This window comes from Chiloscyllium plagiosum, unplaced genomic scaffold (assembly GCF_037043375.1).
Source record: "Chiloscyllium plagiosum isolate Xiang-an unplaced genomic scaffold, Cpla_swu_hap1 HiC_scaffold_10, whole genome shotgun sequence".
In the NCBI taxonomy this organism is placed as follows: Eukaryota; Metazoa; Chordata; class Chondrichthyes; order Orectolobiformes; family Hemiscylliidae; genus Chiloscyllium; species Chiloscyllium plagiosum.
The window spans coordinates 107,423,529-107,567,707 of NW_028270148.1; the positions used below are offsets into that span (position 1 = coordinate 107,423,529).

The window sequence follows — 144,179 nt, forward strand, 5'->3', positions numbered from 1 at the left end:
ATCAGAGAAATGGAATATTTCAGGGTTGATATAGCACATGATGAAAGATGTCCAAGGGTTGTTACCCATGTTCGATGGCTTCTGGCAGCCATCACACGAATCCAGGAGCCCTACCCAGAAAATGACCAAGGGGAAATGGAGTATTTTGAAAACACATTTGGAGCTGAGCCAGTCCTGCACCAAATCTATCACATCGATTTGGCACAGCCAGTGGTTGCAAATATCGTCAATCATTTTCACACTGGTTGGCATCGGTACCACATCCAGAATCAGCCAATTTTCAGCCCACACACACAGGAAATGGATGGTTGATCATGGAATTGTATAGTGAAGAAATGACCCTTTTGCCCATCAAGTCTGAAGTAGCCCCCACCCACCCCCAACTCCACATACGACACACACACACACACACACACAGATACATACACACACAGACAGACACAGGCACGCACGCACACACACAGACAGACAGACACAGGCAGGCAGACATACACACACAAAACAAACACAGACAGACAGACACACACACACACACCAGTTTCATTTTCCTGCACTCGGCCCATGGCCTTGGATGTTCTGGCAGCGTGGACATCTCTTCCCCAGTGAATAGTCACAGTAGCCCTTTCCACCGGACCACTGCGATTCATTCAAGATTAGAATGGGCTTTTTCCCGAAATGTCGATTTTCCTGCTCCTTGGATGCTGCCTGACCTGCTGTGCTTTTCCAGCACCATTCTAATCTTGACTCTAATCCCCAGAATCTGCAGTACCCACTTTTGCCCCATTGTGATTAATTTCCAAGTGGGTCGGTAACATGATGTCTAACAGCTGTCAGGATAAACTGGGCAGCAGATTGGCATTGCTCCTCAGTCATGGTGGCACGGTGCTCCTCACACGTGCACCCAATGTACACTTTGGGCAGAAACCCTTTTGTTAGTGGAACCGGCTTACTGTTCTCCAGATCTATGACAGGAAAGGAAGCAAGGCATAATGCTGGCTCTGTGATATATCAAATAAAGCTCACTTTTTAAGGTACTATGTGTGAGTTTTGTGAGGTTACTTTTAGTCTGGATGAATAGACAAGATGATACCATTTTGAAGGTAGGTGGATGTAGTTAAGCTTTGGTCTCATTGAATGGCAGAACAACCTCAAGAAGCAAAATTGTCTCCTTATATTGCCTTGTTCCTATTCCCTAAGCTTAGGGAAAGTCCATTGGTTTTATCCCCCAATATTCTCATAAGCCTTAATGTTTCAGGTGACCTCTTCAAATGGGATTGACATTTCATTTTTCTGCTTCATCTTCCAAAAGGTCTTGTTATCCCTTGTATTATGTGCCTGTTATGAAGCCATGCTATTAGTCTCACTCTGCATCAAGCTGAGATGGCTGGACGCTGGTTTGGGATGACACAATGAGCTTGAATCTTGCACTGGCTGAGATTACCATGAAGGACTCTCCTTTTGAATCTTGCCCCTCTCCTGAGGCACGGTGACCCTCAGGTTAAACACCTCCATTCGTCTCTCTCCACTGAGAGAGCTGCCGTCCTGCCACTTTACCTTTACCTATTACATCACAAACTACAATAGATGCTACATTGATCTTCTTTTGTTAAACATTCATTGTGAATACGTTCAGTGACTGACACCATGGTAATCTAATTGCTGCAATAAAACTTCTGCTCTGTCCTGCCACATTTCACTCTGGGGATCTCGAAGATACCTGAGTTGCGGTAAGTTATACATGTTCAGAGATATTGCATGTTCTCTATCTGCAGCCTCGAAAGGTCTGTAGCTGACAATGCATCACAAAGCTTTCTGTTAGAATGATAATTTTTTATTCATTTGAGGGGTGAGGGTATCACAGGCTAGGTTTGTATTTATTTCCAATGCCCAATTGTTCAGAGTCAGCCACATTATTGTGAAGAAGGTAATGCTGGAGATCAGAGTTGAGAGTATGGTGCTGGAAAAGCACAGCAGGTAAGGCAGCATCCAAGGAGCAGTGAATCGATGTTTCGGGTATAAGCCCTTCATCAGGAAGGTCTGGAGTCTCATGTAGGCCAGACCAAGTATAAATGGCATTTTCCTTCCCTAAAGGACATTAGTGAATCAGACGTGTTATCCCTGACAATGGATTCATAGACATTATTTGACTCTTAATTCCAGATTTTTAATTGAATTCAAATTCCATCATCTGCTGTGGTGGGATTTGAACCCAGGTTCCCAGAACCTTACCTGGGTGGCTGGATTAACAACCCAGCCCTCGGCCATCATTTCTCTTTTTTTATATCTGCTCCATGAAATCTTCAGAAGACGTCTGACGGACGAAGATTTCTGTCATAAGTTGGACCATGAAGTGTGTTCCTGCTAGAGTCAGGGCAACATGATAAGCAACAGTAAGGTACAATTTTGTTAGGGTTTGATGTCGACTAGCAATAAGTGGGGAGCAGGCTGAAAGATGACATTTGGTAGCATGTTGGGAGCTCTTGTAGTACAATGGGAGTTGCCCTGTCCTCTAAACCGGAAGCACCAATTTAAAGTCAAACTGCTTTGACTTGTACTTCTTGAAAGAAGAATTCATAATGCAGTCTAACTGGTTGAGTGTATGCCTCCAAATCCACACCACCCACCATCCCCCACCCCTATCCCAACACCGTACTCATCCATGGCAGGAGGTAAGAGCGAGAGAGCTAACAATCATGTGATGGAACCAAAATTGGAATCTCTACCATCATGATCCACAAGCTCTGGACTACAAGGTGCATGCAGCCAAAGCAACTTGTATCCCTTTGGAGGGGGGGAGGGGGTCTGTTTACCTCAGTTGTCTTGAAGGGTCAGATTGGTGCCAACAAGGTGGGGTTCAATCCTCATTCCATGCTGTTGGATTCAGGACCCATCTCCTGTAATAGAGATTGTGGTGTCATGGTTCAGTCCTACTTTCTGGGCAGAGAATCCAAGGAGAAGTATTTCAATTTCAGGGAACTGAAATAACTCCGCAGAAGCCAGGTTCCTGCCACCCTTTATTATACACTGACAACCCTTGGCACTGACCCAGCTCCCTCCGAGCCAGCTCTCAGAGCGAATGGGAGGTCTGACACTCCTGCTCCTTTCATTTATTAACCAGTACAAATTACGCACAGTTAACAATGAACAGCAGTTTACAAGAAACAGCAATTTACAGGGAAAGGGGGAGTAAAGCCAGACCCCCAGGCCCCTCTGTACAAGCAGGTCACAGGGAAGAAGGATGAACCTCAAATCCCAGCTTTATTATATCAAAAAGGGAAACAGTAAATGCAATCACATACAGACAATCCAATAAACCAAACAATAAAACAGTGCATATATCTTAGGCACCCAGCAAACTACCATCGCTCCCACCTTTCAGCCACTCACAGGCAGCCCGCCCCCATGCTCCTTCTGGTTCTTGGTCTGTCCTGACACACCTACCTTCTGGTCACCTCTATGACAGCCCGTCCTGTTTCCCCAACCCCCTCTCAGAATGACAGTGATCAGGACGGCCTACCCACCTACTGGCTTCCTTAACCGCTCTTCGCAGTTTCTGGCCACCTCTTGGACAGCCCGCCCCGGTACCTGCCTGAGGTGACAGCGCTGAGCACGGCCTACACACCTTCCGGCTCTCTGTCTGCCACTATGTACCATCTGGATCTCACCCACCCCAACACACCATCCCACTCCTGCTCTTGTTTGTAATTTAAAAAAAAATTGCCCCCACACTACCACCGAACAGCCGTAGTACTTATTTTTCCCCAGCACCCATGTCACATGTGCGCAGGTGTGTAAATCTTTATTTGTATTCCAACACTATAAACAATGTCATTCAGTAGCCTGTGGGACAGTTCCTCAGTTTCAATTCCAGTTCCAACATGTTTCGAACAGGGAATTTCTGTGTGGGAGGTCAACGTGATAACCACTTCACTGCAGAAGCTCTCACCCCTGTTCTTTTCTTCCCCTTTTTTTAACAGTGATTAGAACCTCTATACTCGTGTTTGTTTACTTTTTTTCTTTTCAGGATGTCTGACACTCCTGTTCTTTTTTTAATAGAGTGAACAAGACGTCAGAGATTCCTGTATTTATTTATTTATTTCCCCACACTACCACCTAAGTGCGGTCGTGTTTAATTTTCTCCAGCACCCGTGTCGTGTGTGTGTGCAGGTGGAGGACACTGTGAAAACCAACGGGTGTACAAATCTTTATTAATATTGTACCACCAGGAAGAAAGGAGAGAGCAGAGTAGCCAGTGACAAGCAGTGCCTTTCACATCAAAGGGCAATGCTGTTTGATAAACCCATTTTTCTTTCTTTTAGACGCAAGGTGCACGAATCTTTATTCAGTTTCCACCACCAGGAAGCAAGGAAAACACCCGAGTGGCCAGTGACAAGCCGTGCCCTTCACATCAAAGGGTAGTGCTGTGTGATCAAACAGTGAAGGGGAGGGAAGGGATTAAATCAAAATAGAGTTGGAGGGGGAAATAATACACTCCACTCCCTGCGGCGCCCACCTCTCCCTGAACAACTCCAGGGAATTGGTGGACACCGCGTGCTCCTTCTCCAGAGATACCCCGGATGTGTGGCCTCTATTTTTTTTTAATCTTTATTCAAATTCCACCACCAGGAACATTCACCTTTTTTTTCTTTTAACCCCCACACTACCGGTAGTGCTTATTTTTTCCCCCGCACCCATGGTGTGTGTGTATATGTGTGAGACACAGTGAAGGACACAAAGTGCACGAATCTTTATTCAAATTCCACCACCAGGAAGATAGGAAAACACCCGGGTGGCCAGTGACAAACACTGCCCTTCACATCAAAGGGCAGTGCTGTGTGATCAAAACAGTGAAGGGGAGGGTAGGGACTAAATCAAAACAGAGTTGGAGGGAGAAATGATGCGCTCCACTCCCTGCGGCGCCCACCTCTCCCTGAACAACTCCAGGGTGTTGGTGGACACTGCGTGCTCCTTCTCCAGAGACACCCGGGATGTGTGGCCTCTATTGATATGTAAGCAATCAGGGCAACCAATTGATAAATAGAAGGACAGCCAATGAGCAATGATTAGTGCCCTAGGTGGGATTGGTTGAGGAATACCGATTGGTAGGACACTGGGAAACCTCCTTCTTTGCATTGATGGATATGATCAGTTATTTCCACATGACAGCACAGATTGGGCCTTCGTTTAATGTCTAACTCCAGAACATCCTGCGCTGGGGTTTGAACTCTTGATCAGCTTATTCCAGATATGAGGAACGCTGCCAATCAATTCAAAATAAAAATGTGCAGCAAGTGAATAAACCGGACTGTGTGGGAATGCTTTGCTGTCTGTTAATTCCGGCAAAAATGTGAAGACAGTCAGTGCTGCCAACATTGAGGAGGTGTACCTTGAAGGATTGAAAGGTGCCATGCAGTCTGAGTGGCAATTGGATTGAGGAGCACTCTTTGTTCTAGTTCTGATTTCATCTTGGAAAGCTAATCTGATTTTACCTCTCTGTGGATGCTGCCTGACCTTCTCGAGAGTTTCCAGCGCTTTGTGTGTTGATTTCAGAATTCCGGTAGCCACCACATTTCACTTCTCTTTTGTTTCAAACTGAGAAATATCTGCTACATGGGATGAAGATCTCTTGTATTTGCTGTCCTTGCCAAAGGTGGAAATACGAGTTTAGAAAAAAAAAAGCATTTTTGGTTCGTGAAATGTAATGCTCAGTGCTTTAAAATCACACGCACACGACGAGGGGATAATGAAACTGCTGAGCAGTCTAATGGGTAATGCTCTGCCGAGTGTGATATTGAGATTTATTTATTTTATTTCAAAAATATACTTTATTCATCGAAAGAAACCTTTAGTACTTCTACAGTTAATGGAGCCGTTCCGATCTATACTTTACTTATAGAAAACAAATTGAATCGTTGATGATCACCATTCCCTATATTTTCAGTTAACCTCTTGACCTTTAGCTGAGACGTCAGCAGAGCCAATTACTAAATAGACCACTGTTAGTCTTTGGCAGCTTTATCCACAGTGGTCTTTCCCCACTGTGCCTTTGTGGCAACTGTCCCAACTTCAGTGCGTCCTTCAGCACGAAGTCCTGGATTTTGGTCGGTGCCAATGAACACTCAGTTGGTGTCAACTCCTTCAACTGGAAGACCAGCAAGTTTCAGGCAGACCAAAGAGCATTTTTTACCAAGTTGATGGTCCTCCAGGTGCAGTTGAATTTCATCTCGGTGTGCATCCTGGGGAGCAGGCCGTAGATTATGGCATCCTGCATCACGGAGCTGCTCGGGATGAACCTCGACAAACCCCACTGCATTCCTCTCCGGACCTCCTTCAGGAACATTCCAGAAGGAGGTGTGTGACAGTCTTGCCCCCTCCGCAGCCACTTCGAGAGCAGTGTGCGGTGGTGCAGAGTGTCCAGGCATGAATAAAGGATCCCACAGGCAGGGCCCTTCTCACCACCAGCCAACCCATGTCCTGGTGCTTGTTGGAAAGTTCTGGCGATGAAGCATTCTGCCAAATGACTTTGACAGTCTGCCCAGGGAACCGCTCAACGGGATCCACGTTCTCCTTTTCCCGATAGTCAGAAAAACTTAGGTTCAATCTCTGTCCTGTGTGAACTGCGTTGATGCAGTGATAGCTACAATTGGTCTCACCTCTCACAGCCCAGGGTTACTGTTGTCAATGCGAGAGAACTTTACAAACATAAACAATTAGGGGAATCAAAATGATCAGTTCAAGTTAATTTCATAATCTGCATGACATTTATCAACCACTTCACTTTTGATTTTGATGATTGTTGATTCCTTGATTAGATTACAGCAAATTAAATCCACACAGAATTATTAAATGAATACAGTGCAGAAGGAGGCCATGGTCCCATCATGCTTGTATTATGTCTTTGAAAGAGCTACTTGATCAGTCAAATCTCCGTGCACTTGTCCCATCTCCTTTCAGGCATTTGATTGCAATTGATCCATGGTAGTATTGATTATACTAATGGCATTTGTCATATTAACAATAATGTCAATCAAAAATACTTGATTGCAGTATTGATGCAAAGTATTTATTTTATAATTGCTTGCATGCTTTATTTATTAATCATCTTTGGATGAGCTTGGGATCAGATACTAGCTTCAGAGGATTCTCAAGGAAATTAAATCTTTTTTATAGTTCTCACAAATAGTCACATTTACATGTGATTAGTTAAACTGTGTGTGTGGGTGGGTGGGTGGGCATGTGTAGGTGTGTGGGTGTGTGTTTGTGTGCGTGTGTGTGAAGATTTGTGAGTGTGTGTATGTGTGAATGCATGAATGTGTGTGTTTGAGAAACTGTGTGTGAGAATGAATTTGTGTGAACGCGTGCGTGTGTGTGTATGAGAGAGAGAGATTCTGGAAATTAATTTATATTTTACAGATTGGTGCTTTCATTTTTAAAAGTTATTTTCTGTTCATGTTCAAATCTTGGTTGGAATGTGAGGATACATTTCCACTAAGGTAAAATGAATTAAAATCCCTGTCTTTAAATTTGCAAAGCATGATGTTTTGACAATCTGCTCGTTGACCCTATCAAGTTGAGTGACACTCCGGGATTTCAAAAAAGAATGAATGGGTGGGGATTTTTTCTCAAGGTATATCGACAGTTGGATTTTATACCAAGAATGTCCAAGCCAATGAAATCTCAACTTCAGACACATGTGCAATGCACCCCAACCAGGAACTGTTTCCAGCAACATAGACACATAATTTAACTTCGGTTTTCTCTGAGTCGGTTTCTTACAAAAATTTATTCCTGTTGCATCAGAAGGAGTAATTGGTTTTGGTTGCATCAGTGTTGATGGATTCCATATTAAGTTTCAAAATCAGAATGAGTGCATTTGCAAGGCTATAAGTCACAGTACTTTGTGTAATCAATATGGCACACTGTATGTGTACATGAATAATGGAATATTAGTGGCAGGAGTAGGTGTAGACTTTCTAATGCCCTGTAATATTGCGTTGAACAACCACTTGAGTTGAAACATTGACCAAAGCCCTGAAACCAAGACCACAGAGAATAATAAATTAAAAATGTCAAAGAGTTGAAATATAAGTTGACAGACTTTAAATAGAATAGCAATGGGTGGCAGACTTGAACAGACAAGGTTAGGTTTTGCCTAATATGAATTAATAACATTGGGCACTCACTGTTCAGGCTGATTCAGGTATATATTGTTACAAATACCTAGGTTCATAATCCATAGATCTTAGGAAATGGCATTTAGTTTGGAAATTGGAGTTTTTTTAAAAAGGGAACAAATGAAACACTAGGCTGAAGAGTTAGGAACAACAATGATATAAACACAAACCACATAAGCCTGGGTTAATTACACTTCAAAGTTAACTTGTGTTTATTCAAAAGATCCGAGCTGGCAATGGAGGAATCTTGAATGATGGATGTCCTGTTGTGGTGATTTGATAAAGGCAGGACTTCCCTTCCACACTTACTCCAGTAAGGGATTTTAATTATTCATGTAGTCCTAGATCCAAAGTAGCAGGGGCAAGGGGAGGGAAATTCTTGAGATAACCAACAAGTCTGGAAAAATCTATTGGAAATATAAATTAAGCATTTCAGGGGGGAAAAATGTTGAAGAGATTTATTTTGCACTTATCAGGCCTGTTCACAAGAAATACCAAACTGATGGGATAGCAACATTTATACTCTATGACTGGAGAGCACTGTCATGGACAGTGTACCAGTTAATAATGACCGACAGTTAACTGCCAGTTTTGTTTTAATTGAAACAAGAAACATTGATTGATTGAAAAGTGTTGCCCTGAGACATGAACCAGAGAATGTCATCCATTTTGCTGCATTTAGTCAGGCATAATGTGTGTGAAGGTTAGTGCCTTTATAATAATGCATATAGCTTCCAGTAGTGTGCCATACTGTAAGCTGACTGACAATCCAAGATTGTATATCAGCATATTTCTTCACAAATCTTTGTTCGGAGCATGCTATGTAGCAATGAAGATGGAGGGTAGAGACTAGAAACGTTCTTTTGCTGAATGTATTCATGGATATTTACTCATAGAGACTGTCAGGTAGCTTGAACGCAGTCAGTTTTGTCAGTGAGCAGTCAGTTGTGTGAATAGGTGATGTCCAGAAGCTGTGGGAGAAAGCCAGGACAGAAAGCATTGACAGCCATTCAGAACCAAGGGTGCTTCTAACTTTTAAATCGCTAAGCGAGAATGGAGGTGAGGACCGTGCTGGTTGCAAAGATTGCAAAGTTTTTGAGGTCTGAATAGAAAGTGCCAGACCATGATGATCTCCAATTAGAGACAACCTAACCCTCTTGGTTAACACTCAGTATAATTCCTATTACTCAATTTCTCAGCATTAACACCTTGAGGTTTAGTATTGACCAGAAACTGAATTGGATCAGCTATATAAATGAAGTGGCTACAGGAATGAGGAATCTGGCAGCGAGGAGCACACTTACTAGCTCTTTGCAGACCTTCCATCATCTAAAAGACACAAATCAGGATTCTGATTGAATACACGATCATTGCCTGGATGATTTGATTTGTCATTATTGTCACATGTACCTAGGTACAATGAAAAGTTTTGTTTTGCGTGCAGGACAGGAAGATCATACCATACAAAGATTATAGGGTGATTGAACAGAACGAGGAATACAAAGTTGCGGCTGCAAAGAAGGTGCACAAAAAAGCAAGATCAACATTCAATTTGAAATTTGAGAGGTTCATTCTGAAGTCTAATAACGGCAGGGTGAATACAACACTGAAAACGTGACATCATATGTGATAAAGCAACACATCCAGTTGACATTCATGTCTATCCACATCAACACTCAGCAACCACAATGTGTACAATCTACACGATGCACTGAGCAACTCACTACAGCTTCTTGAGTAGCACTGTGTAAAGCTGTGACCTTTATTACCTAGACAGACAAGAGCAGCAGGCACAGCAGAGTCACACACCATCCTGATGAGGCAATGCATCACTGTTTCCTAATCCTCGTCAGAACAAATCCTGCCTAATGAACTTCGGAATCACATTCAGCAGATAGCAGTGATTTAAGAAGGCAGCTCATTCCCATCTCCTCAAGCACAATTAACAATACATTTGACAATTAACATTGGCCTTGGTGACGGGATAAATAAAATAAAATCTTACTAAATAGAACCATAATTTAAACTCTTGAACGCACCACCTCACTGTGCTAAAACATGTTCTGGGCACACTACTGTGATATATGACAGGACGACACCCACAGGAAGCATAAATAGTCACAACTTGTTCAGTCTTTCCACAGACAGCAGACAGATAATTCTGTCCCTGGCAAGATTTAGTTTTAATTTAGCAGAAACATGGCTAACAATTGAGCTAATGATCAAGCTGAAATATGTGTCCTTGGCATAACATTTCCTTTCAAATATGACTGTAATAGTTCAAAGCATGTCATACTGTGATACACTATCGCTGGCTCCCAACGCACACCCAGTTTGCAAAAATATTGAAGCAAATCATTAATCCTTACCAACAGGATGTTCTGAAATATATCTTTGTTGATCACCTATTCCAATGCTTTTGATCCTTCTCCCATGTGGACCCCGTGGTCACTTCGTTTGTGGTCAGATGGAGAAATGGAAGCTATGCATTGTGAATGCCACTTGAGACAGGTTTGGTCTTGACTTGTACATTCACTATGGGAAACCTCATTGCTACACACTGTTTAGACTCACACCAGAAGAATGGTAAATCTAACAGAGTAATAACATGGTCAGTATGCTCATCATCTCCATGCTGATCTTCTTTAGAACATCCCTCTTAGTTGTCAACACACTGCTTTGGCAAGAGCACTTGAGGATAGGGAAGTGAGGGAGGACAAGCTCCTGAAGTACATTTAACAGAAATTGCTACATTGGTATGTTCCAGTATGAGAGAATTGCTGGACCTGGGTTCAAGGGAATGAGATTGGCCAATTGGATCAAGTGTCATTAGGGGAAATATTCAGGGAGTAGTGATCATAATATCATGGAGGTCTTGTAGCTCGGTGGTAGTATCCCTACCTCTGAGTTAGAAGTGGCAGGTTTGAGTCCCGTGCCAGGACATTTGTAACGTGGCCAAAAAGGTTGATTGTCAACCTTTAAATCCTTCCAGCACACATCATGACGGGTGGTAAGAGTGGGAGAGTTTCTCAGTAAACCTTCTTTGAAAAAGGCAATGGTGACCAACTGCAGTACTTTGTCCACACACACGAACAATCCAATGGAAGCCCATGACCCAGACCACAGATATCAGGATCGGAGGACAGACAGACCATACTGATGTAAGTCTCACTGACGAATTGGACAAGAAGCAGACAGAGTAAAAATAGTTAATTGTGAGAAGATCAATTTAGAAGAGCTGAGAACTGATCTGGGCCAGGGCGGCATGGTGGCTGACTAGTTAGGACTTAGGGTGTAGGTTTACTCACTGAGCTGTAGGTTTGATATCCAGATGTTTCATTACCTGGCTAGGTAACATCATCAGTGGCGACCTCCAAGTGAAGCGAAGCTGTTGTCTCTTGCTTTCTATTTATATGTTTGTCGTGGATGGGGTTCCTGGGGATTGTGGTGATGTCATTTCCTGTTCGTTTTGTGAGGGGTTGATAGATGGCATTTAGATCTATGTGCTTGTTTATGGCGTTGTGGTTGGAGTGCCAGGCCTCTAGGAATTCTCTGGCATGTCTTTGCTTAACCTGTCACAAGATAGATGCGTTGTCCCACTCAAATTGGTGGTTTTTTTCATCCGTGTGTAGAGATACGAGGGAGAGAGGGTCGTGTCTTTTTGTGGCTAGCTGGTGTTTGTGTATCCTGGTGGCTAACTTTCTTCCTGTTTGTCCTACGTAGTGTTTGTGGCAGTCCTTGTATGGAATTTTGTAGATGACGTTGGTTTTGTCCATGGGTTGTACTGGGTCTTTTAAGTTTGTTAGTTTTTGTTTGAGAGTGTTGGTGGGTTTGTGTGCTACTAGGATTCCAAGGGGTTTTTGTAGTCTTCTCTCCTCCAGGTGCTCTGGTTTCCTTCCATAATCCAAGATGTGCAGGTTAGGTGAATTGGCCATGCTAAATTACCCGTAGTGTTCAGGGATGTATAGGTTAGGTGCATTAGTCAGGAGTAAATATAGGGAATGGGTCTGGGTGGATTACTCTTCAGAGGGTTGGTGTGGACTTGTTGGGCCAAAGGGCCTGTTTCCACACTGTAGGGATTCTATTAAAAAAAACTTAGAATCATAGAGCAGCAGGCAATTTGTTGGACAAGTGTAAACTAATTGAGGAAAACCAGCAGAGATTTGTTTTTATTTGTGGCACATTATGTTGGAAACAATTTGCTGGAGTGTTTTGAGGAGGTGACAGGAAAGGTTGATGAGGGTAATGTGATTGTTGTGGTTCACATGGAGTTCTAAAAGTTGCCACAGGATTGTCAGCTAAGTTAGAATGCTTGGAGTAAAAGGGACAGGGGTTGTGTGGGCACCATGTGGGATTAGCAACATGTACGCTGCCCACTCCCAATTCAAACACCCTGCCCACACACCCCGCTCCCCCCCCCCCCCCCCCCCCCCCCCCCCCCCCCCCCACCCACCTTGGTCCTCTCACCACAATACACACATAAAACATAGTACATAGAATGTTACAGCACAGTACAGGCCCTTCAGCCCTCAATATTGTGTTGACCTGTGAAAATAATCTGATGGCCATCTAACCTATACCGTTCCATTATTATCCATATATATGTCCAACGCCCATTTAAATGCCCTTAACATCGGCAAGTCTACTCCTGTTGCAGGCAGGCAGTTCCATGCTGCTACTACTCTCTGAGTGAAGAAACTATCCTTAATATCTGTCCTAGATCTATCACCCCTCAATTTAAAGCTATGTCCCCTTGTGTTAGTCTTTACCATCCGAGGAAAAAGGCTCTCACTGTCCACCCTATCTAAGCATCTGATGATCTTATACGTCTCAATTAAATCACCTCTCAAGCTTCTTCTCTCCAACAAAAACAGCCTCAGTTCCCTCAGCCTTTCCTCAAGATCTTCCTTCCATACCAGGCAACATCCTAGTAAATCTCCTCTGAACCCTTTCCAAAGCTTCCACATCTTTCCACATAATGCGGTGACCAGAACTGTATACAATACTCCAGGAGCAGCCTTACCAGAGTCTTGTGCAGCTGAAGCATGACCTTGTGGCTCCGAAACTCAATCCCCCAATCAATAAACGCCAACGCACCATATGCCTTCTTAACAAACCTATCAACCTGGTTGGCAACTTTCAGGGATTTATGCACCTGGACACCGAGATCTCTCTGTTTATCCACGTTGCTAAGGATTTTACCATTAGCCCGGTACTCAGCATTCCAGTTACATTTTTTGATGTAATTCACAATTTTCCGCATTATACTCCATTTGCCACTTCTCCGCCCAGCTATACATCTTATCTATGTCCCTCCGTAACCCATAACATCCTTCGACACTACCCACAACTTTGCCTATCTTGGTGTCATCCGCAAATTTACTAACCTATCCTTCTATGCCCACATCCAGATCATTTATAAAAATGACAAACAGCAGTGGCCCCAAAACAGATCCTTGCAGCACACCACTGGTAACTGAGCTCCAGGATGAACATTTCCCATCAACCACCACCCTCTGTCTTCTTTCAGGTAGCCAATTTCTGATCCAAACCGCTAAATCACCTTCAATCCCGAAACGCTGTATCTTGTGCAATAGTCTACTGTGTGGAACCTTATCAACCACCTTACTGAAGCATATTCAACATGTAGAATGTCTACTGCCTTGATATTTTGCCTCCTTTCACTTTCAGTAGCTTGATTGCAATTCAGCTTCAAGGGTGTTTGAATATCTTCCATAAGTTGCTATTCTTCAGATGTGACCTTTCCACTGTTAACATGGTGCCTATTACTGTTGAAATCGCCGTTGAGGATTGAATTGAAGGTTGAATCGTATTTTTTTTTGTGGCTAAGTGTGAGTTACGTTGGAGATTCTGGAGAGCTTCTTGCCATTAGGCCTTTGTGAGATTTCATGCTTTGGCTAACCAAACTCTCCTCATTAATGACCTTTCCTGGCCTTACACCATCTGTCAAGTCTGATTCTATCCCTATTTTACCACACACCATTCCCAGAACAACACACCACTCCGCGGGTATCTGCTGGAAAACTAGCATCCCTCACACGCGTGCCATCCTTTAAAGATCACTGTGTGCCTGGACAAGCATTAGCTATCCAGCATTGTCCTTTGATGACTATGTAATGGCACAACAACCACAGAGCTGCCAAAAACTGACAGTCCCTCACACACACAAACCCCATTCCCTTTACTAGTCGCTGCTTTATCACCAAACCACACGGTTTAAATCTTGTCTGAACACCCTCGCCAGGTCAATGTGCCTCTATCCCCAGTGCCCTCTGTAAACCTGAACCTTGTCATTCAATAGGGGAACAACATATTGGATGATCAATTGGACAAATATAAACAGACCTTTTATTAATAGCCACCGAAGATAACGCATACAAACAACACAATATTGCTGATGGCGGACTTGCGCCTGAAATATCAATTCTCCTACTCCTTGGATGCTGCCTGATTGGCTGTGCTTTTCCAGCTGAAAATGTGTTGCTGGAAAAGCGCAGCAGGTCAGGCAGCATCCAGGGAACAGGAGAATCGACGTTTCGGGCATAAGCCCTTCTTTCATTCCTGAAGAAGGGCTTATGCCCGAAACGTCGATTCTCCTGTTCCCTGGATGCTGCCTGACCTGCTGCGCTTTTCCAGCAACACATTTTCAGCTCTGATCTCCAGCATCTGCAGACCTCACTTTCTCCTGTGCTTTTCTAGCACCACACTTTTTGGCTGATCTTCAGCAGCTGCAGTCCTCGCATCCTCCAAAAATGATAGAAATGACACTTCACTCCAGCAATGCAAACCGAATGCCGACATAGTGACCAACCACGATTCTACCGTCTATGATGGTCTGCTGCACCTAGATCTCATCGACTGGAAGCGGGCATCAGTCAGCTCCTGTCCAGCTTGTAGTGCCTGACACACTGAGCACTGTCACTGACAAGGAGAGCTCTCATCTCCCCATTATCCTCATCCTCCTCCTCCTCCTCCGAAGACGTCTCCCATTCTCCCAGTTCCTCAACATCCAGACCATTGCCTCGCTGCCTGCTCCCACTATACAGAACACAGCACTCCAGGATGGTGTGACACACTCTGTCCGGTCTACACTGAAGGCTGGACTATACAGACTGGTCCCCAGACAGAAGAACCATATCTTCAGCAGTCCCCATCATCTGCTCCACCTTGACCCTGGTCAAAGTGTGGTCAGCATTGTATCCGCGTTCTGCATCCACCAGGGGCTTGTGTAATGGTGGTGTCAGCCATGGTCGCAGTGGTAGCTCTGTGATCCTGCACAGGTGCAGTGGTCAATACCCTGGTGCTTTGGGGGTGTGTGATCCCACACAGATGCACTCATCACTCCCTGAACAGAGTGAGTCACAGAGAAGTTCAAAGCAGCCGTCACCTTTCCAGTTACTGTGCCCCTCCAGTGCCTGGCATTGTTTCATCAAAATGTCTTGAGATGTACAGAAGCTGCTGTATGAATACCTTGTTCATCCCCAGGCAGAAGGCTTGTGCCTGACTGAGCCATACACATAAAGATTGAGGGCTCCTTCCCACCACTGCTCCCTGGGCGGCACGGAAGCTCAGTGGTTAGCACTGTGTCTCACAGCATCGATTCCAGCCTCAGGAATCTGTGTGGAGTTTGCACGTGTGTGCGTGGGTTTCCTCTGGGTGTTCTGATTTCCTCCCATAATTCAAGAAAGTGCAGGTTAGGTGAATTGGCCATGCTAAATTGCCTGTAGTGCTCATGCAATACAAAAGGGGATAAGCAAAGGAACAAAATAACTGTCCCAAATAAGATGCAAAAGGCATGAGCAAAATCATTACAAGCACCTTCAGAAATGAAGGGAGTGGCAGTTATACACAGATGTTGTTGAACTCAGAACTGAGTCCAGAAGGCGATAAAATCACCAAATTGAAAGATGAACCACTGTTCTTCAAATATTCAGTGGTTCGGATGCATTTATTAACTGAGAATTGGATAGAGATTTTCAAATAGAACAGAATTGAGGTGGTTGGAAGGCTTTGTCATCACTCACCTGTCTCTCAACTGCAGTGAAACATTAGATCTAATTATCATCATAAATTACATGGATAAAATCAAGATATTTTATAGGAACATATTTTTAAAAGCATTTTGGTTTTGCTGCCTTAGTCAGAAGAACTGGGCTCTGCTTTATGTGCAACACATTGTTTTCTAAATTCCAGTTCAAGGAGCAGTCCATAATTCTTTAATGGTTAGAGGTGGGACACCACGGCATTCAGATTGCTGTTCCTTATATTATAGCTCCGAACCTATGTCAGTGCCTACAACCTGATCATAATGCACAGATGTTTGTGAATATGAGTCACATCTCAGTCAGTATAGAAAGAGCAACAACTTTGTTGTGAAGGGTTAGTATGTATGACCACACTAAATAAAGAGCCCACCACAAACTCTACGCTATGCACCATTATACCTGACAACTTTGGTTGTGGGCTGCTCTTCAGGCAAGATGGTTCTTCTGTAACTTGCCCTTCATGCTCAGAGGCAAAGCTTGGTTTCAGTTTAACAACAGAAACACAATATTTAGAACATCATCCATAACCAACCTGAGGCACAGTCCTAATTGACACCTCTTCTGGAGACCTGAAAACAAATGGAAATTAATCAGTTATCTTATGTTTTAAGAAACGTATTTCAAGAACAAATTATTTTCTTTCATTTAATCAATTTAAGATAAACAGTCGAGCTCTTAACATGACTCATTCATGTTTGCTGGAAATGAATATTCATAGACAGCGATCCTTTTTCTTGCAATCTAAAGGATATATTTGAGCCTTACACCTTTTTGAATTATTCCCAGCCTATAATTCCCATGGTCTTCTCCACCGCAGTGACTTAACTAATCCGCATCCTTTTCAATATGAATTATTGCAATCTTTGAAATCTGGCATTTTGCATTTGTCCTGTCAAATGGAAGGTAAAAGTATTCCAGAACATTCCTCCTTTTCAGACTAATGCTGTTTACAAGTTTGCTGATGACACCACCATAATTGGTCGAGTCTCAGATGGCGACAAAACAGACTACAGAGAGAGGTGGAAGACCTGGAAAAATGGTGCACTGAGAACAACCTAGCTCTCAATGCCGGCAAAACCAAGGGACTCATTATTGATTTTTGGCGGGATGTTACTCATGCCCCATACACATTAACAGCACAGAGGTGAAACGAGTGGAGTGTGTCAAGCTCCTGGGAGTGGTCATCCACAGCAAGCTTTCTTGGACTCTTCATGTGCACAACGCCTCTTCTTCCTCAGGCAGCTGAGGAAATTTGGCATGATGGCGAATACCTTTGCCAACTTTTATAGGTGCACCATCGAGAGCTTTCTGTCTGGATTTATCACCACCTGGTATGGCAACTGTACCATTCAAGATCGGAGATGGTTACAGAGAGTGGTGAACTCGGCCCGGACAATCACAAAGGCCAACCTCCCATCTATAGAATCCATCTACCAGGCCGGCTGTCAAGGAAAGGCCGCCAGCATTCTCAAAGATCCATCCCACCCTGGCAATGTTTTTCTACAACCTTGACCATCAGGGAGAAGATACAAAAGCCTGAACACACACATCAGCCAGATCCATAACAGTTTCTACCCTGCTGTTGTTAGAATTCTGATTGGACTCACAAACTCTTAATATTTGCTTGTACCTGTGTTTTTGTTTTTGCCGTTGTTTATCTATTATTTACTATCTATGCAACTTAACTCCATGATCTGCCTGTATTGCTCATAAGACAAAGCTTTTCACTGTGCCTCGGGACATGTGACATTCCATTATTTCCAACAATGTTCAAATCATTTTCGACAGCATAACTTCCAGAAAATAAAAATGAGGTGTTGTATTTTGGTAAGGCAAATCAGGTTAGGATTTCTACACTTAATGGAAGGGGCCTGAGGAGTGTTGCTAAACAAAGGGACTTTAGTGTGCAGGCTTGAAAGTGGAGTCACATGTAGACAGGGTGGTGAAGAAGGCGTTTGGTACACTTGATTTTATTGGTCAGTGTACTGAATATAGGAGTTAGGTTGTTGTGTTGCAGCTGTACAGGATATTGGGTTAGGTCATTTTGGAATACGGAGTTCAGTTCTGGTCTCCCTGCTATAGGAAAGATGCTGTCAAACATAAAACAGTGCCAAAAGGATTTACAAGGATGTTGCCAGGGTTGGAGAGTTTGATCTAGAAGGGAGAGGTTGAATAGGCTGGGACTTTTTTCTTTGGAGTGTCGGAGGCTGAGGGGTGACCTTATAGAAGTTTATAAAATCATGAGGGGCATGGATAGGATAAATAGACAAGGTCTTTTTCCAAGAGTAGGGGAGTTCAAAACTATAGGGTATTGGTTTAAGTTGAGTGGGGAAAGATATAAAAGGGAACTAAGGGACAACATTTTCACAAAGAAAATGTCCGTGTATGAAATGAGCTGTCAGAGGAAGTGGTGGAGGCTGGTATAATTATAGCATTTAAAAGGCCTCTGGATGGGTATATGAGTAGGAAGGGTTTAGAGGGATATGGGCCAAGTGCTGACAAATAGGCAAAATAGCAATGCAAGTTCCCAGAGCAGTCATAACATGTAAAAAGTGTTAAAATCTTCAATTTAGGATATCTGATCAGCATGAACAAGTTGGCACAAAGGGTCTGTTTCCATACTGTTTGACTCTATGACTCTAAAAAACAGGGGTTTTCTATTACTTCTAACACTTTCTATTAGTAATTAGGTCAATTGGTTCACTCGGGGACAAAGAAGATGATATTGCATATGTGAAAGGTTACTTCAGTTCTAGGCAAAAGTGGGGACTGCAGATGCTGGAAACCAGAGTTTAGATCAGAGTGGTGCTGGAAAAGCACAGCAGGTCAGGCAGCATCCGAGGAGCAGGAAAATCAATGTTTTGGGAAAAAGCCCTTCATCAGGATTCCTGATCCTCAGATGCTGCCTGATCTGCTGTGCTTTTCCAGCACCACTTTAACCCATACTTCAGTTCTTGTTGTAGTTCATTCTTAATACAAACTGAATTAAATTGGTGAAACATCTTTAACTTAGCTTCACAATTTGTTTACAATAAATGTTTTGCTCATTTTCTCACACCTTTATTTATTGGCAGGGGACATGGTCCATGTTGCAGTATATGCACAGCAATGGCAGTATAGTGGGGAGCATGGCTGTCTTCCAAACAGTTTGATTCCCAGCCATTGCAATTGGTGACTGTTAGGAACTGGGTAGTTCAGTTGGCTGGCTGGCAGGTTTGAAATCTACTGCTAACACCAGCAGCATGGGTTCAATTCCCATACCAGTTGAGGTTACCATGAAGGATTTCCCTTCTCAACCTCTCCCCTCACCTGAGGTGTGGTAACCCTCAGGCTAAGCCACTACTAGTCATCTCTCTGCAATGAGAGAGCGGCCCTATGGTTTGGTGAGACTATGGTGATATTACCTTATTTGTTACGTGTTGTGACTGCTCTGTGAGTTTGTGTTGTTATTTTGTCCATTTGCCATTTGGAAGATATTGTAGGGAACATTAGAATAGAAAATTTAAAAGTTTGCTTAGGCCTCACAAGAATAAATAACTTGTCATTGGATTCATAATGCAGAGGGCCACCAATGGTATAGAAATGACATGAAAGTTAGTGGTATTTTTGATCATTAGGAGGATGGTCTGATATCAATCAGCTGGCAAACTGGGCAGAGCAATATCAGGTGGAATTTAACCCTGATCTGTGTGAGGTTGAGCATCTTGGGAGGTCTAAGAAGGGAAGAATTTACACAATGAGTGTTAGGTCCATAGGTAGTACTGAGGGACAAAGGGACCTTGGTGTACCATTCCCTGAAAGTGTCAGAGTCAAAACGTGTGGCGCTGGAAAAGCACAGCCAGTCAGGCAGCACCTGAGGAGCAGGAGAGTCAATGTTTTGTGCATAAGCTCTTCATCAGGAGTTTAGGTATGAACGATCATAAGCTGTAGAAGCAGAAGGAAACCAATCAGCCCGATTGAGTCTGCACCACCATCCAACAAGATCATGGCCGGTCTGAATAACCCACAACTCCACTTTCCTGCCTTTTCAGATACAACTTGATTTACTTACTGATTAAAGATCTGTCTATCTCAGACAAGAATATAATTAATGATCCAATCTCAACAGACCTAGACTCTCCCATAAAAAGAAACAACCTCTCCATTTCAATTCTATCAAGCCCACTAGGAAAATTTCAATGAGGTCACCTTGCCTTGTTCTAAACTCCATTAAGTACAGGCTAAATCCACTCGATTCATCCTCAAAGATCGGTGGAATCAACTAAGTCAATCTTCCTTGCACTGCTTTTATGCCAGTATATCTTTCCTTAGATGAGGGGACCAAAACTGTTCACAAGATTAGAGGTGTGGTTCTAATGCTATGTGTCAGCTTCACAAGATTTCCTTATTTTATACACCAATTTGGCTGATATAAGGGTGAAAACTTCTTTTTCCTTCCCTTTTACATGCTGAACCTGTTTGCTAACATTTGGCCATTCATGCACAAGGAACTAAAAAGACCTCCATGCTGTAGTTTTCTCCAACCTTTCTTCTTTTCAACAATAGTCAGGACCTCTATTCATCCTTGGCAAGGCATATGACTACACATTGTCCCTCATTATATTCCATCAGTTTTTGCTAACTCACTTAACCTGTCTATATTCCTCTGTAGACTCCTGGTGTCATTCTCACCATATGCCTTCCCACTTATTTTGTGTCATCTACAAACTAGGCGATGGTATCTATACTTTCCCCATCCAAGTTAAAAATATATATTGTAACTAATTGTGCCCCAGGACTGATCCTTCTGGTACTCTACCAGTTATAGATTGCCATTTTGAGCCTCCTCCATTGCTTATCTGTCTTCTATTAATTGGCAGTTCTCTAATCATGGTACCAAATTAGCCTCAACATCACGAACACTTGTCTAATTAAGTAACCTTACATGCAGTCCTTTATCAAATCTTGTTTGGAAATCCAAATATATTACATTTACTGCTTCCCCTTCATCGATCATGCTTGTTACCTCATCAAGGAATTGTAATAAATTCATTATGCTGACTCTACTTTATCATGGTTGAGTTTCTAAATGCTCTGTTATTACACTGTTTATAAAAATAAAGTCACCTTAATCACATTCTCTCATTACAGAGAGAGATACAATTGTCAATGATTTAACCTGGGAGTCACCACACATCAGGTTGGAGGAGGGGTTTACAATGATAGGCTTTCATGGTAAACTCAGCCGGTGCAGGAATCTAATGCACGCTATTGGTTTCACTCTATAGTGCAAGCCAGCCTTTCAGTTAACCAACTCATTTCCCAATAATAGAGATTATGCTAACTGGTTGATTGTTACCTATCTGTTTTGGTCTTCCTTCATTTTGAATATGGGTGTTATATTGAATAAGGGTGTTATATTGAATAAGGATGTTCTCTTGAATAAGGGTGTTCTCTTGAATTAGGGTGTTTCATTGAATGATTCTTGGATGATTACGATGACTATCTCTGTCAGTACTTTCTTTAATATTGGGGAAAAAAAACATATGATCATGTAGGCAGATGAGAGACAGAAAGATGTTATAGTTCATGATGAAAGGGAAAGAGCAGAAGTGATTGGAGTTTTTCACCATGTTACTGATGTCAAATCATATGAGAATAGAAGAATAAGGTTGATAATTTCTGGATGTGGTTACACAGGAGATATTTGGTGACTAGAACCAACAGTACCTTGTTCTCATTGGTAGATGCGAGATGGAATGGAGAGGCAACGATGGGTGAGGTGGATGTCAAGTGTGTTCAGGAAACTTGAAGTAAACAGAAAATTTGAAAATTACGTGGCAATGGTTGAGTTCAAATCGCCTTCAGATTGAGGTGATAACAATGATGCAAGCAAAGCCTGGGGTAAATGGTTAAAATAGCATGTGAATTTGCAAAATGGCATGGAGCAACATGATTCTCCTTTGCTGCAACCATTTTCTTCTAAACTAGAACTTCTATTTATTAAATACTTTAGCGCAGGATGGATTTTAAATGGATAGCCAAAGAACAGTTGAATTGACTAACATTGGTTGAACATATTACTGGTCATAGAAAACACAGGGGTACAAGTTTGCAATTCTAATGTTGAAGTTGAAAATTTGGACCGACAGAATATTTTTTAACTTGCATTGCTGGATGGAATTAAATAATTGCAGATTTTTTGTTAGAAAGAATTTTAGGCACTGTGACTGAGAGAAACATATAACTGACCAACAGTAACAGCCTGGAATTTCCTCAAAAGGTATTTGGGCACCATGATCAATCTGGGGGGATGACAATTTTGAACTGCAAAGATCAAAAAAATTCGGAGGCAAAGGATGACACTTAATGTTGCACTACACTCAAATCTCCAAAATCATTTGCTTTGCTTCATGGTTTTGATGTTAGCTCTCAGGTTATTAATGGATAATACAGCTCAGTAGTTAGAATCGAGTTAGTTCCAACTGTGGCTGGTGAAGAGAGAATGTACTCAATCCATGATATTATGCAGGTATGAAAGTTTCCTACAATAAAGAATATAATGCTCTCACACAATAATGTATCCTTATGTTGGCATAATTATAAACAAACAAAGCAGAGCTGTAACCAAAATTAGATACTCACCGCACTACTGCAGATGGCAGTTTATGTAGACATTTTAATGAGATTTAACAAAATAAAGAGAAAATTGAATCAATGCACTGCTCTTTAGTTTGCTTAAATAGTGTTTTACATTGTGGTGTTTGCGGCATGTTTTTATTCCTGAGCTTGTACCAAAATTACTTGGTAACAGTTAAAAAAAAAACAGATGTCTACAAAAAGGCAGAAACATACCAAGTGCAATCCAAATATCGTCCAAACCTCTTTCACATTAGAGGTTGGGATCTGACTCCCTCGAAGGCCCCTGTAGGGATGCTTATCCCACTGTCACTCCCTCCAGCCCCTGGGAGCCAGATAATTGGAGCGAAATAAAAAGCACATTTTGGGGCTGGGTTTCATTGGTAAAGAAGAAGTAAGTTGTAAACTTATGCTTTCTAAATGTTTTGAGGAAGTTGTGGCACATGGAGTAAACCCTCCCCTTTTCTTTCATCTTAAATTCAATGGTGAGATAATGAAGCCAGCTTGTTAGAAAAGCTGTGGTATCTTCCACTCAGGTTCCAGCTACAATTCCATCAGGATCCTGTTGAGACCAAAAAACGCAAATCCTTGAGACTCCCATCCACTCACTTTGAACTGCCCACCTGCTCTGTTTATAAATACATTAAAAGGGTTCAGAAAACATTCATGTTGCAAAGATTGAAGGGTTTGAGCTATAGGGAGACACTGAATAGGCTGGGGCTGTTTTCCCTGGAGCATCGGAGGCTGATGTGGAACAAAAGTTGACCCCATGTCATTTTAAAATCTTTCTCCTCTCACCTTAAAAATATACCTCACAATCTTAAAATCCCCTACCCTAGGGAAAAGACACTTGCCATTCACCTTATATATACCACTCATGATTTTATAAAACTTGAGAAGGTCAACCCTCAACCTCCTCTGCTCCAGTGAAATCTAGTCCCTCACTATAACTCTAATCTTCCATTCCCAGTTCCATCAGGAAAATGCAGTGACAGTTTGCTTCCTGTTCTTTTCTGATAAAATCATCAAGGATTTATTTAGTATGTGCTGAGTACCTTCAAGTATATAAATGTACATATTTGCAGGAAATGACATCTATGAGATGTTGGTTTCAGTAAAGCTTATCCACTACAAAGACAAATTAGCTCAGAACCTGTAGTAATATTGTCGAAGGAAAAGCAATAATGTTTTGCGGCCTCTATATATTTCTGCATTATGTCACAACTCCGTTGGGAGGAGTGTGCCAGTAATCGAGCCCTGTTATTCCACAAGACATCATAAATGGCTAGCTAGCTAATAAAAGCACAGACATGATATATTTGTCAGACTGACTTCTACTCAGTAGAAAAGTAATTCACACCAAATTTCATTCAGTAACAGAAAAATAAATCTATTTATCATAAACAAACTTTTTTAAACAAGGACAAACAAATTACTCATTACTATTGTGCAACTTAAGCCATAAGCCTTTCAAACCTCAAAAACACACAAAGATTCATTCCTAATGTCATGGGTACAAAAGTATACACTGGGAGAAGCAAATTCATAGAATATAGAACATAGAACATTACAGCGCAGTACAGGCCCTTTGGCCCTCAATGTTGCGCCGACCTGTGAAACCAGTCTGAAGCCCATCTAACCTACACTAGCCAATTTTCAATGACCATTTAAATGCCCTTAAAGTTGGCGAGTCTACTACTGTTGCAGGCAGGGTTTTCCAAGCCCCTAGTACTCTCTGAGTAAAGAAACTACCTCTGACATCTGTGCTATATCTATCACCCCTAAATTTAAAGCTATGTCCCCTCGTGCTAGCCATCACCAACCAAGGAAAAAAGCTCTCACTGTCCACCCTATCTAATCCTCAGATCATCTTGTATGTCTCCATGAAGTCACCTCTTAAATCTCTTCTCTCCAATCAAAGTACAAGTGACAAGGATTTGATGAGTTGTTTCTCACAGTTATTCTAATGTGTTTAGCGATAGTGAGAGCGGCGGGAGCTGGGCGGAAGTGAAGTCGGAGCACAGAGGTGGTTGGGAAGGTGAGTGACTGTTATTTAAGTAGGTTTGTTCTAAATCCCAGGTCCTACACAGTAGGGCCTCCCTCCCAACCACCTCCTCTAACTTAAATTAAAAGTCCGCATTCTTGCACCAAAATATAGGGGGTCCAGGGAAGTTTCTGTTGAGAAAAGAGCGAATCTTTAGCTCAGGAGTCTTCGACAAGGAGGTTGAGTGAAGTGATTACGCCACAGTTGAAGAGGGTGAAGACATGACTGCCAAGCTGATTCAGTGTGCTACATGCATGATGTGGTAGGTCAAGGACTCTGGTGTATCTGGCTCGTATAACTGTGGAAAGTGTGTGCATGTTCAGCTTCTGACAGAGCATATTGCAGCACTGAAGAAAGAACTCGATGACCTCAGGCTCATCCGAGAGAACAAGATCTTTCTGGACAGGACCTTCAGTGAGGTTATTACACCGAGCATACCAGAAGAGAGTAGAAGGGAGAAGACGATGAGGAAGGCAGAGAGGAGACAAGTGCAAGAGACGCCAGTGGAAGTACCTGTCAAGAACAGGTTGAATCTTTTGGAAACAGTAGAGACAGACAACACTGCCAGTCCACGAGGCGGTCAGGTCTGTCAATCAAACGTTGGCGTGGAGGCAGAGCCGAGGAGTCAGATATCGCACAGAGCCGTGATAATAGGGGACACCATAGTGAGAGGAACTGAACGGGGTTTCTGTGGCAACAGGCAGGATTTGAGGATGGTGTGTTGCCTTCCTGGTGCCAGGGTTAAGGACATCGCAGACAGAGTGCAGGAAATCCTCAAGGGCGAAGGTGAAGAGCCAGAGGTGGTGGTACATGTCGGCACAAATGATGTGGGGAAGAAGAGGAGGAATATACTCCAGCAGGACTTCGGAGAACTTGGAAAAAGGCTGAAAAGCAGGACGTCCAGGGTGGTTATCTCCGGTTTGCTTCCAGTTCCTCGGGCTGGTGAGGTCAGAAACAGGGAGACAATGGACTTGAATGTGTGGCTGGGGAACTGGTGCAGGAAGCAAGGATTTAAATTCTTGGATCACTGGGGTATGTTTTGCGGTAAGGATAAATTATACAAGAGGGACGGGTTGTACCTTAATAGGTGGGGGACCAGCAGTCTGGCAGGCAGGTTTGCCACTGCAACACGGCTGCGTTTAAACTAAATAGCAGGGGGGAAGGGGATAAACTGGAAGTTTAAGAAGGAAATTGAAGGGAAAGTTAGAACAAGGGAAGTCAAGAAAGACAACGGTATCAATGGAGCAGAAAACTCAAAAAGGGATCATGCTGTAAGGTTGAGTGAAATAGGGATTGATAGAAAGGATGAGGGCAGTAACAAATTAAAAATATTATATATGAATGCACGAAGCATTAGAAGTAAGATGAATGAGCTTGAGGCTCATTTGGAAATTGGAGTTATGATGATGTGGGGATAACGGAAGCGTGGCTTCAAGTGAACAGGGCTGGGAAATGAATATTCAAGGCTATACATGCTATCGTAAGGACAGACTGACGGGCAGAGGGGGTAGGGTGGCCCTGTTGGTAAGAAATGATGTACAGTCCCTTGCGTGGGAGGACATAGAACCAGGGGATGTAGTGTCAATATGGATACAGCTGAGAAATTCTGAGGGTAGAAAGATCCTCATGGGAGTCACCTATAGGCCCCCAAACAGTAGTATGGATGTAGGGTGTAAGTTGAATAAGGAGCTGAAATTGGCCTGTCGCAAAGATATTACTACAGTTGTTATGGGGGATTTCAACATGCAGGAAGACTGGGAGAATCAGGATGGTATTGGACCCCAAGAAAGGGAGTCTGTGGAGTGCCTCAGAGATGGATTCTTAGAACAGCTGGTGCTGGAGCCTACCAGGAAGAAGGCAATTCTGGATCTGGTGTTGTGCAATGAACCGGAAGTGAAGGAGCCATTAGGAGGTAGTGACCACAATACAATAAGCTTTAATCTGCAATTTAAAAGGGAGAGGGTACAATCGGAAGTGACAATATTTCATTTGAATAAAGGGAACTATGGAGCTATGAGGGAGGAGCTGGCCAAAGTTCAATGGTGCAATACCTTAGCAGGGATGGCAGTGGAGCAACAATGGCTCCACTGTGTATAATGCAGAAGATGCAGGATCAGTTCATTCCAAAAAGGAAGAAAGATCCTAAGAGGAGGCAGGGGTGGCCGTGGCTGACAAGGGAAGTTAAGAAACATATAAAGTCAAAAGAGAAAAAGTATAGCATAGCAAAGATGAGTTGGAAAACGGAGGACTGGGAAGCTTTTAAAGAACAACAGAGGATTACTAAGAAGGAAATGAGGTACGAAGATAAACTGGCTAAAAATATAAAGGAGGATTGTAAAAGCTTTTTTAGGTCTGTGAAAGGAAACAAAATGGTTAAGACTAAAATTGGGCCCTTGAAGACAGAAACGGGTGAATATATTACAGGGAACAAAGAAATGGCAGAAGAGTTGAATTGGTACTTCACTGTGCTCACTGGGGAAGACACAAGCAATCTCCCTGAGGTAATACTGGCTGAAGGACCTGAACTGATGGGAATTTATATTTGCCAGGAATTGGTGTTGGAGAGACTGTTAGGTCTGAAGGTTGATAAGTCCCCGGGACCTGATGGTCTACATCCCAGGGTACTGAAGGAGGTGGCTCGAGAAATCGTGGATGCATTGGTGATCATTTTCCAATGTTCTATAGATTCAGGATCAGTTCCTGCGGATTGGAGGGTGGCTAATGTTGTCCCACATTTTAAAAAAGGAGGGAGAGAGAAAGCAGGAAATTATAGACCAGTTAGTCTGACCTCAGTGGTGGGAAAGATGCTGGAGTCTATTATAAAGGATGAAATTATGACACATCTGGATAGCAGTAACCGGATAGGTCAGAGTCAGCATGGATTTATGAAGGGTAAATCACGCTTGACTAATCTTCTGGAATTTTTTGAGGATGTAACTCTGAAGATGGACAAGGGAGATCCAGTAGATGTAGTGTACCTGGACTTTCAGAAAGTCTTTGATAAAGTCCCACGTAGGAGGTTAGTGAGCAAAATTAGGGCGCATGGTATTGGGGGCAAAATACTGACTTGGATTGAAAATTGGTTGGCTGACAGGAAACAAAGAGTAGTGATAAACGGCTCCATTTCAGAATGGCAGGCAGTGACCAGTGGGGTACCGCAGGGATCAGTGTTGGGACCGCAGCTTTTTACAATGTACATTAATGATATAGATGATGGTATTAAAAGTAATATTAGCAAATTTGCTGATGACACAAAGCTGGGTGGCAGGGTGAAATGTGAGGAGGATGTTAAGAGATTAGGGTGACCTGGACAGGCTAGGTGAGTGGACGGATGCATGGCAGATGCAGTTTAATGTGGATAAATGAGTGGTTATCCACTTTGGTGGCAAGAACAGGAAGGCAGATTACTACCTAAATGGAGTCAAGTTAGGTAAAGGGGAAGTACAAAGAGACCTGGGTGTTCTTGTACACCAGTCAATGAAAGCAAGCATGCAGGTACAGCAGGCAGTGAAGAAAGCTAATAGCATGCTGGCCTTCATAACAAGAGGGATTGGGTATAGGAGCAAAGAGGTTCTTCTGCAGCTGTACAGGGCCCTGGTGAGACCACACCTGGAATATTGTGTGTAGTTTTGGTCTCCAAATTTGAGGAAAGACATTCTGGCTATTGAGGGAGTGTAGTGTAGGTTCACGAGGTCAATTCCTGGAATGGCGGGACTATCTTATGTTGAAAGATTGGAGCGACTGGACTTGTATACCCTTGAGTTTAGAAGGCTGAGAGGGGATCTCATTGAGACATATAAGATTATTAAAGGATTGGACACTCTGGAGGCAGGAAGCATGTTTCTGCTGATGGGTGAGTCCCGAACCAGAGGACACAGCTTAAAAATAAGAGATAGGTTACTTTCTTCCCACCCCCACCCTCCTCTCACTTATCTCTCCATCCTTCAGGCTCTCTGCCTTTATTCCTGATGAAGGGCTTTTGCTTGAAATGTTGATTTTACTGCTCCTCGGATGCTGCCTGAACTGCTGTGCTCTTCCAGCACCACTAATCCAGAATCTGGTTTCCAGCATCTGCAGTCATTGTTTTTACCTCATTGATTTTAACCCTACTGCGAATCCTCTTGCAAGGATGCCTGCGTTGAAGAAGTTTTCCTCCTCTCTCTACAAGAATCTCAGGGAGTCCCTCTCCCACTGCAACTCTATGCTACTTTCTCCCCACCCCCACCCTCACCCTCCTCTCACTTATCTCTCCACCCTACAGGCTTTCTGCCTGTATTCCTGATGAAGGGCTTTTGCCCGAAACGTCGATTCTACTGCTCCTCGGATGCTGCCTGAACTGCTGTGCTCTTCCAGCACCACTCTAATCTGAACTCTGGTTTCCAGCATCTGCAGTCATTGTTTTTACCTTGGAATATTGCATGCAATTCTGGTCTCCTTCCTATCGGAAAGATGTTGTGAAACTTGAAAGGGTTCAGAAAAGATTTACAAGGATGTTGCCAGGGTTGGAGGATCTGAGCTACAGGGAGAGGCTGAACAGGCTGGGGCTGTTTTCCCTGGAGCATTGGAGGCTGAGGGGTGACCTTATAGAGGTTTACAAAATTATGAGGGGCATGGATGGGATAAATAGACAAAGTCTTCTCCCTGGGGAGTCCAGAACTAGAGGGCATAGGTTTAGGGTGAGAGGGGAAAGATATAAAAGAGACCTAAGGGGCAACTTTTTCACACAGAGGGTGGTATGTGTATGGAATGAATTGCCAGGGGAAGTGGTGGAGGCTGATACAATTGCAACATTTAAGAGGCATTTGGATGGGTATATGAATAGGAAGGGTTTGGAGGGATATGGGCCGGGTGCTGGCAGGTGGGACTGGATTGGGTTGGGATATCTGGTCGGCATGGACGGGTTAGACCGAAGGGTCTGTTTCCATGCTGTACATGTCTATGACTCTATGAAGCAGATTTTCCTTAACTCAAGAACTATAGATATCACTCTGTCTCATAAAGTGTCCACCTTTAAAAGCAAATGTGAACATTGTTTCTTTTACTGTGTCAAGTTAATTGAGATTCATGTAGGATGCCTAATAGCGTTGTCATTCTGTTGTCCAAATTCGCATAATTACTTATTTAACCGATCCAAATGATGACACTCTCATACAATATGAGCCCGATTCTCCCAGCACTGAAGGAATTGCCACTGCTGGGATATCCCAAAGAAGACCAGCATCTCCGGCTCCTGTGCCAATTTTCAAAGTTCTTTGTGCATCTTGTACAAGCACTGTCAGCCTGGAGCTGCCCTTCATAGTGTTCCTGACATTTTCTCCAGATATTGCCAATAACAGGGAATTGGTGTGTGACATTTATTGGGGTCATCCCTCTTCTGTACCAGCCCACAATTATTGTGATCGGGTTGATACAGAGGAGAGCTTTTGCCCGAAATGTTGATGTTCCTGCTCCTCGGATGCTGCCTAACCTGCTGTGCTTTTCCAGTACCACTCTAATTTTGACTCTGATCTCCAATATCTGCAGTCCACACTTTCACCTGTTACAGAGGGGGGCTGACCCCATCCTGAAATGGCAGGGAAAGCCGTGACACTCTCTGACAGACCTTCTCTGTGGTGTCTTCTACAATCTTCTCTCTGCCACCTCACTGTTACTCTGGCACTCTCCCACGCCCCTCCAAGGACCATGCTTTACCCCTCTCGCTATTGCTTGCAGCATCTTCACTCACACATGGTCACCTCCCCAAACACCCCCAAATTTTAAAAAAACACACCGCTAACCCTGCATGGTGTACTCACCCATTCAGGACAACCTGCAGCTCCCACCTGCACCAGCACCAAGAGCTATACCCGCTCACTTTTATCTGCTTAATGCCTTCCTTTCTGTCCTTTCAGCCCACACTTACGCAGAATGAGCTTGACATTCAGCTCCTTATATGGAGAGAATCCTGAAGCTGACCATCCCCACATGGTGAGCTGACCGTGTCCCATTTCTTGGACTGATATCCAAAGCTTCCTTTGATGTACTGCTATGCCAGGACCCCCGTACTGATGGCTTTCTTCCTTGACGTGACTGAGGACTGCAGGCAGCCGTGACAGACCACCTGACTGTAAGTCTGGACTAAACAACAAGCTGAGACAGACGTACTGTGAGCCTGTTAGCTCTGGCTGAAGGGACACAGCACAAAAAGGCTCATTGAGGGGGTGGGGGAGTGCTGTGAGCATCCTGGTCAGCTCAAAGTGAATGAGTGCTAAGAGACAAAGCGACAACCTTTGAGATGCAGCCTGGTTCAATCTGTGAGCCAGGCACACCCACCTTTCTGATGAAGGGCTTTTGCCTGAAACGTTGACTCTCCTGCTCCTCGGATGCTGCCTGACCTGCTGTGCTTTTCCAGCACCACACTTTCGACTCAGATCTCCAGCATCTGCAGTCCTCACCTTGCCCTTGAGTGCGTGGTGTCCTTGCAGCGTTGCGACAACAGTTGCCAATGAACCCTGAGGTGCATCTTTAAAGCACTAAAGAATAGTGCCAGTGGATTGGAGTTGTGCCACAATGTTGCAGAGCGGCTGGCAAGGACGTGAGGCCACTGCCAATGGAAACATGCACCAAGATGCTGGGACTGGGTGTCTAAGATGGCGGATCTTAGGAACACATGGAGAGCTGGAGTCACACAGACATCGATGTTGGGAGTTGTCGGCGTTTTGTTTTTCAATTCAATGTCGCGGGAAATGTAGCTTACGAAGCTGAGGAGAGCAATAACCCCCCTTAACAGGCATTGCTGAGCAAGAATCTTGTCTTCATGTCTGGAACTCTGTTGGAAAATACAGTTAGTCGTTTGTGATGTCAAGACTTGACTTCTCATATGATTCTCCCAGACGTCTCACTGTAGCCCATGACATTCAGGCTCCCAGAAGATTTCATTAATGACACAATCTCACTCGCTTTTCAAATTGCACAGAGAGGAAAAAAAAACTATCCTAGTATTTTACAGTCATTCCACAGAGTCCAATTTCCAATTTTCCAATTTATAGTCAAAAAATATATGGTCCCCAAAGATAGAATCTCACAGAGTAGTAAAGGATTCCTATATGGCACAATCATTAAATTGGATTGATGAATCCAGCAAAAATAAAATGAAAAAAATCCTGGAAATACTCAACGCATTTGTGGTGAGAAACAGAGTTAACTTTTCAGATCTGTGCTGCTTTCTTTCACCTGAGCTGCTGAGTCTGAAAAGTTGGGTTGGATTTAATGCCACCTCATTCAGGGAAGGCTAGTTCAATCCAGTCTGTACTTCTGAGGCTCTAAGGCTCTGGTTAGACCACATTTGGAGTATTATGCGCAGTTTTGGACCCCATATCTCAGCAAGGATGTACTGGCCTTGGAGTGTGTTCAGAGGAGGTTAATGAGAATGGTCCCAGGAATGAAAAGCTTAACATATGAGTATCCTTTGAGGACTCTGGGCTTATGTTCGATGGAGTTTAGAAGGGTGAGGAGGGATCTAATTGAAACATACAGAATACTGAATGGCCTGGACAGAGTAGATGTTGAGAAGATGGGGGCAGGAGAGACTAGGACCCGAGGGCACAGCCTTAGAGTAAAGGGAAGATCTTTTAGAACGGAGATAAGGATAAACTTTTTCAGCCAGCGAGTGGTGAATCTATGGAATTCATTGCCACCGAAGGCTGTGGAGGCCAGGTGATTGACGATATTTAATACTGAGGTAGATGTGTTCTTGAGCATCAAGGAGATCAAGGGTTATGGGGAGACAGTGGGAGAATGGGGCTGAGAAATTTATCAGCCGTGATTGAATGACGGAGCAGACTCAATGGGCTGAATGGCCTAATTTCTGTTCCTATGTCTTATGGTTTTATGGTCTTTCCCCGGGATCAAGGCTCCAGCAGCTCACCAGTGCCATTGGGATGGTGGTGTCCATTGCTAGTACTGCATCTAGCTCACCTGAGGACCACACTGATGAGGGACTTAAGGCATAGTGGTCACAGGGAAGAGGCTGTGCGCGACTTGGGGATTTGGTGGGGGGGTTCATGTGGAGGGAGAGTTGGCTCACAGCAGCCCGTCTTTTCAGTTCCCAGCATTCTCAATAAGCCAATAACAAGGGCTTTGCCGTCCTTCCCCAGCCCAGGGAGAGGTGGGTGTTTGCCCACAGTCAATGCATGTCAACTCCTGTGTTGGCCCCATAGCAAGGCCCCTGCAGTAGAAGCATGAGACCTTTAAGAGCGTATTCATCACAGATCACTGTTGATAGCCTATTTAAAGGTAGGCCTGCGTAAATTTAGTGGGCAGTCATAGAGTAGTGCATCAGGGAAACAGGCCCTTTGGTCCAATGCGTCCATGCCAATCAGATATCCTAAATGAGTCTAGTCCCATTCACTAGAACTTGTCCCATATCCCTCTAAACCCTTCCTATTCATATACCCATCCAGATGCCTTTTAAGTGTTGTAATTGTACCAGCCTCCACCACTTTCTCTGGCTGCTCATTCCATACTCACACCACCCTCTGTGTGAAAAAGTAGCCCCTGAGGTCCCTATTAAATCTTTCCCCTCTCACTTTAAACCTATGCCCTCTACTTTTGGACTTCCCTACCCTGGGGCAAACACCTTGGCTGTTCACCGTATCCATGATTTTACAGCAAGGAACATCACTTGGGAACGTCAAGGTGTTATTTTTCTTGTTAATTTAGGGGATGTGGGCATCACTGCCAGGCCAGTATTCATTATCCATCCCTAGTTGTCCAGAAGGCAGTTAAGGGTCAACTACATTGCTGTAGGCCTGGAGTCACACGAAGGCCAGACCAGGTGATTGCATAACTAAGCAGTTGCAGTAAGGAAGGGTGGTTGCTATTATGGAGTGCCAAGTGTGATTTTCAGTCATTGAAACAACTAGAAAGAACATAGCCTAGCCATTCTGGATTCCTGAAGTGTTCTCCCTGTCACTACTGTTGTCCTCTGGGAAGGCCAGATAATGAAATCAGCTGTATAACTGTCAGCATACCCTCTATCTGTGGGATTGTCAAGGGACAACCTAGTGGGGCCAGTCAAATGAAAATACACTGTGGTCCCTTCGCAATAATTCAAGAGCGATGGCATAAATATTTCTGGAAAATGCATTCAGAATTTCATATTGAAGTTTCAAAAATTGTAGATGACCCTGAGGGACCCAGCTTCAAGGAAGGAAGAAAAATGATCACATATAAGGTTCCAATAAATACATTAAATGAGATGAATGATGCTTGCACTCTGCAAACAGGTGAAATTTATTTGAGAGTCCATAAAGCTTTCAACTCTCTCTGAATGAGGTTTGTCAATTAGTTCTATAAGGTTTTTTAGCTTACATGTTTTATATTTATTCCAAATGGATCTTGTAAAGGTTACAGAAGGCAACAAAGTAAATATAAGATTTTTTTATGAAAAAAAGTCCCTTCAGTTTGTTAATGGTTTTTGTGGTTGTGACATTTTTCGGTGCTGTTTTGCTCTGTTTTACATTTACAAAGAACACATGTGTCTAATCCTCTGAACTGACTCAAAATATGCAAGACAGACTACCAGATGCTGACAACGTATAATTTGAAAACCTACTTGATGTGGTACGTCAAGAATGTGAGCACAATGGTAGCAATTTTTCTTTGCATCATGTTCAAAAAATTAACAAGATTCATTCTTTTCCCTGAATTTGAGAGGAACACTCAGATGGAAATATTTGCTTCTGTTTAACCTAAATTTGTTGCTGTTGTTTTTCATTCCCAGCTGTTTGTTTTTCTATTGCCCTATTTCCTAATCCATCTATTGCTTTCTCTTTCTTTCAGAATGCCACACTGTACTGTTGCAGACTCAATGTCTTGTCAAACAAGGATAGTCCTTTACAGAGTGTGATTAGTTAATCGCAGAATCATTATAATGCAGAAGGAAACCACACAGTCCATTGAGCCATGGGCACACGTATGGGCCCCAGCTATGCCTGTCTCTTTGTTGGCTACATAGAGCAGTCCCTCTTCCGTAGTTACACCGGCACCACTCCCCACCTCTTCCGCCGCTACATTGATGATTACATTGGTGCCACCTCGTGCTCCCGCGAGGAGGTTGAGCAATTCATCAACTTCACCAACACATTCCACCCCGACCTTAAATTTACCTGGACCATCTCTGACACCTCCTTCCCCTTCCTGGACCTTTCCATCTCCATGAATGATGACCGACTTGACACTGACATTTTCTACAAACCCACCGACTCCCACAGCTACCTGGATTATACCTCTTCCCCCCTACCTCCTGCAAAAATGCCATCCCGTATTCCCAATTCCTCCACCACCACCGTATTTGCTCCCAGGAGGACCAGTTCCACCACAGAACACACCAGATGGCTACCTTCTTTAGAGACCGCAATTTCCCTTCCCATGTGGTTAAAGATGCCCTCCAATCATTTCATCCATATCCTGCACCTCCGCCCTCAAACCTCACCTCTCCAACCGTAACAAGGACAGAACCCCCCTGGTGCTCACCTTCCACCCTACCAACCTTCGCATAAACCAAATCATCTGCCAACATTTTCGCCACCTCCAAACGGACCCCACCACCAGAGATATATTTCCTTCCCCACCCATTTCTGCTTTCTGCAAAGACGGTTCCCTCCGTGACAACCTGGTCAGGTCCACAACCCCCCAACAACCCACCCTCCCTTCCTGGCACCCTCCTCTGCCACCGCAGGATTTGCAAAACCAGCGCCCACACCTCCTCCCTCATCTCCATCCAAGGCCCCAAAGGAGCTTTCCACATCCATCAAAGTTTTACCTGCACATCCACCAATATCATTTATTGTATTCATTGCTCCCGATGCGGTCTCCTCTACATTGGGGAGACTGGGCGCCTCCTAGCAGGAGCTTTAGGGAACATCTCTGGGACACCCGCACCAATCAACCGCACCGCCCTGTGATCCAACATTTCAACTCTCCCTCCCACTCTGCCGAGGACATGGAGGTCCTGGGCCTCCTTCACCACCGCTCCCTCACACCCGACGCCTGGAGGAAGAACGCCTCATCTTCTGCCTTGGAACACTTCAACCCGAGGGCATCAATGTGGATTTCACCAAGTTCCTCATTTCCCCTTCCCCCACCTCACCCCAGCTCTAACCTTTCAGCTCAGCACCGCCCTCATGACCTGTCCTACCTGCCTATCTTCCTTTCCACCTATCCACTCCACCCTCCTCTCTGACCTATCACCTCCATCCCCACCCCATTCACCTATTGTATTCTATGCTACTTTCCCCTCACCCTCACCCCCCCCCTCTCATTTACCCCTCCACTCTGCAGGCACCCTGCCTCTATTCCTGATGAAGGCCTTTTGCCCGAAACGTCGATTTTCCTGCTTCTCGGATGCTGCCTAACCTGCTGTGCTTTTCCAGCACCACTCTAATCTAGACTCTGGTTTCTGGCATCTGCAGTCCTTGTTTTTACACAGTCCATTGAGCCCAGGCCAACTCTCTGTGCACCCACAGACTCGGTCCTGTTCCCCTGCTATATTCCTGCAACCCTGCAAGTCTACTTCCCTCAAGTGCCCATCCAATTCGTTTTGAAATCAGCCATTGTCTCCATTTCCACTAACCTGGGCAAAAAGGTGAAAGTGAGGATTGCAGATGTTGGAGATCAGAGTCTAGTTTAGAGTGGTGCTGGAAAAGCACAGCAGGTCAGGTAGCATCCGAGGAGCAGGAAAATCGACATTTCGGGCAAAAGACTTTCATCAGGAATTCCTGAAGAAGTACTTTTGCCTGAAACATCGATTTTCCCGCTCCTTGGATGCTGCCTGACCTGCTGTGCTTTTCCAGCACTACTCTAATCCAGACTCTAACCTTCTGAGCAGTCAGTTCAGAGTCATTACCACATTACCATTCACTGCATGAAAAAGCTCTTCCTCCCATTCTCAAGTGTCTCTTCCCAAAACATTATATCTCTGTGCACGTCACTTACCCCTTCCCCTACCACTCCCTATATCATCAACCAATGGGAAAGATTGCCTTTTACTGCCTTGTCTAAACCTGTCATAATTTCGTAGACCATTCCCAAGTCTCCCCATAATTATCATCAGCCCAAGGAGAAAAATACTAGCTTTTTCAATGTAATATTTTAGCTGAAATTCCTCATCCCTGGAAGCATTATGGTAAATCTCCTCAGTTGCACATTCCCAAAGACCTTCATATCATTTCTCAAGCATTGGGAACAGAACTGGGCGTAGAGCTCTAATTCTGGTGTAGGAACTTTCAGAGGTTCAACATAGCATCTTAATTCCTCTAATTATGAGATGTGAGATCTCGTATATCTTGCTAATTATTTTGTTAATATATCCAAACACCTTCAAAGTTCTATGCACAAGAACACCCCAGTCCCTCTGTCCCAGTATACTCTCTAGAACTGTGCCTTTAGTCTGTATTGTCTCTCCCTGTTCATTTCACCAAAATGCATCAACTCTCAATAATGTTCTATTGGGCATTTATCTATTCATTTTGCTAAGCTCTCTGTTGTAGTGGATTGATGTTTTCCTGACTGTAAATCACAGTTCCATGTTTACCATAGAATCGTATACCATATAGTATGGAAGTAGGCCATTCGGCCCATCGAGTCCACACCGACCCTCCTCCCTACCTTATAACCTAGCATTTACCAAACCACCAAGCCAGCACATCCCTGAACACTGTGAGCAATTTGGCACAGCCAATGCAACTGCCCTGTACATCAATGGACTATGGGAGGAACCAGAGCACCTGGAGGAAACCCACATGGTGGAGAATGTACAAACTCCACACAGACAGTCACCCAAGGTTGGAATTGAAGCTGGATCCTTGGCGCTATGAGGCAACAGTGCAAACCACTGAACCACCATTCCACCCCATTTAGCAAATTCTGAAATGTTCCTGTGTGTTCTGATATCCAAGATAATTTTAAAAAATGAAATGCTAGTGCAAGAGGTTTGGTCAAAATGCATTTCAACTAGAATTTGTGGGGTGTGGGCGTTGTCGTACAAGGGGAATAGGGTCTTTCTGGTATAGATATATGTCGTTCCTCACCTTGGTGTGGTTCCTGGGTTAGCCTCAAAATTGTTCGGGACTTTCGAGAGAGAGGTCTGCCAGCGATTGGGAGCTCAGCAGGAAATCAGTTGTAGAATTTAAGAAAATGTGGTTGGGGCTCAAAGCAGCAGGAAAATGATTGTTTTCAGGTTTTCACATTATTTTCCAAAAACAACACCGATAAAATTCAGTTAGACTGGGGAGCAGAAAACTGCCTGGGCATTAATCTCCTGGCTTGATTCAATGGACTCCAGTAGAAAGTATAATTGTGGCTTTGGAATGGGAAGTATATCAAAAATATTGATGTTAAAGTTCACTCACTGTGGTTATAAGAAATACAGAAGACCAAGGAGTAATTTATTTTGGGAATGGTCGGGTCATTTGAAATTTCCCCGGAGTGTGAGTAAAAGGGAAAAAAGATAAGATTTGCATTTATTTCGTGCCTTTGATGACCACAGGAATTCCTAAAACAGACAACCAATTACGTATCGCTGTTGGAATGTGGGAAATTCAGTGGCCAATTTTATGCACAACAAGATCCCATAATCGGCAATACAGTAAAGGCCAGATGTTGATAGTCTGGGCTGTGTTCTCAACTTTTTGTAGTGTCTTTATGGTCCTGGGCAGAGGAGTTGCTGTACTCCAAAATCGTACCAATTTGCTGCAGACCAGGTCATGGTCTACTCTGGAAGATAGGATTTCTGACAATGCAGAAGGCTCATATTGAACTGGAGTCTTAACCTTAAGTCATTTTAGTGGGGATAGGATGCTGTGCCCTCTTTGATAGTGAACCATTCAGGATGCATAGAGAATTGGAGTAGTTAGCAACTTAACTCGATGCAGCCTTCACCATGCAATGTCACACAAGAGGTTTAATTACCTTATTAGTTCAGCCAACATTGGAGAACCAGTCACTATCTACTATTAAATAGAGTGGACTAGCCATTTTCAGTTATTCTCTATCTTTCAAATCTCAACACAGACTTTCATTATAAGTTTGTACTTCCCTCCAGTAACCTCTTTGCAGTATAGGTCCTAGTATCAGGCACTTTCTTTGGTATAGGGGCATCAGTCACTTTTGTAAGCACATTCAGTGTCTGAGTGTCAGTAGTGAAACTATCCACATACCCAATTTCTAACTTCCCTTATGCAATCGAGGCTGGATATGAAACAATGATGACACAGAATATGAGAAATAGATGGAGTGCTTTGTGACGTAGTGCAAAGATAACAATCTGTCCCTCATTGTCAGCATGAAAGAGTTGATCATCAACATCAGGAAGCAAGGAGGAGGGCATGCCCCTAACTGCAGCAGTGGAGCACAGGTGGAGACAGTGGGAGCATCAAGCTCCCAGGAGTGACGATCACCAACATTCTGTCCTCGACCACCCCCATTAATGTGACAGTCAAGAAGACACAACAAGGCCTCTTCTTCCTCAGGTGGCTAAGGAAATTCAGCATGTCCCTAAAGCCCCTCGCCAACTTTCACAGATATACCAGAAAGCATTCTATCCAAATGCATTACAGCTTGGTACAGCAACTCCTCCGCCCAGGACCATAAAGACACTACAAAAAGTTGTGAACACAGCCCAGACTATCATGCAAGCAATCCTTACATCCACCTACTCCATCTATACTTCTTATTGTCTCAGAAAGGCAGCTAACATAATCAAAATCCCCTCTCCCCACTTCCAACCTCTTCCAACAGGCAGAAGACACAAAAGCTCAAACACATGTACCAACAGACTCAAGAACAGCTTCTTCCCCGCTGTTATTAGACTGCTGAATGGACCTCACTAATTTCAAACCTAATATTGATCTTGCATTTTGTGCATCTTCCTTGCAGTCGTAACTTTGTATTCTTTGCTTTGCTCAATCACCCTACGGTCTTTATATGGTATGATCTGCCTGCACGCTAAACACAACCTTTCACTGTACTTGGGTACATGTGACAATAATAAATCAAATCAAAGCACAGGGGTATAACAATTGTGCCCTCTTGAAACCGGAGGTAGACACCTATGAATTTCACAGTCAAACTTCATTCCTCTTAAAGGGCTTGTGTCCAAAATGTCGACTCTCCTGCTCCTCAGATGTTGCCTGACCTGCTGTGTGTTTTGAGCGCCACACTTTTTGAATCTGACTCTCCAGTATCTGCAGTCCTCACTTTCTCCTGTACAGTTAACTGCCAGGCTTTGTTTAAACTGTAAACCAAGGGAAGTTGCCTCACTTTTGCCCAGTTGGTTTTTCAGGGTGCTAAATGAACCAGCTGATAGCAGTTAACTGTCAACCAGAATTGCTGGGCACATTTTCCATGGTAATGCATCAGCCAATCAGAGTCCACTTAACAACAAATCGGCACATAACTTTCATGCAGTGTAAATATTGGTTTCCCCCTTGAATTGGTATTCTTGCAAATTGTCCTGATGAGAGAAAGATGAGAAGTTTTAACGAAATATGTCTTTTTCAGCAATACTCAAATTCTGTCTTACCAAACAACTATTTAGTGCAGTTTAAACTATGAAAGATGCCTAAACATGTGGGAATTTCTTTCTTGGAGGGTAGTGAATCTGTGGAATTCTTTACAGCAGAGGGATGTCAAGAATCGTTCATTAAATATATTCAAGTGTTTTAATCAGTCACAGAATCAAAGGGTGTTGGGAAAACGCAACCATTAATAATCATTTATAGCTGTTATGGCCACCATTTCTGAGGCTAGCTTTTAATTCTGGATTTACTGGTTAATTCAAATACAAACTTGTTACAGTGTGATTTGAATATCTACCCACAGAAAGGAGTCTGTTTTTTGGACTACAGGCCCAAGGTAGATGTGGAAAAGTTGTTTCTCCTTGTAGAATAGTCTAGGACCAGAGGGTAGGACAATCTCTGAACAAGGGATCAAACTTTTAAGACAGAGATGAGAAGGAATTTCTCCTGTCAGAGGTTCTGTGAATCTGTGGAATTCTTTACCACAGAGGGTTGTCAAGGCTGAGTCAAGAAGTATATTATAAGGCTGAGATAGAGAGAGATTTGTATTCAGTAAAGGAACCAAGGTTTATGGGAGTAAGGAAGGAAAGTGGAGTTGAGGATTATCAGATCAGCCATTATCTTATTGAATGGCAGAACCGACTGGATGAACTGAATGGCCTACTTCTGCACCTGCGTCATATGGTCTTGTAGAAGAATATATCTTCACTTCATTCCAGAGGATTCTTTTGGTTAGCTGATCATTTCTGAGTGGTAAAGAAAGGACATTAGAAACAGGACTATGTCATGTGTAATGATGATGGGTGGCTTCACAAAGTAATAGTACTAAATCTGTTACCACACCTATTCACATTACTGTATTTAAAAACTGTAAATACAACTGGTAGTTTGCAGTCATAAATTAGAATATCTATAATTTAACTCTGCTAAGCACTACACTAGCTAAAATTGCTAAGGTATTGCACACGTATGCAGTCATTTTACACAATAGGTAGGGCAAAAATTAAATAGTGCAATGTAGCTTTTAATAAACTAACCACTGGGTCCCTCAACATAACTTGAAATTTCGGTCAAACTTAGGCATAATCTTCCAGATTAGTTCTCTGTAGTTCTAAAACTCCAAAAAACACCCCATGATAACATTGTAGGAGTTCAGGAAAATGATCACAAATTAAGACACAGTTTTGATAAGGGTGTCTGGGGCAACTACAAATGGGTACAGCCTCTGTCCCCTCCTTGTAAAACCAAAAACGTAAGAAACCCAGAGTCAACGCTGGCCCGAGGTATAGGAATGTCATACTTTAGAATTTTTGCATTGGGAGCTTTGCTGGAACTAACTATATGTTTGGTGCTGATATGTCCAGCTCATTGTATGAGCTTGGGAACAAACAGTCATTTGGTAGTATGTATCAAACTACAAATTGAACTGCAAGCTACTGTATCCAAAAAATAGACACCAGCAATCGTGGTTTTCAATAGCAGTGTTGAGGATGTACAAATTTTGTCAGCATGAATATGCTAAGTAACTATTGTAACATAATACAGAGACCTGTTGATTATACTTTCTTGAAGCTGATGAGATTGATTTCTTCATCAATGAGAATCAAGGTTGATTAGGGTTGGTGGGACTTGCCTCTCTTCAATACGTTTGAAGAGAGTTTCTTCTGATCAAAGCGTTAGACACATTTTTGTGAAAATCATGAAAAATAACTTGCATCAATGCAGGTTCCACAAAATGAGTCATCATTTCTTCTTCTACGTTATAAACATTAAGTACTTGGGTCAAGTTCTGTCAGAGAACCTTCGTCGGTTGGATTTGCATCATTCAAAATGCTGGTCATCGCACGATGAGATATTACAGGTTATCATATTCTGGAGTGTGTTTTTTTCACATTTAGAGACATTATTTCTTTTGGTTAGTCACTCGCAAATGCCTTTGTGCAATCTTTTGAGCATCATTTTAACAATGTAAACTATTGTACATGAAACACTACATTAACATAGTGTGAACCAACATGTGACAAAACACATTGATGAATGTAGAGCAGTGGATGTGGTGTACATGGATTTTAGCAAGGCGTTTGATAAGCTTTGCCATAGTAGGCCCATTTAGAAAGCAAGGAGACATGGGATACAGGGAAACCTGTCTGTCTGGATACAGAACTGGCTGGCCTATAGAAGACAGAGGGAAAGTATTCAGCCTAGAGCTCGGTGACCAGTGATCTTCTGCAGGGATTGTTTCTGGGACCTCTGCTCGTTGTGACTGTTATAAATGACACGGATGATGAAGTGGAAGGGTGGGTTAGTAAGTTTGCCACTGACACAAAGGTTGGTGGAGTTGTGGATAGTGTGGAGTGCTGTTGTAAGTTGCAGCAAGACATTGACAGGATGCAGAACTGGGCTGATGAGTGGCAGATGGAGTTCGACCTGGAAAAGTGTGATGTCATTTACTTTCGAAGGTGGAATTTGAATGAAGAATACCGGGTCAAAGGCAGGATTCTTGCCAGTGTGGACGTTCAGAGGGATCTTGGAGTCCATGTCCCTCAAAGTTGCCACCCAGGTTGATAGTGTTGTTAAGAATGCTTATGGTGTGTTGGCTTTCATTAACAGGGGATTGAGTTTAAGAGCCTCGAGGTTATGCTGCAGCTCTATAAAGCCCTGGTTAGACCACACTTGGAATATTGTGTTCAGTCCTGGTCGCCTCATTATAGGACAGATGTGGAAGCTTTAGAGAGGGTGCAGTGGAGATTTACCAGGATGTCGCATGGACTGGAGGGCATGTCTTATGAAGAAAGGTTGAGGGAGCTAGGGCTTTTCTCATTGGAGCGAAGAAGGAAGAGAGGTGACTTTGGAGAGGTGTACAAGATGATGAAAGACATAGATAGAGTGAATTGCCAGAGACTTCTTCCCATGGCAGAAATGTCTATCACAAGGGGGCATAAGTTTAAGGTGAGTGAAGGAAGGTTTAGGGGAGATGTCAGAGGTAGGTTCTTTACATAGAGAGTGGTGGGTGCATGGAATGGTAAAAGAGTCAGATACATTAGGGACATTTAATTGACTCTTGGATAGGCACATGGAAGATAGTACAATGAAGAGTATCTCGGTTAGACTAAACCTAGAGTAGGATAAAAAGTTGGCCGAATATCAAGAGCTGTGCTGTTCAATGTTCTATGACTGGGAAATGTTCCACTCTCTGATTTGAACATTGAGCTATAGAAGCAAATGACATCTGCCATGAATATAATCGAAGAACTCATTTCCTAAATCACTTCCACACTCGAGACAAACAGAAGAACCAATGTTTGGATCAGTAATTTCTCTTCACATGGATTATACTCCTCCAAATGTTCATTTGGTAAATGAGTTGTGTGGTGCAACACTAAACCACACCAGATCTGAAAGTCCCAGATTCAATCACTGCCAAGTGCCAAGTTAACTGATCCAATGTTAGGGAAGATCAGCCAGCCTTCTGCACAACCCAAAATTAAAATGTCTCTGCTTTGTATATGCACTTACCACCAACCCTGCATCCCCACAACACCCTCAACACCCCCAACCCACACCCCCACCTCACTTTCTGTAAGGCAAATTGTAAGGGTTGCAAAATTGTGGTGTTCGGGTTGGTTGCATAATTATGGTGGATGCAACATTTGGGGAGGTACATAACTTAAGGAAGGGTTGCAACACATGAGATGGATCACAAAATTGGAGGAGGGACATTGTGGACGGCTGACAACCGGTTAAGCTTAATCTCACACACACACACGTACACACACATACACACACATACACACACACTCACACTCACACACACGCACATACTCACACGTACACACACACATACATGCACACACACTCACACGTACACACACACGTACACACACATACACGTAAGCACACACATACACACACACATACACACATACACACACACATACATGTACACAGACATACACAGACACATACACACACACATACACACACATACACACACACGTACACACACATTCACACACACATACACACGTACACACACACACGCACACGCACGGACACAATCACACGCACGCGCACACACAGACACACTCACGCACATTCACACACACACGCACACGCACGCACACACACACTCCCACGCATGCACACACACTCCCACGCACACTCACACACACACGCACACGCGCACACACAAACACACACACACTCGCACACACATTCACGCGAACACACACGCGCATGCACACACACATGCACACACTCACAGGCACACACACACACTCACACACACTCGCACACACAGACACACAAACACATACTAACACACAGACACACGCACATACACACGTGCACGTGCACACACAGACACACTCACGCGCATTCACACTCACACGCACACCAGCATATGCATGTGCACGCACACACGCACTCACGCGCACGTGCACACACACACTCACACACTCACACAGATACACACTCACACACATGTGCACGCGCACACACACATGCACAAATGCACACACACATGCACAAATGCACACACGCATTCACACACAGACACACAAACACACACTCACACATGCACACACACACAGACACACGCACATGCACACACACACACTCACGCACACACACAGACATACACACAGACACATGCACACACATGCACACACATGCACACACAGACACACGCACACACACACTCACAGACACACGCACATGCACACTGACACACACGCACACTCACACACAGACACACACACTCAGACACTGACATACACACAGACATACACACACACTCACTCACACACAGACACACACACTCACACACATGTGCACGCGCACACACACATGCACAAATGCACACACACGCATGCACACACAGACACACAAACACGCACTCACACACTCACACATGCACACACACACAGACACACGCACATGCACACACACACGCTCACTCACACACACAGACATACACACAGATACATGCACACACATGCACACACAGACACACGCACACACACACACTCACAGACACACACACATGCACACTGACACACACGCACACTCACACACACACACAGACACACACACACACACACACACACACACACACACACACACACACACACACCCTCCTTCCATGGTTAATATGTCCAGGTGTAAGAATTCAACCTGGAGTTTCTGGCTAAATGACATTCTGAGCCACAAAGAATCCATTGTATGATGGAAGGGACCAAACAAAATAAAAGCATTCACAGCCAATCAGTTTCCTGGCATTAAAAACAAAAGACAGGAGATCACTTTGTCAGGAGTCCAATCTGAACAATCAGAAGGAGTTAAAGAACACTGAGAAAGTTGAAGCATGAACACAATGTCACTGGATAGTGTGCAAATGGACAACTATGGACCTTCTTTGCCCTACTGCAATACTGAGTAAAGAATTGAAACTGATAATCAGAGCCAAATGGCCTGCACCTGGGAGGTGTTGCCGATCTAAGAGACCTTGGAGTGCACATGCATAGCTCCTTGAAAGTGGAGTTGCAGGTAAACAGGGTGGCGAAGCAGGCGTTTGGTATGCTTGCCTTTATTGGTCAGTTCATGGAGTATAAGAGCTGGGAGATCACGTTATGGCTGTGCAGGACGTTGGTTAGGCAACATTTGGAATATTGTGTGCAATGCTGGTGTCCCTCACAAGCGAAACTTGAAAGGGTTCAGAAGAGAGGATGAACAGGCTGGGACTGTTTTCCCTGGAGCGTCGGAGGCTGAAGGGTGACCTTATAGAGGTTTATAAAATCATGAGGGGTATGGATAGGGTAAATAAACAAAGTCTTTTCCCCAGGGTAGTGGAGTCCAAAACTAGAGGGCATAGGTTTAAGTTGACAGGGGAAAGATATAAAAGGGACCTCAGGGGCTACTTTTTCACACTGAGGTGGTGCGTGTATGGAATGAGCTGCCAGAGGAAGTGGTGGAGATTGGTACAATTACAACATTTAAAAGACATCTGGATGGGTACATGAATAGGAAGGGTTTAAAGGGATATGGCCAAATGTTGGCAAATGGGACTCCATTAATTTAGGGTATCAGGTCGGCATGGACGAGTTGGACCAAAGCGCGTGTTTCCGTGCTGTACATCTCTATGATTCTATGACACCATGTGCTTCAGTGTTCCCAACGTGACAATAAATTGCTAAACAGCAACATGGATTCAGAAGGTGAAGATTCTACCCATCTCAAACTGTTGTGAGATGCCACAGATGTGATGTACCTCTTCCGCCATGAGGCTTTTGAGAAATCTCTAGATAGAAGGCTATTTTATTGATTTATCTCAAGGAGGTGAGGATTTTGAGAAGAATTTAGAAAAAAGATTAGGCAGATAGCTCTTGGGGTTATGTTAGGAACGGGGGGAGTGATATGTATGTACATCATGGCCACTCCCACAACCACTTCCACCCCTCACAATTCCTCATGTATCACAAGTGACATCACTTCCGCCCTTCACATCATCGCTGATGCCACATGCTCAGTGACTTCCGCCACCCCCACTGCCATGGTCACCACCACTTCTGCCCCCACTCACCTGCATTCTGCTGACAAGCCCCCCACAGACCCCACTGTCACTATCCCCACCCCCCAGAACCCCGAGGGGAGCACTACCTCTGCTCATGACTCCACCCCCATTCCCCCCACCATCACACCCACTCCAGTTACAGGTTCCGCCCCCACTCCCAGCTCCACACCCACACCAGATCCCAGCTCCCAGCCCTGCCGGGGTTTTCACCATCCCCCCAGACCTTCCCCTCACTGAGGACGAACGATCAGTCCTCAGCAAAGGGCTCACCTTCACCCCCTCCGTCCACGCATCAATGAATTTAATACACGCCGTGACGTCGAACAATTCTTCCGTCGCCTCCGCCTCCGAGCTTACTTTCACAATCAGGACTCCCGCCCATCTTCCGAGGACCCCTTCGCCCACCTCCAACACACTGCATCCACCTGGACACCCCGCGCTGGCCTATTACCTGCCCTCGACCTCTTCATTTCCAACTGCCGCCGATATTAACCGCCTCAACCTGTCTACCTCCCTCCCCCACTCCAACCTCTCACCGTCACAACACACAGCCCTCCAATCCCTCTGCTCCAATCCCAATCTCACCATCAAGCCAGCGGCTAAAGGGGGCACAGTGGTAGTCTGGCGCACTGACCTCTACATCACTGAAGCCAAACGTCAACTCGAGGACACCTCTTCCTACTGCCCCCTCGACTATGACCCCACCCCCCATCACCAAACCATCATCTCCCAGACCATACAGAACCTCATCACCTCAGGAGATCTCCCACCCACAGCTTCCAACCTCATAGTCCGGGAACCCTGCAATGCCCGGTTCTACCTCCTTCCCAAGATCCACAAGCCTGACCACCCTGGCCAGCCCATTGTCTCAGCATGCTCCTGCCCCACTGAACTCATCTCTACCTACCTCGACACTGTCCTATCCCCCCTAGTCCAGGAACTCCCCACATACATTCGAGACACCACCCACGCCCTCCACCTCCTCCAAGACTTCCGTTTCCCTGGCCCCCAAAGCCTCATCTTCACCATGGATATCCAATCCCTCTACACCTCCATCTGCCATGACCAGGGCCTCCAAGCCCTCCGTTTTTTCGTCTCCAGACGTCCCCAACAGTACACTTCCACCGACACTCTCATTCGTTTGGCTGAACTGGTCCTCACCATTAACAATTTCTCCTTTGAATCGTCCCACTTCCTCCAGACCAAAGGGGTATCCATGGGCACATGTATGGGCCCCAGCTATGCCTGTCTCTTTGTTGGCTACGTAGAGCAGTTGATCTTCCATAATTACACCGGCACCACTCCCCACCTCTTCCTCCGCTACATTGATGACTGCATTGGCGCCATCTCGTGCTCCCGCGAGGAGGTTGAGCAATTCATCAACTTCACCAACACATTCCACCCTGACCTTAAATTTACCTGGACCATCTCTGACACCTCCCTCCCCTTCCTGCACCTCTCCATCTCCATTAATGACGACTGACTTGACACTGACATTTTTTACAAACCCACAGAGTCCCACAGCTACCTGGATTACATCTCTTCCCACCCTATCTCCTGCAAAAATGCCATCCCGTATTCCCAATTCCTCCGCCTCCGCCGGATCTGCTCCCAGGAGGACCAGTTCCACCACAGAACACACCAGATGGCCTCCTTCTTTAGAGACCGCAATTTCCCTTCCCACGTGGTTAAAGATGCCCTCCAACATCCTGCACCTCCGCCCTCAGACCCCACTCCTCCAACCGTAACAAGGACAGAACACCCCTGGTGCTCACCTTCCACCCTACCAAACTTCGCATAAACCAAATCATCCGCCGACATTTCCGCCACCTCCAAACAGACCCCACCACCAGGGATATATTTCCCTCCCCACCCCTCTCCGCCTTCCGCAAAGACCGTTCCCTCCGTGACTACCTGGTCAGGTCCACGCCCCCCTACAACCCACCCTCCCATCCTGGCACTTTCCCCTGCCACCGCAGGAACTGTAAAACCTGCGCCCACACCTCCTTCCTCACCTCTATCCAAGGTCCTAAAGGAGCCTTCCACATTCATCAAGGTTTTACTTGCACATCCACTAATATCATTTATTGTATCCGTTGCTCCCAATGCGGTCTCCTCTACATTGGGGAGACTGGATGCCTCCTAGCAGAGCGCTTTAGGGAACATCTCCGGGACACCAGCACCAATCAACCACACCGCCCCGTGGCCCAACATTTCAACTCCCCCTCCCACTCTGCCGAGGACATGGAGGTCCTTGGCCTCCTTCACCGCCGCTCCCTCACCACCAGGCGCCTGGAGGAAGAACACCTCATCTTTCGCCTCGGAACACTTCAACCCGAGGGCATCAACGTGGACTTCAACAGTTTCCTCATTTCCCCTTCCCCCACCTTACCCTAATTCTAAATGTCCAGCTCAGCACTGTCCCCATGACTTGTCCGGACTTGTCCTACCTCCTTTTCCACCTATCCACTCCACCCTCTCCTCCCTGACCTATCACCTTCATCCCCTTCCCCACTCACCTATTGTACTCTATGCTACTTTCTCCCCACCCCCACCCTCCTCTAGCTTATCTCTCCACGCTTCAGGCTCTCTGCCTTTATTCCTGATGAAGTTATCTTGTCCTTGGTTTTTTTTTACTTGAGGTTGTAAAGGCAGAGGTGCCGAAGAGTCTAGTTCAACAATGGAAGGGGTGTGGCTAGTTCTCACAGTTCAGGTTTTTTCTAATGATTTGGAGATGCCGGTGTTGGACTGGGGTGTACAAAGTTAAAAATCACACAACACCAGGTTAGAATCAATCTAAACATCATGTTACATCAGTTACATCACAATTACATCACACTATAAATTTTTGCTATAAATTCTGTGTGTTAGGATTGAGCCCTCCACTATCACCTGATGAAGGAGCATCGCTCCGAAAGCTAGTGTGCTTCCAATTAAACCTGTTGGACTATAACCTGGTGTTGTGTGATTTTTAGGTTTTTTCTAGTTTGTTTTCAGCTGTAGCAGTCACAAGATGCATGAATGCAGGATTTGCAAGCTACAGTAAAGAATTCCTCTGACTTTCTCCTGAAATCTCTCTGGATGTTATTCCCTCCTGCCTGTAAGAATCTGTATTTGAATTTACCTTTTTGCAAGGGGTATGTTTATGGGATGCTATTGTATTGGACCAGATAATAAGTTAAGTTGCTGTATCAAGTCTGTTGGGTTTTCAAATAGTTAGGTTATTCTAAATTCCACTTTCTTTTGTTTGTGTTTCAACTGGAGTTTAAATAAATTCTGTTTAACTTAAAGCTGAGTGCTTTGACCAGTTGTATCACACCTGGAACACCTGTGTCACATCTGCCTTTAAAATAAAAAGTAGTATGGGTCTGGGCCATCTTCTTAGGACATTTTGAGGTGGGTCTGGCCTAGTCCATAACACGAGTCTTGGATTAGATTAGACTAGATGTAGATTTAGATTTATTGTCATTTGCATAAAAATACAGTGAAAAGTGTTTTTTTGTGTGTTATATGCAAGGTGTTGCCATGTTCTGATGCCCTCTTGAACACTGAATATAAATCAAGTTTTTACTGCAGCAGGGTTCACCTTTCTCTCTTTTTCTTGTTTCTCCTCCACTGCTCGTCCAGTCGCTGCTTGACATTGGTCAGAGGGTCTGTAATGGGCTCCGTGGTCTCTGTAATGGGCTCTGGGGTCTCTGTAATGGGCCCCAGGGTCTCTGTAATGGGCTCTGGGGTCTCTGTAATGGGCCCTGCGGTCTCGGATACAGGCCACTTCCATCACCATAATTGCAACTGCCGTGTTTGAGCTGGAGCCATGGGCCTGTGTGGGGTTGTGTCCTTCCTGTTCCCCATCCAGTGCTCCTCTCAACACTGCCGCTGGTCATCGGTCATCATGGTCCTCTGCTGTCCCTCTCACGGATGCTTCTGCTCCTTCAGACGGCCGGGCCTAGCTGCAGACCTGGAGCCTCAGCTCAGCCTACGAATCTGGACTGGGGTGGGGTAGGTGAGTCAGCCTGGGATCTGCTCCTTGCTCATCAGGAGACCCCGGACCGGGGTGGAGCAGTCTGATGTAACATAAAAATCCCATTTGGTTCACTTAAGCCCTTGAGGAAAAGAAATCCGTCATGTTTAGCTGGTCTGGCCTATATGTGACTCTGTACCCACAGCAAAGGGGTTAACTCTTTACTGCCCTCCAGGCAATAAATGCTGGTCCAGCTAGTGATCTGTACACCCTTAGACCAATTCTTATAAAAAGCTGCAGAAACATACAGCAAGGCAAGAGGCCATTCAGCCTACCACACCAATGCTTCAAAAAGGCTGTTGTGTCTCTTTCCAACCCCCATCTTTTTCCGTGTGAGGCCTATCAGCTCCTCATTCACTTGTAAGTTTTTTTTATGGAATCGGCGTCAACTAGCTTTTCAAGAAGAGTATTCCACACCTGATAACTCTCTCTAACTGAAAGACAATCTTCTTAATGATTTTCCAGATCTTTTATTAAATCTATGATCTCTGGTTTTTGAACCCACTTCCTATAAGAATAGATTTTCTTTATTTACACCATCAAAACCTTCCATTGTTCATGAAAATCTGCACAGCTCAAAGTAGAATGGTGCTAATATTTCCCGAGCACTCCACAAGGTTCCTAACAGCATCCTGGCAATACCCTATAGCCCCTTTGTATCACAGAGCCCTTCCGGCATCAATAGAGGCCATCTGGCCCCTTAAGTCCACACTGGCCCCCAAAGAGGAACCCCACTCCCCACCCTATCTCCATAAGCCCATAGTTACCATCACAAACCTTAGGACACTTTAGGGCAACTTAGCACAGCCAGTCCTCCTTATCTTTGGACAGTGGGTGGAAACCTTCACAGATATAGACAGTGACCCAAGGCTAGAATCGAGCCTGGGTCCCTTGCACTGTGAGGCAGCAGTGCCAACCACTGAGCCACCACGCGTCCTTCCTGAACTGGAGTTTGGTTTTTGTCTCCGGCACTTCAGTTGAAGCATCCTCAGTAACTTAGTGGGGAGAATTTAATCCAGGTAATGAGATCTTGTCAGCTGGCTGGTGAGCTGGCAAGAACCTCATGTGGGCGAAAGTGGGTACTGCAGATGCTGGAGATCAGAGTCAAGATTAGAGTGGTGCTGGAAAAGCACAGCAGGTCAGGCAGCATCCGAGGAACAGGAAAATCGATGTTTCGGGCAAAAGCCCTGGGGATTTTGCCCGAAACATCGATTTTCTGTTCCTTGGATGCTGCCTGACCTGCTGTGCTTTTCCAGCACCACTCTTATCAAGAACCTCATGTGGCCTTCTTTGGTGAAGACCCATCATCTTAATTGATGATCATTCCCTGAAGTGGGAGTGTGGGTGGGGAGGGTGGAAGGAGGGGGTGGACAGAGAGGTGGTGCAGGAAAGGTGGGACAGCATTCCACTCTTGCATAGCTGTCAATTCCATCACAAGATTAAATTTGTTTCTCTCTTCAGATTCTGCCTGAGCTGTTGAGTTTTCCCAACTCTATTTGTTCTTATTTCAGAATTCCAGAATTCTATGATCTCTGGTTTTATCAATCAGTATCCTGTTCCTGCCTTATCTCCATAACCCTTGATTCCACTATCTTTGAGAGCTCTATCCAACTCTTTCTGAAATGAATCCAGAGACTGGGCCTCCACTGCCTTCTGGGGCAGAGCTTTCCATGCACCCACCACTCTCTGAGTGAAGAAGTTTCTCCTCATCTCTGTTCTAAATGGCCTACTCCTTATTTTTAAGCTGTGTCCTCTGGTTCGGGACTCGCCCATCAGCGGAAACATGTTTCCTGCCTCCACAGTGTCCAATCCTTTAATAATCTTATATGTCTCAATCAGATCCCCTCTCAGTCTTCTAAACTCAAGGGTATACAAGCCCAATCACTCCAATCTTTCAACATAAGATAGTCCTGCCATTTCAGGATTTGACCTCGTGAATCTATTGTGTTTTTGGCATAAATTAAATAACAGTCTCTTGTTACTGCTTTGAAGAATTCACTTATGTAAGTCAGACATGACTTTTCTTTGAAAAGAAAATCCATGCTAACTTCCGATATTCGCCAACACCTTTCCAATCAAACTTTTATGACATTCTTGATTATGCTTTCCATTAATTTTCTCAAAACCAATGTGAAGCCATTGATCTACAATGATCAGTGGCATCCCTCTCGTTTTATTGAATAGCAACACTGGTTGCATAGATAGTATCTTTTATCCATGCAACCAAATACCAAAAAAGACTCAAACCCTGAATAAAACGAAAAGAACTGTGGATGCTGGAAATCAAAACAAAAATACATTGTTGGAAGAGCTCAGCAGGTCTGGCAGTGTCTGTGGAGGGAAATCGGAGGTAATTTTTCAGATCCAGTGACCCTTCTTCAGAACACCTATAAATCTGAAAGTCTTTTCAAATCCAAACCTCAAACAGACGGCACGGCGGCACGGTGGCACAGTGGTTAGCACTGCTGCCTCACAGCGCCAGAGACCCGGGTTCAATTCTCACCTCTGGCGACTGACTGTGTGGAGTTTGCACGTTCTCCCCGTGTCTGCGTGGGTTTCCTCCGGGTGCTCCGGTTTCCTCCCACAATCCAAAAATGTGCAGGCCAGGTGAATTGGCCATGCTAAATTGCCCGTAGTGTTAGGTAAGGGGTAAATGTAGGGGTATGGGTGGGTTTCGCTTCGGCGGGTCGGTGTGGACTTGTTGGGCCGAAGGGCCTGTTTCCACACTGTAATGTAATCTAATCTAATGTAATCTAATCTAAAAAAGACGTGAGCATGTGTGTAAAGTTAAAAATCACACAACACCAGGTTATAGTCCAACAGGTTTAATTGGAAGCACACTAGCTTTCGGAGTGTCGCTCCTCCATCAGCATATGTGTAGACACACTGAGTTCGGGTCCTGCAAAAAAACACTTCAGTATCAGGTCTGTTCAGGACTAGTCAAGTTTGTTTCACTGAAGTGTTAAGTGTTGCAACAAAATGGAGACAGAAAATATAAGAAATGCAGGCATAATGAAGAGAAAAGCTTGCAAATACCATCTGGTTTCAGATAAAGATAATCTGAACCCATTCTTTTACAGGCAAGGGTACGACATGTTTAAGAGTTAATTAATATCTTGCATTTGCTTGTGGGATGATTAATTAAAGATCTTAGATGGTTAGGTAAATGTATCCAAAATCTGAAAATATCCTTTATCTGAGAAACAATTGGTCCTGAGGTTTTCAGATAAAGAATTCCCAACCTGTTCAATATTAGCAACCTTTCCTGAGGATTGGAAGTTGTGAACAATGCTTCTGCTCTTTCTAAATTTGCTTTTTAAAAAATCCAGGATGTATTCCATCTGGATCAGATTGTTAATAAACTCCAACCTCAGACAGAACCCAAGAGACATAAATTTACTTTATGCGGAGAGTTTATTGACTACACCAGTCCTCTCCCCAGCTCCAGCTGTTTCCTCTTTATATATCTAGACATCAAGCATCCAATTAACAATCTTCTAGTGCTGCGGTAATGTTGCTGCTTCCGAGCTGAGCAGTCTGTGATTGAGTCCTACTGTGTCAGAGGTGTGTCACAACACGTGCTTTTAGATTAGATTACATTCATTACAGTGTGGAAACAGGCCCTTCGTCCCAACCAGTCCACACCGACCCTCCGAAGAGCAACCCACCCAGACCCATTCGCCTACATTTCCCTCTGACTAATGCACCTAACACTACGGGCAATTTAGCCTGGCCTATTCACCTGACCTGCACATCTTTGTGACTGTGGGAGGAAACCGGAGCACCCGGAGGAAACCCATGCAGACACGGGGAGAATGTGCAAATGCCACACAAACAATTGCCTGAGGCAGGAATTGAACCTGGGTCCCTGGCACTGTGAGGCAGCAGTGCTAACCACTGAGCCACTGCCACCATGTTCAAAAAACTTCTCACGGTACATGGTAATGTAGTGGTAACGTCACTGGGCTAGTAATTCAGAACCACAAGTTATTACTAAGAGGCCCTTTTGTGGTACAGTCCCTACTCTTAGAGTGAGAGGCCTACATTCAAGTCCCACCTGCTTCAGAGATATATATGTCCAAAGATGTGCAGGTCAGGTGAATTGGCCATGCTAAAATTGCCCGTAGTGTTAGGTGAAGGGATAAATGTAGGGGAATGGTTCTGGGAGGGTTGCTGTTCGGAGGGTGGGTGTGGACTTGTTGGGCCGAAGGGCCTGTTTCCACACTGTAAGTAATCTAATATAATAACATCCCTGAGCAAGTTGATTTGTAAAATAAGTTTATGAAAAAATAACATATCAGTGGCTTGTCAACTTTCAATTGTGCAAGTCTGTTTTTTCCAGCCTATTGATAAGCTCCCTGCTCTCTTTCAGTGTAACCTGTTGATACTTCACCCCTCTGGTTGGCAATAAGGAGCTGCTGGGAATCTGGATTTGTGCTGCTGAGGAACCACAGTCATGGGGGTAGCATTTGGTTTCTGTCCAGCCTCTGTCAGTAAATAGACAGGAGCTTTTTGTCTGATCTCTGACAGGCACGTAAGGCCGCCTCTTGGATTGACAAAATCCCAGCCCTATTAGTACCTCCATGTATCAGAGTGCAAGTTATTATTGCTTTCCGATCATCTCTCTGGCCCGGTCTTTGCATTTTGTGTTCACATTTCAGTTCCCTCCTCATCACTCCCCCTACCTTCCTGCAATAAGTGATCTGCGAGGGGCCATAGTTAGGTGGAGTGAGTGAGCGAAAACCTGGTAGATGGAGTTTAATGTAGGAAGAGGTCATGCACTTTGGGTGGGAAAATGCAGACTTATCATTTAAATAGAGAGAGACTCCAAAGGGATGTGACGCGGAAGGTTCTGGCTGCTTTTGAAGTGAAACACAGAAAGTTAGCAGGCAGGTGCAGCAAGTAATTAAGAAGTCAAATGGAATTTTGGCCTTGACTGCGAGGTGGTTGGAGTTTACAAGTCGGGAAATCTTTTTATGGGTGTTTGGGACACTGGAGTACTATGTACAGCCTCAGTCACTAAGTTGAAGAAAGAATGTACTAGCATTGGAGGCAGTTCAAAGGCAATTCACTTGGCTGATTCCTGAGATGAGCTGAAAAGGTGTTGCTGGAAAAGCACAGCAGGTCAGGCAGCATCCAAGGAGCAGGAGAATCGACGTTCCGGGCATGAGCTCTACTTCAGGAATCCTGATTCCTGAGATGAAAGAGTTGACTTATCAAGAAAGGTTGGGCCTTTATTCATCAGAGTTTAGAAGAGTGATATTATTGAAACACACAAGATGCTGAGGGTCCTGAACACAGTAGATGTTGAGAAGATGTTTCCATGACAGGGAGAGTCATGAACAAGGGCACATAACTACAGAATGAGGGAACATTTCTTTACAACTGAGAAGTGAAGAAATGTTTTCTCCCAGAACAGAGTTAATATCTGGAATTTGCTACCCGTGGGGGCTGTGGAGGCGATATCACTAAAAATACTTAAAGAGGAGGTAGATGGATTTTGAAATATCGAGGTATTAAGAGCTATGAATACCTACATAAAAGAGGAGTTGAGGTTTGGGGAAAATCAGCCATTGTTTTAAAGAATGAAGAAGGCAGTCTTGAGGGGCTGAATGGCCATCTCTGCTCATAATTCTTATATTCCTGAATGTCAACTGAATCTTGCTCCTACTATTTCCCATAAGCCTGTTCCTTCTGTTTGACAATGAAGTTTCTTTTGATTGTCTTTCGTGATGTATTAACTTTGGACATTTTGCCATTTCTCTTTAAAGATATACATCAAAAGTAGTTTGTACCTGTGTTCTCACTTCTGCAAGTGCCTTCCACAACTCCATGGCTCTGGTACCTAATCTACTATGCAACTTCCTCATTTAAAATCACTGAAATTAGTTTCTCCCCAGTTCCGATATTTTCTCTCCATAATTACTCTGAACCAAGTTATGCACCCACTTTTAATTAACTAATTTCTTCCCATAAAACACTACACCCAATCACTTCATTTCCCAGCAACCAAACCCAACATTACTTCCTTCCTTCCTTGTTGAGTAAGTCCTAACGTACACGGATCAGAAATTCCTCAGCTTCCATAATACTCCATGTTGCTGCTGCATTTCAGGGCAATTAAAGGTAAACATTCCATGAATTCCTTTTCTTGGGATCTGCTCCTAACCTGATTTTCCCAGCCCACCTCCATATTTGAAGTCCCCCACGATTATTACTATAGTTACTTTCTTACATGCATTTCCTGATTTTTTTCTGTCCCATATCTTGACAACCGCTGAGGGGCCTGTATATAATCTCCATCATTCCTGAACACTTGCTAACCAGTTAGCTTGTTTTTGACCTTGCCTGAGTCATGTCTCAATTAATGCTACCACATCATTCATCATTCCATATTAGCAACTTGTGACATCCATCACTAACCTGAATATAATCACACTCTATACATTGACATACATACAATTTAATATCTCTTTCATCACCTTTGCTAAATTCCTTGATCCACAGCCTGGAATTTTTGGGATATTTCTCAATCTATTCTTGCTTATATTTCTCTGTCCTCTGATCTCATTGCTATCCTTCCTTTTAGCTTCTAGTTCCCACTCATTCCAGCAAACTGAGTCTAAATTCCGAATCAACTACTCGCTAACATCTCAGAGACAATATTGGCCCTGGCTTGATGCAGTCACAGACTGTACATGTAGTTAGGTAGCTCATGCAGGGAGCAGGAGAAATAACTTGAACGAGATTATATGCAGGCTCCTAGTGGTTGTCAAGATATGGGATAGAAAATAAATCAGGAGATAGAAAAGGCTTGTAAGGAAGTAACTATAGTAATAATCGTGGGGGACTTCAGTATGGAGGTGGGCTGGGAAAATCAGGCTAGCAGGGGATCCCAAGCAAAGGAATTTGTGGAATGTCTATGAGATGGTGTTTTTGAGTACCTTGTACAAAGCTCACCAGGGAACAGGCAATTCTGGATTTGGGGATGTGTAATGATGCAGGCTTGATCAGGGAGCTTAAGTAACACATAGGGGGCAGTGACCATAATATAATAGAATTCACCCTACAGCTCAACAGGGAGAAGCTGAAATTGGATGTAACGGTATAACAACTGGGTAAAGGCAACTCCAAAGACATGAGGGAGGAGCTGGCCAGAATTGATTGGAAGGGGAGTCTGGCAAAGAAGATGGTGGAGTAGCAATGACAGGGGTTTCAGGAGTAATTTGTGAAGCACAGCAGAAACTCATCCCGAGGATGAATAATGATAGCAAGGGGGAGGACAAGTCAACTGTGGCTGACAAGAGAAGTCAGGGACAGCGTAAAATCAAAAGAATAAATCAATAATCTGGTGAAGATTAATGGGAAGCCAAAGGATTGGGAAGCCTTGAAACACCAGTGAAGGTAAATGCAAGGTATTGTATTTTAGTACAACAAAAAAGCGTAGGGTTTATACAACTAGTTGTAGGGCCTTGGCTAATGTTGTAGAACAGAGGGATCTAGGTACATAATTCTTTGAAATTTGCGTCAGATGTAGACAACTAGGACAAAGTGAGGACTGCAGATGCTGGAGATCAGAGTTGAAGAGGTTGGTGCTGGAAAATCAGAGCCGGTCAGGCAGCACCTGAGGAGCAGGAGAGTCGAGGTTTTGAGCATAAGCTGATGATAGTTCCTGATGAAGAGCTTATGCTCAAAACCTCGACTCTCCTGCTCCTCGGGTGCTGCCTGACCAGCTGTACTTTTCCAGTGCCACACTCTTCCAGTCAGATAGAGATAAGGTGGTTAAAAAGGTGCTTGACTCGCTTGCCTTTATTGCTCAGTTGTTTGAGTGTAGATATTGGAAAATCATGTTGAGGTTGGATAGGACATTGGTGAGACCTTTTCTGGAATACTATGTCTAGTTCTGGTCACCCAGTTATAGGAAGGATATTACTCAGCTGGAGGGAGTTGGGAAGAGATTTACCAGGATGTTGCCGGGTATGGAAGGTTTGAGTTATAAAGAAAGGCTGGGTGGACTGGGACCTTTTTCACTGGAGCTTAAGGAGTTGAAAGTTGACCTTATAGAAGTTTATAAAATAATGAGGGGTATAGATACAGTTAATGGTAGGTGTCTTTTCCGTATGATGGGGGGGCGGGTTCAAGACTAGGGGGTGCATTTTTAAGGTGAGAGGAGAAAAGTTTGAAAAAGACTTGAGGGGCTTTTTTTTTATCCAGTGGGTGGTTTGCATGTGGAATGCACTTCCTGAGGAAGTGATGGACATGGGTACAATTACAATGCTTGAAAGCAGTTTGGATAATTACATGATTAGGAAAGGTTTGGAGGGATATGGGCCAGGAGCAGGCAGGTGGGACTAGTTTTGTTTGGGATTATGTGCGACGTAGAGTGGTTGGATCAAAGGGTCTGGCTCTGTGCTGTATGACTCCGTGACAACTAAAAACGTGCAATAACAGGGGGAGAAGATGAAATGTGAAGGTAAGGTAGACTGTATTACAAAGGAAGATTGCCTAAGTGCTTTTTGACATATAAAATGTGAGAGTTAAGAGTGGACAGTGGACCACGGGAAAATGAGACTGGAAAAATAGTCCTGGAGAACAAAGAAATGGTGGAGGAACTGAATAGGTACTTTGTATCAATCTTCATGTTGGAAGGCATCAATAGCAGACTACAACCTCAAGAGAATCAGGGGGTTAGAGGTGAGGGTAGTGGCCATCACTAAAGAGCAGGTGCTGGGAAGCTGAAGGGTGTGAAGATGGATCAATCACCCAGACCAGATGGAGTACAGTCCACAGTTCTGAAGGAGATAGCTGAGTAGATTGTAGAGACAAAAAGAACAGCAGATGCTGGAATCCAAGGTGGACAAGCAGGAGGCTGGAAGAACACAGCAGGCCAAGTAGCATCAGGAGGTGGAGAAGTCAATGTTTCAGGTGTAACCCTTCTTCAGGACTGTGGGTGGGTGTAAGGGGACCTGCAGATAAAGGGTAAGGTGGGGGGGGGTGTGCAGGGTGGTGAGATGGTGGATAGGAGAAGACAGGTAGAGAGTATGACCTGGTTGGTTGATGGGAAGAATGAATCTGATTGGTGGCTAGAAGGGTCAATGTGAGGAATGGAAGGGAGGGTGAGGCGATTATAGAGGCATTGGTAGTGATATTTCAGGAATTATTGGAGTCAAGGCAGGGTCTGAGAGGACTGGAAAATGGTTCATGTAACGCACCTATATAAGAAGGGAGAGAAGCAGAAGACAGGAAATTATAGTCTAGAGAGCCTTACCTTGGTCATTGGTAAGAGTTTAGACTTCATTATTAAGGATGAGATTGTGAAGTACTTGGAAATGAACAGGCTGAGTCAGCATGGCTTCGTCAAGGGGAGGTCATTCATGAAAAGTCTGTTAGAACCTCTAGAAGAGGTAACAAGCAAGTTAGACAAAGGGAAGTCAGTGAAGATGAACTATTTGGATTTCCAGAAGGTTTCTGAAAAGGTGATGCACAGGAGGATTTAATTAAGATGAGATCATATAGTGTTACGGCAATTTACTGGCATAGATAGAGGATTAGCTGGTTGGCAGAAAGCAGAGAATGGGGACAAAGGAGTCTTTTTAAGGATGGCAGCTGGTGACTAGTAGGGTTCTGCAGGAGTTCGTGTTGGTTCCACAACTATTCACATTACAGGCAGTACGGTGGCTCAGTGGTTAACACTGCTACCTCACAGCACCAAGGACCTGGGTTCAAATCTACCCTCAGATGACTGTCTGTGTGGAGTTTGCACATTTGCCCCATGTCTGTGTGGGTTTCCTCTGGGTGCTTGGGTTTCTTCCCACAGTCCAAAGATGTGCAGGTCGGGTAAATTGCCCATAGTGTTCAGGGATGTGTTGGCTAGGTGCATTAATCAGGGGAAATGAAAAGTAATAGGATAGGGGGATGGGTCTAGGTGGGTTACTCTTCATTATACATTAGTGATCTGGACCAAGGAACTAAGGACATTTTTTGCCAGTTTGCAGATGACTCAAAGATTGGTGGAGAGAGAGAGATAGTGTTAAGAAAGCATGGAGATTACAGAAAGAATTGAGGCGAAGACTATTCTCAAAAAGGCAAAGGTTTTGGAACCTGAAACATAAAGAGATGTTGGAGTCCTAGTTCAGTATTGTCTTAAGGTGAACATGCAGGTTGAGTGGGTAGTTCAGAAAGCAAATACAATGTTAGCATTCATTTCGAGAGGACTAGAATATGAGAACAGGGATGTACATGCTGAAGTTGTTCAGGCCGCATTTGGAATATTTTGCCCATGATATGCAGATGCCAGTGTTGGACTGGGATGGACAAGGTCAGAAGTCACACAAGACCAGGTTGTAGTCCAACAGGTTTGTTTGAAATCGTTGCCTCTTCATCAGGCGAAGTGAAGAAAAGCACAGAGGCACAACATTTCAAGGCAGAGAGATCAAAAGACAATATCAATGGTGCGAGTGAAGTATCGAGTAAGAAGTCTGTGTGGGTGATCAAAAGTGTAAGACAGTGTGAGTAAATTGTCAATAAATAAATAGTAAGTGAAGGGGATGACCTATTATCCAATAAATGAGGCAAAGAGATAATTACAAAAAAATTAAAAATGAGGTGGTGCTGGAAACAAACCAAATGGCTGAAATAGCATGATAGGTGCAAGAATCACATGCCAAGGGTCTAACCAAAGTAACAAGAAATCCAAAACTCTATAAACTAATTAAAGTAGAGAGATCATAACAAGTTATTATGGTGAAGGTGTCAAAACAGATCAATACGGAAGATTTTATAGATACAGAAGTGTGGTGTGGGGGTCACATGTAGTGTGACATGTAGTGTGACATGAACCCAAGATCTTGGCTGAGGTCGTCTTCATAGGTACAGAGCTTGGCCATCAGTTTCTGCTCGATGATCCTGTGTGGTTGGGTAGCTCGAAGGCCGACTTGGATGATGCTTACCCTGAAATAGGAAGTTGAATGCCCTTGACCGCTGAAGTATTCCCCGACTGGGAGGGAACATCCCCGTCTGGGTGATTGTTGCATCATGTCCATTCATCTGTTGTCATAGTGTCTGCAAGGTCTCACCAATATATCATGTCTCAGGGCATCCTTGCCTGCAGCGCATGAGATAGATGACATTGGCCGAGTCACCTGAGTACCTGCTATGTATGTTTATTATTGTGAATACTGTGAGCAGTTTTGGGTCCTGTATCTAAGGAAGGCTGTGTTGGCATTGGAGGGATCCAGAGGAGGTTTACAAGGCTGACCCTGCGGATAAAGGGCTTGTCATATGAGGAGCAGTTGAGGACTCTGGTTCTGTACTCCATGGAGTTTAGAAAGAAGAGGGGGGGGGATCTGATTGAAACTTACGGAATACAGTGAGGCCTGGACAGAATGGATGTGGAGAAGATGGTTCCACTAATAAGAGAGACTAGGCCCTGAGGGCGCAGCCTCAGAGTGAAGGGATGACCCGTTAGAACTGAGATTAGGAAGAATTTCTTCAGCCAGAGGGTGGTGAATCTTTGGAACTCATTGTTGCAGAGGGCTGTTGAGGCCACATTGTTGAGTGTATTTAAGACAGAGATGGATAGGTTCTTGATTAGATTAGATTCCCTCCAGTATGGAAACAGGCCTTTTGGACCAACAAGTCCTCACTGACCTTCGGAATAGTAACCCACTGAGACTCATTCCCCTACCCCAGACTGGGCAATTTAGCATGGCCAATTCACCGGACCGGCACATCGTTTGGATTGTGGGAGGTAACCCACGCAGACACGGGGAGAATATGCAAACTCCACACAGACAGTCACCTGAACGCGGGAATTGAACCCGGGTCCCTGGCGCTGTGAGGCACGATGCCACCGTGGTCAGGGAATCAAGGATCAGTGGGAAAAGACAGCAGAAAGAGGTTAAGGAACATATCAGCCATGATCAAATGCTGGAGCAAATTTGATGGGCCGAATGGCCTAATTCTGCTCCATACCTTCTCAAACATGACAAGAACCCAAAACCTTCTCTTGCACCACTTTCTCCAGTTTCACTATATCACTGCTCTATCCTCCTATTTCTACACTCACTATAACACGGCACTGGGAATACTTTGTGATCTTTTGAAGAGCTTCATTCAAAAACCTCTATCCCAGTTTCTAAAACTCTGCCTGAAGATCTTACCACTTAATATCTGCTATTGGGAAAGTATCAGATTCCAAAATAAAGGATGTTACAGCTGAGCAATTAGAAAAATATAATACAATTGAGCAGCTTCATCATGGTTTTATGAAAAGGAATGCATGCCTGATAAATTTATTAGAATTCTTTGAGGAGGTAACAGCAGGATAGATAAAGGGCACCCTGTAAATGTAATATATTTGGATTTCCAGAAGGTGTTTGATAAGATGCCACATGTTAGGAAACGTTGATAAGATAAGAGCCCATCGTGGCAGAGGTAACATATTAGCATTGATTAAGGATTGGCTAACTAAAAGATGACAGAGAGTTGGGAAAGGGGATTTCAGAATGGAAACTCTTAATGAATTGAATGTAGGGTGGCACAGTGGCTCAGTGGTTAGCATTGCTGCCTCACAGCGCCAATAACTCAGGCTGGATTCCACCCTTGGGTGACTGTGTAGAGTTTGTGCGTTCTCCCAGTGTCTGTGTGGATTTCCTTCCACAGTCCAAAGGTGTGCTGGTTAGGTGGGTTGGCCATGCTAAATTGTCCATAGTGTCCAGGAATGTGTATAGTAGGTGCATTAGCCATGAGAAGAGTGGGGGATGGCTCTGGGTGGGATGCTTTTGGAGGGCCAGTACCACTTGATGGGCCAAATGGCCTCTTTCCACACTGGATTCTCGCAAAAGAGAACTTAACACCGATGTCAGAATATTCTATAAAATAGCTATTGGCTTATCAAACAGACATCTGTGGGAAAGTTAAGGTAAAAATTTAAGAAACATTTGGTTTTCTCAATGGTGGAGCTGTCGAGTATTTCTCTATGCTTTCGCAAAAATGAATAGAGTCATTTTCCTCACCTGTATTTATCTTATTATTTTGTAGGTCTGATTGTCTATTGGTCAAACATAGATCAATCAAATTTCTTATCTCTGAAGACATTATTATTGCCCGTGGACTCAATTCTCTTCTGATGTTACTGATTCCAACTCAGCTTCTCCTCCCTTCAGCTTCCATAAGCTTGCCATCCAGGCCTGAGTTTAAATCTCCATGTCCGCTCCACTGTAAAAAGTTCTACTTTTACGAGACTGCTTTGATCTATCTTTACCTTATCCACATGACTGTAAACACAATTACCTACACATGCGTCACCACTGGTTTCAATCCTCCCAGCAACCTCCTGGTTGGTCACCCTTACTTTGAGATTAACTTCCAACTTTTTCCGAAATTGAGCCACTTCTGCATTTGTTGACATGGAGTTCCACCCACACATCAACTTCAACTCTCACTGACTGACATCGCCTCCCTGTTCCTGAATTAAAAATCGACATCCCCACCTTCAAATGTTTCTTGTGGTCTTGCTCCACCCTAAGCTCTGAATTCTCCTCCACGTTTATGTCACCGCCTGCAATCTTCAGTCCTCCCACTCTGGCCTTTTGTGCAATACCACCGCCCCTTTGTTCACTCGGCGTTGGTCACAGGGCTTCTGGGTTTCAACACGTTTTTCTTGAATGTCCCTATCCTAAGCCATCCTTTTCAAACACGTTCACTATCACCAGTGCTGATGCTTTCACTACAACTTAGCATGAGTTGTGTTCATATTTTATGCCTATATATCTGTTTATCTCATTCTCTCTTTCCCACTTTCTGTTCTAGCAACCTCTCTCTACCTATCAATCCCTCTATCAAAATTACATTGTCTGTAAAACTTCTCAAACATAGAATAGAATATAATAGAATATCCTTTATTCTCACATGTATTCAATGTAAAATACAGTGGCAAGTGTGTACTGTTGCAGTATATAGACACCATTCATATTAACTTGGAATATAATTTCAAAAAGATAACTTCTGTGTTACCACTGCCAGAGTGCAAACTCCAGGTCCCAGAGAAAGTGTCCCACTCCGGGCTACACCTGCGCACACCATGCCCCAGGGAGAGTGTCCCATTCCGGGGTACACCAGTCCAAACCATGCCCCAGAGAGAGTGTCCCATTCCGGGGTACACCAGCCCAAACCATGCCCCAGAGAGAGTGTCCCATTCCAGGGTACACCAGCCCAAACCATGCCCCAGAGAGAGTGTCCCATTCCAGGGTACACCAGCCCAAACCATGCCCCAGAGAGAGTGTCCCACTCCTGGCTACACTAGCCCACACCATCCCCCAGAGAGAGTGTCCCACTCCTGGCTACACCAGCCCAAACCATGCCCCAGAGAGAGTGTCCCATTCCAGGGTACACCAGCCCACACCATCCCCCAGAGAGAGTCTTCCACTCTGGGCTACACCAGCCCAAACCATGCCCAGAGAGAGTGTCCCACTCCTGGCTACACCAGCCCACACCATCCCCCAGAGAGAGTCTTCCACTCTGGGCTACACCAGCACACACCATACCCCAGAGAGAGTGTCCCATTCCAGGGTACACCAGCCCACACTATCCCCCAGAGAGAGTCTTCCACTCTGGGCTACACCAGCCCAAACCATGCCCAGAGAGAGTGTCCCACTCCTGGCTACACCAGCCCACACCATCCCCCAGAGAGAGTCTTGTGGGCGGCACGGTGGCACAGTGGTTAGCACTGCTGCCTCACAGCGCCAGAGACCCGGGTTCAATTCCCGACTCAGGCGACTGACTGTGTGGAGTTTGCACGTTCTCCCCGTGTCTGCGTGGGTTTCCTCCGGGTGCTCCGGTTTCCTCCCACAGTCCAAAGATGTGCAGGTTAGGTGAATTGGCCATGCTAAATTGCCCGTAGTGTTAGGTAATAAGGGGTAAATGTAGGGGTATGGGTGGGTTGCGCTTCGGCGGGTCGGTGTGGACTTGTTGGGCTGAAGGGCCTGTTTCCACACTGTAATCTAATCTAATCTAATCCCCCAGAGAGAGTCTTCCACTCTGGGCTACACCAGCCCACACCATGTCCCAGAGAGAGTGTCCCGCTCCAGGCTACACCAGCATACACCATATCCCAGAGAGAGTCTCCCACTCTGGGCCACTCCAGCCCACACCATGCCCCAGAGTGAGAGTCCCACTCCAGGGTACACCAGCACACACCGTGTCTCAGAGAGAGTGTCCCACTCTGGGCTACACCAGCTCATGCCATGGCCCAGAGAGAGTGTCCCATTCCAGGGTACACCAGCCCACACCATGCCCCAGAGAGAGTGTCCCGCTCCAGGCGACACAGGCACATACCATATCCCAGAGAGAGTGTCCCACTCTAGGCCACTCCAGCCCACACCATGCCCCAGAGAGGGTGTCCCACTCCAGGGTACACCAGCACACACCGTGTCTCAGAGAGAGTGTCCCATTCCAGGGTACACCAGCACACACCATGGCCCAGAGAGAGTGTTCCACTCCGGGCTACACCAGAACACACCATGCCCCAGAGAGAGTGTCCCACTCCGGGCCACACCAGCCCACACCATCCCCCAGAGAGAGTGTCCCGCTCTGGGCCACATCAGCCCACACCATCCCCCAGAGAGAGTGTCCCGCTCTGGGCTACACCAGCCCACACCATCCCCCAGAGAGAGTGTCCCGCTCTGGGCTACACCAGCCCACACCATCCCCCAGAGAGAGTGTCCCGCTCTGGGATACACCAGCCCACACCATCCCCCAGAGAGAGTGTCAGACTCGGGATTCACCAGCCCACACCATGCCCCAGAGAGAGTGTCCTGCTCCGGGCTACACCAACCCACTCCATGTCCAAGAGAGAGTGTCCCACTCTGGGCTACACCAGATCACTCCATGTCCCAGAGAGAATGTCCCGCTCTGGGCTACACTAGCCCACTCCATGTCCAAGAGAGAATGTCCCACTCTGGGCTACACCAGATCATTCCATGTCCCAGAGAGAATGTCCCCCTCTGGGCTACACTAGCCCACTCCATGTCCAAGAGAGAGTGTCCCCCTCTGGGCTACACTAGCCCACTCCATGCCCCAGAGAGAGTGTCCCCCTCTGGGCTACACTAGCCCACTCCATGCCCCAGAGAGAGTGTCCCACTCTGGGCTACACCAGCCCACACCATGCCCCAGAGAGAGTGTCCCGCTCTGGGCTACACCAGCCCACACAATATCCCAGAGAGAGTGTCCCACTCCGGGCTACACCAGCCCACACCATCCCCCAGAGAGAGTGCCCCGCTCTGGGCTACACCAGCCCACACAATGTCCCAGAGAGAGTGTCCCACTCTGGGCTATACCAGCCCACACCATGCCCCAGAGAGAGTGTCCCACTCCGGGCTACACCAGCCCACACCATCCCCCAGAAAGAGAGTCCCACTCTGGCGTACACCAGCCCACACCATGCCCCAGAGAGAGTGTCCCACTCCGGGCTACACCAGCCCACACCATCCCCCAGAAAGAGAGTCCCACTCTGGCGTACACCAACCCGCACCATCTCCCAGAGTGAGTGTCCCACTCCGTGCTACACCAGCCCACACCATCCCCCAGAGAAAGTGTCCCGCTCCGGGCTACACCAGCCCACAACATGCCCCAGAGAGAGTGTCCCGCTCTGGGCTACACCAGCCCACACCATGTCCAAGAGAGAGTGTCCCACTCTGGGCTACACCTGCCCACACCATCCCCCAGAGAGAGTGTCCCACTCCGGGCTACACCAGCTCACAACATCCCCCAGAGAGAGTGTCCTGCTCCGGGCTACAGCAGCTCACACCATGCCCCAGAGAGGGTGTTCTGCTCTGGGATACACCAGCGCACACCATCCCCCAGAGTGAGTGTCCCACTCCGGGCTACACCAGCTCATACCATGCTCCAGAGAGAGTGACCCCTCTGGGATACACAGGCCCACTAACTGACTCTGTAGCCATGCTGTCTCTGAAGTCTCTGTTGCTGCCTCCTGGGAGGCTATTAAAGCCTCCTCCTGCCGAAGAGCTCTGTTCATTGGGTAGGTTTGAGAAGAAATGAAGGGGAAGACGGAAGAAGAAAATGAAAAACAAATCAAGAGAACAAACCATCCCACAATTCAGGCTGGACAGAGTCCGCGATTGTGTCGGGGGATTAGAATTTGCTTTCTGCAGTCAAATAGTCTTCTGGAACATGTCGGCATGGCTCTCTCACACACACATACACACGCGCACACACACACACGCACGCACACACACACGCACACAAGCATGCACACACGCGCACACACACGCACACACGCCATGTCTGATGGAGTGTGACTAGTCACCAAGGAACCTGTATTATGCAGCTGGCTGAGCTACAGGTGTCAGGAGAGAAAAACACTGGAAGGAAAAGGAGTTTTAAAAATGCATTGCCACCATCTCATTTCAGATTATTAATATAAATACATTTAAAGTTAAGTAATGTATAAAAAGGATCACAGTTCCAGACTCTAAGGGCTGAAGTGTCTGTCTGAGCTTGGTTTCTCTACATTTTGAAATGCTGCCTGCGTCAATAGCAATATTTGACAGACATGCCGGGTTTGAGGTATTTGTTGTAAATTCCTTCTCTGTAAAGACATGCACATGCAATGTGTCAATAAGAAACGCATGACACTAATTGTGTGGAAACACTCATAAATGATTACTAAGGTGGGTTAATTAAGATTTATTAAATGATAAACTGCCCTTGCAGCTTACTGCTGTGGAGAGAGAGAGAGAGAGAGAGAAGCTGGAAGGCTTAACTTTTCTTTTAATGATCCATGTTGTGAAAAATAGGTTGCACAGTAAGCCAAGTCAAGCCACAAGAAGCTAACTGGTTTGTTCCCACATTGCAAGTCTTATTGGGTAAAGACATATGGAATGCATATTTACTCCTGTTGCTCTTTTGTGATTATTAAACAAAGGCAGCCTATCAATCACTGGAAATTAAGCCAACACATAACTCAGTCCAGAAGGCCAAAAATAAATATAGAATTCCTACAGTATGGAAGCAGACCATTTGGCACATCAACTCCACACCAACCCCATGAAGTGCTTCCCACCCGATCTCTGTAACCCTGCATTTCCCACGGCTACTCCACCTCACCTGCACATCCCTGGATACTATGGGCAATTTAGCATGGCCAATCCACCCTAACCTGCACATCTTTGGACTGTGGGAGGAAACCACCAACACAGACAGTACAGAAGGTGGCGTGCACAGCCCAGATCATCACAGAAAGCAACCTCCCATCCATGGACTCCATTTACACGTCTCATTGCCACGGAAACGTTGTCAACATCATCAAATATCCCTCTCACCCTGATAATACTATCTTCCAACCTTTCCATCAGGCAGAAGATACTGAAGCTTGAACACATGTACAACAGGTTAAATGCCAGCTTCTTCCCTGCTGTTATTAGCCTGTTACTTTATCTAACTTCAAATAAGGTTGATCTTGCTTTATCTACCTCCTATGCAGTGTATCCTTGTATGCCTCACTCTGACTAAGCACCCTATGTCCTTGTTTGCTATGATCTGCATGCACTGCTCGCAAAATAAAACTTTTCACTGTACTTAAGTACATGCGACTACAATAAATCAAATCACAGGGAGAATGTGCAAACTCCATACAGATAGCGACCCAGGTCACTGATGTTGTGAGGCAACAGCGTCAACATTGAACCACCCTGCCACCTCTTTGACTGCAACATTTCACACAGAAAAATACAGCACAGAACAGGCCCTTCGGCCCACGATGTTGTGCCAAGGTTTAATCCTAATGTAAAATATAGTAACAACCTACACACCCCTCAACTCACTGCTATCCATGTGCATGTCTAGCAGTCGCTTAAATGTCCCCAGTGACTCTGCTTCCACCACCACAGCTGGCAACGCATTCCATGCGTTCACAACTCTCTGCATAAAGACATCTTAAATGGTGAAAGAGTAACTGTAGGTAATCCATGCAACTGCAAACACTAATGTCCATTTTCACTGCTGATAGTGGTAGTGATCAGGTTCCTTACACTTACTTGGAAATGAGATTTGCCTAAAGTTGGATGAATCCTTTTGATCATTATCTCCCCAGTGTAAGAATGAAGAAAAGTTAAAATTCAGGGGCAAGGGTGCGGTCAAAGGGGTGGCTGTGTTGTGATAGGCAAGTCAAGGTGCATTGTATAGACTATTGAACAATCTGACATAAAACTCTACAGTTACCTCCTGTCCGAACGTGCCCCATTGGAAGGAAAAAAAAATAGTCTTCAGCAGAGAGTAATGCAATTGCAGACAGTGAGTGAATTATCTTCGACATGGCAATTAGACAATCTATCTTTATACACATCCAACAAGCACTTGCTGCATTTCAAAGTGTAAAGGAAGCAAGGAAAGACTGTCATTTCCTGTGATTATTTTTTCTGATGTTGGTGTCCTACTCTTTCCTCAGAACGCCTTACTGATTTGAGGAGTGGCCTTAAAGGGACAGGCCAAATTTAACACAGTTTTATCCACATTGAGCCAGAGTCATACAGCATGGAAACAGACCCTTCTGTATAACCAGTCCGCTCCGAACATAATCCCAAACTAAACTAGATCCCTCCTACCTGCTCCTGGTCCATATCCTTCCAAACCTGTCCTATTCATGTACTTACCTGGGTGCCTTTTAAACATTGCAACTGTGCCCACATCCACCACTTCCTCAGGAAGCTCATTCCACACGTGAGTAACCCTCTGTGTAAAAGAATTACCCTGTGTGTCTTTTTTAAATCTCTCTCCTCTCACTTTAAAAAATGCCCCCATCCTAGGGAAAAGATATTTACCATTCACCCTATCTATACCCTTATGATTTTATAAACCTCGACGAGTGATCCCAGACTTTCATGTCGTGGGAAATTGCAATTTCTTAATCTCACATTATGGCCAGGAATAAACAAGGGATGGAGGTTATTGAATTTAATGGTACTATGTATGTAATCAGTGACAATGACACTCAATTTCAATTCCTCACGAGACATGGGCACTGCTGGCTGGCTCAGATTGGTGGTTCAGTGGTTAGCACTGCTGCCTCACAGCACCAGGGTCCCAGGTTCAATTCCAGCCTTGGGCGACTGACTGTGTGGAGTTTGCACGTTCTCCCCGTGTCTGCGTGGGTTTCCTCCGGGTGCTCCGGTTTCCTCCCACAGTCCAAAGCTGTGCAGGTCAGGTGAATTGGCCATGCTAAGGTGCCCACAGTGTTAGGGGCATTCGTCAGAGGGAAATGGGTCTGGGTGGGTTACTCTTCGGAGGGTCAGTGTGGACTGGTTGGGCCAAAGGGCCTGTTTCGACACTGCAGGGAATCTAATCTAATTGCCAATCCTGAGTTGTCCTTGCAATGGGGGTGATGAGCTGCCATATTGACTGACTACAGCCCATGTGCTGTGTTGCATTGAGGGAGGGAGTTCCAGGAACTTTTATGATTTGGAAACCAACTAAGTTATAACATGTGTAATGTGTATATCACAGATGAGTGCTACGTCTCAATGAGGTTGAGAAAAAGTCAACACTGTTGACTTTTCTCTGATATATTACACTTAAAGACTTATCCAAATGAGCACACAGTTTCATTCAAATGCAATTGAGGGAAGGGCTCTTTAAGTTTGAAGTATCAGTGAAACCAATTCAAGATAATGAGCACTTAGTTACTTAGCCTCAGTTCAAAACCCGAAAGCAATTAAGTAAAGCCTCATTAGCTTCTACACATTGCCAGTCAGGGTCATTGTAACATAGTACAGTTTTTCTTAAAAAGAGAACACAGTCTAACAGCTTAAAGGGATTTAGTTGACCTTATGATAGATGCATGACTACCAGTGGAAACCTTTGTTTGCATAGGATTGTGTATATCATTGTGCTTTGCAAATATTACAGCAGCTTTGACTTAGAATTTCACTTGGAAATGGAATGTAAATATTCTTACAGAGTTGCTGCTAAACCTCTCTGCTTAAGGTTCCGTGAGCACACTAAAAACAAGAAAAACAGGTGAATAAGATTTCAAAACAAAAACCCCTGAAGAAACATTTGATCAGACAAAATGATTTGAGCCGGCTGTATATTGCAGAGGAATTTGTACCTTCAGCCTGGTATCTATCCATGAGTTTTGTCCTGAGGTTTCGATTTCCACGAGGTTTATTATCTGTTCCCTCTCTGCTCTGAAGAGAAAGAAACCTGCAGGATTATTCACTATTCTTTTCTTAATTATTCCTTCCCTTTTCAGACACTGGGTGAGAACAAGATTGGACCAGTTCTGACTGTCCATGTAGCCTGATGACACCCAAGTATTCAGACTAAAGAATAAATATAACCAGAAAGTAGAGAGGTTGAATCAGTGAAGCTAAATATCAGTAAGTGCTGATGGGGGGAGTTTTTACAGGACCCTTTAGATTTGCAGAAGGTTCACGTGTTGGGGAAATGCTATAGTTCTCTAATGCCTGTCACTCAAGTTACAATTTGATCCGAAGAATGTGGCACAAATTCCTTCTGAATGCAAACTCCAAGTGAAAGGTGGGTGGCACAGTGGTTAGCACTGGTGCCTCACAGCGCCAGGGACCTGGGTTTGATTCCGGCTTTGGGTGACTGTCTGTGTAGAGTACACACATTCCCTTTGTGTTTGCGTGGGTTTCCTCCGGGTGATCTGGTTTTTCACCCACAGTCCAAAGATGTGCAGGTTAGTGTGGATTGACCATGCTAAATTGTCCATTGTGACACCGGAATATGTAGGCTAGTTGGATAGCCATAGGAAGTATAGGGTAAGGTGCTGGGTGTGGGTGGGATGCTCTTTGGAGGGTTGGTGTGGACTTGATGGGCCAAATGTCTGCTTCCACAGTGTTGGGATGTATGGAATAAGAGAAAATCAAGGGAACCCGTAGGTCTGGCAGCATCTGTGGAGACTTTCTGTTTTTATTTCAGATTTTAGCATCCACAGTATTTTGCTTTTAAGTAAGAGAGTGTTGTGAACAGGAGTAAGGGTAAGCTGTAATAAAAGCTACTGAGGATGCTGGAGATCTGAAATAAAAACAGAAACTCAACAGGTCTGCCTGTATCTGTGGAGATGTAAACAGATATAACATTTCCAGTCTTTTTTTCAGACTAGGGTAATATTTGCCTGTAACAAGTTCTGTTTGATGCCTGATGAGTTGTTTCTGCCATAATATATGAACACAGTAATTACAACGAGCATATTTTGAAATGAGGGTATAGTGGCATAGAGTTAAAAACCCTGGATTGGTAATCGAGAGCCCCAGACTAACCTTCTGGAGATGTACATCCAAGTGCCACCATGACAGTTTAAAAGCTGAGTTCAATAACCTTTTTATTAATAGAATCCATACAGTGAGGATGCAGGCCCCTTCAAGTCCGCACCAACTCTCCAAAGGGCATCCCACCCAGACCCACCCTATCCCCATTAACCCTACATTTCCTATGGCTAATCCACCCAGCCTGCACATCCCTGAACGCTATGGGCAATTTAGCATAGCCAATCCATCTAACCTGCATATTTTTAGACTCTGGGCAGAAACCCACATAGACACAGGGAGATCACACACACTCCACACAAACAGTTACCCAAGCGTAGAATCAAACTCAGGTCACTGGTGCTGTGAGGTAGTAGTACAGACTGCTGTGTTATTGTGCCATCCCTGGAATATGAGAATTACAAGCCAGTTTAATGGTGACTGTTTCACAATTGTTGTGAAATCCCTAGTGCCCTTTAGGTAAGGAAATCTGCCATCTTTACCCCATCTACACGTGACTCCGGATCCACAGCAATGTGGTTGGCTCCTAACTATCTCTTATATAGTCTAGAGAGTCAATCAGTTCAAGGGCAGGTAGTGATGGATAACAAATACTGACTTTGCCAATGATGTCTACATCCCATGAAAGAATTTTCTTTTAAATCTGGTAAATAGAATGAAAAATTATGTATATTGAACAGATATTGATCTTAGCAATCAGAGAAAATGACGATGCAAACAGTGTTTTGTGCCATCATTTCAAGAACAATTAGCATACATTTACATAATTCAAATTAGTAGATAACAAATGCTAATAAAATGCATACAATATTATCACTGGAATATAATCCCACCATTTTATGCAGCAATTGTTTGTCATGTATTATGGCGATTTGTTTAAGTATCACATCATGAGAAGTGGAATGAATAGCTTTGACTGAGGTATGTACCCTCTAGACCGTTCATTTCTTGAATGTAAAAAAGCAACATCTCTCTTAAAGTCATTGAGCTTACAGCATGGAAACAAACCCCTTGGTTCAACTCATCCATGCTGACTAGATTTCCTAAATTAGTAAATCCCAGTATTTGGCCCACAACTCTAATTCATGTACCCTATTCATATTCCCATACAGATGCCTTTTAAATGTTGTAATTGTACCAGCCTCCTCAACTTCCTCTGGCAGCTCATTCCATACATGCACCACCCTCTGTGTGACAAAGTTGCCCCTTAGATCCATTTTAAATCTTTCCCCTCTCACCTTCAATCTATGCCCTCCAGTTCTGGACTCACCTACACTGGGAAAAAGACTTTGTCTCTTTACCCTATACATGCCCTTAAGATTTTACAAACCTCTATAAGGTCACCCCTCAGCCTCCGATGCTCCAGTGTAAACAGCCTGTTCAGCTTCTCCCTACAGCTCAAACCCGCCAACCCCAGCAACATCCTTGTAAATCTTTTCTGAACCTTTTCAAGTTTCACAACATCTTGCCTAGCAATAGAGAATGAAGTTAAATGGATCCCATCTGACAATTGTTTCAAAACAAGAAACTCACCAGCAACTGTGTGTGCCACGGTGGTTAGCACTGCTGCCTCACAGTGCTAGGGTCCCAGGTTTGATTCCAGCCTCAGATGACTGTATACTGGGTTTCCTCCCATGGTCCAGAGATGTGCTGACCATGTTAAATTGCCCATAGTGTTGGCTGCATTAGTCAGAGGGGAAATGGGTCTGGGTGGGTTACTCTTTGGAGGGTTGGTGTGGACTGGTTGGGCCGAAGGGCTGTCCCCACACTGTAGGGAATCTAATCTAATCAAACCCAGACAACTGATGTGAAGTGACAGTAGAAGAGACAACTTAAGCAGAAAATAACAATAAAAAAACATAAGCTAGTAGTGGATAGACACATGTGATGATCTGTGGTACAAAAATACATTGAAAGCTTTGGCGAAAGCTGTGGCTGCATTGGGGTTAGCAATGTGAAACTAATTCATCCAACATGGCTGTCTTTATACACCTACACAGGGGCTTTCCACTTGCTCCTTAGTGTGGGAGATATATAATGACATAAATGCACAACCTCACTCTCATACATTCAGTGCCAGTGTGAAACACCGTGGGATAACATGCTATGGGTATCACTATCAACGCAAACCAAGAATCTGCAATTATTACATCTGCTCATTATGGACAATTGATTTGAATGCTTTTAATATTTCACTGATGACAATATGTAATTGTGGCATAATCTTCATAGCTACTTAATTGCAACACAATATTTAATAGACTGTAGAGAAGATGTGGACAGATTCCTGCAGCAGAGGGTTGTTTTTTCTGGAGATTGTTAACACCCAGATCATGAAGACAGCAAATGGTGCAGATCCACAATTGGAATTCACATTCTTTGGAGAGAACGTAGGTTAAATTAATGGGAGCAGAAATACATAGGGCCACAAAACCCGTTCATTAAAATGTTAGAATGAGAAAAGGAATTGTGGACGGTAAAGATCTGAAATAAACACAGAAATTGCTGGAAAAACTCAGCAGGTCTCATGGCATCTGTAGAAAAATCAAAGTTAACATTTTGGGCCCAGGAACCCTTCTGTTTCTCTCTGCTCAGACACTGCTGGATCTGCTGAATCTCTTCAGAAAACTCTATTTTTTTCATTTGAATTAAGATACTATTTTGTGTCATGGAAAAACTCGCTAACCAACTGTAATTTTCTATTCATTGACAAACCTGAGGGCTGCAATTGTTAAAGTCAGGGCATTATTTTTAGATTAGATTACTTACAGTGTGGAAACAGGCCCTTCGGCCCAACAAGTCCACACCAACCGGCATTGTCATATAGAAGGTGCCAGTATGGAATTCTAATGTATTTTAGACTAGATTAGATACCCTACAGTATGGAAACAGGCCCTTCAGCCCAACAAGTCCACACTGACCCTCCAAAGAGTAACCCACCCAGACCCATTCCTCTATCCTATATTTACCCCTGCGCCTTATGCCAAGAGCAATTTAGCAAGGCCAATTCCCCTGGCCTGCATATCTTTGGATTATGGGAGGAAACCAGAGCACCCAGAGGAAACCCACACAGACACGAGGAGAATGAGCAAACTCCACACAGAGCATTGCCTAATGGTGGGAATTGAACCTGGTCCCTGGCACTGTGAGACAGCAGTGCTAACCACTGAGCCATCGTGCCACCCAACACATAACATGAACTGTACATGGATATCTTTCTCTCTGGCCAGATTGATTATACCAAGCATTGCATACATGTGACAGATTCCTTCAATCACTCACTCACTGACATTCCAGGGAAAATTGAATGTTAGTAAAGAGCTGATGTTGTAATTGACTCTGTGGGATGTATTCAAAGTAGTATTTGGTACAATGCAAAACCAGTACACACCTCTGAGAGGTAAAAGGTTCCACCTATGTAGTTAAGCAACTAAGGCTGACAAAAATTAAAAGCAAAAGTTTAGACAGTTGTAAAGAAAAGGGGATATCTAGCAAAGTTGGTGGGAGAGAGGAATATGGGAACTTCGGTTTGATATCAGTCATGGGGAAAGTCAGCATCAGGGACAGAGCCACAGACTGTGACAAGCTGCACAAAAAGAATCAGAAGGAGTATCCGAAGGGTAGACGATGTATAATTGACCCAATTGAAGTTGTCATTGTCCTCCTGTACTTGAGTACATGTGACAATCCAAATCCAAATCCAAATCTGATTGAAATTTTGAGGATGGCATTTGCATGGTGGATAGGTGAAACATTTTTTGAACTTCCAGAAAGCATTCGTTAAAGGTTGGCTGCAGGAGATTGTGCACAAAGCTGGAAACACAAACAATTGGAGGTAACGTTGTGGCATGAGTTAGTTAATGGTTGGAGGGTAGGAGATAGCAATAAGGAATAAAGAGAACATTAGCCGACAAGTTGGGGGGAGGGGGATGGGTCTCCCCAACCAGAACCTAACCTTTCCACAGTACATCATAAATGAAATTGATGAAGGAATAGAACATAGAACATAGAACAATACAGTTCAGTACAGGCCATTCAGCCCTCATGTTGTGAGCTGTATATCAAGGAGTGTAGCTCAGAGAAACATATAGAGTTTGGAATAGGAGTGGTCCATTGAGCGTATTGAGCTTATTTTGATCTTCAGTTTGAGCATGACTAATTACAGATCACCATGAAAGTCCAAGTTGTATATTATAAGCCCATTCTGGTGTGCAGCCATTGATAGTGATTATGAATCAAGCAAACACATAGACAGAGGCCCAGCAGGTCTACGTCATAGGATTCTCATTTCTGTGCCAGAAGGTTGAGAGATCCAAGGCCCATTTCAGTGTTTGCTACAACTTTTCTTGGCTGACATGTCAGTACAGTACTGAGGGAATGCTACTCTGTGGAGAGATGCTGTCTTTAAGTGAGCTGGTACTGAAGTATTGACTGATGGAAGACTGTTCAGCTCATTGGGCCTCTCAGCTCTTTGCAGAAGTAGCTCAACCAGTCCCACTCTCATTCTGCCTCTTCCCATAGCGCTGCAAATACTTCCTCTTGGGATAACCATTGCTGAGTCATCGGGAAAGTCGTGGCATGGTGTTAATGTTCATGGTTTCATAATCCAGGAATCCCAGGATTTGAATCCCACCATGGCAGTTAATCAGATTTGAATAAAATTCTGGAATTAAAAAGCTAGCCAACATGCAACCATACCCAAGTGTGATTAAAAACCCCACCTGGTTCATTCAGGCCTTTTACAGAAGAAAGTCTGCCATCCTTACCTGGTCTGGCCTGCATGTGACTCTTAACTGCCCTCTGGACAAGTAGAGATGGGCAGGAAAGGCTGACCTAGTCAATGTCACACACGCTTCATGAACGATTTAAAAATAAATCATTCAAACCTCTTTCAAAGGCCTTAAGTAACATCATTGCATCCATCATACTCTCAGGTAATACATTCTGGGTACTAACCACTTGCTGCTTAAAAAACATTTGCCCATATGGCGCCATTGCTTCCTCAGCCAATCATCTTAAATCAGTTTCTGCTTCTCAGGGACCGATCTTTTCCCGATCTACTCCATCTATGCTCCACACAAATTTGAACACATCTATCAGATCACCTTCACACCTTCTCTAGTCTGAGAAGAGTTACATCAGTTTCTCCAACTGATCCAAGGTCCTCACACCTGTAAATAAATTTGCCCAGGAGCTACTTGAAGAAGAGTAGTCAATTCACTTGACCAATATCTAACTGGAAAATGGCGTTGGAGTGGCAGCTCAGCGTGTGGGCTTCAGCTCAGCCCACTTTTACAATTCTTCTTTCTCTGCTTATTTTCTTACATTAACCTAATTTACCATCCATCGACATTTGGATGGCTTCATTTTGACCCGGTGTCGGATCCAGCTTCCTTCCCAATGAAAAAGGGGGGGTGAGAGTATGATGGGGGAGGGGGGTGAGAGTGTGATGGGGAAGGTGGGGGAGGGGGGGTGAGAGTGCAATGGGGAGGCGGGGATGAGAGTGTGTTCCTGGTGGTGGGGGAGGGGGGTGAGAGTGTGTTCCTGGTGGGGGAGGGGGGGGGTGAGAGTGTGTTCCTGGTGGTGGGGGAGGGGGGTGAGAGTGTGATGGGAGAGGCGGGGGTGAGAGTGTGTTCCTGGTGGTGGGGGAGGGGGGTGAGAGTGTGATGGGAGAGGCGGGGGTGAGAGTGTGTTCCTGGTGGTGGGGGAGGGGGGTGAGAGTTTGATGGGAGAGGCGGGGGTGAGAGTGTGTTCCTGGTGGTGGGGGAGGGGGCTGAGAGTGTGATGGAGGAGGCGGGGGTGAGAGTGTGTTCCTGGTGGTGGGGGAGGGGGGTGAGAGTGTGTTCTTGGTGGGGGAGGGGGGTGAGAGTGTGTTCCTGCTGGTGGGGGAGGGGGGTGAGAGTGTGTTCCTGGTGGTGGGGGAGGAGGGGGGTGTGGTGAGAGTGTGTTCCTGGTGGTGGGGGAGGGGGGTGAGAGTGTGTTCCTGGTGGTGGGGGAGGGGGGGGGTGAGAGTGTGATGGGGGAGGCGGGGGTGAGAGTGTGTTCCTGGTGGTGGGGGAGGGGGGTGAGAGTGTGTTCCTGGTGGGGGAGGGGGGGTGAGAGTGTGTTCCTGGTGGTGGGGGAGGGGGGTGAGAGTGTGATGGGAGAGGCGGGGGTGAGAGTGTGTTCCTGGTGGTGGGGGAGGGGGGTGAGAGTGTGATGGGAGAGGCGGGGGTGAGAGTGTGTTCCTGGTGGTGGGGGAGGGGGGTGAGAGTGTGTTCCTGGTGGGGGAGGGGGGGTGAGAGTGTGTTCCTGGTGGTGGGGGAGGGGGCTGAGAGTGTGATGGGAGAGGTGGGGGTGAGAGTGTGTTCCTGGTGGTGGGGGAGGGGGGTGAGAGTTTGATGGGAGAGGCGGGGGTGAGAGTGTGTTCCTGGTGGTGGGGGAAGGGGGTGAGAGTGTGTTCCTGGTGGGGGAGGGGGGGTGAGAGTGTGTTCCTGGTGGTGGGGGAGGGGGGTGAGAGTGTGATGGGAGAGGCGGGGGTGAGAGTGTGTTCCTGGTGGTGGGGGAGGGGGGTGAGAGTGTGATGGGAGAGGCGGGGGTGAGAGTGTGTTCCTGGTGGTGGGGGAGGGGGGTGAGAGTGTGTTCCTGGTGGGGGAGGGGGGGTGAGAGTGTGTTCCTGGTGGTGGGGGAGGGGGCTGAGAGTGTGATGGGGGAGGCGGGGGTGAGGGTGTGTTCCTGGTGGTGGGGGAGGGGGGTGAGAGTGTGTTCTCGGTGGGGGAGGGGGGTGAGAGTGTGTTCCTGCTGGTGGGGGAGGGGGGTGAGAGTGTGTTCCTGGTGGTGGGGGAGGAGGGGGGGGGTGGTGAGAGTGTGTTCCTGGTGGTGGGGGAGGGGGGTGAGAGTGTGTTCCTGGTGGTGGGGGAGGGGGGGGTGAGAGTGTGATGGGGGAGGCGGGGGTGAGAGTGTGTTCCTGGTGGTGGGGGAGGGGGGTGAGAGTGTGTCCCTGCTGATGGGAGAGGGGGGTGAGAGTGTTCCTACTTTCCATGGTCATAAATTAATGGATGGTACTGGATGCTTGGGGCCTGAATTTGAGGATTTGTGTGAAGACAGTGGCAGACAAATGTCCCAACATTTAACAAGAAAAACACAACTCAACCAAACTAATTCATGCCTGTTATATAATTTTTAAATTTACATTTCAGGTACATGGAAGTAGTCTGATGAAGGAATACCTTTCATTGACACTAAAAGTGGGTCAGTGGGTATTTTGTGTGTGTTCACCTGGGTGTTTGTGAAAACTCACTGTCTCCAATAGTCTGTAACCCAAGCCACTGGGAATCTGTACTCATTGATTCTGGCATAGAATGGACAAACTTCTGGTTTACCTGGAGTCATTGAGAAGAACATTAAACCTCATTGACGGGTCCACCATTCAAGCCTCTATTAATCACTTACACAAACAGAAAAATTACTTAACAATGATCGCTGTATTGACATTAAACCTCTACATTCTCATGACTAATTTCCTGTGTTCAACAAATAACCCAAGAACACAGTTGACCTGATAACTTAGGTATCACGTAATCAAGCCTACCACAAAAGTTTGACTCACTTGCGAGCATTCATCACCAAGAATGTTATTTTGGACTTTGCTTGACCTCAAAGGATCATGCTTGCCCTCCCAACAAGGTGAGGTAATCACTAATTGTTCAACTTTAAACTGTCACTCAGTGAACATTGGGTATCAGGAGGTTTTCATAACCAGGTGTGAACAAAGTGTGTGTTCGTGCTAATGTTATCCATCTGATCGGGGTTCAGTTACCTTGGTTGTAATCGATCATCTCCCAGACCATCCACAACCACATCACCTCAGGGGCTCTCCCATCCACAGCCTCCAACCTCATAGTCCAGGATGCCCGCACCGCCTGGTTCTACCTCTTACCCAAAATTCATAAACCTGACTGGTCGACCCATCGTCTCTGTCTGCTCCTGCCCCTCCAAACTTATCTCCACATACCCTGACACCATCCTGTCCCCCTTGGTCCAGGATCTCCCCACATACATTCGGTTCTCCACCCACGCCATTCAGTTCCTCCATGACCTTTGGTTCCCTCGCCCCCAAAGCCTCATCTTCACCATGGACGTCCAGTCGCTGTACACATCCATCCACCATGACAAAGGCCTCCAAGCTCTCCATTTCTTCCTCTCCTGCCAACCCAACCAATACTCTTCCACGGACACACTCATTTGATTGGCTGAACTGATCCTCAACCTCAACAATGTCTCTTTTGAATCCTCCCACTTCCTTCAGACCAACGGGATAGCCACGACCACCCACATGGGTCCCAGCTATGCTTACCTCTTCATTGGGCATGTGGAACAGTCCATCTTCTGTAGTTACACCAGCACCACTCCCCACCTTTTCCTCCATTATATTGATGACTGCATTGGCACCACCTCATGCTCCTACGAGGAGGTTGAACAGTTCATCAACTTCACAAACACCTTCCACCCTGACCTCAAATTCGCCTGGACCATTTTGGACGCCACCCTCCCCTTCCTGGACCTCTCCATCTCCATTTCCGGCAACCAACTCAACACGGACATCTACTACAAACCCACTGACTTCTACAGCTATCTGGCCTGCACCTCCTCCCAACCTCCTCCTGTAAAAATGCTATCCCTTACTCCTAAATCCTCTGCCTCCACCATATCTGCTCTGAGAGGATCACTTCCACTCCAAAACATTCCAGATGGCCTCCTTCTTCAAGGACTGCAATTTCCTTTCCCACGTGATCAACAATGCCCTCCAGCGCATCTCTCCACTTCCTGCACCTCCGCCCTCGAACCCCACCCCTCCAATCACAACAAGGATAGAACCCCCCGGTCGGCAACCAGAGAGACCATTCCCTCTGCAGCTCCCTCGTTAGGTCAAGTTACCCCTCCCCCCACCACCAAACCGCACTCCACTCCCAGCTTATTCCCTTGCCACTGCAAGAGCCGTAGATTCTGTGCCCATACCTCCCCCCTCAGCTCTATCCAAAGCCCGAAAGGATCCTTTCACATCTGGTAGAGATTTTCCTGCACATCCAAACAACTCATCTACTGTGTTGCTCCCAATATGGTCTCTTCTACATCAGAGAGACAGGGTGCCAACTCATGGAACGTTTCAGGGAACATCCCAGGACACACGCACTAAACAACCCTACCGCCCTGTGGCCAAACATTTCAACTCCGCCTCCAGCTCCGCCAAGGACATGCAAGTCTTGGGCCTCCTCCACTGCCAAATCCAAGCCACCTGATGCCTGGAGGGAAAACACCTCATCTTCTGCCTTGGGACCCTTCAATCACACAGCATCAACATTGACTTCACCAGTTTTCTCATCTCCCCTCCCCCCACCTTAGCCCAGATCCAACACTCCAATTCAGCACCGCCCTCTTGAACTGTCCATCATCCCACAAAGCTATCTGATTCATCATCCGCTCTGACCTATCACCATCATCCCCCCACCTTCATCCACCTGTCACATTCCTAGCTACCATCTCCCCTGCCCCACACGCCTCCCATTTATGTCTCAGCCTCCTCGGGCCCACCCCTTCCATTCCTGATGAAGATCTCATGCCCGAAACATTGATTCGCCTGCTCCTCGGATGCTGCCTGACCTGCTGTGCTTTTCAGGCACCACACTCTCAACTCTGATCTCCACCATCTGTAGTCCTCACTTTCTCCTGGCTGGTTGCAATGCTTATGAGGCCAACAGCATGGGTTCAATTCCTGCTTTGCCTGAGGTCACCAGGAAGATCTTATCTTCTCAGCCTTGCCCTTCGCTTGAGGTGTGATTGTCCTGGGGTTAGACCAGTTATCTCTCTAATCAGGAGAGCATCTTCCTGCCACTCAGTAGTAAGAGGTACACGAGTGATCACGTGAATGGGTAAAGTCACCATTGAACAGCTCTCCTCAGTAGAGGGATAACTAGTATAACCCCCAGGGCCATCACACCTCAAGCGAAGGGCAAGGCTGAGAAGATAAGATCTTCCTGGTGACCTCAGGCAATGCAGGAATTGAACCCATGCTGTTGGCCTCACTCAGCATTACAACAGCCAGGAGAGAGGACTGCAGATGCTGGAGACCAGATTCGAGAATGTGGTGCTTGAAAAGCACAGCTGATAACCAGATATCCTAAATTAATCTAGTCCTATTTGTCAGCACTTGGCCCATATCTCTCTAAACTCTTCCGATTGATATACCCATCCAAATGTCTTTTTAATGTTGTAATTGTACCAGTCTCCACCACTCCCTCTGCCAGCTCATTCCAGACATGCACCACCCTCTGTGTGAAAAAGTTGCCCCTTAGGCTCTTTTAAATATTTCCCCCTCACCTTAAACTTATTCCCTCTAGTTTTGGACTCCGCTATGCTGGGGAAAAGACCTTGGCTATTCACCCTATCCATGCCCCTCATGATTTTATAAAGCTCTATAAGATCACAGATTAGCCTCCGATGCTCCAGAGAAAATAGCTCCAACCTAGTCAGCCTCTCCCTATCGCTCAAGCCTTCCAACCGCGGCAACATCCTTGTAACTCTTTTCTGAACGCTTTCAAATTTCACAGCATCCTTCCTATAGCAGGGAGACCAGAATTGAACACAGCATTCCAAATGACAAATCAGACTCAATGCTTATTACAGTTCATTTTTGGTGCTGAGAGGCTGCTTAATAGTAGTCATATTGTTGAACAGAGATATAGAATAAAATAGCTTAGATGCAACTCACCATGGTGAGTTTAATTTCTATTTACTGTATGTACCCCTCAAATAAAACACCTTCACATCATTCCATGTGTTTTAACAATGAAGGAGAAAGCAGTATGTTGTTCTTGCAGATTTAACAGTGAAGTAACAAATCTCAGACTTTAAGGTATCTGCATCTAACAGTGCATCTGTCCTTTATCCAATGCCATGTACAAACTGTGTATAAATAATGGCAGGTGCCATTACATTCTCCATTATTTTTACAGGAAGACCTGGGTCAATGCTCCAATTACTTAGTCTACTGTGGAATTTTAAGCATTGTATTTCATAAACTGATTTCGGGGAATTGCAACCAATTATCTTCATGTGAGGGTCTGACCACACTTTCTACTGGGAAAGAAATTAAGTAGACGTGTGCATGCTTTCTTGAGTAGCGTACCTGCTGAAACTCGGAAAATTGATTGGTTTAAATAAGATTCCTCCTAGCTTTCGGGTGGATCCCAAATGTTATTCATTTGGTTTTGCAGGATCTGATGACTGAAAGAAGTGGGAGTGAGCATCTTCCAAGTTACTCTGTCATGAGAGTGGGATCGGTTGTAATTGTAATTTCTTATTAATGATAATGAAACTTGATGTGGAGGAAACAGGCCACAAATATTTGGTATTAAAATAGTAAGCATACCTTGGGCAACAATTATTTTGAAACCCTCCTAGTTAACTTTCAAATGTGGGCATTATGTATGAATTTTGAATTTAGAGGACTTACAAAGTTATTAGAATTATATTCTGAATACAAATGGAGCCAATTTCATATCTACCAGTCTGCTAGTCATAGATTTATGTGATTGACCAGCCTTAAAGATGAACCAACCATTGCCATAAATGTTACTGCTGTGGTTTTAGATGGAAGTATTGCCACATTTTGGAAATGTGGTTTAACATCCACTATCTTAATGAAGGTACTGGCTTATTCCAATAAGGATGTCATTAAACCCACTGTAAATCTTTAAGCTGTTGGAAATACCCAGCAAGTTACACAGCATTCGTGAACAGAGGAACCAAGTAAGATTTGTTGCATCAGGTTTGACATCATCCAGGACAAAGTAGCCTGTCTGATTGATACCACATCCACAAACATCTGCTCCCTCACACCACCAGCACTCAGTAGCAGCAGGATGTACCATCCATCAGGTGCACTGAAGAAATTCACCTCAGAGAGCAAGTTCCAAATCCTTGACTACTTCCACCTAGGGTAGCAGATACATGGGAACACCACCTCCTGCAAGTTTCCTCCAAGCCACTTGTCATCCTAAATTGGAAATATATAGCCATCCCTTCCCGTGTCACTGGGACAAAATCCTGGAATTCCCTCCCTCATGGTATTGTGGGTCTACCTATAGCAAGTGGACTGCAGCAGTTCAAGAAGGCAGCTCACCACCACCTTCGGGACAGGTAGTAAAGTGCTGGGCCCAGCCAGTGATGTCCACCTGACAGTGTGCCCATGCCTCTCTGAGCTTTTCAAGTTTAGTATGGAACATGTTGTCAAAAGTATGAGCTGATAACAGCAAACCAGGGAAGCATGGCCAGAAACAGGGCATTATTTTGATCAGTCAGACTGAGGTAAGGTAAAGTCACCATATACTTACCAGACCATTGTCCTCCTCGCCCACTGGAGCTAACTGGTGATGGTTTCGCCTGAGGGTCACCATGCTTCAGGCGAAAGGAAAGGTTAAGGCGGAGAGTCTTTCATGGTCACCTCAACTCGTGTGGGGATTGAATCCATCCCAGTGCACTGCAACCCAGCCACCTGAGCTAACCAATACCGCTAATCAAAATAAAAGACTGCAGAATGAAAGATTGAGAAAATAGTTTGAAATCAATGTCAAATCGAGTGCAGAAAAAGACAATGACAGAAAGAATGGATAAAAGAGAAACAGAAAGGACAGAAATGAGAAATTAAGAAAGTATTATCAATTTTAAATTTGACATGTTCAGAATTTCCAACAATACTTAAAATCTGAAGGAATAAGATTTCATATTTGTAGTAGTTAATTTTCTGCATTGACGAGACTGATTGGCATCAATTAACATTTAATACAGCTTTCCAAATGTTCTTAGGCTTGAAATAATAAGATCTTATGTGCTTCAGGAAGTCTTTGGAATGCATCCTTGGTCCTCTCATTTGAGAGCTCTCCTTGATCTGGGCTAAGAAGATTAGCTTTGAGAGTCAGGCATAGTCAGTACGTGGTCAACCCAACAGAGTTGGCTTCGGATTATCATGTATTTGATGCTAGTACTATTATTTCCTTCAAGGACATTGAGGTGAATGTGTTTACCTTCCCAGCTGATGCAGAGAATCCATCTCAAACAACATTGATGGGACTTGACCACAGCATTGGTGTAGCATCTATATGTAGTCCATGTTTCGGAGACCTACAGAAAAGTCAGAGGATAATTACCATTTCCACAGGATATCAGGACAGATGTCACCGTTGTTCAAAGACTGTCATCCTTAGACACTGAAGGTAGATGCCATGTTGAATCTCCACATCAATATCAGCAGAGTGGTGGGGGCATGGAATGCGCTGCCTGTGGGAGTGGCAGAGCCAGAATCATTGGTGACCTTTAAGCGGCAATTGGTTAGGTACACGGATAGGTGCTTAAGCTAGGACAAATGTTCGGCACAACATCGTGGGCCGAAGGGCCTGTTCTATGTTTACATAACAGGTAGCTTCCCAGATAAGGGAAGTGTTTGACACTTGGGAGGATTTCTCTGCTGGAAGGATAGACTGGAACTTTTTCTGGGATGGGTTGGTAAAGGATTTGAATTTTCTTGAGGTTAAGGCAGAGACCAATTATTCGGAATGCATCAGCATTAAGAGAACTTGAAGATACGCTTCCCGAGAGAGCAGTGATGATGTTACCCCACATTTACTGAAGGTCCACAAGCAAAATTGAGGTTGTTTTATGCTTGGATTTCAACTGGTTGAGGTTGAAAAGCTTTCTGTCCATCCTGTACATCATGTCCACTCTCACTGGGCAGCTAGTTCTTGACAAGATGAAGGATGGTGGCGATGAAGATGGAGAAAAGGGTAGGGCAATGACCCATTCCTGCATGACCCCTGTCTTGACCAAATGAGTTTGTCATTACTATCGGTGAGGACCATTGCTACATCTTTTCGAGCAAGTCATGGAGGGTGTTGATGAATTTCACTGGACAGCCAGCCTATGACAGGGTCTTCTATAGTACTTCCTGATTCACTGAGTCTATAGCCTTGGTCAGATTGATGAAGGCCATGTAGAGTCGTTGGGGCTGTTGCCGGCATTTCCCTTTGAACTGTCAAGTAGTGAAGATCACAGTGGCTCAGTGGTTGGCACCACTGTCTTACACTGCCAAAGACCTGGGTTCAATTCCAGCCTCAGGTGACTGTCTGTGTGGAGTTTGCACATTCTTCCACTGTCTGTGTGGGTATCTTCCAGGTGCTCCAGTTTCCTCCCACTGTCCAAAGATGTGCAGGTTAGGTGGAATTCTGCATAGTGTTCAGGGATGTGTAGCATTACAGAGATGGGGTGAGTCTGGGTCGGATGCTCTCTGCTTGTACACTGTAGGGATTGTATGTTCATACAGCAACTTAATGTCATTCAATGTATTTCAGTACTAAGGCAGACAGGGAAGTGATATTTCCTCAAAGCTGATGGTGGAGCGGTGTATGTGCCAAGCTTCTGCCCTAACCTGGAGTTGCTGTGTAATTTGGGCAGAAGAAAGAAAATTCTCAAAGCTCTGACAAGTGTAGAGTGTCTCCAAATGCAGGGAGAGTGCGTCCATTCAAACAATCATTGGGCATTTTTCATTTCTGTTAGTGGAAGCTTTCGGAATGCAAACTGAGAGCTCCACTTCCTGTATAAGAGTTACTAAACTTCAGAATCATTTCGAAAAAGTGAGGACTGCAGATGCTGGAGAGATCAGAGTCAAAAACTGTGGCACTGGCAAAATGCAGTGGGTCAGGCAGCATCTGAAGAGCAGGACAGTCGATGTTTCAGGCATTAACTCTTCATCAGGAATGGGGGGGATGGGGTGGTGTGTGGAAGGGAGGACTGAGAGAAAAATAGAAGGAGTGTTGGACTTAGGGGGTTAGCTGGAAAGGCGATGCAGTTGGGGGATGATTGATAGTTCAGAGGAACAGATAGATGGGACGGAAGATGGACAGGTCAAGAGGGCAGCACCAAGTTGGAGGGTTGGATCTGCGATGTGGTGGGGGGAGGGGAGATGAGGAAACTGGTGAAGTCTATGTTGATGCCGTGTGGTTGAAGGGTCCCAAGACGGAAGATGAGGCGTTCATCCTTCAGGCTTCGGGTGGCTAGGATTTGGCAATGGAGGAGGCCCAGGACTTGCATGTCGCTGGTGGAATGGGACGGGGATTGTCATCAGGTGGTGAACTCCTTCGGTTGCAAAGCACTTTGGCATATCCTGGGGTAGCAAAAGATGCAAAACTTTTGTTTTCTCTCCCCCTCTTTCTAGTCTCCTCTTTTGTCAAGAAAGTTTGGAGACCTTTGCCTGGGAGACAGTGCAGGTCACCCTTTATTGCTGCATCACTGACTGACAATCTGCACCTGGAGATTATAGAGACAATGATGTCCCGTCGTGAGCTGCGGGGAGATGTTGGATGTGGAGAAGCAGGAGCTGGTCCCCAGGAGCAGCCAGCTCCCAGAAAGCTGCAGAGCCCCTCAGAAAGCATGGGGTCCACAGGAGGAAAGGAATTTTTGGCACTGCCTCTGTTTCCTGGGGATGAGCGAAGCACAGTGTTTGTGTAGGATCTGTATACCCTGGGACACAGTGATGGAATTGTGCTGGATGCAGCACTGGGACCTGAGGGCTGTGTGTGGGCTAGGGAAGGACCATCCTCTCCCAGTGACTGTGAGAGTGACTGACTACTTCCCAGAGAGCAAGGGCTGGCTTCCCTCAGTCATACATCCCCCCCCACCCCCCAAATACATCGGGGGCTGTGACAGATGGCATCTGTTATGAAGATGTGGGTATACCTTTAAGAGAATTAAAAGCAGCAGAATTAATGGACACAGCACGAAGTGTTCTCAAAAAGGTAACAACGTATGTAACACTGGGTCGAACAACTTCATTAGTTTGTTGCTTGGAGACCAAAACAAACTTGAATTTGGCCAATCAGTTTAAGTTATACCCAAAATATATCAAACTCCAATCCAGTTTGAAATTAGTATATTGACAATCCTAAAAGCCAATGACACAATCCAATGGTCTGGAATATAAGACCGGGGAAAATTGAGCAGTTGAGAGGAGAACTGCCATGATCTAGCATGTAAACAGACTGCCTGAAAAACATCTCTCTTAGAAAGGCACCTTTTCGATCAGTAACCTGTAAAGCAGAAATCCTTAACCAGAAGAAAAGACGACACGGGAAGATCTGAAGACAAGAATTGAAAGCTGCCTGCTTTTAAGATAAGAAGTGTTGTTTTGTAAATCTTAATTGGGATTTTTATCGGACTAGTATTATAGAAGGGAAAGTAAAAGATAAGCTAGAGAAAGAAACTGTAACTAGTGGGTAGTTAATTATTCTCTGTTATGCGTTAAGAAATAAAGTTGTTAATTTTTACTTCACATAGTTCTTGGTCACTTGAAGTTTACAGATTACTGCACAGGATAAATCATTTCTGTGTTGCTGGTTTTAAATTAAGCAGGAGGGTTTACCTTGTGTCATAATATAACTGTGCATGGACATTTCCTTCCCCCATGACCATGTCAGTGCTGCTACACAGACAGTAAGGGTCAGGAGCATGTTGGCTCCCCCCTCTCCACAGCCCCCCCTCCCCCCCCCCACTCCACCCACACACACACCCACCCACCCAAACACCTAGTATAGTCTGGACATTACCCTGGTGTGCTGTGCTCCTTGGAGCAGACAGCAAAGCAATGTGCTGAGGAACTCGGAGAATGGGAGAAATCTTCAGAGGAGGAGGAGGGTGAGGACAATGGGCAGGAGAAAGCTCTCCTTGTCTGTGGCAGAGCTTTGTATGTTAGATGCTACAACCAGACAGGAGCTGACCAACACCCGCTTCCTGTCAATGAGGGTTGACCATCACCAATGGTGGAGTAGCCATTGTGCCAGTTTGCTTTGTGCTGGTGAATTGCACTCTCTCCTCGTTTTAATTCAATTTGTTTTTGCTGGTTGTCAATGAAAGTTCATGGTTTGGATTGTCCAACAACTTGCCTGTGTGTTCCCCGACTGGATAATAACAAGTCTGTAATGGGACAGAGTAGCAGTGAATCATAAAGGCTGTTTAAATGGGAGGTAGCTAAGCACAGGTAAACTCTGTGGCCTGGTGGTTAAACAGGCGAGGGGATGGGGTTGTACGTGTGAGGGACAGTCAGCCATATTGGCTGTGTATCGTAAACAGCATCATTTTGTGGCTATTGTTGCATAATATTGGCTGAAAAATGTGTTGCTGGAAAAGTGCAGCAGGTCAGGCAGCATCCAAGGAACAGGAGAATCGACGTTTCGGGCATAAGCCCTTCTTCAGGAATCATATTATAATATTGGCTGCGAGGGGCAATGCTAATTGCCAACAATTGTTACAGTGCACTGCGGCCAGCAAGGCATGCTGGTCTTTTGGGGTTAAAAAAGGAGAAAGTGAGGACTGCAGATGCTGGAGATCAGAGCTGAAAAATGTGTTGCTGGAAAAGCGCAGCAGGTCAGGCAGCATCCAAGGAGCAGGAAAATCGACGTTTCAGGCATAAGCCCTTCTTCAGGAACGAGCTTTCAAGAAGGCAGTGCTGAGTCTGAGGGTTGGGACTGAGATAAGAACTCATTCCTGAAGAAGGGCTTATGCCTGAAACATCGATTCTCCTGCTCCTTGGATGCTGCCTGACATGTTGCGCTTTTCCACCAACACATTTTTCAGCTGTGGTCTTTCGAGGTTATCTGGTGAATGGTGAGCTATCCATGGTAAGATGGAAGATAAGATCAAATCACATGTGAGGGATGTCGTAGGGCAGGGCAGTTAATGCGGTGACTTTGGTGAGATCCAGCCAAAAAACCCCTCCGCAAAATCCCACACACTTCACCAAAAGACATTGGGTTTTCTGATGTACAATGCCCGAGCTATTTGTCTCAATTGTTCTAAATGTTCTATTGTAAACTGCCGCAGGGCGTTACCGCTATTCAATGATAATGGCATTGTTTGTCAGCATCCACCCTGAATGTGAACAAGGCCTCACCAACTGGGGAATAAGAAGTGGTTTCAGGTTGAGGAACAAGCAAGTCTCCACAGGACAGTCACCAACATAGTGACGTGCACACCACATCAAAAGCATATAAGAATTACTATGTCATGATCGTTCTTAAACAGCTTACAGACCCATCACATTCAACGTGTTTCCAGAAAATGTGGGGCCATTTGATAAGTTCATAGATGTTCTCGTCCAGAATTGCTTCATTGTGGCACAGCCCGGATTGCTAAAGATTTAGAATTTGTACAAGTACAAAATAGGACTAACATTTGTGACAGAAATAACTTGGTTATGTTATGAAATAAATCTATTAGAAGCACATCTGATTACCTTCTCTTTCATATTTTAATCCAAGTTTGATCCATTTGTTTTAGATAGGCAGCATCTCCAATAGATTTATTGCGACTTTGTGAAGTGTTCAGTGCACTATTATCTCTGATAATGATGTCCCACCTTTTAAATTTATTATTAAATCGCTAACACTATTGACAGATGATAGAAAGTCTTTCCCATCAGCTCAAGCCCTTACTTTGGTTAATCACAAGATCAAGAAGTTCCGACACTGAGATGTTCCCATATTGAAAGGGTCATGAGGCGGAAAAATACACAGAGACTCAGAGTCTAGGACCAGAGGGCATCATCTCTGAATAAGGAGTCACACATTGAAGACAGAGATGAGGAGGAATTTCTTCCCTCAGAGGGGAATGAAACTGTAGAATTCTTTACCATTCACGCCTGTGGAGGCTCAGTGATTAAGCATATTCAAGGTTGAAATAGGCAGGGTTTTAGTCAGTAAGAGAATCAAGGGTTAATGGGAGAGTTGACATGAGGAATCTGATCAGCCATGGCTCCGTTGAAAAGCAGAGCAGGCGCAATGGGCTGAAAGGCCTATCTATGATATGATAGTCAAAGCCTATCTGGTGCACCAGGGCCTGCTCAGTAGCTGGGTGGTCACTTTCAAGAATCTGGCCTCATCACTAATGCTTCAGGAGAACACAAGGCAGACGATTTGAACCAGAATAGGCTTCTCACTGCGTTAGTTGACTGTTCACTGCTATTGGACCCCAGTTGAAGTTTTAAAATTAGAGAATCGTTTTGTGGTGAGTAACAGGGGAGCTAATCAATCTAAAACATATCCCTAGAGTGGAAAGTAATCTGTTGTTTCCTATTTTCTGCTTAACCTCTTTCAGCCTCAGTTTTTATTCAGGTTGTGGACCTAGGCCCTTCATCTGGGTTTCTAAATCATAATATTTTCATAAGTAAAATATTAAAATTGCATAGCATATGGATTGTCCATTAGTGATGCATACAATTGCATATATAGATACCAGCAACCGTGCGAACAGAAAATTACTTCTAGAGAGTTCAGTTCTATATTACAAACAGGGTCTACATTGTCAGCATGACATCATTTCTAATAAAACAGATCTTTTGTTCCATAAACTTTATAAATTGTTATTGGAAGCTTTCAATGGTTCCTCTCAATCCTTGCAAAAATACTGTAGTGGATTTTTTTCAAAGTAACTGCTTTCCCACCATTTTGTGCTATGGTACAAGTTTACTCTAGCAGATTATTAAGTGAAATATAATCAGTTAACCTTGGTCAAGATCAAAGGAGAGTCTTTGGAGACCTTTTTGAGGAATCCCAACAACTCCGGTTGAATTCTGATAGTTTTCTAACATGTTCTATTGGGTGAATGGCTGTAACTAGTTATGTTGTATGAAGAAAATTATGACTTTATAAGTAACTGGGTCATTTATAGATGGCTCCTGGTGGCAATCTTTTCTTATGATCCACTTGTGCTAAACCCAACAATAGATAAAGTGCTTTTATCTTCCTTATATATTTTCAGACTCTTGTTTTCGATAAGCTATTTGCACCTATTCTCACCTTTCAAGTGGAATGGAATGGTCACAGTAGAGTGAGACCATCACCAGTTTGGAGGGCCAAACCTGCCAGCTCTAATTCAGGCCCTTGCCCTGCTAGGCAACGAGGTCCTCAGTACCTTTGAGCAAATTTCCTGCCTCTGAAAGCTGCCAGCCAATCAGAAACTGGGAGAAAGTGAGGACTGCAGATGCTGGAGATGTCCTGGTCAGATCCAAATTGTGAAGGTCTGAATATAGTTTTGAGTCCGTGCGGGATAAGTTGTTTGTGTAGGCAGGTACTGAGCCACACTTCCCAAAGCCAATCAGAAACTGTCAGCTCTCCCACTGCTAGCAGCACCACAGGGGAAGCAGTGGCCACTTCCAGTACTGCAAGACACCCAGGCTGGAGCCTGGAGGATCAATGGGTGAGGCAGAGAGGTGGGGGTGTAGGAAATCACTAGGCACCAGTCAGGTAGGCTTTGGTGAGGGCAAGGAGTTGGATCAATTTAAAAAACAGACATAGGTCTTTCTGCACCAACAGCTCAAGCCATTGACCAATCCCTCCATTCAGCACAGGCTACACAAGTGGAAAGCACGCCCCAACTAGGCTGACTACATACCCATCAGGGTTAACTTACTGGGTTATCCCATGGCTTAGCCCCTGTCTACCACTGGTATCCATATTAGGCCCCTAACTGACTCTCCATATGTTACCATGTACAGTCAACTGTAATTGTTCTATATGTGATCTTGCTGTATTCGGATTGGCCACCATTTTTCTTGCATTACAACAGTGACTGCACTTAGAAAGAATTCCCTTTGGCTTGGTGATATCGTCAAGGTCTCAAAAGACACTCGCAATCTTTCTAACTATCTAACTATCAGAATATTAAAATTCAGTTGATATGGGATTAGATGTGAAATATGAAGCTAGAGTTACATAGGACACCAAGTGTGTGATTATCAGGTTCGTTCTTAGGTGGGGTCAGAAGAGTGGAGGAACAGGTTCAGTAAGGAATCTACCATATTGGCTTTAGTATAATCAATGATCCAACAAAGGAATTCCAGCTTATCCATGACATGCTGTCAAATGAAATTAGGTGGCATAGCAAAAACAAAAAATTATGACTTTACCAGTGATGATGGAGATTTAAAGCAGAGTACCTGGAATGCATTTGGAATCTGATCTCAGTCACCATATCCATGTATTGCAAGACCTGGATAACATCCAGGCTTCAATTCATAAGTAGCAAGTAGCATTTGCACCACACTAATGCCAAGTGCTGACCATCTCCTACAAGATATAAGCTAACCACATTCCCCCTTGACTTTCAATGGCATTACCATTGCTGAATCCCCCATTATCCACATCCCGGAGATTGCCATTGACCAGGAACCAGGAACTGGACAGACTACCCTTATAAATATGGTGGTGACAAAAACAGGAATTCTGCAGTAAGTAACCCACCACTAGTCTCTCCAAAGCCTGACCATCTTCTATAAGGCACAAGCCAGGAATGTGATGGAAAACTCTCCAATTCCCTGAGTAAATGCAGCTCAGTGTGACAGGCTACAGGACAAAGGACCTGGTTGACATCACATCCAAAAACATTCACTCCCGCTACCATCGATGCTCAGTAGCAGTAGTGCGTACCATCTGCAAGATGTACCACAGAAATTCACCAGACCTCCTTAGACAGCACCTTCCAAATCCATGACCATCACCATCTAGAAGGAGAACACAGGAGCAATGCCATTTGTAAGTTCCAATCCAAGCCACTCACCATTCTGACTTGAAAACATATTGCTGTTCATTCAGTGTCACTGGGTCAAAATCTTGGAACTCCCTTTCTCAAGGCATTGTAGGTTTATTTATACCAAATGGACTGCAGCTGTTTTTTTTTTGCTTATTTTTTTTCTTTCGCACCTCCAAATCTACAGCAATGCGATTGATTTTTTATTCCCCCCGCACCCATATTGTGTGTGTGCAGGTGTGAGACACAGTGAAAGACACAAGGTGCAAGAATCATTATTCAGTTTCCACCACCAGGAAGAAAGGAAACACCCGAGTGGCCTGTGACAAGCAGTGCCCTTCACATCAAAGGGCAATGCTGTGTGATCAAACAGTGAAGGGGAGGGCAGGGATTAAATCAAAATAGAGTTGGAGGGGGAAATAATGCACTCCACCCCCTGCGGTGCCCACCTCTCCCTGAACAACTCCAGGGTGTTAGTGGCCATCGCGTGTTCATTTTCCAGAGACACCCGGGCTCTAACGTAACCGCGGAAGGGGGGCAGGCAGTCGGCCCTAACGACCCCCTCCACGGCCCGCTGCCTGGACCTGTTTATGGCCAGTTTGGCCAGGCCCAGGAGCAGACCCACGAGGAGGTCTTCAGACCTGCCCTCCCTCCTCCGTACCGGGTGCCCGAAGATCAGGAGCGTGGGACTGAAGTGCAACCAAAAGCAGAGGAGGAGGTTTTTGAGAAAATCAACAAGGGAGTGAAAATGCCCACACCCAATATATACATGGTTCATGGACTTCACAGCACCACAGAACAAGCAGTTGGGCTAGGAGTCCGTGAACCACCACAATCTGCAGTTGCAGGGGACGGCTGCGTGCAGCACCCTCCAACCCAGATCCCCGAGAGAAAGGGGGAGGACTCCTACGTAGAGAGCCCTCCACTGGGGATCTCCACAGCCCGGTGGCAAATGGGCACACCACGGCATGTCCGGATGGTGGATGAGGGAGAAGAGGTGGACGGTGTGCAGCAGCAGTCAACAGACTGTAGCTGTTCAAGAAAGCAGCTCTCCATCACCCTCTTAAGGGTAATTAAGGGATTGAAGGTTAGATTGGGAAGTCAATGCATTAACCCTGTGAACTATAAATTGTAAAAATGATAAAGGCAATTACTAATTGGTAATTCATTAATGTAAAGCTGTGCATTTCTCTGAAGTTTTACTCATCCAAATGATTGTGACATTTTTAATACCAACTTAGCCAACTATTAAATCCTGATAAGCACTTTGTGCTCAAGTTATGAATACTTGTAGGTTATTGGCTTTTGCAAATATAAATCCACAAATTTCTGAAAAAAGTGGCTAAGTATGTTTATTATGGCTCCTTTCCCAGTTTATAACTAATCAGAATTGTGAATTACCGCACAACCTAATCCAACATTCGACTTACTTATTGAAAAATGTTAATGGCTAAGAGCTATTTTAATAGATTTATTGCAAATCTTTCATAATTTGTTTTCTTTACTGCTCACTCTGCACCAATCTGGCTAACAGTTTGAAAGGAAGATATGTCAATTTATGTTCTTTTCAAAAGGCTGCTGATCTTAAAGGAAAGTGACACGGAAAAGATTCCAGGTTAGAAGTTCCTATTGCTACAGGTATGAATGAGTTAATGCTTAATGTATTCCAATGGCAATCTTCAGTGAACACAGGAACAGGATGAGGCCATTTAGCCTCACGGAGCCTCTGTTAAAATTAATGTTCTGTTGGGGAATATGGACATCATTCTCAAAGCTAGCATTTGTCGTCCATGCCTAATTGCCCTTGAACTGAGTGACTCTTGAGGGCATCTAAGTGTCATAGAATCATCGAGATATACAGCACTGAAACAGACCCTTCAGCCATGCTGACCAGATATCTTAAATTAATTCAGTCCCATTTGCCACCATTTGACTCATATTGTTCTAAACCCTTCCTATTCATGTACCCATCCAAATGCCTTTTAAATATTATAATTGTACCAACATCCACCACTTCCTCTGGCAGCTCATTCTATACACACACCACCCTCTGCATGAAAAAAGTTGCCCCTCAAGTCCCTTTTAAATCTTGCCTCTCTCACCTTAAACCTATGCCTTCTAGTTCTGGACTCCTCTATCTCAGGGAAAAGAGCTTGTCTATTGACCCTACACATGCCCCTCATGATTTTATAAACCTCTATAAGGTCACCCTTCAACCTCTGACGCTCCAGGGAAAACAGCCTCAGCCTATCCAGCCTCTCCGTGTAGCCCAAACCTTTCAACCCTGGCAACATCCTTGTAAACCTTTTCTGACCCTTTCAAGTTTAAGAACATTTTTCCTATAGCAAGGAGACCAGAATTGAACACGGAATTCCAAAAGGGGCCTCACCAATTTGAGCCATTCTAAATATTTTGTTATCACCTTTCAGAAATGTTATGATACACCTCTGGAGGAAGTGGGACTTGAACCTCATGGTTCAGAGATATGGACTGTATCACTGTACCATTTTGGTAGAACTATATGCCACTGTACTCATATTGTTCAAATTCATTTCACCGTCAGTTCCTATCCTCTGAACTCTCAAATGGTCAATATTCCGGGGAGGACTAACACCATTCTTCAGAGACACTGTGAAGCTTTTACTTGACTCAAGGCAGAAGTGATTTACTGACTGAAGAAACTCGAACTAACTATTGAGAATGGTGTCAACATGTTCAAGCTGCCCCTATACCTTGATGATGAGGTGCAGCAATGGCAGAGGTAAGGAAAAAGAAAGGAATCATATCCTGCACTCTGGATCTCACAAGCCCTTGGGAAGTCCTGCCCCAGGGGCAGAAAACAGGCTGAGTGGGCCATCATTGTTGAATTGGAGTCCACTGAGGATTAGATTAGATTAGATTACCTACAGTGTAGAAACAGGCCCTTCGGCCCAACCAGTCCACACCGATCCTCCGAAGAGTAACCCACCCATTTCCCTCTGACTAACGCACCTAACACTATGGGCAATTTAGCATGGCCAATTCACTTGACCTGCACATCTTTGTGACTGTGGGAGGAAACCGGAGCACCCGCAGGAAATCCACGCAGACACGGGGAGAATGTGCTAACTCCACACAGACAGTCGCGAGGCAGGAATCGAACATAGGACCCTGGTGCTGTGAGGCAGCAGTGCTAATCACTGAGCCACCGTGCTGCAGTAAATTATGTGGGGGGATCTTTCAAATAGTGCCCACTCTGCAGCATAAGGTATACATAACATCGGGACAACAATGGTCACCTATAGACTGGATACCTCCTTGGTGATCATGCTGTGATTTTGAGTTGTGGGTTGGTATCACTGAGTGAGTGACCCATTGAAGTGAGATGGAGGTATTGCTATTGATATTATAGTAGACAAGCAGGAGGCTGGAAGAACACAGCAAGCCAGGCAGCAAGTCAGGAGGTGGAGATGTCAACATTTCAGGTGTAGCCCTTCTTCAGGACTGGGGCTGAGTGTGAGTGGAGGTGCAGATAAAGGGGATGGTGGGGCAGGGTGGTGAAGTGGGGATAGGTGAAGACAGGTAGAGGGTACAACCTGATTGGTCAATGGGAGGAACAAATCCGGTTGGTGACAGGAAGCAGTGGGAGGGAGGGTGAGGGGCTGGGAAGGGAGTCAGGGAATGGGAAGGGAGGTTATTTGAAATTGGAGAGCTCAATGTTGAATCCTCCAGGCTGTAGGCTGCCCAGGCAGAAGATGAGGTATTGTTCCTCCAATTTGCAGTTTGGTTCATTGTGGCAATGGAGGAGATCAAGGATGGTCATGTCAGAAAAGGAGTGGGAAGGGGAATGAAAATGGGTGGTGACTGGGAGGTCCGGTCAGCCCCTGCAGGCCCGGCTGAGATGCTTGTTGAGCCAACTATAGAGCAGCCCTTTTTCATTAGCAACCCTTGAAGCACCACTATAACTCCAGCAATGACCAAATGAAGCAGCAATTAAGTTCTACTCTGGGATTTGTTTGCTGATTTCATACCTCTGTCTACAGGTCCCCTCCTTTCATTCTGGGCCAAGGCATTGCAATCCCTTTCAGTGATGGCTTGTTATATAGCACTGCAGATACTTGCCAAGCTTATTTTTCATCTCCTTTCCAGATCCCACTTTATCGATTCCCATATTTTAAATTTGGCACAGACAGGATAATCTGCACTGATTAGTGATTCAATTCCTGTCCAGAAGTTCTGCAAACTTTTGTCTGTGGACCACCGCTCAGGCAGGGTAAAGTACATCAGAAACCATTGATCGATTAACCTCACGCACTTCTACCTGACACCATGTAAACGTCGATTCTCTTGTTCCCTGGATGCTGCCTGACCTGCTGCGCTGTTCCAGTAACACATTTTCAGCTCACCATGTAAAGAAACTCATTTGAGGGTGGCTCAGTGGTTGGCACTGCTGCCTCACAGCACCCAAGGCCTGGGTTCGATTCCAGCCTTGGGTGACTGTGTGGAGTTTGCGCATCCTCCCCATGTCTATGTAGGATTCCTCCAGGTGTCCTAGTTTCCTCCCACAATCCAAAGATGTGCAGGTTAGGTGAATTAGCCATGTTAAATTGCCCATAATATTCAGGCATGTGTAGGTTAGGGGTAAATGTAGAATAGTAGGGGAATGGGTCTGGGTGGGTTACTCTTTGGAAAGTCTGTGTGGACTTGTTGGTCTAAATAGCCTGTTTCCACACTGTAGGGATTCTAAGAATTAATGGGAAGGAGATAAATAGCTGGAGAAACTCAGCAAGTCTGGTAGCATCCGTAGAGAGAAAGCTGGGTCAATGCTTCATGTCCAGTGACCCTTCTTTTGAAGACGTTTCTGTTTGTATTTCAGATTTCCAGTATCCACAGTCCTTTGTTTTTTCCCATGTCTTGGGAAGGAGCTGCTATTTTTGATAGAGCAATGTTGAGGTGATACCTAATGTCTCAGTGGAAAGTTTTAATCTGATGTGAGGCACCAAGTTAATTTGGTTCTTCCTTCTTTGTTTTCAGTCCCATGGTGCTGAGAATGGGTTGTCTACTGTAACAGTAACGTAGATCTGGCTTGCTAACCTGCATTGTCATTTCTCAGGCTTATGGCAATGCAAAGAGTGTCTGGCCTGGCCTGCGTGGCATCAAGGAAGAGATAAGGATGAGGGTGAGGGTGCTGGCTTATTTTCCCATCATGCCTCAGCCATGACACTGTGCGAGTTGAGGCTTGTGATTTGGACCAGCCCACAGACCACCTGCAGGAGCCATCCCCAGCAAGCCTTGAGAACCATTGTCCTGGAGTCACATCATGAGTTTGTGTTAAACTACAAAATTGAGCACTTTATGTGGGATAGTTTTAACGTCCCTTTGTCTCCCACTTCTAGACTGGAATTGGACACAAATTGGAGGCCATTTGATTTACCATCCTGTTCACACTGATGACCACTGTTTGATGGCACAATCAATTAAGAGCTACCTAACTTCACAGTTCCATAAACACCAAGTGGATATAGATATTTTTTGTCAACCTGTTTAGATATGTTATGACACATCTCTGAAGCAGGCAGGACTTGAACTTTCTGGACCACAGGTATGGCCATTGCTACTCACTACAAGACCCTACTAAGTAGGTGTAGTTATTTCAATCAACCTGTTTAGGCATACCCCTGGCACAAATGGGACTTGATTCTGCACCTTCTGGCTCAGAAGCAGGGACATTACCAATTCGTCAAAAGAGTCCTTCATAGGAAGCACTTGAATTTGAACCAGGAAACTCCTTGATTTGTTGTCAGACACTAAATGCCCAGAATTACTGAGTGGGCATAGACTGAGTTGTGATAGTGTTGCAACCCGTAGTTCATGGCCATCAAAATATCGCAGGCACATGTAATATAATGGAGTGACTGTATTTGTGCACCTGAAACATCAACCATGTCAATTTGAAAAACTCCTGGAGTTTCATAAGAAATGAAAGAAATGAGAACTGGAATTTTCTGAACTAATGTGAAGTATTGGATTTTCACTTTTAGTGTTCACTGTTTTTGCAGGATACAACAGCATAGTGAGTTGGAAGCCAGACAGAATAGTTGGTAAGAACTTGTTTCACTCCTACCATTCCACTGCACTCTCCTCGGCATTTTTCCAAACTGAGGAATTGCTACAAGGAATAACGTGCTCATCTTCTTGGGATAGAGGGGGAATCCAATTTGAAAACTTAACCTCAAGCTATATAAATAGATGTATGTGGGTACAAATGCCAAATGTTATGGCAAATATTTATATTCATAACAGACTGGTTTGACCTCGACTGCAGTCTTGTGCCCGGGATTTGGGGATGCTATGCGAGTGGGCAAAGATGCGGCAGACAGAATGCAATGTGGGAAAATGTGAGTTTATGCACTTTGGTAGGAAAGTGAGAGGCATAGACTATTTTCCAAATGAGGAAAAGCTTCGGAAATCTGAAGGACAAAGGGAGTCCTAGTTCAGGATTCTCTTAAGGTTAACATGCAGTTAGGAAGGCAAATGCTATGTTAGCGTTTATTTCAAGAGGGCTGGACTGCAAGAATAGAGGGATACTGCTGAGGCTGTGTAAGGCTCTGGGCAGAGTTCATTTGGAATATTATGCACAGCTTTGTATCTTCCTGTATCTAAGGAAGAATGTGCGGGCATTGGACAGATTCCAGAGAAGGTTTTCAAGAATGATCCTGGGGATGAAGGGCCTGTTGTATGAGGAGTGGTTGAGGACTTTGGGTCCATAGTCGATGGAATTTTGATAGTTGAGAAGTGGCATCCCATTGTAGAATACTGAGAGCCCTGGACAGAGGGAATGTGGAATCTGTGGAACTTATTGAGGCAGTAGGCTGTGGAGGTCAATAATTAAGTATCCTTAAGACAGAGATAAGTTTTTGGTTCATAAGAAGATCAAGGATTATTGGGAGAAAAAAGGACAATGGAGTTGAGAAACATATCAGCCATGATTGAATGATGGGTCAGCTGCAATGGGCCAAATGGCTTCATTCTGTTCCTATAGAAACCAAAAAAAGCTGCAGATGCTGGAATCCAAAGTAGACAGGCAGGAGGCTGGAAGAACACAGCAAACAAGGCAGCATCAGGAGGTGGAGACTGCGATGTCTCGGATGTAAACCCTGAAGAAGGGTTAATACCCAAACCGTTGATGCCTCCACCTCCTGATGCTGCCTGGCTTGCTGTGCTCTTCCAGCCTCCTGCCTGTCATTCTGTTCCTATATGTTCTCCGCAGAGACAGGTGTTGTGCCTACCACACAGTGTGTTTAAATTCTTATACTCCATAAAAAAACTGAGTGAATTCCTAATAATGATACACAATCATACTTGTTTATTTGACATAGTTAGTATTAGAACAATAAAGTATGCTATAAACTAATGATAAATACTACAAACTATCTTATGTTTTAATTTAAGTTTGTATGACCATATGCTACCACACTCGAACTTGGCCGGGCACCACTAGGCCTGGTCTCCTCCCAAGGGTCGCATGCGTGTCTTTTCTTTTGTAATTATTCTTGATGTACTTCTTAGAACAGGGCTTTTGCAGAGATTCTTATCCTTCAAAGTCTTCACGCCCTTTTGGGAGGGCCTTGAGGATCTGCCAATGGGAAAGATCAGGTTCAATTGCCCGGATCGATCAGACCCAACCAGGGGTTGACATATTGATGGCAGGGTGGCCCTTTGGTGTCCATTATGGTAGGCGCTGGGCGCACGTAACCTTCTCCAAATAAGGGTGCGAGGCACCTCCGTGTCTGGTGGATGACCCGATGTTCCTGATTGTCCCGAGGATGACATTCCATTGTCCCATTCAAGTCCAATTTCAGGTGTGTATTGCAGTGTGTGTAGCTGTCAGGTTTGTTTGCGCACTATCTGTGGGCAAATGGGGCCTGTCTGGGTGGACACAGTCACCTCAGTCAAGGCTGGCTTCCATTTCCCAGCATGCTTTAATTTACAGGCTATTTCATCGAAGTTCATTATAAATCGGTCATTTTGGGCAGCTTGTCCAGCTACACAAGAGGCATGGAAGAGGTGTTCAAAGCCATGAGGACAGTGGTTGTCCCATTGGTAGAAGGACAAAGAAACAGAGAACACCAATTCAGGGTAAGTAGTAAAATGGCCAAAAGTGACATGTGGAAGGTCTTTTTTTCATAAAGCTGCATATTTTTAATTCAGAGGTGGGAAGATTTTTGATGAGCAAGGGGATGAAAGATTATTGGGGATATCAGGAATGTCGAGTTGCGGTTAAAATCAGGTCAGCCGCGGTCTAATTGAATGGTGGAGCAAGCTCAAAGGACTGAGAGGCTGGCTCTTGTTCCTTGTTTGTAGGATGGTAAAGGCATGATAGACTGAACAACATAGAATCCCTACAGTATGGAAGCAGGCCATTTGGTCCATCGAGTCCATACTACCTCTCCGAAAAGCATCCAGCCCAATCCCCCCACCCTATCCTTGTAAATCTGCATATCCCATGGCTAATACACATAACCTGCATATCTTTGGACTGTGAGAGGAAACCGGAGCAAACCCATGCAGACACGGGGAAGAATGTGCAAACTCCACACAGACAGTCACCCGAGGCTGGAATCAAACCTGGGTCCTTGATACTGCGAGGCAACAGTGCTAACCACTGAGTCACAGTGCCATCCTTGAACTGAATGGCCTCCTTCCAATACTATGAAGTGTTAGCCACATTGCTGTAGGTCTGCAATTATCTTTAGGCCAGGTAAGGTCTGGAGTCTCCTTTCCTCAAAGAGATTAATGAACCTAATAGGCTTTCACAACAATTGATGATAGTGGACGTGCTCTCCATTACTAAAACCAGCTTTACATTCTAAATTTAGTCAGTGAATTCAAAGTCCACTATTGGCAGTGGTAGGATTTGTACTCAGTCCCCAGACCATGAGGCTGGGCCTCTGGATTACTGCGACACCACTATTGTCACCACCTCCCTTAAATAGTTGTGCATTTTACAAGGGAATTTGAGAAATATCTCGACAGAAGATCGTAAATGGGACTTGTGGAATTGCTCTTGCACAGAAAGAATGGTCTGTGCTGTAACCATTCTTTGAATCCATGTAACAGCGTTGGGAGATTGTCAGAAGTCCATCAAGATGTTCAACCTTCTTGTGATGGTGTTTCAAAAGAGATGAATGAACAGGAAAAGATGGCTATGGTACTTGACATCACGCAGAAAAGCTTTTGCATAAAACTGCAGAATAAGACAGTGATGGCAGGCCAGGAATAAAATACTTGAACCAATATAGGAGTTTTTAATTTTTTTTACCTAGTGTTATATACTCGGCTGATGAGTTTCCTGATTTTTGTTTGGTGGAGCATACGGTTTGTATTAATTCAAACCACGTTGTTGTACGGCCCAAAGCATCGTATCACAATGGGAATGAATGAAGAGGAGCACTGGCTAATGAATAACGGACAATATTCCATTATTGCACAACTGGTATCCAAGGCATTCTTATTAAAAGTGCATTGACAAAATGACAATGCTTTGAAAAATCCCGAATCGGTGCACAATGAGAGATGACAGCCAGTGCACGATTATCTAATGATGTGAATTGCGCTTGGGCATATTTTACTCATTAAAATGAAACTTTAGTCTAAGTTGGTGTTGTATTTTGCCTGCTGGAAATCATTTCACTGTGTGATCTTTGCACAGGAACAGCCCACTGTTGGGTACTTTTTCTTTGTGAACACTTCAGTCTTTTGTCTTGAAGGGTGTATGAGGTAGAGTGAGTTGCTGTGGTTTGGATAAGGGTAGAGCAAGTTGGAGAGAGGTAAAGTCTGCATTACCAGCCTAATCGATTCCTCAGACAACAGTGGCAGTGCACATTCCACAGGATAGCAGCTGACCTGTAGGATTCATAGTCAACTGTCTAACAAAATACCTTGGCTTAAACTGAATGTACCTGCAGCAGGATTATTTAAAACCAAAGCAAGACCTTTCTACATGTCAATGTAAACACTAGGCTAAGCATTGCTACTTCAATATCCGATTAGTAATGATTAATACCTGCTACTTGTTCTGCCATTTACAGAAATATAGCACAGCAATATTATGTTACACATGTCACAAAGACTGCTCCAAAAAAAAGGGAAAAACAGACAAAAAAGGTGGAAATTAAGGCGTAATTAGGTTTTGAAAAGCAACATAATTATAGTTGATTAAAAAATGCTCCGATCTGTTCCAAATAAGTTGTATAATTACAATTTCTATAGGGAAACATCTAAAAGTTTTCACAATTACCACAAATGTAATATTTAAGGAAGACCTGACTGCCCAGATCCTCTATGTAAACTTGCACGGTGCAGGACTGTATAACATTTGTGCGAATGTGTACGCGGATGTATGAGGGAATTGCTCGCCAGATATTGACAGCTTTGTAATGTTTGCTGCTTTAATAGCTTTTCAAAAAAACAGTTTGAACCACACACAGGGCTTTCATTGTCTTGGTACAGGAAGAGATGAGGGAAAAAAAGGAATTGGGGAAGCAAATAATTTGAAAAACCATCTGTCGGGTGCACGACTGTTGACTTTTCCTGGACCCTATGAGTGACTTTTAACACATAACCTTTAAGCAAAAAGTAATATTCATGGTTTTTTTTTTAATCTGGTTGTTGCTTCCTCCCAATCTATAAGGTCTCCCCTTCTCTGTCAAAGAATTCAAGCTAAGATTGGATTGTACAGGCATGTGGAATTCCTTATGTAAAAATAACTATTTTATTCTTAAACGGGAAATGGGTGTCCCTGGCGAAACCAGGATTTGTTGCCTTTGAACTAATTACATACCAAGTCATTACAGAAGGAAGTTAAGAGTCAACTCAGTCATTGCTGTGTGTCTGATGTCACAAGCAGAGCAGACAATATGGCATATTTCCTTCTGACAAATGTATTAGGGAGTAAATGGTTTCTTACAACAATCAATGGTAGTTCAGGGTCACCATTACTGAGATGAGTTTTCAATTACAGATTTTATTAATTAGATTTAAATTCATGAGCCTGATGGCACTTGAACCCATTTAACTCCAGGGCCATTAGATTATTTGGTGACTTATTATCACAATGTCAATTTCGCCCCTTGTCTTCCAGCGTTAGGTTGGTACAAGTAGATATCTTGCATGAACCTGACCCTGTCCTTACCACTCATAAACCCTTGCATTTTTGAACAGAAATTATTGGATAACAATTGAGGAGAAGGAATTACTGTATGGCAAACTTTGTTTTAAAATGAACTTTATAGACCGGTACTCTCTATAAACTGGCAAAAATTATTTAACTCAAATGCAGCAAAATGTTCTGTATTATTCTGTCCAACTGTTAAAGACTTTTTAAACTTTATTTACCTCTGTATAAATATGCATGTTGACACAAAATATCCCCCTTACACCCACCCCCATTCCTGATGAAAGGTTACACCCGAAATGTTGACTTCACCAGCACCTAATGCTGCCTGGCTTGCTGTGTTTTCCAGCCTCCTGCTTGTCTATACAAAATATCAACAGCTGATTCAATTTCAATTCGATTTCTCCTCAAATTCCATGATCTACTGCAATGTGCAAGTCGTCAGTTAAGGGTACAAGTGAGAAGGCTATCTGTCGGTAAACTTTAGAAGTTGCACTTTATTTAAGTTATTTATCCTTTAAAGAAAATAAATCAGTGATGTGTATACCTCCTGCATTACTTCTCTTATTTAGTGCATACTTTTACGTGATGATGTGAACCTCTTGATTATCCGGAATATTTGATTAACCAGACATACCCTTACTCCCATAATAGACAATCGACAATAGGTGCAGGAATAGGCCATTCTGCCCTTCGAGCCTGCACCACCATTCAATATGATCATGGCTGATCATCCTTAATCAGTATCCTGTTCCTGCCTTATCTCCATAACCCTTGATTCCACTATCCTTGAGATCTCTATCCAACCTTTTCTTAAATGAATCCAGAGACTGGGCCTCCACTGCCCTCTGGGGCAGAGCATTCCACACAGCCACCACTCTCTGGGTGAAGAAGTTTCTCCTCATCTCTGTCCTAAATGGTCTACCCCGTATTTTTAAGCTGTGTCCTCTGGTTCGGGACTCACCCATCAGCGGAAACATGTTTCCTGCCTCCAGAGTGTCCAATCCTTTAATAATCTTATATGTCTCAATCAGATCCCCTCTCAGTCTTCTAAACTCAAGGGTATACAAGCCCAGTCCCTCCAATCTTTCAGCGTAAGGTAGTCCCGCCATTCCAGGAATATCAGTACACTACTATAAGTGCTGGATGATAAAATGTTTGCTTTATTTCCTTTGCAGAGCTTGAGTCTAGTTGTTGTACTCCAACCGCTACCCAATTGGTGTCTCCTCTGGGATTTGACTGATCCATATGGCTCAATAAATGCCACACCAAGTAACCTATTGAGTCACTGGGAATAGCTGTTGAAGTGTACAAGGAACTGATCTCGGTAATCAGAGCTATTTGTTGATCTGTGTACAGGGCAGATTGAGATTCCCACATTTTGAATTAAATCCTTCGACAGTCTACCAGAAACCTGAACCCACTTCCTGCAATGTCATTGGATATCCTAATGACAGGAGCTACCTTATTCAACAATTTTCTGACGCAATGGTAATTTTTTATTTATTCATTTGTGGGACTTGGGCGCCACTGGCTGGCCAGCATTGATAGCCCATCCCTATTTGCCCTTGAGAAGTTTGCCGATGATACGAAGTTAGGTGGACAGACAGATAGTACTGAGGAAGTGGGGAGGCTGCAGAAGGATCTAGACAGTTTGGGAGAGTGGTCCAGGAAATGGCTGATGGAATTCAATGTGAGCAAATGTGAGGTCTTGCACTTTGGAAAAAAGAATACAAGCATGGACTACTTTCTAAACGGTGAGAAAATTCATAAAGCCAAAGTACACCACAGTTGAAGAGGGTGAAGACATGACTGCCCAGCTGGTTCAGTGCGCTACGTGCTTGATGTGGGAGGTCAATGACTCTGGTGTGTCTGGCTCGTATATGTGTGGAAAATGTGTGCACATTCAGCAATTGACCGAGCATATTGCAGCGCTGATGAAAGAACTCGAAGACCTTAGGCTCATCCGAGAGAACAAGATCTTTCTGGACAAGACCTTCAGCGATGTTATTACACCAATCGTACCAGAAGAGAGCAGAAGAGAGCAGACGATGAGGAAGGCGGAGAGGAGACAGGTACAAGAGACCCCGGGAGAAGTACCTGTCAGGAACAAGTTGAAGCTTTTGGAAGCAGAGACTAATCACACTGCCAGTTCACAAGGCGGCCAAGTTTGTCAATCAAAAGTTGCCGCAGAGGCAGAGCGGAAGAGTCGGACATCGCACAGAGCTGTGGTAATAGGGGACTCCATCATGAGAGGAACTGGCCGGGGTTTTTGTGGCAGCAGATGGGATTTAAGAATGGTGTGTTGCCTTCCTGGTGCTAGAGTGAAAGACATCGCGGACAGAGTGCAGGAAATCCTCAAGGATGAGGGTGAAGAGCCAGAGGTGGTGGTACATGTCGGCACAAATGATGTCGGGAAGAAGAGGAGGAACATACTACAGCGAGACTTCGGAGAACTAGGAAGAAGGCTGAAAAGCAGGACATCCAGGGTGGTTATCTCTGGTTTGCTTCCAGTTCCTCGGGCTAGTGTGGCCAGAAACAGGGAGATAATGGACTTGAACGTGTGGTTGGGGAACTGGTGCAGGAAGCAAGGATTTAAGTTCTTGGATCACTGGGGTATATTTTGTGGTAAACATAAATTCTACAAGAGAGACGGCTTGCATCTTAATAGGTTAGGGACCAGCATTCTGGCAGGTAGGTTTTCTACTGCAACACCGCTTCATTTAAACTAAGTAGCGGGGGGAGGGGACAAGCTGGATGTTTAAAAAGGAAATTGAAGGGAAAGTTAGAACAAGAGAAGTCAAGAAAGACAACGGTATTAATGAGGCAGAAAACTCGGAAAGGCATCATGCTGTAAGGTTGAGTGAAATAAGGGTTGATGGGAAGGGTGAGAGCAGTAACAAATTAAAAATACTATACATGAATGCACGAAGCATTAGACATAAGATGGATGAGCTTGAGGCTCTTTTGGAAATTGGCAGATACGATATTGTGGGGATAACTGAGACGTGGCTTCAAGTGGACAGGGCCTGGGAAATGAATATTCAAGGCTACACGTGTTATCGTAAGGACAGACTGACGGGCAGAGGGGGTGGGGTGGCCTTGTTGGTAAGGGACGATATTCAGTCCCTTGCGGGGGGGGACCTAGAGTCAGGGGATGTAGAGTCAGTGTGGATAGAGCTGCGAAATACTAAGAGTAAAAAGACCCTCTTGGGAGTCATCTACAGGCCCCCAAACAGTAGTCTGGATGTCGGATGTAAGTTAAATCAGGAGCTGAAATTGGCCTGTCGCAAAGATGTCACTACAGTTGTTATGGGGGATTTTAACATGCAGGTAGACTGGGAGAATCAGGATGGTATTGGGCCTCAAGAAAGAGACTTTGTGGAGTGCCTCAGAGATGGATTCTTAGAGCAGCTGGTGCTGGAGCCAACCAGGGAGAAGGCAATCTGGATCTGGTATTGTGTAACGAACCAGAATTGGTCAGAGACCTCGAAGTGAAGGAGTCATGGGAAGTAGTGACCATAATACAATAAGCTTCAATCTGCAATTTGAGAGGGAGAGGGTACAGTCGGAAGTGACAGTACTTCTGTTGAATAAAGGGAATAATGGAGCTATGAGGGAGGAGCTGGCCAAAGTTCAATGATGCAATACCTTAGCAGGGATGACTGTGGAGGAACAATGGCGGATATTTCTGTGTATAATGCAGAAGTTGCAGGATCAGTTCATTCCTAAAAAGAAGAAAGATCCCAGCAGGAGGCATGGGCGGCCGTGGCTGACGAGGGAAGTAAAGAAACATATAAAGTTAAAAGAGAAAAAGTATAACATAGCAAAGATAAGTGGGAAAACGGAGGACTGGGAAGCTTTTAAAGAGCAACAGAGGATTACTAAGAAGGAAATATGCAGAGGAAAAATGAGGCACGAAGGTAAACTGGCCAAGAATATAAAGGAGGATAGTAAAAGCTTTTTTAGGTATGTGCAAGGCAAAAAAATGGTTAGGACAAAAATTGGGCCCTTGAAGACAGAAACAGGGGAATACATTACTAGGAACAAAGAAATGGCAGAGGAATTAAATGGGTACTTCCGATCTGTGTTCACTGGGGAAGACACAAGCAATCTCCCTGAGGTAACAGTGGCTGAAGGACCTGAACTTAAGAGAATTTATATTTGCCAGGATTTGGTGTTGGAGAGACTGTTAGGTCTGAAGGTTGATAAGTCTCCGAGGCCTGATGGTCTGCATCCCAGGGTACTGAAAGAGGTGGCTCGGGAAATCGTGGATACGTTGGTGATTATTTTCCAGAGTTCAATAGATTCGGGGTCAGTTCCTGAGGATTGGAGGGTGGCTAATGTTAGACCACTTTTTAAGAAAGGTGGGCGAGAGAAAGCAGGAAATTATAGACCAGTTAGTCTGACCTCAGTGGTGGGAAAGATGCTGGAGTCTATTATAAAGGATGAAATTACTGCACATCTGGATAGTAGTAACAGGATAGGACAGAGTCAGCATGGATTTAGGAAGGGGAAATCATGCTTGACTAATCTTCTTGAATTTTTTAAGGGTGTAACTATGAAGTTGGACGAGGGAAATCCAGTAGATGTAGTGTACCTGGACTTTCAGAAAGCTTTTGATAAAGTCCCACACAGGAGGTTAGTGAGTAAAATTAGGGTGCATGGTTTTGGGGGCAAAGTACTAGATTGGATTGAAAATTGGTTGACTAATAGGAAAAAAGGGTAGTGATAAAAGGCTCCATTTCGGAATGGCAGGCAGTGACTAGTAGGGTACCGCAGGGATCCGTGCTGGGACCACAGCTTTTTACAATATATGTTAATGATATAGAAGATGGTATCAGCAATAACATTAGCAAATTTGCTGATGATACAAAGCTGGGTGGCAGGGTGAAAAGTGATGAGGATGTTAGGAGATTACAGGGTGACCTGGACAAGTTAGGTGAGTGGTTAGATGCATGGCAGATGCAGTTTAATGTGGATAAATGTATGGTTATCCACTTTGGTAGCAAGAACAGGAAGGCAGACTACTACCTCAATGGAATCAATTTATGTAAAGGGGCAGTACAGAGAGATCTGGGTGTTCGTGTACACCAGTCCATGAAGGCAAGCATGCAGGTACAGCAGGTAGTGAAGAAGGCTAATAACATGCTGGCCTTCATAACAAGAGGAATTGAGTATAGAAGCAAAGATGTGCTTCTGCAGCAGTACAGGGCCCTGGTGAGACCACACCTGGAGTACTGTGTACAGTTCTGGTCTCCAAATTTGAGAAAAGACAGTCTGGCTATTGAGGGAGTGCAGCGTAGGTTCACGAGGTCAATTCCTGGAATGGCAGGATTACCTTACACTGAACGATTGAAGCGACTGGGCTTGTATACCCTTGAGTTTCGAAGATTGAGAGGGGATCTGATTGAGACGTATAAGATTATGAAAGGATTGGACACTCTGGCAGTAGGAAACATATTTCCACTGATGGGTGAGTGCCGAACCAGAGGACACAGCTTAAAAATACGGGGTAGACCATTTAGGACAGAGCTCAGGAGAAACTTCTTCACCCAGAGAGTGGTGGCTGTGTGGAATGCTCTGCCCCAGAGGGCAGTGGAGGCCCACTGTCTGGATTCAATTAAGAAGGAGTTGGATAGAGCTCTCAAAGATAGTGGAATCAAGGGTTATGGAGATAAGGCAGGAACAGGATACTGATTAGGAATGATCAGCCATGATTATATTGAATGGCGGTGCAGGCTCGAAGGGCTGAATGGCCTACTCCTGCGTCTATTGTCTATTGTCTATTGTCTACAAAGGGATCTGGGAGTGCTAGTTGAGGATTCTCTGAAGGTAAACATGCAGGCTGAGTCCGTGATTAAGAAAGCAAATGCAATGTTGTCATTTATCTCAAGAGGGTTGGAATATAAAAGCACCGTTGTGCTACTGAGACTTTATAAAGCACTGGTTAGGCCCCATTTGGAGTACTGTGTCCAGTTTTGGTCCCCACACCTCAGGAAGGACATACTGGCACTGGAGCGTGTCCAGTGGAGATTCACACAGATGATCCCTGGAATGGTAGGTCTAACATACGAGGAACGGCTGAGGATCCTGGGATTGTATTCATTGGAGTTTAGAAGATTAAGGGGAGATCTAATAGAAACTTACAAGATAATACATGGCTTGGAAAGGGTGGACGCTGGGAAATTGTTTCCGTTGAATGGCGGAGGAGACTAGAACCCGTGGACACAGCCTTAGAATTAGAGGGGGTAAATTCAGAACAGAAATGCGGAGACATTTTGTCATCCAGAGAGTGGTGGGCCTGTGGAATTCATTGCCGCAGAGTGCAGTGGAGGCCGGGACGCTAAATGTCTTCAAGGCAGAGATTGATAAATTCTTGATGTCACAAGGAATTAAGGGCTACGGGGAGAATGCAGGTAAGTGGAGTTGAAACACCCATCAGCCATGATTGAATGGCGGAGTGGACTCGATGGGCCGAATGGCCTTACTCCAATGTCTTATGGTCTTATGGTCTTATGGAGAAGGTGGGGGTGAGCTGCCTTCTTGAATCGCTGCAGACCACTTGCTGTGGGTTGACCCACAATGCCATTAGGGAGGGATTTCCAAGATTTTGACCCAATGACTGTGAAGGAACGATGGTATATTTCCAAGTCAGGGTGGTGACAGGAACTTGCAGGGGGTGGTGTTCCCAAGTACCTGCTGCCCTTGTCCTTCTAGATGGAAGTGGCCGTGCATTTGGAAGCTGCTGTCTAAGGATCTTTGGTGAATTTCTACAGTGCATCCTGTAGATAGTACACACTGCTGCTACTGAGTACCGGTGGTGGAGGGATTAAATGTTTGTAGATGTGGTGCCAATCAAGCGGGTTACTTTGTCCTGGATGGTGTCAAGCTTCTTGAGTGTTGTTGGAGCTGCACCCATTCAGGCAAGTGGGGAGTATTCCATCGCACTCCTGACTTGTGCTTTGTAGATGGTGGACAGGCTTTGGGGAGTCAGGAGGTGAGTTACTCGCCACAGTATCCCTAGTCTTTGACATGCTGTTGTCACCACTGTGTTTATGTGGTGAGTCCAGGTGAGTTTCTGGTCAATGGTAACCCGAAGGATGTTGACAGTGGGGGGATTCAGTGATGGTAATACCATTGAATTTAATCCACTCAAGACCTGACTAAGATAATTAGCTAGCACAGGAGATCTTTGCATTCATTTTATTAATTGCACAAATTCATTGGAGTTTTGGATGATTAACGTTTCTCCCTAGGGTTTTGTTATTCCTTTCATTTTTAATCCTGGAATCGGTGCCAGAATGACTAGGAGCCGTTCTCCAGCAGTAGGTCACCCACCAACAGAACACGGACAACTCTCTTTCTGAGGCTTGTATTTGATGCTGCCATCTTCCCTCACATAATGAGGCGTTAACTCACTTTCTGCACCTCAACCCAGCGACAAAGACTCAAGTCTAGAGAGGCAGTGGAATTGGGACACTGAGTGTTGGAGAAAAGGCTGCAGAGTCAGGCTTGCATTAAAAATCCACTCAAAGTTTGGGTTTTAGTGCACTGCCTATTCAAATAAAAGAGCAGGGGAGATCTCCTTGGGGTCCTGTTCAATATTTATCCTTAATCTCTTAACTAATGTCACTCAAAAAACAATTGACAAGTCAGAATCATATTACTGTTTTGGGAGCTTGCTCCACACAAATGGACTGCCAGAACATTGTCCATTATTCAAAAGTGCAGGTCTTCATTGGCTGAAGAGCACTGTGGGAGATCTTAACTTTACGATTGGTGCTATGGAAATGCAAGTTTTTCTCTCATAGCTCATCTGTCTGAGATAGCTAAATATTTACTTCCCAAAAAATAATAGTTAATCATAGAATCATACAAGTCAGAAGACGCCGTTTCTTCTATTAAGTCTGTCCCTTCAAATCTACATCTCTTTACTGCAATAGGCCCAAACCTTGAATGCTATGACACTTCAAATGGTCATCCCAGTACTTCCGAAAGGCTGTGAGGTTTCCCGCCTCAACTACCATCTCATGCAATGCATTCTGGATCTTTATCATCCTCTGGGTGAAAGGATACTTCCTCAAATCTCCTCTAAACCTCCTGCCGTTCATCTTAGAATTAAGGAGCAAGCAAGGACTGCAGATGCTGAAGATCAGGGTCAAAAAACGTGGTGCTGGAAAAGCTCAGCAGGTCAGGCAGCATCCGAGGAGCAGGATTCCTGACGAAGGGCCCATGCTCGAAACGTTGACTCTGCTGCTCTGTGGATACTTGCCTGACCTGCTGTGCCTTTCCAGTGCCACACGTTTCGAACCTTAAAATTAACCCCCCCCCTCCCCACCTTGTTATTGACCCTTCGACTAAGGAAACAGTTGCTTTCTATTCAGCCTGCCCATGACATTCATAATCTTATACACTTCTATTCGAATGCCCCTGCGCGCGTGCGTGCGTGCGTGTACACACACACACACACCCTACTCCAACCCCACAACCTATTTTGGTCAGCATGGACCGGTTTGGGCCAAAGGGCCTGATCTCCGTATTGTAGGACTCTATGACTTATAAAACATGAGCCTATCCGCAGCGAACGTGCTCCGGCTTGGGCAACATCCTGGTGTATCTCCTCTGCACATCCTCCAATGCAATCATATCCTTCCCAATGCCTGGTGACCAGAAGCGCACACAGTACTCCAGCTGTGGCCTAACCAAAGTTCTGCACAGCTCCAACATGACCTCCCCGCTCTTTGAATCTATTGCACTAAAATTCTGCATGGATGGCAGAACCTCATGCCATTAAATGACAGATTCCTGTAGAAACTGTGAGGCTGATGTTGAGAGCCAATATGTGATCCCTGTTCCTACATTTTTCCCCCTGCTGAATCAGAGATTATTTTTCACTAAATGGAGTGACACCAAATGGAGGAGTTTCTAATCAGTGAGAATGATGTGTGTTAAACTTTCTCATTCAGTTTTAAGACCATAAGACATAGGAGCAGAAATTAGGCCATTCAACCCATTGAATCTACTCTGCCATTCAATCATGTGACTGGAAGAACACAGCAAGCCAGGCAGCATCAGGAGGTGCAGAAGTCAATGTTTCATGTGTAATCCTTTTTTAGGTGAACATTTGGCTATTCTGATTCTGATCTCCCACCTCTTTTGTTGTTTAGAGTTAAAGCAATTAGACATTTACTCCCTGGCATTCTGAGGTATTTGAAGAAGTATAGTTCCTGATCAATCATAGATCCATGTAATAATCTGTCAGGTTTACGAGAGATTGTCAAGTATTGTAGATTTACTCCGTGATGTATTAATTAAACTTGATGGAAAACTGGTATATCTGAATCTTTGGAGGCAAGAAACATTCAATATTGGAGTGTGTGGAACAAAATAGATTCTGTTATCTTGATTGGAAAGATCCCACTGCTACTGTATGGAATGACGGCTAGGTGAATCTCATTGGCTATGACCTCCTTGACTGGGTTTGTTAATCTGGACCAATCAGGGAGCCCTGGCTGACAGATATAAATGGGGAATTACATGGGGGAGACCGACAGCCAGAAGGGGAGTAGGTGTGAGCTGCCTTAGAGTGGCGAGAAGGTGGGAGGGATGGGAGGCTTGCTGGGTCTGTATTGTCTGCACTTTTGTATGTAACAGTATTGTCTAATGTACAAATGTCGTTGTCACTTGTCTTGTCCTATGTGGAACTGGGATTTGAGGTTTGTCCTCATCTCCCTGTAAACTGGTTGATCGGTAGGGTTTGGGGCCTAGCTTTGCTGCTCCTCTCCCTTGTAAAATTGCTGTCTCTTGTGCACAGCTGTAAATGTTTTTTGTAAACTGTTTTGTAATTTGTTTAATAAAATTAAAAAAATAAACAGGAGATTCAGAGTCTCCTCAGTTTACGGGAAAAAAATAAATAAATGGGGGATTACATGGGGGGAACCGAGAGCCAGAAGGGGAGTAGGCGTGAACTGCCTTAGTGGCTGGAAGGCGGGAGGGATGGGAGGCTTGCTGGGTCTGTATTGTCTGCACTTTTGGATGTAACAGTATTGTCTAATGTACAATGTCAATGTCGCTGTCTTTTCATATGTGGAACTGGGATTTGAGGTTTGTCCTCATCTCCCTGTAAACTGGTTGAACGGTAGGGTTTGGGGCCTAGCTTTGTCATTCCTCTCCCTTGTAAAATTGCTGCATCTCTGTACATAGCTGTTAATGTTAACTGTTTTGTAAACTGTGTATTGTTTAACAAAATATAAATGGGGGATTACATGGGACGGACAGAGAGCCAGAAGTGGGGTAGTGATGGGCTGCCTTAGAGTGGCCTTAAGGTGGGAGGGGCGGGAGGCTTGCTGGGTTGCTGGGGGATGGGGGTCTGTATTCTATGCACTGTTTCTTATCTAATTGGATTGACTTATATGTGCCTGTTACTGTGTTGTGATGATGGAAAGTGGGATTTGGGGTTTGCCCTCATTTCCCTGAAAACTGGTTGAACGATGGAGTTTAGGGCTTGGCTTTGCCATTCCTCTCCCTTGTAAAATTGCTGTTTCTCTGTATACAGCTGTTAATGTTAGCTGTTGGTAAACTGTACTGTTTCTAATAAAATAAAGAAAGGGGATTACATGGAGTGGACCGAGAGTCGGAAGAGGCAAAGGGCGGGTTGCCTCAGAGTAGCTGGAAGGTGGGAGGGACTGGGGGTTTCCTGGGTTACTAGGGGTGTCTGTGATATATGCTCTGTTTTATTGTTCGGCTTATTGGACTGTCTGTATGTGATTGCGTATACTGTTTCCTTTTTGACATAATAATGTGGGATTTGAGGTTCATCCTCCCTTTCACTCTGAATGGTTATACAGAGGGGTCTGGGGTCTGGCTATACTGCCCCTTTCCCTGTAAATTGCTGTTTCTTGTAGACTGCTGTTCATTGTTAACTGTTTGTAATTTGTACTGGTTAATAAAATAACAAAAATATATAAACAAGAGATTCAGAGAGTGTCTTCATTCTAGGGACTGGCTCTGAGCTAGGCAGAAGTGGGCACTGCAGATGCTGGAGATCAGAGTCAAAATCAGAGGGGTGCTGGAAAAGCACAGCAGGTCAGGCAGCATCCGAGGAGCAGGAAAATCAATGTTTCAGACAGAAGCCCTTCATCAGGAATGAGGTCGTTTCTGATGAAGGGCTTTTGCACGAAACGTCGATTTTCCTGCTCCTCGGATGCTGCCTGACCTGCTGTGCTTTTCCAGCATCATTCTAATACTGGCTCTGAGCTGGCTGGTGGACTGTGCTCATGTAAATGAAGGGTAACTTAATGTTGGGATACCAGCCTCCATGAAGTTATTTCACACTGTAACTCACTGTGTTTAAACTGAACTGAGGGCAGCAGATGGGCAACAAATTAAACATGCTGCTAATTCTAAAAGTTAAAGAGGTTTGAAAATTGATCCACTGGTCCCAAATATTTTTTTCACTTAATCATGGGATAAGGGTGTTGCTGGTAAGGCCACCATTTATTGCTCATCCCCGATTGCCCAGAAAGCAATAAGGATTCACATGTAGGCCAGACCAGGTAAGAGTAGCAACTTTGCTTCCTAAAGGGCATTAATGAACCAGATGGGTTTTTCTCCTCTGACAACTGATTCATGGTTATCATTAAACTCTTAATTGCTGATTCTTTATTCCACTATGGTCTGATTTGTACACCGGTCCTGAGAACATTACCTCAGTTGTTTGATTGGTAGTAATGCCACCAGGCCATCACCTTCCCCACGTCCCTGCCCCCTCCCCACCCCCCATGAACTGACATTATATGTTAGATATGGTGCACAAATTAATGTTTGATTCACATTAACTTGCAAAAAAGAATATCACAGGCAAAAACAAAAAGAAAAAAAGTATTATGTTCAGGTCAATGAAAAATAGCCTCTTGCAATCAGTCTTCCTTGAATCTACAGTTTCCACGACTGTTTTGAGCTGCAGTATTGGGTGTAAAGCATTCATATTAATCGACCTTACTTGGCTATAATTTGGAGGAAGGAAAGACTGCAGATGCTAGAGATCAGAGTCGAAGAGTGTGGTGCTGGAAAAACACAGCCGGTCAGGCAGCACCCGAGGAACAGGAGAATTGAGGCTTTAGGCATAAGCCCTTCCTGATGAAAGGCTTATACTCAAAATGTCGACTCTCCTGCTCCTCGGATGCTGTCTGACCGGCTGTGCTTTTCCAGCACCACATTCTTCGACTCTTGGCTATAATTTGACAAATCCTGAGGGCAGTTGGCACTTGAACCCAGATGTTCTGGCCCTGAGGTGCAATAATTATTTTTGATCTCAGCTGATAAATTGACCCACTGCCTGCCTGACAATTGAACATAGAGTGCGCACAATCTCAAATACATTAGACGTATTTTAAAACTATGTTGAAAACTGGATGTAACCTTTCACAAAAAAAAAAGACTGGGAACAGGATTTCGTGATGATGGTTTTAGATTAGATTACTTACAGTGTGGAAACAGGTCCTTCAGCTCAACAAGCCCACACCGACCTGCCGAAGCACAACCCACCCAGACCCATTCCCCTACACCTAAAACTACAGGCAATTTAGCATAGCCAATTCACCTAACCTACACATTTTTGGACTGTGGGAGGAAACCCATGCAGACACAGGGAGAATGTGCAAACTCCACACAGTCAGCCGCCTGAGGTGGGAATTGAACCTGGGTCTCTAGTGTTGTGACGTAGCAGTGCTAACCACTTTGCCACTGTGCGGCCCAGCAGTTAAATGGGGCTAACAGGACATTCTGGGTAAGCCATACAGGACCACAAGTTGAACTCAACCCTTCATTTTATTGCTTCTAGGATTTATCTTGAAAAGTGCAGAGGAATCTCTCGGTTTTGCAGCATTCCCGTCTAGCATGGATGTGCCTTTCCTTTGGAAACGTCCTGCCATCTGGTGGAGATATTTGTTTCATTATGTTTACTGATCATTAATCTCTCATTAGAAGTTCCTTCAATCTTTGCTGTTGGTTGTGGGGTTATCCTTTCTCCTTTATTATTAATCTCACTTCCTTTTCCGTGCACTGGTCATGCTTTTTGTGATACAGGACATGTCCCTTCAACTCAAATGTTTAAAACTCCCTGGTGTCCTGGGAGTTTTTGCCCTTTTCAAGAAAAGAGCGCATTCTTGTTACACTTTCGATGTCACTTGCAAACATGCCTCATTCCATTTCAACTCGAAAACGGGGTGAGTATGTATGGATGCTAAGAGAATCTTTATAATCTCTAACATTTAACCTCTGGCCATTTTCTTCAGTTGGAGTGTGTTACAATCTGTCAGGAAGTCCAATTTGTTGTGGGAATGTGCACGTTCACATGCACGCTGTAGCCTGGAGCTATGGATAATGTTGGCGGAGGCTTCAATGTTCTTTCCGTCACATGGCTGACCAGGAATCTCTCCTGCTGTCACCAGCTGCCTTTGGAGTGTGTTGGAAGAATTTGTAAGTTGACAGGCAACCCTGTCTGATTGTCTAATGTCACCCTTGTTCACCAGATCCTGGAGTACGTTTCTCATCTCATTTAGCAGCCATTGGCTTTCTCTGTTCCCTCCTTTCTAAACCATTGCCTGGCCAAATGGTCAAGCGGCAGGATGTTCTTGGTCCTCTGTCAGGTCTCAAAGGGAAACACATTATTTCGTCCTAATTTCCTCAGGCAGGAACTGCCCAATTTTACTTCCAAGGAAGGCAATCTATGAAGACATGTTGTACTTTGAACATCGTTTTCCTATAAATATCCATTAATTTGAGTTCCACAATTTCAAATTTGTAAGCGTCTTTTCTTCCAGTATCTTCAGGGAAAGGTGAAACATGCTTTTGGAAAATGGGATTAGAATAGTTAGGTGGTTGTTTTTGACCAGTGGAGACTTGATAGGCCGAATGACCTTTTTCAGTGCTATAGACTTCTAGGAGTCTATCCTGATTGACTTCGCAACTATTTTGAATCACTTAGACCACATTGCAATTAATGCTAATTTCAGGTGTCAATCCCAATTCTTGAGGACTCTATCACCCAGACACATTCACCATCCACTTCCACCCCCTCTGAGCCTCCTCAACTCCTGTCAGTGTTCAATTTGTCTACATCAGCTGCTGAACTACCAATGTCTCCATTTTAAAACTTTCACCTTTGTTTCCCCATATTTTGTCTCCAACTCCTTCCATAACCCTCACTCTCTTTTTCACTGCAACTCTTGGGTATGTTAGCACTGTGGTTATGTTGCTGCATTAGTGGCCTTGGTTAATGATGTTGGCGCTTGATTACAAATCTCACTACAACACCTGTGGCATTGAAATTCAGTCAATTAAATAAATAGAGCAAGGACTTGTATAACGCCTTTAATAACATGCCACAAAACATTTCACAGGACCATAATCGAACAAAATTTGACACTGGGCCACAGGAAGAAACACAATGGCCGACGACCAAAATTTTGAATAGAGTAGTCATCTTGAAATAGATTAAAGAAGTTTAAGGAGGGAACTTCAGAGCTTAGAACCTTAGCAGTTGAAGTCATGGCCAACAATGGTGAAGCAATTATTATCAGGAACATTCAAGATGCCTGATTTAGATCAGAGCAGCTATCATGGAAGGCTGTGGGGCTGGAGAAGATTGCAGAGAAATTGGGAAACAGCAAAGCTTGTGTTAATGATGGCTGCCATGTAACTGCAGGAATGCCATTAAAGATCATTATGTTCACTCAGTTAGGGGAAGGAATTATGCCATCCTTAGCTGGCCCGTCATAAAAATTGCTCCCATTTAACAACAATATAGTTGACTCTTAGCTGTCATCTGAAATGATGTGGCAAGTTGTATTCAAGTCAAGTTGTATTCTGTTGTATTCAAGAAGGTGTGTGTGGCAAGTATCTCTGTTGTAGTCAAGAAGGCACATATACTGACACCTTCTTGAGGTTATTTGAGGATGGACAACAAATTCTGTCCTTGCCAATGACACCCACATCCCAAAAATGCATTAAAAAGTGTCCTACCCTCTAACACTACAAGCCTGTGTAATTCTTTGGTCTGAGATGCTTTTAGTTCTGAAGGAGGACTTAGGATTGATTTCAACACCTTCAGATTGCAAATCCACTCCAATCCTTCCCTCTCTTTTAGTTTTACTCAGAGTCATAGAGTCATCGAGGCAGACAGAATGGAAGCAGACCCTTCAGTCCAACTCATCCATGCTGACCAGATATCCTAATCTAATCTAGTCCCGTTTGCTAGCACCCGGCCCATATCCCTCCAAATCCTTCCTATTCATACACCCATCCAAATGCCTCTTAAATGTTGCAATTGTATCAGCCTCCACCACTTCCTCTGGCAGCTCATTCCATACACGTACCACCCTCCGTGTGAAAAAGCTGCCCCATAGGTCCCTTTTAAATCTTTCCCCTCTCACCCTAATCCTATGCCCTCTAGTTCTGGACTCCCCCGACCCCAGGGAAAAGACCTTGTCTACTTATCCTATCCATGTCCCGCATGATTTTATAAACCTCCATAAGGTCAACCCTCGGCCTTCGGCGCTCTGGGGAGAACAGCCCCAGCCTTTTCAGCCTCAAACTACAGAGCATGGAGCTTGAATACCTACTGATAGTTGTTACATTCTCTGTCACCATGCCTCCCCTCCCCTCTCCCCACCCCAGTGACACTGTCTGTTCTTTCCAGTCTGCTAGTTAGACGCACCATTGTTCTGTCATTCTCACATTCCGATTACTTAATCTGAATTATCAACACCCTTTCACCCCCAGCACTCCACTTCTCTCTGCCACTGCTGCCCCCTCCACACTTCATGTGAGCTCTATGAAGAGTCGTCTCGATTCGAAAAGTTAGCTTACTCTCTCTCCATGGATGCTGCCTGACCCACTGTGATCTCCAGTATTTTTTTGTTCTCTGATAGAAAGACTCTTCGTTCCTGATCACCCGTGAAGAGATTAAACCCTGTGAAAATATCACAGTCAGCTTCAATTCGCCAGTGTTCAGTGGGAAGGGAGACAATATGTTACCCATCAGAGATCGCTCAAAGTAAGGCCTCCATGGTGCCAATATTAGTTGCCTCTGTGGAAGCCCATGCTTTTTCCCCGAGGTCATATCCTTGGGAGTAGTTTGTGTATATCTGCTACATAATGGAATGGGATATGTGTTTGATTGTTTTGCTTTGAATTACAGAGGAACCTTGATTATCCGAGGAACATGATCGGGAAGTATTTTGTTCAGTTAATTGAATTCTGGATAATTGGATGCTGGATAACATAGTTTAGCTAAGCATCGGGACTTTGCGATCTTGCTGGATAATCCAATTTTCGGAGAATTGAATGCTGGATAATCGAGGTTCATCGGTATATCAGTTTGGTTAATTGACCTACTCACTCTGTCTGATTCATTAAGCTTGGATGTGGATTCAGAACAAACCAAGCAGATAACATGGAGACAGAAGCCGAGCTGGGATATGTTATGATCGTGCAGGTATTTTAAACGATTGTAATAAAGCCAGCTGCACACTTGGCAATGAGTGTAATCTCTGCAGTGCTCTCAGGAAAAATCAATGACAAACTGGTGAAACAGCAGTGCAAACACCAAGCTCTTGCAAGCTGGGCATAGCACTACCAGATACCAAGAAAACATTGCCCCAGTGTACATCACAAGTTCACATAAAGCTCCAGCTGCAGTGTTGTGATGGCCTTTCTATTCCCACAGTAGTCACTTTGTGGCTCTCCTCATATTATTCTCTACCATCTCACTCTTTACCAGCAAAAGAGACCTCTGTCTTTCCCATCTGTGACATAGTCAGCCTTTTGCCGACCTTTGGTGTAGGATTGTTACACATTCTGTCGATCCACAGTAGCAGCTCAGGTCCCCTCCATATTTTCCAATTCTTTCCTTTTCAAATAGTTCCTTTTTCAAATTTGTCGCCACCAAACATCTTAGGCAGTGCATTCCTCGTAACAACTCTGGTCCTTTTCACAATCGCCTTCAGTCAATATCATTGGGTTCCTGACCTTTCCACCAATACAGTTTCACTGTACCTACCCTATCCTGACCACTCAAGAGTTTGAACACTATTATTCAATTTCCTCTGAATCTTCTCTCAGGAGTTAGTTAACAATCACACAACACCAGGTTATAGTCCAACAGGTTTAATTGGGAGCACTAGCTTTCAGAGCACTGCTATTTCATCAGGTGCTTGTGGAGTATAAGATCATAAGACACAGAATTTATAGCAAACAATTACAGCGTCATGCAACTGAAATGATATATTGAAAAAACCTGGATTGTTGTTAAGTCTTTCATCTTTTAGAATGGGTTGAAGGTTTCAGTTCATTACTATGCAAATGCCAGAACTTCTTTTAAGTCACCTTCTCAAGATAACTTAAGGTTTTATAACAAAAGGTGACATCTTAGCTCAGATAATGCATTAAAGGTGTGCGGTTAGATTCTGTCTTAATCCCAGTCTTGAGTCAGGCTGGTTCTATTTACAAAGTGGACTTTATAAAATATTAGATATGGAAATGTGTTGCTGGAGAAGCGCAGCAGGTCAGGCAGCATCTAGGGAACAGGAGAATCGACGTTTCGGGCATTAGCCCTTCTTCAGGAATGAGGAAAGTTTGTCCAGCAGGCTAAGATAAAAGATAGGGAGGAGGGACTTGGGGGAGGGGCGTCAGAAATGTGATAGGTGGAAAAAGGTCAAGGTGAGGGTGATAGGACAGATTGGGGTGGGGGCGGAGAGGTCGGGAAGAAAATTGCAGGTTAGGGAGGCGGTGCTGAATTTCATGGATTTGTCTCCAGCATCTGCAGACCTCATTTTCTCTTTATAAAATATTACATGTACTGACTGCCTGCAGATTGTGCAGCCATCTTCTCTAAGGAGAGCAGTCGCTGCTCTCTGTATACACTGAGGACTCTCAATATTCTCAGCTGATCTTGCTTACACTTTCTCCAATGTATTCACAACCTTCCAGGAGCACACATCCCAGAACTGGACAGAATGTTGCAATTGAGACTGTGCCAGTGTTTCACAAAGTTTTGCCACTGCATCTTTGAGCAGCAGGATAAATCTGCAATTAGCATTGCTGCCGCACACTGCCGGGGACCCCGGTTCAATTCCTACTTCAGGTGACTATCTGTATGGAGTTTGCACATGCTCCCCACATCGATGTGGGTTTCCTCCCAGTGAGGAAACACTGCCTCACAGCACCAGAGATCCGCATTTGATTCCACCCTTGGGCGAATGTCTGTGTGGAGTTTGCATGTTCTGCCTGTGTCTGCCTGTGTTTCCTCCGAGTCCTCCAGTTTCCTCTCATGTGCAGGTTAGTTGGATTGCCCAGGCTAAATTGCCCATTGTGTTCAGGGATGTGTAGGCTAGTTGGGTTAACCATGGGAAATACAGGGCTATAGGGGTGGGTTTGGGTGGCAATAGGGTGGGTGCCCTCTGTAGGGTTGGCGTAGACTCAAAGGGCTGAATGGCCTGCTTCTGCATTAAAAGGATTCTATGATCTTGCTTTTACACTCTGTGACACCCTTTAAAAAGTTTGTATTTCTTAATCACTTCCCTTGCACTTTCATTGTTTTGTGTACGTATACATGCAGGGCCCCGTGCTCCTGAATCCTCATTGGAATTGTCTTAGCAGTTTGTTGTTAAACAATGTGTTTCAGAGACATTCTCACTCATTCCACTTTGGTTTGACTCTTACCCAGAGAGCTCAAACTGAGGTGAGTCCAGAATTCCTCAATTTCCGTGCAGGCAAGACACCAAACGCCGTGCCTGACAACATAAATATTTTTCAGTCATGGGAGAGTTTTCTCTGATTTGAAATGAACTGACAGAGAAAGAGATATCAACATCGGATTCAAATTCATCTTTCTTTCAGGCCCTTGTCAATATTTAGTTAGCAGAATGAAGATACGTGAGCCAGGGATATTGGAAACAAACCAACAATGTGCAATAGCATCTAGTGGAAGTCCTGGTTTCCATGTGACTCTGAGAAGCACCCCCTTTAAGTCCCCTTTGCTAACTGATCTGTTAACATGATGCTGAAATTCCCTCTAATGGCCAGTGAGACTTCTAAATTGAAACAAGCACCAAATAAGTGCCATTGGGAGTGGGCTAGTGTTGAAATCTTCTTAAAAGGGGAGGAACATAAGGAGTTTATTTTCATTGTGAATACTTAATACTCTACTAAGCCTCTCCTTCTATGAAATCATGTCCCAATTCTGCCGTCATGGATTGCCCCTGACATGCCTTTATTTCTGATGTAAGCAAATGATCTCACGAATGGAACACTGTGAAATTCCTCTCAGGTCCCCAAGGCAATCAAAAAAAAAGGATCGTGGGCTAGCAGCAAACACTTGTGGCATATTCATGGTTGGAACAGAACTGGTGCCATATTAATCTTGAGAGCATTTGATCATCAACATATATAGATAATACACATCGAGCTATATGTCTGTATAACCTTCAATTCCTTTCATAGACAGATATTTGTCCAGCTGCTTTTTTTTTAAAGCATTCATGAATAAAGCAGTCATTTTCAACGATGCAATGGGAAAAATATCCACATTTCTTTCTAATCTCTAATCTTTCGCGAAGTTTGCCAGTTTTTTCACTCATTTCCTGTAATTCTGCAGCCGTAGGTATGTTGAACAGCCTGCACAAGTGCCTTTTGGCTTTTTTAGGGATGCAGGTTTTGTCATCTTGCAACCACGGCTGTGTGGCTTGTACTTTCAGCTCTATGTCAGGAGGTTGTGAGTTCAAAACCAGAAATTGCTGGAAAAGCTCAGCAGGTCTGGCAGCAACTGTAGAGGGAAATCAGAGGTAACGTTTAGGGTCCAGTGACCCTTCCTCAGAACTGATGGCAGCTGGGAACAAATGGGATTTGATGCAGAATATAAGGTGGGCAGAGGGGTGAATGATAGGTGGAGATAGAGCCCAAAGAGAGAAAAACAGTTGGACAGGCAAAGGAGTGGATAATGATCAGCCTGGGAGAATAAATAGCTACGAATGGAGACTATTAGTGTTTTTCTGATGAGTGGTGTGCAGTAGCAGACCAGGTGATAATAAGGCCTGGTGTATAGGGGTTGGCGTAAGGATGAGGGAGACGGTATCTCATGCTGTAAAATTGTTCAATTCCATACAGAGGAACCTTGATTATCTGGCATTCAATTATCCAAATTGCGGATTATCCGAACAAGATCGCACGGTCCCAATGCTTGTTATCCAGCATTCAATTATCCAAACGTTCGATTACCCAGCATTCGATGATCTAGCATTCAATTATCCGGGATTCAATTAACCAAACAAAATACTCCCCGCCCGTGTTGTTCGGATAATCAAGGTTCCTCTGTATTGAGTCCAGAAGGTTGGAGGGTTCCCAAGCGGATCATGAGATGCTGTTCTTCCGGTTTGCGCTGAGCTTCATTGGAGCACTGCAGGAAGGCTGAGACAGAGATATTGGCCAGGGACCAGAGTGGGGTGTTGAAGGGGCAGGCAACGGGAAGCTCAGGGTCTCTGTTAGGGGCAGAACGTGGGTGTTCTTTGAAGCGGTGACTCAGTCTATGCTTTGTTTCCCCAAGGCAGAGGAGACCACATTGTGAGCAGCGAACGCTGTAGATTGGATTGTGGGAAGTGCAGGTAAAGTGCTGCTTCACCTGGAAGGTATGTTTGGGCCCTTGGAGGTGGGAGGAAGTTAACAGGCAGGTGTTACGCCTTCTACGGTTTCAGAGGGAAGGTGCCGTCGGGCTGTGGGAGTTTGTCAGAATGAAGGTGGAGTGGACCAGGCTATCCCAGAGGGAACACTCTTTGTGGATAATTGACAGGGAGAGACAGGAATATGTGTCTGGTGGCGGCATCCCCCTGGAAGTTGCAGAAATGGCAGCTGATGACTGTCTGGATGTGGATGCTGATGGGATGGTACATGAGGATAAGGGAAACCCTATCGCTGTTCTGAGAGAGAAGAGAGGAGGTGAGGGTAAAGTGCAGGAGATGGGTTGGACCTGGCTGAGGACCCTGTCAACTATGGGACTGGGGAATCTTTGGTTGAGCAAGGCAATGGGCATTTTGGTGGCTACCTTTTGAAGTTGACATCATCAGAACATATTCGATGGAGATGGAGGAACTGGGTGAATGGAATAGAGTCTTTACAGGAAGCAGGGTGTGATGATGTATAGTTAAGGCAACTTTGGGCATTGGTGGGTTTTTGCTGGATATTGGTGACTAGCCTATCCCCAGAAATGGAAACAAAGATATCGAGGAAGGGAAAGATGGAATCAGAGATAGACCAGGTGAAGGTGAGAGCGGGGCGGAAGTTGGAAACGCAGTTGATAATTCCACTTCTAGATAAGAGAGAGAATCAGCACTGATGATATCATCCATATGGTGGAGAAAGAGTTGTGGGTGTGGTCTGGAATAGGACTGGAACAAGGAATGTCCCACAAAGAGTCAGGCATAACCAAGGCGAAGGTGATGGAAAAAGAGTTCTGAGTCATTCAGCCTCCTCGCCAGATGGTTATCCACTCCTTTGTCTGTCCAACTGCTCTCTCTCTTTAGGCTCTATCCTCACCTATTGTTTATTCCTTATACTCTTCCCCCCAGCCTCTCTTCTGCACATAAACCAACATTTTCCTAGCTACCATCAGTTCTGAGGAAGGGTCACTTGACTCAAAATGTTAACTCTGATATCACAGATGCTGCCAGACCTGCTGAGCTTTTCCAGCAATTTCTGTTTCAGCCCCTTCCCATCTTTTCTCTCTTCACCTCTGTAATGGTCACCCTCTCCTTTTTTGTCTGGATTTCCCTTAAATGTATCTGCGCGGTTTGTCTCAGGCCCCCTTGAGCTAGTGAGTTCCACATTCTCACCAATCTTTGGATAGACAGGTGGGTTTTCTGAGTCCCGAATTGGATTCTGAGGTGACGTTTTGTGTTTTATGCCTTGGAGATAGGCTGAGATGGCACAACGGGTTGAACCGGAGCAACCAGGAGCTTTTCAATTTCTTGATGTTGTGCTGTCACATTTACAGCAGCTTGCCAACAGTTTAGTGTCTTTTTTTTCCTGAGTGACCACACCTAGGTTTAGTTAATGTCACACACAAAGAACAGACGCACATAATTAAACACTGATCAATTGTACGTTACCAGTGACTATCTTATGTAGAAATATTAATTCTGATCTCTCTCTCTCTCTCTGCGGCTGTAACATTATATTCTGCACTCTGTTCTGCTAATCCTGATGCACTTTGTATGGTACAATCTGCCTGAATAGTACCCAAAACAACACTGTACCTTGGTACATGTGACAACAATAAATCAAATTTAAACTCTAATGTCAATGGCTCTTAATAGTTGGTTAGTCATGTTCAGGAAGTTTGTTGGCTACATCCATTTAGTGTTGTGATTGTTCTTACTGTACACCCTTTCTTTTTTTTGTCCTTGGTTGGTTGAGATCCATCTATTGTGCAGTTGTGTGCCCTAGATTGCCGTATATCAGGTGGTCGAGAGTGTGGTGCTGGAAAAGCACTGCAGGTCAGGCAGCATTCGAGGAGCAGAAGAATCGACGTTTCGGGCATAAGCCCTTCATCAGGAATGAGGCTTGTGGGCCGGGGGGCTGAGAGATAAATAGGAGGGGCTGGAGTTTGGGGTGGTCTGCTCTACACTGGGGAGAGAGGACGCCTTCTTGCGGATCATTTCAGGGAACATCTCTGGTACACCTGCACCCACCAACCCCACCGCCCCGTGGCTGAACACTTCAACTCCCCCTCCACTCCATCAAGGACATGCAAGTCCTGGGCCTCCTCCACTGCCAAACCCTGACCACTTGACGCCTGGAGGAAGAATGCCTCATATTCTGCCTTGGGACCCTGCAACCACACGGGATCAATGTGGATTTCAACAACTTCCTCACTTCCCTTCCCCCTAAATCATCCCAGTCCAAAGTCTCCAACTTGGCACCACCCTCCACACCTGTCCATCACTCCCCTCTCTGAACTATCACCTTCTCCCTCACCTTCATCCACCTATAGCTTTCTTAGATACCCACCAGCCCCCTCCCATTTATCTCTCAGCCCCGGCCCACAAGCCTCATTGCTTATGCCCGAAACGTCGATTCTCCTGCTCCTCGGATGCTGCCTGACCTGCTGTGCTTTTCCAGCACCACACTCTCGACTCTGATCTCCAGCATCTGCAGTCTTCACTTTCTCCTCCGTGTACCATATTATATTTTTCATTCAAGGAATTAAGCTACTGAGTGAATTTGTTCAAATTCCATTAAATGCTCACAATCCTCCCAAAATGGCCACCTGCATCACTTAATTGATATTACTGCTGAATTTGATGATAACGGTGAGGTATTCTCTTTGGCAATGTTTGTGGGGAAGCAATGACAAATAAGTTATTTGGGAATTTCCTTTCCCTCTGTTCTCCTCCATATGCCTGAGCCACATGAGTGATTCTCCCAGGAGGATTGTCACCTCTTGGCTCTTGGCATTGTATGTTGCCGCGAGTACTTCTCTGAACTGGCCTTGTTTCTGTGTTTCCTGCCCCCTTCGTTGGAAATGTGTTTCTTTTCAAGAGATGATATCTAATTTCTGTGAGAGGAAGATGTGCCAAAACATCGGATCCTTTGGCAAAGCCACTGATAGCTTTAACATTCCAGGATACAATTTTGGTGTTTGCTTTCTGCTGTTCATTTCCACAGACATAAACTGAACAGGTCCAGCAGACCTGCTATCACACTCGCATATGTTAGCTTAATAGTAGTCTAGCATGCATTCCCTGCAATTAGATTTGCTATGTGGTGTTTGCGTGACTTCCTAAGTCCCTGTTTTCCATTTCTTAATTCCCTCATCACCTATTCCTTCCTGTCTTTTGCACATGATTTCACAATTAAATCAAAGGGAAGCGCTCCATGCTTGGCACTTGAGTGAGTTTGATTTTTCTTTCACTTCAGTTATGCAGCAGACCTGTTCTTCCAGCAGCCTCCTGATCTCAGAGGATTTGTTGGTCTGTTTGTATGATTTGGATCTCGCCTGCACAGTGACGGCCTATCTGTGTGATACCTTCCATGGACAGTGCAACTGTCCCTCAGTTTTAATCTGTAAAATGACAGGGTTAAGGCGAAAGAGAATGGGATTGGGACTGGCTGAATTGCTCCTTGCAGATTCAATGGATTGATTCGATACTGCACTATTCCAGAGTCTTCATGGCACAGAAAGAGGCCATTTGACACATGCTCAGTTTCTATACAACAATGCCCTGCTTCTCTCTCCTCGAACATACCTCCATTCTTTTTTGAATTTATTGCTTTTCTCTGTTTCCACCACTATACAGTGTGTGAGTTTCACCCTGAATAGCCTTTCGCACAATGCATATTTTTTCCAGCCCTGCCTTACATCTGTAACCCTTGGTCATAGAGTCATAGAGATGTACAGCACGGAAACAGACCCTTAGGCACAACTCGTACATGCCGACCAGGTATTCTAACCTAATCGAGTCCCATTTGCCAGCACTTGGCCCATATCCCTCCAAACCCTTCCTATTCATATACCCATCCACATGCCTTTTAAATGTTGTAATTGTACCAGCCTCCACCACTTCCTCTAACAGCTCATTTCACACACGCACCACCCTCTGCATGAAAAGGTTGCCCCTTAGGACCCTTTAATATCTTTCCCCCCTCACTCTAAACCTGTGCCCCTCTAGTTCTGGACTCCTCTGCCCCAGCGAAAAGACTATTTATCCTATCCATGCCCCTCATGATTTATAAACCTCGATAAGGTCACATCTCAGCCTCCGACACTTCAGGGAAAACAGCCCAGGTCTAATCCTCCAATGCTGGCAACATCCTTGTAAATCTTTTCTGAACCCTGTCAAGTTTCATAACACCGTTTCGATAGGAAGGAGACCCGAATTGCACACAATATTCCAAAAGTGGCCTCTAATGTCCTGTACAGCCGCAACATGACCTCCCAACTCCTGTTCTCAATGCTCTGACCAATAAAGTTAGTCTTTATACTGTCAGATTTGTACACCTTTTCTTCTCCTGAATTGTCATGCCAGATTCAGAACATTAACTTGCTTTCTCTCTCCACGGATGCTGCCAGACCTGCCGAGTTTCTCGAGGAATTTCTGTTATTATTTCAGATCTCCTGCATCCGCAGTATTTTATAACAACTCTTCTTCATCTACCCACCTCCACTAACACCGCTCCCGCCGCCCCCCTACCACCACCACCAAACCTCCGAGCGAAACAGCTTCAGTCTTTCCAAACTGTTCTTTGAAGCCAAAACTCCTCCCAATGCAGGAGCCATTCTGGAAAATTTCCTCCACATCCTCTGAAGACCATCACACCTTTCCCAAAGTTCAGACATATCACTCCAGTTATGGCCCCAGAGCTTAATCAGTCCAGAATAGTCGAATTCCTGTGTGTGCCCATATCCTTTCATTATTAATCATATACTTGTCTTCACATTGCCGGAAACCAAAGCTGTCATCCCTAGACACTTTCTCATAACTCTTTCTGTCAAGAATTCCTCTATTATTGTCTTGCTACACTCTTGGCTTACTCTTGTTAAGCATCTTTAATCTTTATGCTACAGGTTCTTCGATGCTTTGTGCCGATTCTACCTGAATCAAATTATTTTCTGACCAAGTGTCTATAGAACTGGTGAGAAAGGAACTTGATCCACCTAGAGCTGTAAGGGGTCAGTGTACTGTCCTGTGGTGCCACTAAATTCCACTCAACAAGAGCTCCCATACGTTCACTTTCTTCCATTGTATCATCCCTTCCTTCAGATTTCAATGTCATTCAGCCTTTCAGATGTACAGATAAATTGCAGCTTTCTCCTTGACGAGAGAAATCGTTTAGTGGAGGGAATTGTCTGTAATGTGCCGGCCATGACCCATTTGGTACCAACTTTTGCTTCTAATTATCGCAAAGCGTTAGGTTCAAGTAATACTCTAGTCCTGGGCTGCTGAGATTCAGCGCTGAAACCCCTGAGCAGTATTGAGGGACTGTCAAACGGTTGGAGGGCCTTCTTCATGGTGAGACATTAGGTCCATCTGTTTCTCTGCTGAATGCAAGTGATCTATGGTGCTGTCTCAAAGCAGAACAGAGGTATTGTCCCTGATATCCTGACCAATATTTATCACAGAAGTAGATTATCTTGGATATTATCTCTTTTTTTGGGTAATGATGTTAGCTGTGAGTAAATTGGCTGCTGAATTTCCTACGGACAGTCATACAGCATGGAAACAGACCCTTCGGTCCACCCAGTCCATGCTGATCATAATCCCAAACTAAACTAGCCTCACCTGCCCATGTTTCACCCATCACTCCAAACAAATGTCTTTTAGCTGTTGTGACTGTGCCTGCATTCACCATGTCAACAGTAAAGGTACTTAATTGGCTGTAGAGTGCATTAAGTTAGAGACAAAAAGAATCACTGCTGATGCTGGAATCCAAGGTAGACAAGTAGGAGGCTGGAAGAACACAGCGGGCCAGGCAGCATCAGGAGGTGGAGAACTGTCACTCCTCCTGAAGGAGGGTTACACCCATAAAGCACATTGAGACATCTAACGTTTGTGAAAGATTTTATACAAATGTAAATGTTTATTTGTATGTTTAATTCATTCATATGATCTTTTTGGCTGACAGACAATCTATAATATGATCATATCTATAATTAAATGTCTAAAATGTAATATAATCATGGCTATAATCATATCTAATTTTAAAAAAAATGGAATGGATTTTCTGAATCAGGGAATATAATAGTGAATGGAAGTGTTCAAAATTATTAAAGAAATAGAAAAAGTTTCCATTGGTGGGAGTCAGGTTATTGCCTGATTTTGTACTTTTCAAGTCTTTAACTTTGAATTATCAAGATATCCAGGGGGGCTGAAAGCTTTAGATTTAGCAACTGTTGAGAAAAATGAATTAAATTTCCTATTGTTGATTGTCAAACCTATACTCAAGTGGGACTCACTCCAGCAACAACGATACAAATAAGACCATTGATTATTAGTCTTTCACTAATAATGAAAATGTGGGGAAGCTTTCTCTCACTAGTATCTTGACACATCAGTCAAGATGTGGGTGGGCATCTCCTTCCATCTTCAAACCAGGTGAGGAGGGCTGAATCGGCTTCTTGCTTTTTAACCCTCTTGGTTAGCCACAACAAAGACTTTTACTTCTCTTTAGTATGCAGCTATACCACAAAATATAAATCACTAGATCAACATTAAGGAGACGATTGCCATGTTTAGTAAGTGTAAGAAAGCAAAAGGTAATAAACTGTGACATCAAATATACACGCACAGGTATAAAGTTTAACATAAAATTGAAGGTTGAAAAAAATGCAGCTTAGAGAGACCTTAGATTCATTGCAGTATTAAAGTTTAACCTGTGAACATAATTGCTTAAAAGGTCTCATATCCTCAGCAGCAGTAAAAATTAGAGATATCCTTCAGTATTTCATGAATGGATGTTTTCCAGTTTGCTTTATACTCTGTATCTCTTTTTTGAGAGGTTGAGGGAAACATGTACAAGAAGTGTAAGCCTTCTAGGTCTGTTGTTATCATCCATTATTTCTCTCTCCCCCAAACGTTGTTGCCTGAAATACAGTTCAATTGTGTATTCCAATATCTGGCCTCATTGTCTCCTCAACTGAATAATCTGCACGTGGCCACAAGGATCGGTGCTGGGTCCTCTACCTTTTGTCATTTATATTAATGATTTGGATGTGAGCTTAAGAGGTATAGTTAATAAGTTGCAGATGACACCAAAATTGGAGGTGTAGTGGACAGCGAAGAAGGTTACCTCAGATTACAACGGAATCTTGATCAGATGGGCCAATGGGCTGAGGCGTGGCAGATGGAGTTTAATTTAGATAAATGCAGGTGTTACATTTTGGGAAAGCAAATTTTACACACTGAATGGTGAGGCCCTGGGGACTGTTGCTGAACAAAGAGACCTTAGAGTGCAGGTTCATAGCTCCTTGAAAGTGGAGTCGCAGATAGATAGGATAGTGAAGAAGGCGTTTGGTATGCTTTCCATTTTTGGTCAGAGTATTGAGTACAGGAGTTGGGAGGTCATGTTGCAGCTGTACAGGACATTCGTTAGGCCACCTTTGGAATATTGCGTGCAATTCGGTTCTCCTTCCTATTGGAAAGATGTTGTAAAACTTGAAAGGGTTCAGAAAAGATTTACAAGGCTGTTGCCAGGGTTGGAGAATTTGAGCTATAGGGAGAGGCTAAACAGGCTGGGGCTGTTTTCCATGAAGTGTCGGAGGCTGAGGGGTGACCTCATTGAGGTTTACAAAATCATGAGGGGAATGGATAGGGTAAATGGATAAAGTCTTTTCCCTGGGAAGAGGAGTCCAGAACTAGAGGGTATAGTTTTAGAGTGAGAGGGGAAAGATATAAATGGGACCTGCGGGGGCAATGTTTTCACGCAGATGGTGGTGCGTGTAGGGAATGAGCTGCCAGAGGAAGTGGTGGAGGCTAGTATGATTGCAACATCTAAAAGGTATCTGGATGGGTATATGAATAGGAAGGGTTTGGAGGGATGTGGGCTGGATGCTGGCAGGTGGCACTAGATTGGTTTGGGATATCTGGTCGGCATGGATGGGTTGGACCGAAGAGTCTCTTCCCATGCTGTACATCCCTGTGACTCTATGACTTTAAACTGAATTTGCAAATTTGCAGAAAGGTGTGAATCAAGCAGGAGGGATATAGTTGTGTTCCACTTTTTTTATAATGATGTTAATTTTGGGTCAGATTGATTCCTGTTTATTGATAGTTTCTTGAGTTTGGCTCAACTTGATCAGATGACCACTGTAATAATCTTACATTTGTGCTTTTCCTTTATTATGTCATTTGGTGAAAAGTGTCAGGTAAAATTAGGCATTGGTGTATAAAAATTGATAGCTCATTTTTACCACTGAAATAACAGACAAATGTTTAGCTCCAAAAATCGAAGGGATACTTGTTGCAAAAAAAAAATCAACCAACCAATGTGTCCCACCATGGTGGAAATAAGTCCACTTATATTTCAGAAGAAAGAAAAATCTTTTCCCAGCAAATTCAGTGAAATCTGTATGTGCATTTTCATGCATGAATTAATTGTGTATTTTCTACCCACAGAAGTGGTAAAAGTGAATTCTCAGAAAGACTTAGCACTGACTAATACAGCACCTTTATAACTTTGTTTACTTAAGCTTTTATGACATTTCAGTGACAAATTAGAAAACAGAACTTGCTCTTTTCAATCATTTGTGAAAGTGGAGTTCTGAGGATCATTTACATAATTTCTGATGCTGTTTCTTCTGGTAATGAACATGGGGTTTGAACTATTGGTACAAGTGAGCTATCGCCCCAGGTAAAGATTACAAAATTGATTTGACATCTGAAAGATTAATAGCACCAGCCAGTATGCAATAAGTCAAGAGTGTTAGCTCAAATGCCATAAAACAATGGCAGTACATAAACTACTAATGTTCTGAAGTTGAATTGTCTGACAGGACTGCTTGTATCCTTGGCCCCGCTTCAGTTACGATATTTCTTCCAAATGTTACTACTATTCCTTTCGGCTCCAGATTGCATAAACTTTTGACACCTCACTCCAAGTTCCACATGTTCCTTCCCTTTCACATATCCTCTCCATATCAGGTTTCTATTCCCAGCCTGATATCTTTGTGCTTGTTAGGAGACACCTCTGACCCTCAACTAAATCAAACATCACTTCCCGACACTCAAACATTTATTTTAATAGCTGCGATTTTTGCCGGTGAAAGATTATTTTGACTAATAGAAAATAGGGAAAGTCACCTCTGCATTCCCAGTGGAAGGAACACTCGACACTTGAATAGTTGGGTTCACTGATGACTTCTGCATGATTTTAAAAACTAATAGTGGCCTTTTATTTTACAAACACTTCCACAGCCTAAAGCTTGAATTTACAATGATTGAAATTTTTAAAAAAAGTCATATGTAAACTAATCACAACAATCATGTGGTAACAAAGAATAAGCAAATACAACAGGTAACAGGGTGGGTGGGATATTAAAGGAAGAGGAATGTTGAATTAAAATTATATAGAATTACAAACCAATGTATCATCCCTACAGTACAGACACTGGAGTAATATAAATACATTTTGTCAACTGTATACTCCATTGAGGTTAGCCCTGATGAAGGGGTCCTGCCCAAAACATTGATTTTCCTGCTTCTCGGATGCTGCCTGACCTGTTGTGCTTTTCCAACACCACTCTAATCTTGACTCTGAACTCCAGCATCTGCTGTCCTCACTTCCGCCTGGCTGGTTCTCCATGTAGAGTGATGCCAACAGCATGGATTTAATTCCCACACAGGCTGAGGTTACCATGAAGGAATCTCCTTTTCAACTTCTTCCCTCGCCTGAGGCGTAGTGACCCTCAGGTTAAACCACCACCAGTCATCTCTCTCTCTCGAACGATTGAGCAGCTCTGTGGTCATTAGGACCATGGTGATTTTATCTTTTGAGGATTATAACCATTGGATGAACAGGATTACATCAGTACCTACATCCTTTGGATGTTCTTCAAATTTAGATGGATCTTTCTGGAATAACAGACTCTTCGGTCCAATCTCCATGCTGTACATCACCTCGACTCTATGACTCGAATTAAACCCTATTACCATTAACCTACAACCTATAATTCTATTTTAATAGACATATTACAGAAATATGAAGACATTGTTTGCATTTCAAATCTGCTAAAGCTGTCATTATCAGAGAAAACAGAAAAGATTGGAGAAACTCAGTGGGTCAGGCAACATCTGTGGTGAGAGAAACAGAGCCCAGAGCAAATGGAGTCCATAGAATGATTACGCTAGGCTCAAAATGCTCACCCGGTTTTTCTCTCCAAAGACCTGCTGTGTTTTTCCAGTGTTCTCTGTGTTTGTTTCAGATTTACAGCATCTGCACTATTTTGCTTTTATCATCAGGGAGCATTTTGCTAAACAAAGAACTGGTGAAACTCTATTCCACCAAAAAAAAACGCCATGGGGTCACACTAATTGAAATTTTCAAAACCCGAAATCAATAAGTGCTTGATAGTTAAGACTATTAAAGGGTATAGACCAAGGTCAGGAAAGTTATGTTAAGGTAGAACAGCTACGATTTCGGGTTAGCAGTGCTGACTCACGGTGCCAGGGACCCAGGTTTGATTCCAGCCTCGGGCGACTGCCTGTGTGGAGTTTGCACATTCTCCCCGTGACTGCGTGGGTTTCCTCCGAGTGCTCCGGTTTCCTCCCACAGTCCAAAGACGTGTAGGTGAATTGGCCATGGGAAGTTGCCAGTAGTGTTCAGGGATATGTAGGTTAGGTGCATTTGTCAGGGTAAATGTAGAGGAGAGGGGATGGGGTGGTTGCTCTTCAGAGGGTCGGTATGGACTTGTTAGGCCGAAGGGCCTGTTTCTATACTGTAGGGATTCTATACTTCTATATTGATTGAATGCCAGAGTAGGAGCCAGAGACTGTATGGCTCTTCATTCTAATGTTCTTGTAAAGTACGTATGTTCTATTTGAATGTTGAATGGTCTAGTTCAGCTCCTATTGTTATTGTTGTCATCCGAAACACTTACCTGAATTTTGAGAATCTTTCCTGAAGCATTCAACAGGTAAAATTGCAAATTGTTTAAATTGCCCTATAGGACATAATAGAGATCTAGAAAGGGCATTTTCAGTACATTGCTACTCTTTCCATTGAAATTTTTCCTTAGTACCTTATTTAATACTCGTGAATCTGACAGTCATATATTCACTTCTCTGTTACCCCTTTATTGTTATTCTTTGCTAAGTAAGTGGCTGTTCTTCAAACAAATGGGTGGTGATTGTGAACCTGAGAATTTCTGATGTCATTAAGAAAAGAGACATGGTGCTGAAGATATTCACTTTGCATCATCAGGACACATGCAAGAATACCTCGTTCCAAACAACCACGATAATTTATACCACAGAAGACCAAGGAACAGTAAGTCAACTCTGTTTCGTACTCACTTACCCTCACTAGAAATGACGTATGACAGGGACCCGTTCTCTGCAAACAAATGGAACTTGTTCAAGCCTTGGGCCTTTTAAAAGTTCTCAGTGCAATTGAGAGCCTAACATTCCTCATCATTTCCTCCACGGCTTTGACTAATTTACCAAGCAATCAGAATCTTGTATAGTTAGGCTCCACGAGCACTGATAGCCAGGCCTGTCCCTACGGTACGGTGAATCAAGAGGAACCACCCGGGGGACCCACACTTTGGTAGCGGAGGCTGGGGGAGCAGGGGAGGGGAGATGGTGCTGTTTCGGACTATAACTATTGAACTTCATGATAATTGTATCGAAGTAAAGGGGAATATCTAAGAGAAGGTGAATGGTAATTGCAACAATTCTAAACCTGTAGACTTGGGGGTCTTCATTCTGTGGGCTGGATGATAAAACTGGAGAGCCATGAAGTGAGGGGGGGGCCACACAGTATGCCCCAGGCTGTACGCCCCACCTAGGGGAAACTCTGCTGGTTGCTTGTTGCAAATTTGTCTATTTGTATCTGCAAACTTTGTAGATTAATATTTCTGATTTATTCAAGTATGGAAATTAATTCAGAGTTTATTAATCCTCAAGGGTCTCTATAATAAGGAGAGGGGTAACAGTCGTTTGACATAACATTCACGGCAAACATATCCTGCTTCTAATCCATTCACTGTTGAAGCAGGCCATTTGGTCCATCGAGTCCACACTACCCCTCCAGAGAGCACTTTAGTCAGATCTACTCTGCTACCCCTGCATTTCCCATGGCCAATCCACCAAGCCTACACAACTTTAGATTGTGAAAGGAAATCCATGCAGACACAGGGAAAACATATAACTCCACACAGATGGTCACTTAAAAGCGAGAATCATCCCAGGTCCCTGGCGCTGTAACGTCTGAGACACCGTGCCATCCTGTGGGTGATGGACAATTCTTCCAATCCAACCTCTGCCACAATTAACAACAAAAATAAAACAAACTGCAGATGCTGGGAATCAGAATCAGAAATTGTTGGGAAAAAAACCAGCAGATTTGGTAACATCTGTGGAGAGAAAGGAGAACTAACATTTTAGCTACAGTGACTCTATCATAGTGACGACCAATTCAGTGAGTCTTGCCCAGAAATCGGACAAAGTTTGGTTTTAAACTGGAGCATGTAATATTTCTCCTCATCAGATGAGTGCTCACCACATATTTTAAAATATTATGAAGATTTGGGATTAAAGAATATGCAGAACTTTGATGAGTAATTCTTGCAGATGCACCGTTATAGACAACTGGTCAAAACCAGCAACTGATGCCATTCACTCATCGATAAACAACTAATTTTGGGTTGGTTGTTGACAATGGATTAGGACTGGAATGTGGTCTTTGCAAGAAATTGAATCTCTTCCAAGTGTAGGAGTGGACAGCTCTCCCTTTCCTGAATTATTAATCCTATCCTCGTGGCAATTACTGGTATTCATGAGTCACTTTCACACCCCCCAGAGGTTTTTTTTTAGCAGTCATTTCATCTTGTGACAAGAAAATTCCCCTCTGACTGTCACTAGAAAACAATGTTGCAATTGAAGCTCTTGGTAGCAGAGGCTTTCCAATTTGTTGTGACTGTCATAAAGAACCACCCAGCCTAATCACACTTTCTTTCAAGCGCTTGGTCACACAAAACCAGGTTAAGGGCACATCCAAATAGTTTTTTTAAATGCAAAGAGAATTGCTGCCCTCATTTTGAGGCACAGATTTCCAGACCCCATACTGCCCTCTGGCTGAAATTGACACCTCAACTCCCCTCTACTCCTTTCACCAATTAATTTAAATCTGTGCCTCAAAGTCATTGACCCTTCTGCGGAGGGAATTTGATCCTTCCTATCCACTCTATTTAGGAACGTGCATTCAGCTGAGGGTAGTATTCCAGTCTGACAGCCGTGACGGTGGGAGGAATTACTTTAAGACACTGTTGTACAGACTATGCCATCCTTATCAAAACGCGTAATGGGCAACTCTGCTGGCAATAAAATTACAAGTATCCATTTGCTTGATACATCTGGAACTCCCTTAACATTACCCCAAGTATAGCAAAATGAAGCAAAGTCTGAAACCCATAAGTGTTGTCACTAGAATAAACATCCTACAAATGCTTACAGTCCTGTCAGTGCGAACATCCAAGTATTTTGCATCTCTGAGACTGAACTCTATTAAGTTAACATAATGGGCTCTCAGTGTAGTTATCTGCATCTTTTACAATGTTCTTGTTCGACATATTTTGTCGTTTTATTAATCCCTGCAAGTCATTTATTTCTGAGCTGTGTTTCTATCCATGAACATTAACTTGTCAGCTGAGTAACTTAAATTCCTATATAATGTCTGATCTTGGTCACAGCACATAAAACTAGGGAGGCATTTACAGCTCTGTCATGTGGCACACAGACAGCTCTCCCCAACCTCGTAAGGTAATTTAACGCAGCTGGTAACTGCACACAAATTAAAAAAGGTCAACAGAAAAGAATTGAAAAATAAATACAGGAACAAAGTCAAAATAGCCATTTGTTTCTTTAAAATCAGCCAACTATTTGTGAGGAGAAATATTAAAAGTCCATTATCATCATATCCCATTAAAAAGAATGAAGTACACCAAAAAAAGTCTTTATTTCCACTTGCTTTGTTGAGGCATTGAGATTGGATTTCCAGAAAATCATACTTAGTGTCATTTTAATTTAATCTGCATACCACTCAGGAGAAAGTTATTCGTATAAAGAGGGTTATACTTTAAGGACAGTGCAGGGACATTGCTCCCGTCGCCAATTATTGATTACCCTTCAGTTGAAATATACTCTGCATGATGATGGTTAGGTTTGGGTTGCATGGTGACTCAGTGGTTAGCCCTACTGTCTCCGAACGCCATGGATCCAGGTCGAAATCCACCCTTCTGTCTGTGTGAGACATATTCTCCCCATGTCTGTGTGGATTTCCTCCCAAAATCCAAGGATAGGCCGGTCAGGTGGATTGGCTAAATTGCCCTTAGTGTCCAGGGATGTGTTAGTCATGGGAAATGGTGGGTTACAGGGATGGTCAGTGTGGATTGATGGGCTGAATGGCCTGCTTCCGCACTATTGTGATCCTATATAGCATGATATGCCTGATCTTACACCAGTCATTTTTTTAGTTTTTATAGTTTCGTGCAAAGTGTAATTTGTAGGAATAAATTGTAGAAATTATAAATAATAGGCATTTATTCCTATAAGTTCCCTGCTTTGTCCCAGTTACTCTTTCTGCCAGTTAGCTAGCCTATTCTAAGTGTACGTGCTATTTGTCACTAGCTGTTATGACACACGTACCTACATGATAAACAAAAGTATCCATTCGCACAGAGTTGAAAGGCAGTATTTAACACATATTTGTAAATATTTCTTGGTGAAAAGCTTCTATTTTACTCTTGACTAGGAGTACACAAGAAGCTGATTCAACATCCGCGCGGTGTTCAGATGAAGTGGTGAGGTTTCAGCAGCTTTCGTACTTTCCTGTTTACTCAATACAGAGTGGTCTGCCCTTAAAACACTTTAAACTCTGCCCATCACTTGCATACAGTTTAAACAGCGTTAGGATCGTCAACTTGTGGCATGATGTTATCTAAGCCAACAAACCGAAATAAAAAGCAGTTAGCATCCTATTGGTCTCCAATATACAAAGAAATACAATGTAAAGGAAGTAAGATGGTTTACTCTTGACTCCTTCTCTCTCAGTCTTTCCCAAGTGTACTTCAGATGCATATTGACAGAAACTTATCTGGAATCTCTCACACATGGTTTTTATCTTATCTTTCTTGTACAATAACCAAAGACTGCATTTACATAGCTCCTTTAACATAGCAAAGTCTCCAAAGTTGCCTTGCAGGAGCACTGGAAAGCAAAGTGTAATTTCAGCTCCCATTAGGCACATATTACAGCACATGACCAACAGCCTGGTCGAAGGACAGTTGTGACAGAGAAAAGGGAGGCAGAGATGTTAGGGGATGAATCTGATATTTCAAGTGGTGGAAGACATAGTTACCAATAACAGAGTGAGTGAAAGTGAGATGTTAAAGATGTAAGAACTAAAGGGACACAGATATGTGGAGGAGCAAATTACTGCAGATGCTGGAATGTGTATCGAAAAGAAACAATGTTGGAGATAACAACGGGTCAGGCAGCATCTGCGGAGAGAGAGCAAGCCAATCTTTCGAGACTAGATGACTCTTCATCAGAGCTGACATGAAGTGTGGAGGGGCAGCATTTATACAATAGTCAGGGAGGGGGTGGAGTGCTGGGGGAGAAAGAGTGTTGAGATTAGACGATCAGAATGTGTGAATGGCATGACCATGGTGTGACTCTAACTGCCACACGGGAAAGGGCAGACAGTCCCACTGGGGTGGGGGGGGGGGGGGGGGAGGGGGCGCAGAGAGGACATGGTGACAGAGAATGTAACAAGAAAAGCTAAAAGAAAGGGAAGGAATGGTAGTGGGCTTACAATCTGACGGATACCTTGGAGCCTTGTAGAATTGAAGGAGACAACCAAAACAAAGAGGGAAGGCAGGAGATTACAGCAACAGGGAGGAAGGAAACTGTGAAGACTCTGGAAAGCAGGACCAGAACTTTAAAGTCGGTCATCAACAGCTGTGAGCCAAATGCGAGTACAAGAGTTGTTGAGAGTTTTTGGGTGACTGCACAGCTGTGGGAGGTCAGTCAGGAGTGTATCAGCATTGTCCAGCCTGAAACCCTCACCCATGCCTTTGTTACCAGGGGTAACGAAGGCATGGCTGAGGGTTTCAGAGTGGACGAACTGGGGCAGAGCAGTATTACAAAGGTAGAAGGCTGGTGTTAATGGTAGCCTGGCTATCAAGCTCAGCTCAAGGTTCAATGCATCATTAAGGTTGCAAACTACCTAAGACTACCAGACTGATCAAGGCCAGGGAGAAGGATGGAGTTAGTAGCTGGGAATAGAGTTTGTACTGGGGACTGGAGACAATGGCTTTGACATTCCCAATATTTAGTTGGAGGAGATCAGCCAGTGCTGATGTTAAGCAAACAGCATAACAATTGAAAACAGGGGAGGAGTTAAGAGAGCTTGTGGTGGACTGTTGTTTTGTTGTCTATAACATTCAGTTAGCTTTGAAATTGCAATCCATAGTTTGTGCTCTGTGTTAAGTTATCTCTCATTGTAGCTTTTAGTATTACTCAGACATTCAGGATTACTCAGTAATTCAGTGGAATATATATGTACATGTCATCTGAGTCATGACTGCAAAGTTGTGCTGTCTGCTAAACAAGCTTTAGTTTCCGTGTAGCTAGCTTGTCTAAACATCACGAACACCATAGAATCCCGACAGTGCAGATACAGGCGATTTGGCTCATCAAGTCTACGCCAACCCTCCAAACGATATCCCACCCAATCCCCTTTACTCTTCATTTATAATGGGTACCCACCTAGCTTACACAGTCCTGGACACAACGGGGCAATTTAGCATGGCCAAACCACCTAACTGCACATCTTTGTACTGTGGGAAGAAACCGTAGCCCCTGGGGGAAATCTATGCATACACAGGGAGAATGTGCAAACTCCACACAGGCAGTCACCCAAGGCTGGAATCAAACTGGGTCTCTGGCGCTGTGAGGCAGCAGCGCTAACCACTGAACCACCATACCCTCCTAACGAGCTCCAGAATAAAAGAAGGTGTCAATTACGCACTCTATCAAATCTTTCAGGCCACACTTGCCCTTTCATGTTTGTGTAAATATTAATTTGGGTTAATTGTTCTCATCCTAGAAACATACAAACTGAATTCCATGTGTCTGCATATAATACGATGTGTCTTCTGAAGATCATTCTCATGTATCCTAATAACTGAAGCATAAAATGATGTAGGTTAGACAGAGGAAACTCTTTGTCTGGATGTTGTAGTGTAAATTAACATTTATAGAGTCATGAAAGGGTTAATATCGGAGATT

The 144,179-nt window shown here is 44.4% G+C and overlaps 1 pseudogene; it reads left to right on the forward strand.

The window, feature by feature from the left end:
- Window positions 1-25,123: 25,123 nt before the first annotated feature.
- Window positions 25,124-88,895, forward strand: LOC148149057 (uncharacterized; annotated as a pseudogene).
- The last annotated feature ends 55,284 nt before the right edge of the window (window positions 88,896-144,179 follow it).